We start from the raw sequence: 144,179 nt of genomic DNA, 5'->3' as shown, positions 1-144,179 counted from the left end.
GGGTCGTAGGTGGATACACCTGATATACTGGCAAATGATTCGGCTAAGGCATTTGCAATTTCTGCCGGAGAGGACAACTCCTTTCCTTTCCAGTTTAATATTGAGGATGGGGACTGGACATATTTGCCATCAATTGTTCGTATTTTCTTCCAGATGAGTCTGATATCTGTGTCCTTGTTTATACTAGAGGAAAAGCTAATCCATGCTTCTCTTTTTGCTTTCCTTCTTATTTGGCGGAACTTAGCTTTCATTCTTTTAAAACTAATTAGGTTACTGGTTGTGGGGAATTTGCGGAACAAATTCCAAGCCCTATTTTTTTCCTGTTTAGCGTATGTACAATCCGGATTCCACCAGTAATTATTGTGTTTGCGTTTCCCAGGCAAGGACTTTGGTATTGTAGAGTTGGCAGCTTGTAATATTTGATTAGTTATATGTTGTGTGACATAATCTATGGGTTGAAGTTGAATTATTTCATCATCTAACTGAACATTTGAAGCATATTCATTCCAGTGTGCCCTACGAAATTTCCATTTGGAGCGACCCGGCAAAGGGGAGTTTACCCGTGTTTGCAGCTTGCAGAGAATTGGTAGATGATCACTATTTAGTGGATTTTCAAGAACTGACCACTCCGTATTAGTACATATGGAGGGAGAGCAGATTGAAAGGTCTATTGCACTCATGGATCCTGTTGAAAAATGTATATAGGTAGGCTCTCCGGTATTCAAAAGGGTAAGTTGGCACACATCGAGAAGATTTTCTATTTGTTTACCTCTTTTGTCGATTGTTGGAGATCCCCACAGCGAGTGATGAGCATTGAAGTCTCCGAGTAAATAGAAAGGAGGTGGTAGCTGGTCTATTAGATTTTCTAGATTTTCTGAGGAGATTGAGGAATTTGGGGGAATATATATAGATGCTATTGTAATAGTCATGCCAATTTCTGCGCGCATTGCCACTACCTCAAAAGGAGTCTGAAGAGCAACAGGTTTAGATGGAATATTATTTCTAACAAGAACTGCCACGCCTCCACGAGCTGGCGAGTCGATACTCCTATCTCTTCTGAACATGGTATAATTTTTAATGGTAGGACACACTTGTGGATTTAAATAGGTTTCTTGTAGGGATATACATGCTGGTTCATAGCGGTTTACGAGATCATGCAAGTCATCTTTTGCATTACGAAAGCCCCTACAATTCCACTGAAGAATTCTTTCCATTATGCGTTCTTGTTAGTTGTTTTTGCTTCTGACAGTTTTTTGGTTGTAGCTTGTTTATACCTCTCTATTTTTACTTTGTCTTTCTTAGGAAAGAAAGGACGTGTTGTGTCTATCTCATCAGTTGCGTGGAGTTCTAAAATTCCATCATCTGAATTTTTCTCCTGATCAATATCCATTTCCGTTGAAATCCGTGGATGCACCATTGGGGTTTCTGTAGCTTTTGGTTTCATTGTTGACGCATCGGCTGGAATGGAGATTGGAGTATTGCTGGCTTGTTCAGTTGTTTGTTGTGAAGGACATTGTTTGGGAGAAGTGAGTATGGATCGTGCCCAATTCGCGATAGATGTATTAGGAGGAACTGTAACGTCCGTTTGGATACTTACTGATTGCACCTGTTTGGCAGCTGTGGCATACGTTCGCTTTGGCTCCATTTTGATTATTTCTCTTCTCGCCTCTGAATAAGTGACTTTGTTTTCCACTTTATATTTCTGTATTTTTTTCCCTTGCTTCCATAGTTCGCATATTTTAGAGAAAGCTGGGTGATTCCCTTTACAATTTGGGCAATTAGGAGTGGTAGCATTGCAATCGGATTGATTGTGGTCTTTCGATCCGCAATTAGGACATATTGCCTCACCTCTACATGCAGTCTGAGAGTGTCCATATTTTTGGCACTTATAGCACCTGATTGGGTTTGGGATGTAGGGTCGGACACGGCAATGGAGATAGCCTGCTTTGACAGATGTTGGTAAGATGGGAGAGCTAAAAGTGAGGATTATGCTCCTTGTTGGAATGAGAGTACCATCTTTACGAGTCATGATTCTCCTGGCTTGGATGACTCTTTGTTCTCGTAGCTCTTTGACTATTTCCTCCTCTGATACGGTTAATAAGTCCCATTCTGCAATTACTCCCTTGGAGGAATTTAAGGTGGCATGGGGAGTGACTTTTATTGGATGTCCGCCGAAAGTTGTCAGATTTAATAGCTTTGCAGAATGCTGGGATTTCATGGTCTCTACCAGAAGATCCCCAGACTGGAGTCGCCTTACTGATTTTGGTGAACCTGCGACAGCCTCTAAGCATTTTTGCACAAGGAATGGGGACAATTTACTCAAAGGCTGGTCTGATGTAGAGTGCAGTATGAGAAATGCTGGTATCTCCTCTTGAGGATTTGTTTTCAACCTCTTGGGTTGGGAGAAGTCATCATCGGTGTGTTTAGTCACTAGTTTTGAGCTCGGAGGCTCTAAAGGTGGAAACGAATTGTTATCCATCTTTGCTCCTTTCAGCCCCGGGAGAGTGGATTTCTTCTCCCAGGTTACCGGCCCCGCCACGGGGAGGCAGGAGCAGTGCCGCTAGAGTGACCAAGCGGTATAAGAGTTAGTATATTAGTTTAAATGAAAAAAAGAAAGGTGATTTGCCTTTCTGAAACTTACTTACAGATCGTAAGTCTAAGTTTACTAGTATTTAATGAAAACGTAAGAAAACTTTTTTAACTGAACAAAAACTGCAGCTTCAAGAAAAACGCTCTAGAAATCACTGAGAATCGCTTGATCACTATAACGCTTGGCACCCGGGGCCACCGCACTTGCATGCGTGTGAAAGAGTGCTGCATTTAACTCTTCCTGTAAAAAGGGCTTATTATACGATTCAAGCCCTTTTGAAGAGAAGTTCGGTGGGTTTTTCTCAACTTTCTTTTTCAGGGCCAAAAACTCTGCGGGTAAAGATGTTATTGCAGAGATTTTTGCAAATGTTTCTCCTAGATTATTTGCAACTGCAGTTCGATTGATGTGCAGTGATCCATGTTAGCTCCTTTTAGCCCTTGGTAGAGAACCTTTTCTCCAAAGTTACCTGCCCCGCCACTGGGAGGCAGGAGCAGTGCCGCTAGGTTGACCAAGCGGTGGAAGTTAGTTTGTTAGTTTTAAGGAAAAGAAAAGAAAGGAGGTTTTCCTTTCTGTAACTTACTTACAAATCGTAAGAATAAGTTAACGGTAAATTACCTTAAACGTAAGAAAAACTTTCGAACATTAACAAGAACTGTCACACTGAGAAGTCCCTCTGTAAATCGCTCAAAGAATCGCTCGATCACAATGACGCTTGGCACCCGGGGCATATTATTATTATTATCATCAGTTTTTTCAACAAACACCCCTGTACAGAAATTTTCTAGGAGGGTGGCGCATACATACATCCAAATACACTTATTAGAGTGTAACATAGGATTAAATATCAGCAAATACATATGATATATAAACTTAATTACTTACATACAGAATTCATGCATTCACAGAACAATTACAAAACAATATATGTACATAGAAAAATTACAAAATTACAAAACAATGTACATACATAGAAAACTGACATCGTCATTTACACTATGAATTGGTCCTCATTTTTATTCTCTGAACAAAAGGAATACCCTCAGTCCTATAAGAATCTTTTGGAATATAATATATCGTTCATTTAAGATTTTTATGAGTTCGAGGGCACTTGAAGTCTTTCTTCAATTACGTTCTTCATCATATCTGTAGTTTGGTATACAGATCCGCTGCAATGAGCTTCCTGTAATTTTTCTCGTGGCAGTACCTGTCCGGATCTATTTTGAGGTCTCTAAACAGCTCCAGAGTATTGGCAGGAAACATCCGCTTTAATCCGTCCGTGTGGTGGAGAGCGCTTCGGAGACTATGAGGGTTGTGGAGGCGGGCTCCAGGACGGGGCCTAACTACAAGATTTTCAATTTGAGGGGCATCTAAACTCCCAGTGAGAAGTTGTGCTAGAGTGCAGATGTTACATATTGTGATCATCTGAATCCACGGAGCTGTGTTCAAGTTTGCGTACAGTATGGATTTCGAAATTGTGAAGGGCTTCCCGGCGATCCTATTTAACCACCGCAGCAACCAGTATTCCAGGCTGAGAAATTTCCTGATATAAGTATTTGGAGCAGAGGACCAAATTGTCGAAGCATATAAGGATACAGGAACGATACATCTTTGGATATATTGGGTCACTAGCTGCTGGTTTCGAATCCCAGTTATTTCCTGTCTTACAGCCCATATGGCAGCGAGAGTTTTTGTTCTCGTGTTCTGAAAGTGCCTTAGGAAGGTAAGACCCTCGTCCCACGTCACTCCTAGGTCGGTGTATGAGTTGACTTTCTTAATCTGTGCTCCATTAATAGATAATTTGATTTCATTTTTTATCTTCTTATTAGTTATTGTTAGTTGTGCTGACTTGTCTGAGTTTAGCCACAAACCGATTTTGCGTAGGTATGTCTCCAGTTCATTCAGCTTAACGTTGGCATGGAAATTGTCGTGAATATGATGATGTGCTTCACTGTTAGTGTGGTCAGACACTGTGGGCATTTTGGAGGATCGTCTTTCATTAGGAGGTAAGAGTGTGTTAAATGTTTGTGGCCGATGCGAAGCCGGGCGAGGATAACCTCTTCGTGTACGTTTGACCGAAATCTTGATTTCCAGAATTTCTGCTGCTGTTTGATTTCTTATAATTTATTATTTGTTTGAGATTTCCAGGTCTTTCAGCTTTTCAAACAGGTAGTATGTATTAAATTAATGTGCTCAAAGAAGTTTAACTTGCCGTCAAGGATCAATCCCAAGAATCTGATATTGTTGGCAATCGGAATGGTGGAAATTGATATCCGAAGTTCAGGGTCTATATGCAATTTATGTTGATTGCAAAAGTGGATCGCAACTGTTTTCTTATGGGAAAGCCGATATCCATTGAGCTCAGCCTACTTTTGTACTTTATTGAGGGACATCTGCAATTGCCGCTCAATCGAACCATGTTCTGAGAATGGCAAGAAACAGAGAGATCGCCACAGTATTTGGAAGTTCCTTAGTAATGTAAACAATTCTAAGGGCAAATAGTGTTGGGCTCAATACCAACCCCTGGCTGTGGTACTCCCTCTTTCTGTGAGAATGTAGAAGAAAATGAGTTTTGGTATCGAACCTGGAAAGAGCGGCTCTTGAGGAAGTTCCTAATAAATATAGGCAGGTTTCCTCGTAGACCAAGATTATGAAGGTCTCTGAGAATGCCTTACCGCCGGATAGTATCAAAAGCCTTCTCTATATCTATGGAGACCATAACAAGGTGTTCGTTTTTAACAAAGGCATTGCGAATTTCATATTCCGCCTTGATCATCAGATCTAGGGAGGACCTATTTTTGCGAAAGCCATGTTGACAATTATGTACTCAGCAGATGTTGTGTTTCAATGCTCCAAATGAGTCGACTGTGGATCATTTTTTCAAGAACTTTACCAAGGCAACTTGACAGAGAGATTGGCCTGTAACTATTAGGACTGGAGGGATCTTTTCCAGGTTTCAAAAAGGCCAAAACTGTAGCATGGTGCCAAGAGTTTGGATAAATATTTTCCAGAAAGATCCGGTTAAAAAAGACTAGCAGCAATTGTAAGTTTTTGTCATCGAGATGCTGCAGCATGACATAATATATGCATCTGGCCCAGCGACACTGTTTCGTGTTGTTCTGATGGCCTGTAAAAGTTCACAATATTGAAGAGGCTGATTATATGATAACGAGGTTCGAAAGTTGATGTGTCTCCGAATTTTCTGGAAATTCGGAGTGTAGTTTGATGCAGCTGAGACTTGAGAAAAGGTTTTGCCCGAGGCATTCGCTACATCTAGAGGAGCAGAGAGTCCTTGCCCATTGCAGGAAAGAATTGGGGAAGGGATGATTAGAAACTTCTCAGAAAGCTGCGTAATTTTCTTCCATATTAATCTGGAGTCGATATTTCTATTGAGAGTAGATATGAACCGAGTCCAAGAATCCTTCTTGGCTTGCCAAGAAATTTAATTTAATTATAAATTTAATTAGCTTCTTGTACCTAATTAAATTAGCTGTGGTTGGAGATCGAAGGAATAAATTGAATGCTTTATTTTTTCCTTCTTTGCTTTTGTGCACTCTTCGTTCCATCAGTAGTTGAAGTGCCGTCGGGTTGGGGGGGGGGGGATTTGATAATGGAATGGAGTATTTAGCTGCAACTAATAGACGGAATGTGATATAATCAGTTACTTTATATATAGGTTGTTGTATTACGTAAGGAGGAAGACCTTTCAGTGATCCATCAATGGTCATGTGAGATTGAATAGCTTTAAGTTAAGATAGGAATATTTTTCTTCACAAGATGTTTAATAGTTATTTTGTTAAAAAAAAAAGAAAAAAAAGCACACACAGAATATGCGAACAGAGGAATAAAAGAAATCCCACGTTATTTGTCTTCGGTAAAAGATTTGGTCTGTAAATTATTACAATTACAGTGAGTTATCTTTTTCAGTAGTCTACAGCTTAATTCCAAATACTTTTGATTTATTTCTTCCTGTTCGTTATATTTAAATCTACCTTTCGCAAAGAGCGCGCATTTCTTTTCTTTTCTTTTTTTTTACCGAGTGCTATATTTCACTTTTCAGAACATTTAGCTCAGTATCGTTATTAGTCACCACATTCGTTGACAAATTAACTACTTTAGTTTTATTCCTTCCTTCGTCGTGGCTTTAATAACTAAAAATAATTACGTCATCGAAATAAACCGAATTCAAAAACCACGAACCATTTATGAAATTAGAGATCAGATGGTTACAGTGGAGAAAGTAATCTATTATATCGCTGCAAATGAAAATGAGCCCCAATAAAGTGTCGGAATCGTGCTTTTCTTTGTTTTTTATTTTTCAATTAATTCCTGTGGAAAAACACAAAAAAACAACACCCAATATGTGGAATCTGTAATTAGGTAGCCTATATAATGAAATGTCCCGTTACACACGAGCTATTTTTGAAGCCTGTTAATGAGTTTAATACTTTGTAGTCATTTGGGATTTTTACATCGTTAACAGTGAATACCGTGTGACAGGATCCACTTTTTTCTCAGACGTTTTTTTCTTCTTAAGAGATAAATAAGTTACATTAAAAACATTCGTTCCTTATTGTATGTCACACTCACCATTCGAATAGATTAAAATTTTCCTGATGAATTAAACAGGCAGTTCATCGTAATTATTTCATTTCGGACACGGTGTCGCTGTGAAAAACTCTACTTTTTTCTCTTCTTTGTTTTTTTCTGGCGTATGGTAATATTTTAATTGATTGTATCGGAACTGCGCTAGGAGAATGAGCGAGTATTTTACATTTGCAAATGACTATCCTTAGTTTCTTACTCTTGAAATTTGACGAACGTTCGCATAACAATATGTAATAATGTTGTTGTAAGATTTTATTCGTACAATGGCTACTTAGGCCATATTGCACCTTTCAGTACAGTTAATACTACTCTATGAACTAATATGAATGATTATAATCATTGCGCATATGCACCGCTTTTTCATAACTACCACAAGGAATAACATTTAAATTAAATACATTTTCATGTATACAAAAGACAGATTAATGGCAGATAGATTATTGGAAGTTTTGCTTATAATAAGTAAAATATAAATAAATGAAGCAGTTTCCAGTAGCATGGCAAACGAGTAGAACCAAAAGTAAAAATAAACCCATACGTAATAAAATAAAAGGTGGGGGGAATGAAGATTTTACTCAACGTCTCAGTAAAATTTTATTTAATCCCTTTAACACTAATTCTATGACTTTCTGGTCGAATGAGAGGTTTTGGCAGAGAAAAGAGAAACTTCTTTAAAAATAAACGTTGTTGTTGTTGGTATTGGGCTTAACGACACAAAGGCTACTGAGGCCAAATTGTGTCTGTTCATTGTTTATTTACAAGAACATATAGTTATAGATGTTAAGTCATATGCTCCTGTACAAGCCAATATGTTTTAGGTACAATAAAAGTTTTTCAATATTCGCTTCATTTCCCAATAAATCAGGTGATATATTCAGCATGGAGAGTGAATGAAAAGTGTTTGACCGGATGGTTGAATGAAAGGGACAATCAACCAGAAAATGACGGACCATAAGTTGCGTTAGGTGGGTTTTCTAACAATAATAGGAAGTTTGGTTTGGTTTGGTTTGGTTTTATTGGCGCATTAGCATCTAAGGCTATAATGCGCCAAGACCAGGTAATATATAAAAATTTAACATCTCAGTGACCTAATTAATTAGGCCACCGTGTCCAGATCTAATTACAATGATAAATCAATAAACGAAATAATAATAACATGAATTTTAAATACGATTAAAAACGTTTATTGCTTTCAAAAAGCTAAAAATAGCAGACACATTGTCATTGTCAGATAAAATCTGACTGAGTGTATACGGCTCAGTCAGATGGCTAAAAGCGGTAAAACGGATATTGCTAAAATCTGGACAGTCAACTAAAATGTGTCTAATTGATAAAATTGTGCCACAGGACTCACACATAGGAGGGTCATCAGCCCTCAGCAAAAACGAATGAGTCAAATGACTATGTCCTATGCGGGTCCGGGCGAGAACAACTTCCTCTTTACGATTCCTGCGCAGACTAGACTGCCACGGTTCAATTAAAGGCTTTATAAGATATAATTTATTCGCAGTCTGTCTATTCCACGAATCCTGCCATTGGGAGTGTATCTTTTCGTGTATTATTCGCCTGCAGTCTGTATAAGGGACTGACAGGCAGCGATTATTATTGGGAACTGCTGATTTGGCTGCATTGTCAGCCAAATCATTTCCCTTAATCCCAATGTGGCTGGGAATCCAGCAGAAGCGGATATCATATTCACGTTCTCGGAGGAAGTGAATCTTCTGCTGAATGCTAGACAGAACTGGATGAGAATTATATCTCACAGATATTAAAGCCTGTAACACGCTGAGAGCGTCGGTATACAAAATGAACCGTTGGTATTCGCATTTACTAATGTGATCCAAGGCTAACTCTATAGCGAGCAGCTCTGCAGTAAATATGCTGCATTCAGAGGGAATCTGCTCTGATGTAATGCTGTCTGTAAAGACAGCAGCAGATCCCACATATGATTCCGACTTCGAGCCGTCTGTGTAAACTGGCGCAAAGTCAGAATATTCAGCTCGGTGTGCTGAATAAAGCTGCAGGTAGACAGACGATGGAGTGTCCGACTTTCCCCAATTTCTAAGTGACAAGTCACATGCCGGGAAATGAGCATGCCAGGGTGGAAGGGGTTGCTTCGGTGTTTGGGCAACCTTGTCTACCTTGATATTAAATTCTTTGAGCAGCTCTTGGACACGAATACCAAAAGGTCGGTTGGCAGTCTTACGTGTGTTATACAAATTTTCCCATCGTGGCTCAAAAACGGATAGCCACGTAGGGTGGTCTGGCAGGGATTTCAGTTTTAGAGCGTAGTTTAGAGACAACTGCTTACGACGAAGCGATAACGGCGGTTCGTTTGCTTCGACGTATAAGCTCTGGACTGGAGATGTTCGATATGCTCCAATAGCGGTACGGAGTGCCAGATGATGGACAGGATCCAGCCAACGAAGTACACTGTCTCTGGCCGAATTGTATACCAGGGACCCGTAATCTAGTCTGGATCGCACAAGTGCACTGTAAAGCCGAAGGAGGGTACATCGGTCTGCTCCCCAAGATGTAGAGGAGAGAGAGCGGAGGATATTTAGCCCTCTTGTGCACTTGGTGCGGAGTTGACGAATGTGATCAAGAAAGGTCAACTTTTTATCAAATACGAGTCCCAGAAATTTTGTATCCGCCGCAACTGGAATAGCATTTTGTCCGAGCCTTAATTCAGGTTCAGGATGAAGATTACGCTTACGACAAAAGTGTACGCAAACGGTCTTCTCCGGCGAGAACCTGAAACCATTTTCAAGTGCCCAGGAGTTGAGGCGATCAATGGCTTTCTGCAGTTGTCTTTCAATAACCCTCATGTTGCATGACTGACAAAATATGCTAAAGTCATCAACATAGAGGGCACCGTTTACGGTTGGAGGAAGTTGTTCTGTGATGGAATTTACTTTGATGGCGAAAAGCGTGACACTTAAAACTGATCCCTGTGGTACTCCCTCCTCTTGGCTAAAGGAACGAGAGAGTGAGGATCCCACACGAACTTGGAAAGATCGATCGGCTAAAAAGTTTTCAATAAAAATGGGGAGTCGTCCCCTAAGACCAAGGCTATGCAGATCTTTTATGATGCCAAATCTCCAAGTTGTGTCATACGCTTTCTCCATGTCAAAGAACACCGACACCAAGTGTTCGCGTTTTAGGAAAGCATCCCGGATGGATGTTTCCAATCTAATAAGATGGTCCAAAGTGGACCGGTTCCTTCGGAAGCCGCACTGGATGTTGGAGAGAAGGTCATTTGTTTCTAAGTACCATATTAAACGAGAATTAACCATTCTCTCCAGGATTTTGCACAGACAGCTAGTCAGAGCTATAGGACGATAATTGGTGGTGACTTTTGGATCCTTTCCTGGCTTAGGAAAAGCAAGGACGATTGCCTTCCGCCAGGAGTCCGGAAACTGCCCTTCAATAAAGATTCTGTTATAAAGAAGGAGCAGATAATCCATAGATTTTGGTGAAAGCCGTTTAATCATTTCATAATGGATGCCATCTGGTCCAACAGCACTTGCATTAGAAAGAGTGAGGGCTCTCTTCAGTTCCTGCATAGTGAATGCCCCGTTGTAGGGATAGAGGCCCTTGGACTTGAAATTAAGTGCCTGCTTTTCGATTTTATGTTTCAGGACCAGGAACTCTGGGGAATACGAAGATGTTGCGGAGATGTTAGAGAATGTTTCCCCAAGGGCATTGGCTATTGCAGTTGGATCTGCAATAGCGCATCCATTATAATCTAGGATTGAAGAAGGGTGGGATGTATATTTTCCCTTCATTTTCCGGATTTTATCCCAGACTACCTTAGAATTGGTAGCCTGGTTAATAGATGATGTAAAACGGATCCATGATTCCTTTTGACTCTGACGGCGAATGTAGCGTGCTTTGGCTCGTGCACGCTTGAAGGCTATTAGATTACAAGTGGTAGGATATCGACGGAATATCCCCCACGCTTTGTTTTGAGCCTTTTTTGCTGCTGTGCATTGTGAATTCCACCAAGGTTTGGGAAATGGTGGAAACCGGGCAGATGTTTTTGGAACAGCATTCGCAGCTGCTTGGACAATGATTTCTGTGATGTACGTTACTGCGTCATTGATAGGCTCCTGACTGACTGTACTGAGTTCAAAATTTGCCTGATGTTGGAAGGCATTCCAGTCAGCCTGATCAAACTTCCACCGTGGTAACCTAAAAGGAAGACATGGTCTCCCACTGTGTAACAAGGTTATCACAGGGAAGTGATCACTTCCGTATGGATTCTCCTCCACTTCCCAAGTGAGTGATGGGAGTAGAGAAGGGGAGCAGATAGAGAGATCAACGGCAGAAAAAGTACGGGTAGGCATATGGAAGAAGGTGTTTGTTCCAGTATTTAGAAGGGAAAGGGCATTGTCATTGAGCATACGCTCTATGACCCGTCCCCTTCCATTGATGTTAGCACTACCCCACAGGGTGTTATGTCCATTAAAATCACCAAGAAGTAAGAAAGGGGGTGGCAACTGCGTTAGAAGATCATCAAGGTCTTCCTGGGAGATGTCAGTCCCAGGTGGCAAATAAATAGAGCAGACCGTTAATAAAAATCCCACTGTAAGGCGAATTGCAACAGCCTCTATGCTGGTTGTAATTAGCAAAGGCTGAACTGGGGTCTGATTACTCACAAGGATAGCCACTCCTCCATGAGCAGGACCATCCGCAATTCTATCCTTACGAAAGATTGTGATGTTATGCATGGTGGGATCATCATTTGCCTTTAGATATGTCTCCTGCAAGCAAAAGCAAACTGGCTCATGCTTTTGCAGGAGGGCCTTGATGTCATCTGTATTTCGCTGGAATCCACGACAATTCCATTGTAGGAATTTAGCCATTATTTTGGCTTGGTGGGTCCATCAGGCGGCTTCCGAGGTGCTGAGGGCTTACTTTTATCAGTCTTGGCTTTATCTTTTTTGGGGAAGAATGGACGCTGTCCGGTGTCCATTTCTTCCTCCACGAAGAGTTACAAGACTGAATCGTCCGGTACCTCCTTGTCCTCTACATCCATTGATTCTGTTAATTTTGGTTGCTCTTTTTTACCACTTGGTTTTGTTAGTGGTGGAGCACTAGGAGGTACGGATATTGGAGTAGCAGCTGATTGTGTTTTTGTGGTGGGCTTTTGTGAACTCAATAAATAGCGTGCAATCGGCGTGAATGACTCTCTTGGTGGTATAGTCATATCTGTTTGTGTACCGATAGTGCACTTCGCAGAAACCTTCTGAGCATATGAAGGCTTTCCGCTATTTATTGGTTGTATGCGTTTTCTGGCCTCTGGGTAGGAGATGTTTAGCTCCGTTTTTAACTTTTGTATCTCCTTTTCGTCCTTCCACCGCTGGCATGCTCGAGAGTATGCAGGGTGCTCTCCTTGGCAGTTAATACAGTTAGGCTTAGGAGCTATACATTCCTTGCTCTCGTGATCTTTAGCACCACATCGAGCACAGGCAGGGTTACCACGACAAGCTGTTTGTGAGTGGCCGTACTTTTTACATTTAAAACACCTCAGTGGGTTTGGAACGTAAATCCTCACTGGGCAGTTTAAGTACCCTGCCTTGATGGAACTTGGAGGCCTTGGGGTGTTGAATGTTAGGATGAGAACTCGGGTAGGGACAAGATTCCCATCCTTACGCATGGATATTCGCTTGACAGCTGTTACTCCTTGTTCTTTTAATTCAGAGCAGATCTCTTCTTCAGAAACTTGAAGAAGATCCCACTCTGATATCACACCTCTTGAAGAGTTCAAAGTTTTGTGAGGGGTTGTGATGATGGGTATTCCCCCTATAGATGTGGCTTTCAAAAACCTTTCAGCTTGATTTACATTTGATGCTTCTATTAGAATATCTCCAGAACGCAGCCGTTTTACGGATTTGGGTGAACCTGCCATCCCTTCTAATCCTTTCTGGATGAAGAAGGGTGACATTTTCCCAAGTGACTGCTCTCCGGTGGAATGGAGAATGAGGAAAAGAGGTGTCACAGACGTTGTTTTCTCCTCAGTTCTGGCTCTTTTAGCTGAATTACTTTCACTCTCATCTAACGATCGATTAGGTAGGGGCCTTGTTGGGGCTCCAGAAGAAGGATTTAAATTACTCATGAGAGTAAAGAAAAAATGTCTGATGCCTAAGTACCTCACCCACCACGGAGCCCTACGAGGGGGCGCCCACCCGTGAACTAGCAGGTACTGCGTACACGAATGGGACGCCGAGTTCGCTTAGAACATCATACCCACGTTACCAATAAGTCTTTATCCCGTCCCAGGACCAAAGGGAGGGAGACTTATTGGAACGCAGTTGACCCTAGCAGTATAGAACCACCCGCCGATTGATCCCAGTCGAGCCGGTCCGGGACCGCCCGTCTTGTCGAAGCAGGGGCCAAAGTGGTGTATTAAGGCTGGGCCCCTCAACCACCAGGATCCCCCTTTCCGCTTCCACGGGTCGCGGCGCACGGCTGCACACGCCGGATTCCAAAGATGTAACCCTGGAACCAAGGTATGGGCGTTAGATCCCAGTGATGCTAATCTGGAAACCCAGCAGCATCACTGGGAGGTCCCCTCACCACGTACAGGTGCCCACGTTGAGGGGATAATAGGAAGAGATGAGTATGATGAGTGTGTCCAATTCTGAGTCTTGCCAGTACTACTTCCTCTCGTCTGTCTCGTCTTAAGCCAGAGAGCCACAGGTTTGGTTCTTTTTTTATCTGGTAAAATTAATTGTTGGTGTTAATTTTCCAGATCTGTGACCAGTTGTCGTAACATTTGTGCGAACAACAGGCTTATAATCAGCGTAAGGGACCTGAGGATGTTGTGAGACAGCTGGTTGAGGATGTTTAGCGGCAAAGTCAGTACTTTCATTTCCCGGAATGCCAGAATGACCAGGGATCCAGCAAAAGCTGATTGGCTGATTGGACACGCTGCAGGAGAATAGCTGGGAATGAATCTATTTCAATGTAGGATGAGAAGAGGAGAAATCCTTTCTTATCGCACAGATAGCACTGAGGGAATCAGTGTAAAATTATTGCAGGTGAGATGGAAAGTTCAATAATCTTACTAAGTGCTAACTTTATGACATAAAGTTCGGCAGTGAAGACACTGATTACCATACTGACAGTTTTCGATCCGTCGGTATATATTTTACAGGCATGGGAATTAAGAGTAGCATGAGTTGAGTGCAACTGTCTGATGTTGCAAGGAGGTATCGCATGCTTCCCCCACTGGAGAAAAATGTGTATCATGGGAGGCAAAAACATACGTCCAAGGTGGAACAGGTGCAGTTATGTTCTGAAAAATATCAGCTAAATCGATATCCCAACTCTGAATAAGATCTTTGACCCTGAGTGAGACAGGTCAATTTTCATGTGGGCTTATTCTCATAGAAAGAATCCCACATGAAAAAATACTCCCAACTGGAGTATTTACCACTGGTGTGATAAAAATACTCCCAACTGGGTCGCGGCGCCTCCGTAGCCAGGTGGGTAGGAGCAGAAGTGCGTGCACACGCTTCTTGATTAGACCGGGGTTCGAGCCCGTGACCACCAAATACGGAGGATGCGGAAAGATCAGGGAATGACCACCGCATATCCCCGGAGCAATATGGCCTCAGTTGCTAATGCTCCTAAAAACCAAATAACAAGAACAACAACTGGGTCGCAATGGAAGACTCTGGATCTTAGAAGCGTAGAAAAGCAATAATGTTTTCCTATGAAGATGTAATGGAGGATCGTGTGCTTCAATATAAAGACTTTGCATTGGAGAAGTGGTGATGGTGACGGTGGTTGTTGTTGTTGGTTTAGTTTTATTGGCGCATCAGCAACTAAGACTATAATGCGCCAAAACCTTGTCATAAAAATGGTAAAAATCTTTCAGTGACCTAACGAATTAGGTCACTAAGTCAGGGTATAAAAGCCACGTATAAACTGTAAAAGACGAATATCAGTAAACAAGGTAAAAATAATACATCTTAAAATAATAAGATTTTTTAAATATGATTAAAAAGGTTTACTGATTTCAGGAAACTAAAAATACCAGACACATGGTCATTGTCGGATAAAATCTGACTGAGTGTATAAGGCTCAGTCAGATGGTTAAAAGCGATAAAACGAGCATTACTAAAACTGGAACAGTCACATAAAATATGTTTAACGGATAAAATGGTGTCGCATTGCTCGCACATAGGAGGATCATCCGCCCTCAGCAGAAACGAATGTGTCAGATGACTGTGTCCTATGCGGAGTCGGGCAAGAACAACTTCCTCTCTCCGATTCCTGCGCAGACTGGACTGCCATGTTTGTATTAGAGGCTTTATTTGGTATAATTTATTTGTTCTCTCTCTATGCCATAGTTCTTGCCATTGGGAATATATCTTTTGGTGTATTATTTGCCTGTAGTCTGTATAGGGGACTGACAGGCAACGATTGTTAGTGAGAGCTGCTGATTTGGCTGCAGTGTCAGCCAAATCATTTCCCTTTATCCCAATGTGGCTAGGAATCCAGCAGAAGCGGATATCAAATTTGTATTTATGAAGAGAATATATCTTCTGCTGAACCCGAGAGAGAACTGGATGACAGTTGTGTCTCAAAGATAATAAAGCCTGTAATACACTCAAAGAATCAGAATATATTATTGACCTTTGGCATTGAGAAGTTCGAATGTGATCCAAGGCTAACTCTATAGCATGCAGCTCTGCAGTATATATGTGGATTCAGGAAGAATCTGCTGATTTGATTTGATTTGATTTGATTTGGTTTTTTATGGCGCATTGGCAGCTAAGGCCATAATGCGCCAAGTCAAATTTTAAAACGCTACTAAACATTTTGGTAGCCAAAGCTACCACGTCAAGTAATAAATCATTGTCAAAAGATGTATAGTAAAAGTATAAAAAGTGTAAACCTTAGATTCTTTTATAAAAATTAATAGACTGTAAAAAGTTAAAAACGTCAGACATATTGTCTCTGTCACCTATAATGTGACTGAGTGTAAATGGCTCAGTCACATTAGTAAAAACGGTAAAATACAAACGTCGCGCTTCTATAAAATCAGGACATTCTATTAAAATATGACTAACGGTTAAAATAACATTACATATCTCGCACATAGGTGGGTCATCCGCCCTCAGCAAGTAGGAATGGGTTAGATGACTATGACCTATGCGGAGCCGAGCAAGAACAACTTCCTCTCTTCGGACCCTGCGTAGACTGGACTGCCATTGCGCAATTACAGGCTTAATGCGATGTAATTTATTTGTGGCCTGTCCGTGCCAAGAATCTTGCCATTGGGAGAGTAATTTAGAACGTATTATTTGCCTGTAGTCTGTATAGGGGACTGACAGGCAATGATTATCCAGGGAAATGGCTGATTTAGCAGCGGCATCCGCCGATTCATTTCCCCGGATCCCAATGTGGCTTGGGATCCAGCAAAAGCGAATATCATATTCCAATTCTATGAGAGAAAAAAGAATCTGCCGGATCCTGGACAGGATCGGATGAGGATTAAAACTCACCGATACCAGAGCCTGTAACGCGCTTGATGAATCGCAATAAATCATATACCTCTGGTAGTCGCAATTTTTAATGTGATCTAGGGCTGTTTGTATTGCATGCAACTCTGCAGTATAAATGCTAGTTTCTTGTGGGATCTTATAGGATATTGTTTTGTGAGGGAACACAACAGCAGATCCCACATGACATTCTAACTTTGAGCCATCTGTATAGATTGGCAGAAAGTCAGAATACTGCTGTCGATGTACTGCAAAGAGTTGCTGGTAGACAGATGGCGGTGTAGTAGCCTTCTCCCAGATCTTAAGGGAGAAGTCGCAAGTTGGAAAATGAGCATGCCAGGGTGGAAAGAATTGCCTTGGTGACTGGGCAACATTGTCTACCGTCAAGTTCAGCTCATTCAGCAGCCCTTGAATGCGAATACCAAAAGGTTTGTTGGCAGTCCGACGGGTGTTGTAGAGATTTTCCCAACGCGGCTCAAAAACGGATGGCCACGTGGGATGATCGGGCAGAGATTTTAATTTGAATGCATACTGTAAGGACAACTGCTTTCGTCGAAGAGACAGAGATGGTTCATTTGCTTCGACGTAAAGGCTTTGGACAGGAGATGTGCGAAATGCTCCAGTGGCTGTCCGGATGGCTTGATGGTGGATTGGATCTAACCACCGAAGTGCACTATCTCTAGCAGAACCATAAACCTGAGACCCATAGTCGAGTTTGGAACGGACAAGTGCTCGGTAAAGGCGAAGAAGGGTAGAACGATCTGCGCCCCATGAGGTTGATGAAAGGGCACGAAGGATGTTAAGCTCTTTGACACATCTTGTCCTCAGCTGACGAATGTGTTGTAAAAATGTCAGCTTTTTGTCGAAAATAAGTCCAAGGAATTTGAATTCTGCTACAACTGGGATGTTATTTTGCCCAAGCCTTAATTCTGGGTCAGGATGAAGGTTACGTTTGCGACAGTAGTGTACACAAACGGTCTTCTGTGATGAAAATCTGAACCCATTAGCCAAAGACCAAGCTGTGAGACGATCAATGGTTTTCTGCAGTTGCCTTTCAATGACCCTCATATTGCATGAATTGCAAAATATGGCAAAGTCGTCTACATAGAGGGCATTGTTTACAGTGGGTGGAAGTTGTTCTGTGATAGAGTTTATTTTGATTGCGAAAAGCGTAACACTTAGAACGGATCCTTGTGGGACTCCCTCTTCCTGAGAGAAAACTCGAGAGAGGGTGGATCCTAAACGGACTTGAAACTGGCGATTCGAAAGAAAGTTTTTAATAAAAACAGGAAGGTTACCTCTAAGACCAAAGTTATAGAGGTCTTTTAAAATTCCAAATCGCCAGGCTGTGTCGTACGCTTTTTCAATATCAAAGAAAACTGCTACCAAATGCTCGGATTTAATAAAAGCGTCACGAATGGACGTTTCCAATCGGATTAAATGATCCAGAGTGGATCGATTTCTTCGGAAGCCGCACTGTGTCCTGGAAAGCAGACCATTTGTTTCTAAATACCATACAAGGCGTGCATTAACCATTCTTTCCAGGACTTTGCACAAACAGCTTGTCAGAGCAATAGGACGATAATTACTTGGATTTCTAGGATCCTTTCCTGGTTTTGGGAAGGCAAGGACGATTGCTTTCCGCCAGGAGTCCGGAAATTGTTTATTAAGAAAAATTCTGTTAACCAGAATTAAAAGGTGATCCTTACATTGTGGTGTGAGGTGTTTTACCATTTCGTAGTGGATGTCATCGGGCCCCACAGCACTTGCGTGCGTGAGAAAGAGTGCAGCATTTAACTCCTCCTGTGAAAAGGGCTTGTTATACGATTCAAGCCCTTTTGAATAGAAGTTCAGGGGGTTTTTCTCATTTTTCTCTTTCAGGGCCAAAAACTCTGCGGGAAAAGATGTTATTGCAGATATTTTTGCAAATGTTTCCCCTAGAGTATTTGCTACTGCAGTTCGATCTGCAATTGGACATCCGTTATGCTCGAGGATCACAGAAGGGCATGGTGGATATTTTCCCTTCATTTTCCGGATCTTATCCCAGACTACTTTTGAGCCTGCAGCCTGAGTTATGGAAGATGTAAAACGAATCCAAGATTTCCTTTGGCTCTGACGTCGTACATAACGTGCTTTTGCACGTGCACGTTTGAAGGATATTAAATTATCAGTGGTGGGATATCGGCGGAATATCCCCCACACTTTGTTTTGCGCTTTTTTTGCTGCCGTGCATTCTGAATTCCACCAAGGTTTGGGGAATAGTGGGAACCGGCTGGATGATTTTGGGATTGCAATTGCAGCTGCTTGGACAATCGTTTCTGTGACATACATGACTGCTTCATTGATTGGCTCCTGACTGACTGTAGTGATGTCAAAGTTTGCCAGATATTGAAAGGCATTCCAGTCAGCCTGATCGATTTTCCACCGCGGTAAACTAAATGGCAGACAGGGTCTACCATTAGTTAGGGTTGTTATCACGGGGAAGTGATCGCTTCCATATGGATTTTCTTCTACCTCCCAAGTAAGTGAAGGAAGGAGAGAAGGGGAGCAGATAGAAAGATCAATGGCAGAGAATGTGCGGGTAGGCATGTGGAAGAAGGTGTTTGTTCCCACATTTAGGAGGGAGAGATCATTGTCAGTGAGCATATGCTCTATGACTCGTCCCCTTCCATTGATGTCAGCACTACCCCACAGAGTGTTATGTCCATTGAAATCCCCAAGAATTAAACAAGGGGAGGGCAATTGCATGATAAGATCATCAAGGTCTTTCTGGGGGATGTCAATCCCAGGTGGCAAATAAACAGAGCAGACAGTTAATAAGAACCCCACTGTAAGGCGAATTGCTACAGCTTCAATGCTAGTTGTAAGCTGCAAAGCCTGAAATGGGATCTGGTTGCCGACGAGGATTGCGACTCCTCCGTGGGCAGACCCATCCACAATTCTATCCTTACGAATGATGGTAATGTTATACATGGTGGGGTCATCATTTGCCTTTAAATAAGTCTCCTGTACGCAAAAGCAAACTGGTTTGTGCTTTTGCAGGAGTGCCTTGATGTCGTCAGTATTTTGCCGGAATCCACGACAATTCCACTGTAGGAATTTAGCCATTATTTGGACTTGGTGGGTCCATCAGGCGGCTTCCGAAGTGCTGAGGGCTTAATTTTGTCAGTCTTGGATTTATCTTTCCTGGGGAAGTATGGACGCTGTCCTGTGTCCATTTCTTCCTCAGCAAAGAGTTCCAAAACTGACTCATCATGTACCTCCTTCTGCTCGACATCCATGTTGTCCTGGGTACTAGGTGTTACTTCCCCTTTCTTATTCATTTCTTTTGCTTTTGTTACTTGTGGAGCATTAGGAGGTATCGATATAGGAGTGGCAGCTGATTGGTCCTTTTGTGCAGGTTTTTGGGAGCTTAAAAGATAACGTGCAATGGGAGTAAATGATTCTTTTGGAGGGACAGACATGTCCGTCTGAGTCCCAATCGAACATCTCCCTGCTACCTTCTGGGCGTAGGTAGGTTGTTTGATGTTAAGAGGTTTCACTGCTTTTCTTGCCTCCTGGTACGATATGTTTAGCTCTGCCTTCAGCCGTTGAATTTCTTTTTCTTCTTTCCACCTCTGGCATGCCCTTGAATAGGCCGGATGTTCTCCCTCACAGTTAATGCAGGTGGGTTTAGTGGCTGAACATGCTGTTGTTTCGTGGTCCTTTGCACCGCACCGGGCGCATGCAAGGACTCCACGGCAGGCCATTTGAGAATGTCCATACTTCTGACATTTAAAACACCGTAAAGGGTTCGGAATGTATGAACGTACTGGACAGTTGATGTATCCAGCTTTAATCTAATCAGAGGTTTGGGAGAGTTAAAAGTCAGGATAACACTCCTGGTTTTAACAATTTTCCCATCTCTTCGCGCAGTGATTCTCTTGACGGCAGTAACTCCCTGTGGTTGTAATTCGGAGCAGATTTCCTCCTCGGTGACGTCGAGAAGGTCCCACTCCGAAATGACACCTCTCGATGAATTTAGTGTTCTGTGTGGTGTCACTGTTATGGGTATACCCCCGATTGATGTTACTCGGAGTAGATGTTCAGACTGCCCGTCATTTTTTGTTTCAATCAAGAGGTCCCCAGAACGGAGCCTCTTAACTGACTTGGGTGTACCTGCTAACCCATCCAACCCTTTTTGTATAAAAAAGGGCGACATTTTACCAATCGGTGTTTCATTGGTGGAATGCATTATTAAGAACCTTGGGACAGGCCCTGATGGTAGTTCGGTTCGCTGCCTCTTTGTAGCAATAATGCTATCTGCTTCTCCGTCGTTATTTTCAGATAGGGACCGGGTTGGGGCCCCTGAAGGAATACGTTTATCAGGATTCATGAAGTTATTTAAATTGTTCAGTGCCCGGGCTCCCCACCCACCACGGAGCCCAAAGGGACGCCCACTACCCGGCATGCAATAAATGCGCTCGGGAGTGGAACGCCAGGGCTACCCAGACACTATACCCGCACCGCCGCCAGCCTGAATCCTGTCCCTCGGACCATGAGGGTAGGGGCGTGGCATTGACACGGTTGACCCTCGCAGGCGAGCCTACTAGCCGATTGATCCTAGCCGGGCCTTCCAGGACCACCCGTCTTGTCGAAGCAGAGGCCAAAGTGGTGTATTGAAGCTGGGCCCCTCAACCACCAGGATCCCCCTTTCCGAATTTCCACGGGTCGCAGCGCACGGCAAACACGCCGGATTCCATTGATGTAAGCCCGGAACCTAGGCTGTGGGCGTTGGATCCCAGTGATGCTAGTCTGGAAGTCCAGCAGCGTCACTGGGAGGTCCCCTCACCACGTACAGGTGCCCACGTCGAGGGGAAGAATCTGCTGAGATATTATAGTGTCCCGAAAGACAGCAGCAGATCCTACGCACGATTCAGACTTCGAGCCATCTGTGTAGACGGGCAGGAAGTCGGAATACTCAGCTCGGTGTGCGGAAAAGAGCTGATGGTAGACAGATGACGAGGTTTCAGATTTTACCCATTTCTTAAGGGAGAAGTCGAACGATGGAGTATGAGCATGCCAGGGTGGAAGAGTCTCTTTTGGTGTTTGTGCAACCTTGTCTACCATGATGTTAAACTCTCTTAGTAGCTCTTGGACACGAATACCAAAAGGTCGGTTGGCAGTCTGACGGGTATTGTACAAGTTTTCCCAACGTGGCTCAAAGACAGATGTCCACGTAGGATGGCCTGGCAGGGATTTCAGCTTTAAAGCATAGCTTAAAGACAACTGCTTACGTCGAAGGGATAACGGTGGTTCGTTTGCTTCGACGTATAAGCTCTGGACAGGAGATGTTCGAAATGCTCCAGTAGCGATACGGATAGCCTGATGGTGGACAGGATCCAACCATCGAAGGACACTGTCTCTAGCTGAGGAGTATACCTGGGCCCCGTAGTCCAATTTCGATCGTACAAGTGCACGATAAATACGTAGTAGGGTGCACTTATCTGCTCCCCAACGCGTAGAGGAGAGATGTTGTTGTTGTTGTTGTTTGAGAGCTATTGGCGCAAGAGCAGCTTAGGCTATAATGCGCCTAATCTAGGTTAGAGTTTCATATTTCGACATTTTTTTTTATTATGTTGTTCAGATGGGAAGCCAAGATTTTATTTTATAATTACGTAACTTTTTGGTAAATGTTATACTATTTATTTTTATATGTATTGGTAGTATCCGATTAACTTAAGGAAAAAGAAAACGTCGGTAATATTTGGCCGGTTATCTAAAATTGTTTTGAGCGTTAGGTTGTTTTGTGCATTCGTGGTTATTTGAAAGGCTTTTATACGTTCTGAAGTAAATCTTGGACAGTTCACCATGAAGTGATGTACAGTGAGTGGAACTTGACAGTTTTGGCACTGAGGAGGGTCTTCACCTCTGAGTAGGTAAGAATGGGTCATATGGGTATGCCCAATTCGCAATCGAGCAAGGATCACTTCTTCGTGTCTGTTGGATCGGCAACTGGTAGTCCATGGTCGGAGTGTTTGTTTAATTACACGAAGTTTGTTGTTACTTTGATCTTTCCAATGTTGTTGCCATTGTTTTAAACTGCTTTGGTGGATTAACGACTTGTAATCGGTATATGGTATTGAGCGGAATGCATAGTAAGAGGTAGCAGCTTCTCTTGCCGCTTTATCTGCTTTTTCATTCCCAGTTATTCCTGTGTGGCCTGGAATCCAACAGAAACTGATCTTGTGATTATTTTGCAATAGCTTAGATACTGTATATTGTACCTGTTGTAAAACTGGGTGTGCTTTAGTATTGGCATTCTGTAAAGCAATGACAGAGCTAAGCGAGTCCGTGAAAATTATGCTGTCTGCTATCTGTTCATGTTTAATTTTGTTTACGGCCATCAAAATGGCTTGTAATTCTGCTGTAAAGATGCTGCATTCTTTTGGAAGTTGTTGGATGAGAGTACAGTCTTCAGAGTGAATCGCAGCTCCTACACAAGTTTCTGTTTTTGAGCCATCTGTGTATATGAAAGTTGAATGTTCATATTTTTCTTTGTATGCTGCATGTAGTTGCTGGTAGTTTGTTCTCGGGAGATTTGTTTTCCCCCAAGATTGGAAATGCAGGTCACACACAGGTTGAATTATGATCCATGGTGGAATAATGTGTGTAGTCGTGGTAGCTATGCTATCATAATTAAGCTCTCGGCATAACAGTAAATCTTTTAGTCGGATGTTGGAAGGGCGGTTTATTCGTGGATGGGCTTGGTATACATTTTCCAAGTACGATGAAAACAGAACCTCTCTATTTGGATGGTCGGTGATGGATTTTATCTTTGCAGCATAGTGTAATAATAAGTTCTGTCGTCTAAGTTGTAGTGAAGGTTCATGGGCTTCTGCATATAGGCTTTGTACAGGTGAAGTGCGAAAAGCTCCAAGTGCTATACGGAGTGCACTGTGGTGTATGGGATCTAACCATCTCAGTGCACTTGGTCTTGCAGAGTCGTAAACTGGTGCTCCATAGTCCAGTTTGGAACGCACTATTGCTCGATAAAGTTTAAGTAGTGTATGTCGATCTGCACCCCAAGTTGTTGCGGAGAGAACTTTGAGTAGATTTAACTTCTTGATGCAAGAATGTCTTAGTTGCTTAATATGTTCAAGGAATGTCAGTTTTTTATCTAAGAGAAGTCCTAAGAATCTTATGTTTGGTACAACTGGGATCATATATCCATCTAGCTTAAGTTCAGGATCTGGGTGTAGGTTTCGTTTCCTACAGAAGTGTATACATGCAGTTTTCTGTGTGGAAAACCGGAAGCCATTTGTTTGTGCCCATTGACTTATTTTATTTATTGCTCCCTGTAACTGCCGTTCTATAGTTCGCATACTTTGAGAATGATAGGACATACTGAAATCATCAACGTATAAAGCGGTATCAATAGGTTTTGGTATATGCTCAGTTATGGAGTTTATTTTGATAGCAAAGAGGGTTGTGCTAAGCACAGACCCCTGAGGTACACCCTCTTCTTGGGTGAAAACTTTTGAAAGAGTATTCTGCAATCTAACTTGAAATGACCTGTGGAGTAAGAAATTTTGAATATATTTAGGAAGATGTCCACGTAATCCAAGGTGGTATAGGTTTTGAATAATTCCATAACGCCACGCAGTATCGTAAGCTTTTTCTATGTCGAAACATATCATTACGTGGTGCTCTTTTCGGATAAAGGCATTCCGCACACTGTTTTCTAATTTGATCAGTAAATCTAGTGTTGAACGATTTTTTCTGAAACCATGCTGTGCTGGATTGAGGAGGTTATTTCTGTTCAAAAACCATGTTAGACGAGCATTGATAATTTTCTCCATAACTTTTCCCAGGCAACTGGTTAGAGCAATTGGACGGTAGTTGCGTGGGTCAGAGAGGTCTTTCCCCGATTTTGGGAAAGCAAGTATTATTGCATGACGCCAACTGTCTGGAAATTGGTTTTCTAAGAAGATTCTGTTATATAGTTCTAGTAATGCCATTTGGGATTGATCATCGAGTTGTTTTAACATCATATAGTGGATTTGGTCTGGACCTACAGCACTTTGCTTTGTCTGGGATAGAGCGTGTTTCAATTCGTAGAATGTTAAGGGTAGGTTGTACTCTTCATTATTTCTTGTGGAAAAATTCAGTTTATGTCTTTCCATTCTTGCCTTGTATATTTGAAAACTGGGAGTATATGAAGTGGTCGCTGATATTCTGGCGAAGGTTTCGCCCAGTGCATTGGCTATTTCTGATGGCTCTGCAGTGACTTGTCCATTCCAGTTTAGGATCGGAGTTGGGGTAATCGGGTATCTGCCACTCATTTTGTTAATTTTGTTCCAGACAGTTTTAGATGGTGTGGAACTTGTTAATGTAGATGCAAATTTTATCCAGGATTCTTTCCTACTGGCCCGCCTAATATATCTGGCTCTTGCCCGTGCCTTCTTGAACAATATGAGGTTCTCTAAAGTTGGATATCTGCGAAAAGTATTCCAGGTTTTGTTTCGCTCTTTCTTAGTCTGCGCACATTCTGCATTCCACCATGATTTTGGATGTGTTGGAAAGTGAGACGATGTTTTTGGGATAGAGTGTTCAGCAGCTTGAATTATTTTATTTGTTATATATTGTACTGCTGCATCTAACGGTTTTTGCTTGATGGTATCAACATTTAGTTTTGCTAATGTTTTATAAGTTTCCCAATCTGCTTCATTTATTTTCCATCTGGGAGTTTTGCGTGACTTGCATGTGGTTCCTAGTGCCATGGTGATGATTATTGGATAGTGATCACTGCTGAGAGGATCACTGTGCACTGACCAATCAAGTCTTGGATGGTTGGTTATTGGACGTTTAATGGCGCATCAGCAACTAAGGCTATCATGCGCCAAGTCTAGGGTAATAAAATATAAAATATAAAATAGCATATCTAGTTAATATATTATACACAAAAATATGGCATAGACCATTTACAATATGCTAAACATGAGGGCAGTCTAAATAAAACTATGTAGATTAATCAGTTCTAAAAACCTGAATACATCTGACACATTGTCATCGTCGGATAAAATCTGCCTGAGTGTATAAGGCTCAGACAGATGGTTAAAACATGAACGGCGTTCATTATTAAAATATGTACATTCGACTAAAATATGACGGATACTTAAAATTGCTTTACAATGTCTACACACAGGACAATCATCAGCCCTCAGCAAATACGAATGCGTCAGGTGAGAATGTCCTATGCGTAGCCGAGCAAGAATTACTTCCTCCCGTCGGACCCTGCGCTGACTAGAATGCCAAAGCATTATTTCAGGCTTAATTTCATTCAGTTTGTTGGTAGGGCATGCATTCCAAGCTTCTTGCCAACGCGCGCATAATTTTTTGTAGATAGATTGCTTGCAGTCTGTATAGGGGACTGACAAACTGATGCGACTTTGTGGCGTTGCTGATTTTGCTGCTGCATCAGCTAAGTCATTGCCTCTGATACCAACATGGCTAGGGATCCAGCAAAAGCGAATATCAAAATTTAACTCTAAGAGGGAGTGTAATATTTGCTGCACCCGACATAACACTGGGTGAGTGCTTCTCACAGTGGATAAGGCCTGTAATACGCTTAGAGAGTCCATATATAGCATGCACTTTTGGTAGTGGTGGGTTTTTATATGATCCAAGGCCAGTTCTACTGCGTGTAGCTCTGCAGTGTATATGCTACATTCACTTGGAATATGATTACAGATTGTTTTGCTTGGGAAGACACAAGCAGATCCCACAAACTCTTCAGATTTCGAGCCATCTGTATATACCGGCAAGAATTCAGAGTGTTCGGCAAGGTGTGCTGCAAAGAGTTGCCGATATATACATGGCGATGTGTTAGCTTTCAGCCAACTCCTAAGACTGAAGTCACAAGACGGAGATCGTATATTCCAAGGGGGAAGATCTTGCTTGACTGACGTTGATATATTATCCAACGTGAAGCCAATATCATGAACCAGCTCTTGAATCCTGATACCAAAAGGCCGACTGGCAGTTTTACGCGTATTATATAGATTTTCCCACCGTGGCATATAAATCGATGTCCACGTAGGATGGTCAGGCAGGGATTTTATTTTTATAGCATATTGTAACGACAATTGCTGACGTCGAAGCATCAATGGCGGTTCATTGGCTTCAACGTATAGACTTTGGACAGGCGAAGTACGGAAAGCCCCTGTGGCAATCCGAATGGCTTTATGGTGGATTGGGTCAAGCCATCGGAGTACAGAAATTCTAGCAGAAGAGTAAGCTTGGGAGCCGTAGTCAAGTTTAGAGCGAACAAGTGCTCGGTATAGACGCAATAATGTGCTTCTATCTGCTCCCCAAAATTTGGAGGAGATAGCACTGAGCATGTTCAAACCCCTCATGCATTTTGCTCTAAGCTGACGGATATGGTGTAGGAATGTCAGTTTTTTATCAAAGATAAGTCCCAAAAATTTTGTTTCTGCTACCACAGGAATTGGATTTTGTCCCAGTCTAAGTTCCGGGTCAGGATGTAGATTCCGTTTGCGGCAGAAGTGTATGCAAACGGTCTTTTGCGCAGAAAACGTAAACCCATTGGTTAAAGCCCAGGAGCTAAGGTAATTGAGTGCTTGTTGCAATTGTCGTTCAATAACTCTCATGCTACAGGAGTGACAGAAAATACTAAAATCATCAACGTACAAGGCACTATTTACTGAAGGAGGAAGCTGTTTTGTAATGGAGTTAACTTTGACTGCAAACAGCGTAACACTGAGGACAGAGCCTTGGGGAACTCCTTCCTCTTGACAAAAGAGGCGAGACACACTGGATTTAACACGAACCTGGAAGAGTCGTTTAGATAAAAAATTTCTGATAAAAATAGGGAGGTGGCCTCTCAGACCAAAAGAATAGAGGTCTTTTAAAACACCGTACCTCCAGGTTGTGTCATAAGCTTTTTCCATGTCAAAGAAGACTGATACCAAGTGCTCACGCTTTAAAAACGCATCGCGAATCGCTGTTTCCAGTCGGATTAAATGGTCCAAAGTGGAATGATTCCTTCGGAAGCCGCACTGAATTTTGTTCAAAAGGTCATTTGCCTCAAGGTAATATATAAGGCGGGCATTCACCATTTTTTCCAAAATCTTACATAAGCAACTGGTCAGAGCAATTGGACGATAGTTGCTAGGAATTTTGGGATCTTTTCCTGGCTTTGGAAAAGCGAGGACAGTTGCCCTACGCCAAGAAACGGGAAATTGATCCTCCAAATAAATTCGGTTGTAGAGATGTAGCAACAGCTCTAGAGAGTGAGATGATAGATGTTTTATCATCTCATACTGAATTTCATCTGGCCCTGCGGCACTCACTTTCGAGGTAGCAAGTGCAATGGTTAATTCCACTTCACTAAAAGGCAGGTTATAAGTTTCGGCTTTGCTTGAAGCGAATTGAAGTTTTTGTTTCTCCGCTTTCTTCTTTAACACTAGAAACTCAGCAGAGTATGAAGTTTCAGCAGATATAGTGGAGAATACTTCTCCTAGAGCGTTGGCAATAGCAGTTGGGTCTGCTAATGTACAACCATTATGTTGTAACATAGATGAAGGAGCTGATTTGTATTTACCCTTCATCTTCCGAATTTTATCCCAGACAACTTTGGTACTGGTCATCTGGTTAATTGAAGATGTAAACTTGACCCAGCATTCCTTTTGGCTCTGTCGGCGTATAAATCGTGCTTTAGCACGGGCACGTTTAAAAGCTATAAGATTTGCGGTGGTGGGGTAACGTCGGAATTTTCCCCATGACCGATTTTGTAACTTTCTTGCTTCTTTACAATCTTGGTTCCACCATGGCTTAGGAAAGCGTGGAAATCGGGAGGATGTTTTTGGGATTGCAGTTGCCGCTGCGTGGATAATACACTCTGTGATATACTTCACTGCTTCATCAATTGATTCCTGCTGAATTTGTACAGGATCAAATTCAGTGAGTAGTGAAAATTTACTCCAGTCTGCTTCATCATACTTCCAGCGTGGAATTCTAAATGGATGACAAGGTTGTCCATTCACAATGGTAGATATTACGGGGAAATGGTCGCTTCCATAAGGATTCTGTTCCACTTCCCAGGAAAGCAAAGGTAGCAGAGAAGGCGAACAGATGGAAAGATCGATGGCAGAGAAAGTACGGGTAGGCATATGGAAATAGGTGTTTATTCCCATATTTAGTAACGACAGGCCGTTATTGTCGAGAAAACGTTCAACAATACGACCTCGTTCATTAGTTTCTGCACTACCCCACAGGGTACTATGTCCATTAAAGTCTCCAAGAAGGCAAAAAGGAGAGGGCAATTGCGTAATAAGATCGTCGAGATCTACCTGGGAAATGTGTGTACCAGGAGGCAAATATATAGAACATATTGTAAGTAAAGACCCTATTGCTAAACGAATGGCTACTGCTTCTAAATTAGTGTTCAATTGAACTTGTGAGAAAGGGGTATGGTTGCCCACAAGGATTGCGACTCCTCCATGGGCCGGGCCATCCCCGTTTCTGTCTTTACGAACAACAGAAAGATTTCGAAAGATGGGGTCATCATTTGCCTTTAGGTACGTTTCCTGCAAGCAAAAGCAAATAGGTTCATATTTGCGCATTAGCATTTTGACATCCTCCATATTTCGTCGCAATCCACGACAATTCCATTGCAGTAATTTAGCCATTATTACTTGGAATTAGTGGATCCGTTGACTGGCTTCCGAAGTGATGCGGGTTTTGATTGGCCCGCTTTGGGTTTTATTCTGCCTTTGGGAAATTGAGGGCGCCCAATATCCATTTCTTCCTCTGGATGAAGATCCAGAATAGATTCTTCTGCACTTTCAGCTTCTTCATTTACCTCCATTTCCTCCTGTACCTCACTAATAACAGGCGGGGTTTTTGTTGGAGGTGATTTTCCTTTAGGTGCTACTTCCTTCGGTGGTATTGAAATGGGAGTAGCGACTGCTTTATCTTGCTGTGCTTGTGTCAACAAGTATCTAGCTTGGGGTGCAAAAGAATCACGTGGCGATATTGAAATATCAGTTTGCGTCGAAATTGAAACCTTCCTCAAAACTGCTTGTGCATAAGATTTTCCACTGTTTACTGGTGTTACCTGTTTCTTCGCTTCCACATATGGGATGTTCTGTTCCGTCTTGATTTTTTGAATTTGTTTTTCGTCTTTCCATCTTTGGCATGCTCTTGAATATGCAGGGGGTTCACCGCCACAGTTCAAGCATGCTGGTTTCGAGGCAGAACATTCCTTTGTGTCATGTTCTTTTGCTCCACAGCGGGCACAAGCAGGTGATCCACGACATGACATCTGAGAGTGGCCATATTTTTGGCATTTGAAACATCGCAACGGGTTTGGAATATACAGCCTTACAGGACAGTTCAAATAACCAGCCTTGATGGAAGTAGGCGGTTTAGGTGTGTTAAATGTAAGGATAAGAACCCTAGTTGGAACTAGTTTTCCCTCCTTACGCATAAATATCCTCTTAACAGCTGTAACTCCTTGATCTCTCAGTTCGGTGCATATCTCCTCTTCAGATGTTTCAAGGAGATCCCACTCGGCAATTACGCCACGCGATGTATTCAATGTCCTGTGTGGTGATATCTTAATTGGAATTCCCCCAAGAGATGTTGCTTGGAGGAGCGATTCTGAATGTCGCACTGAGGAAGTTTCAACTAAAAGGTCACCCGATCTAAGTCGTTTTACCGACTTCGGGGACCCTGCCAGCCCTTCAAGACCCTTCTGAATGAAGAAGGGCGACATTTTACCTATATCCTTTTCACCGGTAGAATGTATGATAAGGAATCGAGGTACAGGAGGTGGTGCAGCTTCTGTTCGGTGTTTCTTTTTTGATGTTATATTATCATCATCAATTTCAGGTAGGGACCTCGTAGAGGCCCCAGAGGGGTTTGAAAGATTTAAATTACTCATAAGAGTAAAAAGAAAATGTCTGATGCCTAAGTACCTCACCCACCACCGAGCCCAACGAGGGGACGCCCACTCGTGAACTAGCAGGTACTGCGTACACGAATGGGACGCCGAGTTCGCTTAGAACACCATACCCACGTTACCAATAAGTCTTTATCCCGTCCCAGGACCAAAGGGAGGGAGACTTATTGGAACGCAGTTGACCCTAGCAGTATAAAACCACCCGCCGATTGATCCCAGTCGAGCCGGTCCGGGACCGCCCGTCTTGTCGAAGCAGGGGCCAAAGTGGTGTATTAAGGCTGGGCCCCTCAACCACCAGGATCCCCCTTTCCGCTTCCACGGGTCGCGGCGCACGGCTGCACACGCCGGATTCCAAAGATGTAACCCTGGAACCAAGGTATGGGCGTTAGATCCCAGTGATGCTAATCTGGAAAACCAGCAGCATCACTGGGAGGTCCCCTCACCACGTACAGGTGCCCACGTCGAGGGGCAAGTCTTGGAAATAGTATTGGAGAACATATAGACAGGTCTATAGCTGTAGTATTTCCTGATGGAAGATGTGTATAAGTATGTGTGCCGTCGTTCAACAAAGTTAAATCATTCTCGTCTATCCATTTTTCAATTTGTTTTCCTCTCCGATCTGTGGTTGTGTTACCCCACACAGGGCTATGCCCATTGAGGTCGCCTAGTATACAGAAGGGGGTTGGCAACTGCCTTACAATGTCTTCTAAGTCCTGTTGTAATAAATTTTGGTTTGGTGGAACATAAATTGTTATTACTGTTATGAGGGATCTAGCGGCTATGCGTACTGCAATCGCTTCAAGGGTTGTGTTTAGCGGGACAATCTGGGAAGGAATGCGAGAATTTATTAGTATTGCCACACCACCATGGGTTGTGCCACCTGTTACTCTGTCCTTTCGGTATGCTGTATAGTTCTTTATTAAGGTAGAGTCTTGAGGTCTGAGGTAGGTTTCTTGTAAGCAAAGACATAATGGTGCATACTGTGTAATCAGGTCATATATATCACCTATGTTAGTGCGGAGTCCTCTACAATTCCACTGGATTATGGTTTTCATTATTTGATTTTGGAGAGGTTTTCGGTCTGTTTCCTAGATGCTGTTTTAAGTCTTTCACACGTTGGTTTTTCCTTTTTCGGGAAATATGGTTTTCCGGTGTCCATATCGTCTTCCGCGAAAATCTCTAATACTGGTTCATCTGCTTGGTTGGTTGCTTCTGTCTCCATTTGTTCGGTTGCTTTCTGACTTATGACATTATGTTTTCCTTGAGGTGCTTTCGATTCTGAGTGTTTCTTATCGGGAGGCACGGAAAGTGGTGTGTTGGTGAGTTTCTCTTGATGTTTTGGCTGGGAAATTGTGAGTAGTGCTCGTGCCCAATCTGAGATAGATTTCTTTGGAGAAATTGTAAAATCTGTTTGGGTTTCTATTGTACGACAATTCGTTATGACCTGCGCGTAGGAAGGTCTGTTTAAGATAGTCGGGTGTATAGTTCTCTTAGCTTCTTGGTATGTGACAGAATGTTCCACTTTATACCGCTGAATCTGCTTTTCTCTTTTCCAATATTCACAATTCTTGGAATAGGCAGAATGGTCTCCCTTGCAGTTTGGACATTTCGGTTTCTCGGATGAACAGTTCTGATTGCTGTGATCCTGGGACCCGCAGTTGGAACAGATAGCTACACCACGGCATGCCATTTGTGAATGACCATACTTTTGGCATTTAAAGCAGCGGAGAGGATTTGGAATGTATGGTCTGATGTTACAATTTAGATATCCGGCCTTCACAGTTGTAGGTGGTTTAGGAGTGTTGAACGTTAGTATGATAGTTCTGGTTGGGATAAGTGTCCCATCTCTTGTAATTTTAATCCTTCTCACAGCTATAACGCCTTGATTTTCAAGTTCATTTTTAATTTCTTCTTCGGAGACGCTGATAAGGTCCCACTCAGAAATTACTCCTTTCGATGTATTTAGCGTATTATGGGGAGAGACCTTTACTGGGATCCCACCAAATGTTTTCATTTGAAGCAGTCTTTCTGCGTGTTTGGCATTTGCTGTCTCGACTAGAATGTCGCCTGATTTTAGTCGCTTAACATTTTTTGGTGTTCCAGCCACACTTTCTAAACATTTCTGAATGACGAATGGCGACAATTTTCCTAATGGCTGTTCTGTCGTAGAATTAAAGACAATAAAGGTAGGTGCATTAAGTGATGCTATTTCCTTTTTTTGTCTTTTGGTTGCAGTAGTCACATTGTCCTCATTTTTCCGACTCAAAGGAGTCAGATCTTTGGGATTCGTGGTAATGTTTGAGTCATTCATGTTTGCTCCTTTTGGCCCTGGGAGTGAGAGCTTTTCCTCCCAGGTTTCCGGCCCCGCCACGGGGAGGCAGGAGCGGTGCCACCTAGTGACCAAGCGGAAGTAGATTAGTGGTTAGTAGGACTAGAATATATATAAGAGAAAGGTGACTTTCCTTTCTTAGGAACCTTTACACTGATACTTTTCAGTAACTATATATATTTACAGAAGAGAATTAACTTTAAACTCTTGATATATCTAACACTCTTTCACTTTATGAATCGCTTTAGAATTGCACAGAAATCGCCTGATCACTAGAAACGCTTGGCACTCGGGGCCGTAGAGGAGAGAGAGCGAAGAATATTTAGTCCCTTCGTGCACTTTGTACGAAGTTGACGGATATGTTCAAGAAAGGTCAACTTTTTGTCAAACACAAGTCCCAAGAATTTTGTGCTTGACACTACTGGAATAGCATTTTGTCCGAGCATTAATTCAGGTTCAGGATGAAGATTACGCTTACGACAAAAATGTACGCAAACGGTCTTCTCCGGCGAGAACCTGAAGCCATTAGCAAGTGCCCAGGAAGTGAGTCGATCAACGGCTTTCTGCAGTTGTCTTTCAATAACCCTCATGTTGCATGACTGACAAAAAATGCTCTAGTCATCAACATAGAGGGCACTGTTTACAGTTGGAGGAAGTTGTTCTGTGATGGAATTTATTTTGATGGCGAAAAGCGTGACACTTAATACTGATCCTTGTGGTACTCCCTCCTCTTGGCTAAAGGAACGAGAGAGTGAGGATCCCACACGAACTTGGAAAGATCGATTGGCTAAAAAGTTTTGAATAAACACAGGAAGATGCCCTCTAAGGCCTAGGCTGTGCAAATCTTTTAATATGCCAAATCTCCAAGCTGTGTCATACGCTTTCTCCATGTCAAAGAACACCGACACCAAGTGTTCGCGTTTTAGGAAAGCATCCCGGATGGATGTTTCCAGTCTAATAAGATGGTCCAAAGTGGACCGGTTCCTTCGGAAGCCGCACTGGATGTTGGAGAGAAGGTCATTTGATTCTAAATACCAGATTAAACGAGAATTAACCATTCTCTCCAGGATTTTGCACAAACAGCTAGTCAGAGCAATGGGACGATAATTTCTAGTGACTTGTGGATCCTTTCCTGGTTTAGCAAAAGCAAGAACGGTTGCCTTGCGCCAGGAATCCGGAAACTGCCCTTCGATAAAGATTCTGTTATACAGAGTGAGCAGATAATCCATAGATTTTGGTGAAAGATGTTTAATCATTTCATAATGGATGCCATCTGGTCCAACAGCACTTGCTTTGGAAAGAGTGAGGGCTCTTTTCAGTTCGTGTATAGTGAATTCCCCGTTATAGGGAGTCGCTCTTACACTTAAAATTAAGTGCCTGTTTTTCTATTTTATGTTTCAGGACCAGGAACTCTGGGGAATACGAAGATGTTGCACAGATGTTAGAGAATGTTTCCCCAAGAGAGTTGGCTATTGCAGTTGGATCTGCAATAGCCCATCCATTATAATCTAGGATTGAGGTAGGGTGGGATGTATGTTTTGCCTTAATTTTCCGGATTTTATCCCAGACTACCTTAGAGTTGGTAGACTGGGTAATAGATGATGTAAAGCGGATCCACGATTCCCTTTGACTCTGACGGCAGATGTATCGTGCTTTGGCTCGCGCACGTTTAAACGCTATAAGGTTGTTCGTGGTAGGATATCGGCGGAATATCCCCCACGCTTTGTTTTGAGCCTTTTTTGCTGCTGTGCATTGGGAATTCCGATGGTAACGGTGGTATAGAGGTTTTGTGTCACAAGGGCAACTGAGGCCAAAATGTGCCTATTCAGATATTTGGAACGTTACCGGAGTTTGCCTTATTTGTTATTAGATATATTCATAAAGTCTAATTTGTTTGACATAAGCGAAAAGAGCATCCAGATTGGCATTGTCTCCCAATAGGTGGGTTAGTGATAAAGGTTCTTGTATTTGAGTCAGAGAGAGGAAAGTAGTATTTCTGATATGGGAATAATATGAACAGTCTAACAGAATATGTCGAACTGTAAGTTGTGATGAACAATGCATGCATATAGGAGGGTCATTGCCCATGAGCAGGAACAAGTGGATGAGGTGTGTGCCCCATGCACAATCTTGCCAGTATTACTTCTTAATGCCTGTTTTTCCTCAAGCTCGAGCTTCATATTTGTGGTTCATGTTTAATTTCAAATAATTTATTGTTTGTATGTGTCTTCCAAATATTTAACCATTGGTCCCTACAGATACGTCGGATATGTTTTAGGAAATCTATATAGGGTAGTTGGTAAGATAGAGGTGCGCTGCTCTTTAGGTGCTTGGCTGCCTGATCTGCTGTTTCGTTACCTGTGATTCCAGCATGCCCTGGAATCCAACAGAAACTTACGGTATGATTCAGATTCCTCAAATGATTTAGACGAGACTGGATTTCTTTTACTACGGGATGTGGGGTTGCGAAATTGTTACTTATTGCGGAAAGTGCACTCACGGAGTCTGTATATATTAAACTATTAGTGTTGAGACAGATACTGATATTTTATATAGCTAGATGGATTGCATAAAGTTCTGCAGTATGACTGCTACATTCAGACGGGGTAGATACAGATATTGTAAATGTGAGAAAGGCTGCTGCAGCATCTGATTTTGAGCCATCAGTATATATTAAGCAGCTACGCGCATTGCTAGCGGCATGTCCTTCGTGCAGTTGCTTGATGTAACAGCTTCCCATGGACTTTTTTCCCCATTGTTGGAAATAGGTGTCACAGTAAGGTGAGTTTGAGGACCAAGACAGATCAGATATTTTGGTTTCTTTCAGCGTGTTTTCAAAATGAACATTCCAGCAATGCATCAAATCTTGTAGTCTTATACCAGTTGGTATATTTTCAGTGGGTTTATTGTTATAGAATGTTATCCTATCGGGATTGAAAAGTAGCGGTTGATTCGGATGATCTGAAAGGCTTTTAATCCTGGCTGCATAGGTGAGGAGTAAAGTTTTCCTTCTGAGGTGGAGTGGTGGTTTGTTTGCCTCTATATAGAGACTTTGGACCAGGGATGTTCGAAAAGCTCCAAGTGCAGTGCGAAGAGCACTGTGCTGTATCGTATTCAGTCTTGTAAGTACAGTTTTCCTAGCTGAGTCGTATACTATTGAACCATAATCTAGACGGGACCTGATAAGCGAACGATACAAATGCAGGAGAGTGCATCTATCTGCACCACATGCCATGGCAGAGATGGCTCTGAGTATATTGAGTTTTTTCAAGCAGAGAGTTCTCAGATAAGTTATGTGCATGGCAAAATTAAATTTAGTATCTAATATTAAACCTAAAAAACGGATATTGCTGGCAAGAGGGATTGGTTGATTTTTTAATTTAAGTTCAGGCTCTGGATGTAATCTGCGCTTTTTACAGAAATGAACTGCAATTGCCTTTTGCTTTGACAGGCGGTAACCATTTTGTACAGTCCATGTCTCTAAATTATTTAAGGAAAGCTGTAACTCTCTATGCTGTTAATGGTTGGTGAATGGTACAGCAAGATCGTCAGCATACATATTCTACGGTTTTGGGAACATTCTGGGTCATGGTGTTTAGCAAAGAGGGTAGGACTAAGTATGGACCCTTGAGGCACACCTTCTTCTTGAATAAAATATTGTGAAAGTACATTCTGGTGACGAACTTGAAAGGTTTTGCACTTGAGATCCATTTTTCGATCTGTTTTCCTCTCCGGTCTACGGCTGTGTTTCCCCACATAGGACTGTGTCCATTGAGGTCTCGTTGTTGTTGTTATGTTGTTATTTGAAAGCTATTGGCGCAAGAGCAGCTTAGGCTATAATGCGCCTAGCCTAGGTAGGAGAGTTTTGTATATCAGCATTTTTTCACTTTACTTGTGGTTTATGGCAGAACCAAGACTTTGCTATATATATTGTGTAGTTTCTCTATAAAAGGTGTACTATTAATTTTATATGTTTTGAAAGTATCCAGTTAACTTGAGGAAGGAGAAAACTTCGGTTATATTTGGCCGGTCATCTAAAATTGTTTTAAGCATGAGATTGTTTTGTTTATTCATTATTGATTGAAAGGCTCTTTGACGTTCTCTATGAAATTTTGGGCAGTTCACCATGAAGTGATGTATAGTCAGCGGAACTTGACAGTTTTGGCATTGAGGGGGATCTTCACCTCTGAGTAGGTAACAGTGTGTCATATGTGTATGCCCGATTCGCAATCGAGCGAGGATCACTTCTTCCTGTCTATTCGATCGGAAGCTAGTAGACCATGGTCGAAGTGTTTCTTTTATTAGGCGAAGTTTGTTGTTAGTCTGATCTAGCCAGTGTTTTTGCCATTGTTTTATACTGCTTTGGTGGATCAAGGATTTGTAATCTGTATATGGCATTGTATGAAAGGCATAATCAGATGTGGAAGCTTCTTTTGCTGCTTTGTCTGCTCTTTCGTTTCCAGTTATTCCTGTGTGGCCTGGGATCCAGCAGAATCTGATATTGTGATTTCTTTGTAATACCTTTGATACTGAAAATTGGATATGTTGTAGGATTGAATGTCCTTTGGTATTTGCGTTCTGCAAGGCAGTAACAGAGCTAAGCGAGTCCGTTAAAATAATGCTGTTTGCTATCTGTTTATGTTTGATGTGGTTTATAGCCATTGAAATGGCTTGTAATTCAGCAGTAAAAATACTGCATTCTTTTGGGAGTTGTTGGATGAAGGTACGATCCTCAAAATGAATTGCAGCTCCTACACAAGTCTCTGATTTAGACCCATCTGTATATATGAAAGTGTGATTTGGATATTGTTCTTTGTATGCTGCATATAACTGCTGGTAGTTTTTTCTGGATAGAATGTTTTTCCCCCAGGTTTGAAAATACATATCATATATGGGTTGAACTATGCACCATGGTGGAATGGTCTGTGCAATTGCAGTAGCTACGTTGTCATAATCAAGCTCTCGGCTTAGCAGTAAATCTTTCAGACGGATGTTGGCAGGTCGATTCATCCGTGGATGGGCTTGGTATATGTTTTCCCAGTTATATGAAAACAGAAAGACTCTATTTGGATGATCACTGATAGATTTTATCTTGACGGCATAGTGCAATAACAAGTTCTGTCGTCTAAGCTGTAATGAAGGTTCATGGGCTTCTGCATAAAGGCTTTGTATAGGTGAAGTTCGAAAAGTGCCGAGTGCTATACGGAGTGCACTGTGGTGTATGGGGTCTAACCATCTCAAAGCACTTGGTTTACCGAGTCGTAAACAGCTGCTCCATAATCTAGTTTGGCACGAACTATAGATCGATAAAGTTTGAGAAGTGTATATCGATCTGCTCCCCAAGTTGTTGCGGAAAGAACTTTGAGAATGTTTAATTTCTTTAAGCAAGAAAGCCTGAGTTGTTTAATGTGATCAAGGAATGTTAGTTTCTTATCCAAAAGAAGTCCTAAGAATCTTATGCTTGGTATTACTGGGATAATATGTCCGTCAAGTTTCAATTCGGGATCAGGGTGTAGGTTTCGTTTTCTACAGAAGTGTATACACGCAGTTTTTTGTGTGGAAATCCGGAAGCCATTTGTTTGAGCCCATTTGCTTATTTTGTTTATTGTTCCTTGTAGCTGACGTTCTATACTTCGCATATTCTGAGAGTGATAGGAAATGCTGAAATCGTCAACGTATAAAGCAGCGTCAACGATTCTTGGAATGTGCTCGGTTATTGTATTTATTTTAATAGCGAACAGGGTAGTGCTAAGCACAGACCCCTGAGGCACTCCTTCTTCTTGGATGAAAACCTTTGAAAGGATTGTCTGCAGCCTAACTTGGAATGTCCTGTGTTGCAAGAAATTTTGGATATATTTAGGAAGATGTCCACGTAAACCAAGGAGGTGTAGGTTTTGTAGGATTCCATAACGCCATGCCGTATCGTAAGCTTTTTCTATATCAAAGCAGATCATGACGTGATGTTCCTTGCGGATGAAGGCATTCCGTATACTGTTTTCTAGTTTTATAAGTAGGTCTAGTGTTGAGCGATTTTTCCTGAAACCATGCTGTGCCGGGTCGAGAAGATTATTACTGTTCAGATACCACATTAAACGAGCGTTGATGATTTTTTCCATAACTTTGCCTAGGCAACTTGTTAAAGCAATTGGACGGTAGTTGCGTGGATTGGAAAGATCCTTTCCCGGTTTTGGGAAGGCCAGAATTATTGCATGATGCCAACTATGTGGAAACTGGTTTTCTAGAAAGATTTTGTTGAACAGTTCAAGTAATGCCATTTGGGATTGGTGGTCAAGTTCCTTTATCATCATGTAGTGAATTTGGTCTGGTCCTACAGCGCTTTGCTTTGTCTGCGACAGAGCTGTTTTTAATTCATGGAAAGTTAACGGAAGGTTGTACTGTTCGTCATTTCTTGTGGAAAAATTCAGTTTGTATTTTTCTATTCTTGCCTTGTATGTTTGAAAATTAGGAGTATATGATGTGGTTGCTGATGTTTTGGCAAAGGTTTCACCCAGTGCATTGGCTATTTCTGAAGGCTGTGCAGTGATTTGTCCATTCCAGTTTAGGATTGGGGGTGGATTAATCTGGTATCTGCCATTCATTTTTCTGATTTTATTCCAGACAGTTTGAGATGGTGTGGGACTTGTTAAAGTGGATGCAAATTTTATCCAGGATGCTTTGCTACTGGCTCTTCTAACATACCTGGCTCGCGCTCGTGCCTTTTTGAATAATACTAGGTTCTCTGTAGTGGGACATCTTCGGAAATTATTCCAGGTTTTAATTCTCTCTCTTTTAGCGTGTGAACATTCTTCATTCCACCATGGTTTTGGATGTCTTGGAAGGTGTGGTGATGTTTTTGGAATAGTCTGCTCAGCAGCTTGGATTAGTTTATTTGTTACATATTGTACTGCTGCATCTAAAGGCTTTTGCTTGATAATATCTGCATCTAATTTTACAATGGATTTATACTGTTCCCAACCTGCTTCATTTACTTTCCATTTGGGATTTCTACATGACTGACATGTGGTTCCTGATATCATGGAAATGATTATTGGATAGTGATCGCTGCTGAGAGGATCTCTGTGTACAGACCAATCAAGTATTGGAAATAATGTTGGAGAGCCTAATGATAGGTCAATAGCTGTGCTGTTTCCCGATGGAAGATGCGTGTATGTATGTGTGCCATCATTCAACAGGGTTAAGTCATTCTGTTCTATCCATTTTTCGATCTGTTTTCCTCTCCGGTCTATGGCTGTGTTTCCCCACATAGGACTGTGTCCATTGAGGTCTCCCAGTATACAGTAGGGTGGAGGTAACTGAGTTAATATATCTTCCAAGTCTTGTTGTTGTAATTCTTGGTTTGGGGGAACGTAAATTGTTATAATGGTTATGAGAGATTTAATGGCTATGCGTACTGCAACCGCCTCAAGGGTTGTGTTTAGTGGAAGAACTTGGGAAGGAATGTGTGATTTTACCAAAATTGCCACACCACCATGTGTCGTGCCACCTGTTACTCTGTCTTTACGGTATGTGATATAGTTCTTTACTGTGGGAGAGTCTTGAGGTCTGAGATACGTTTCTTGCAGGCAAAGACACAGCGGGGTATGCTGTGCAATCAGATCATATATATCATGTATATTAGTGCGGAAACCTCTGCAGTTCCATTGGATTATAATCCCCATTATTTGGTTTTCGAGAAAGTGTCAGACTGTTTCTTAGCTGTTGCTTTAAGCTTTTCAAGTTTATGTTTTTCCTTTGGAAAATATGGTTTGCCGGTATCCATCTCTTCTTCCGCAAAAATCTCTAGTACTGATTCCTCTGCTTGATTGGTCAATTCTGTATCCATTTGTTCTGTTGGCTTCTGGCTTATGACATTACGTTTTTCTGTGGCTTTTGTTTCTGTGTGTTTTGCATTCGGAGGTACAGATAGTGGTGTGTTTGTGACTTTCTCTTTTTGTTTTGGCTGGGATGTGAGAAGTAGACCTCGTGCCCAGTCTGAAATAGACTTCTTTGGGGGAATCGTGAAATCTGTTTGCGTCTCTATTGTACGCCATTTCTTTATGACCTGTGCATAGGAAGGTCTGTTTAAAATAGTCGGGAGTACAGTTCTCTTAGCTTCTTGGTATGTTACGGAGTGTTCTACTTTATATCGTTGAATCTGCTTTTCTCTTTTCCAGAATTCGCAGTTCTTAGAATAGGCGGAATGATCCCCCTTACAATTTGGACACTTTGGTTGCTCGGCTGGACAGTTCTGATTGGTATGATCTTGAGATCCACAGTTGGAACAGATAGGAACTCCACGGCATGCCATTTGTGAATGACCATACTTTTGGCATTTAAAGCAGCGGAGAGGATTCGGAATGTATGGTCTGATGTTACAATTTAGATATCCGGCCTTTACCGATGTAGGTGGTTTGGGAGTGTTAAAGGTCAGTATCAAATTTCTAGTTGGAGTAAGTATACCATCTCTAGTAACATTAATCCTTCTCACCGCAATGACGCCTTGATCTTCTAGCTCATTTTTAATTTCTTCTTCTGAGACACTAATAAGGTCCCATTCAGAAATTACTCCTTTTGATGTGTTTAGGCTGTTATGGGGAGAGACTGCTACTGGGATCCCTCCAAAAGTTCTCATCTGAAGCAGTCTTTCTGCATGTTTGGCACTGGCTGTCTCGACTAAAATGTCGCCTGATTTCAGTCTCTTGACATTTTTTGGTGTTCCAGCTACACTTTCTAGGCATTTTTGTATTACAAATGGCGACAGTTTTCCCAATGGCTGTTCTGATGTTGAGTGGAGGACTAGAAAGGTAGGTGCATGAAGCGATGTTATCTCCTTTTTTTGTCTTTTGGTAACATTTGTCTCATTATCCTCATTTTTCCGACTCAAAGGAGTCGGATCTTTGGGATCTGTGGTTGTGGTATTTGGATCATTCATGTTTGCTCCTTTTAGCCCTGGGAGTGAGAGCTTTTCCTCCCAGGTTTCCGGCCCCGCCACGGGGAGGCAGGAGCGGTGCCACCTAGTGACCAAGCGGAAGTTGATTAGTAGTTAGTAAACTAGAAAATAAATAAAAGAAAGGTGTCTTTCCTCTCTTAGGATTCTTTGTGCTGGTACTTTTCAGCAACTATATATATATATGTACAATAGAGAATTTTCTTTAAACTCTATAAACGTGTATCACTATCACTTTAGAAATCGCTTTATAATCGCAGAGATATCGCCTGATCACTAGAAACGCTTGGCACTCGGGGCCTGTTTCATCAGAAGGCGACTTCTTCCTCGGGTTGAGCTCACTAGATCTCCTTGTCGGAACTCGTGGTCTTCTCCACAGCTATTTTCACTGTTTACCCTGTCTTGCACTCCTCTCTCACTCCCCTTTTTGAGTCCCAAGGATCCGTTTCTATATCCAAAGTTCTCCCAAAATGTTTATCTTAACACTTAGTTTTCATTGGGTCTTAGAAAGAGATCCAAGTCTTCAGACACTCGGTCGGCATGTGATGGAATTTTTAGTGAACGGAGTAACCACTTATCCCCCATCACATCATTGTGCATCATAAATGAAAATCTATAGCATACATCTGCGCAGACATTACATAGGCCGAGAGGTAGTTCATTCAGGTGAGAATCACGGTTTCTTATCCCCTCTCTTAGCTCTGCATTCACATTCCGACCTGAGTGGAACCTTCCGATGTTTACAGAATTTAACTCTTTGAACCCGTAAGTGCCGAATCGAAATAGCTGTTAGTGGCTTACAACTGTAGGCTTTTAAGACATATCTCTATTGCACAGTCATGGTGAATAATTTCGCCATCTTCTTTACAAAACACACAACCTTTTCTAAATGATATTTAATTCGTTTTTACTCCTTAGGTGAAACTCTAGGTTATTAATGAAGGGCAATTTTGAAAGGTATCCAGGGGGCAAGGATATGGTAATTTCAGTCATTACTTAACAGTAATTAAGGGGAAAGGGGGAGGCGAAATTAACGCTATAACACCCTCTTCCTCTTCCCCTTCAGAATTGAGATTCAGGGGTTTAAAAATTCCAGCTTCTCAATTCTGAACATGGACTACGAACAATTTTTGATGCTTGAATTTTTTTTTTTTTGAAAATGGTTTCCTTCTTTACACTTTACAATTTATTTACACTACTATTAACAGCAATATAGTATTAAAACAGTACTAACATTTGGCTATGAATACTAAATAATAACACGACTTAATAGCTATTACATATGATACAACCAAAATGGTAACATTTATTATTCTTCTAGTATTATCAGCCCAGCATCTTCACACATTATCAAGCGAAGGATAAACAAGATATAAAGTCAATCATATTTCGCTTTTCTTCTTATTTCCTCTATGTCCTTGCATGTGTCCATATTACACATACTACATAGTTTGTCCAAGCAAAAACATTAACACCGTTTTGTTGATCCACTTATCTGGACTGTTTATAGTATCTTTCTCTGTTCTCTTATGAGTTATTTGGATTCATACTCTAGTTCCTTCTTTGGCACACACACACACATATCGTCTTCCGATTTTTTTCCCGAGGCACAATTCATTATTCATGTAATATAAAAGAAAACAGGTATTAGTTGATAGATACAAGTTGATCTGTAACCAAGTTACAAAGGAGGTTAGGCAGGCGAAGGCAGATTACGAGAAATCTTTGGCAAGGGATGCAAAGAAAAACAGCAAAGAGTTCTTTACTTATGTAAACTCTAGAAGGAAGGGGATGAATCAGATTGGTCCACTTGATATCGATGGGTCAACTGTTGATGATCCTGCTCAGGTAGCTAACAAACTAAATGAATATTTTGCATCGACATTCACACATGAGGAGTTATTCAGCGAGGGGAATGCCAGAGGTGTATTCAACTCTGGCAGTAAGCTAGAGAATCTTGTAATAACTGAGAGTAAAGTGGAGGAGAAATTGTTGAAGATAAACACAAGAAAGGCACATGTGTGGATGGGATCTATCCAGTTATATTAAAGGAGGCAGCAAAAGAAGCAAACCCTTAGCCATAATTATGAGAGTTTCCTTGAACTCAGGGGAGATACCCATAGACTGTGCGTGTGTGTGTGGTATGGTTGTTTATTGGCGCATTAGCTGCTATGGCTATAGTGCGCCTATTCGTAGTTATATCAGAAAATAATTAAGAACGTAGCAATTCAAATTCATTCCAGTTCTGAAAGCTATTCATAAAAGATTATACACTCTAATTTGTTTCAGAAAGCAAAAAAGTTCCTTAATATTTGCCTCCTCTCCTATGATATGATGTAGTGTCAATGGTTCTTGAAGATTAGCCAGATTTTGAAGTGTTGAAGTACGATGAGGGTTGATAGTGTGGACAGTCAATCAAAATATGTTTGACTGTTAGATGTTCAGAGCAGTGTGAACACTGAGGAGGATCACTGCCGGTGAGTAAATGGAGGTGGGTCAGATGGGTATGCCCTATTCTTATCCGTGCGAGTACCACTTCTTCTCGCCGAACTGGTTGAGTGCATGAATGCCATAATTTTGGGTCCTGTTTCAATTGAAAAAGTTTATATGTTTCTTTATACCATAGCTCTGTCCACTGTGCATGGTAAGCTGTTTGAATTATGATATTATAATCAGATGCTGGAATGTAGACAGAGGTTAAGTCTATGGTTGATGGATTTTTAGCAGATATATCAGCTAGTTCATTTCCTTTTATGCCTGAATGTGCCGGAATCCAGCAAAACTTCACTAGCTGTTGACTGTGATCAATTTGCAATAGAGAACCATCCGTATATACCGGCAAGAAGTCAGCACAGCTTTGAAGATGGCTAGCATGGAGTTGTTGCACATTCAGTGTCGGTAGGCGATTCTTTACCCATTGTAGAAAATAAATATCACAGGTCAGTTGAGGAAAGGGGGTCCACGGTGGATGAGAGTAATTCTTTATCTGTTGCCTATTGTGAAGAGGAACATTCCAGTTCTGTGATATTTCAAGGAGCCGTAGGGCAGCTGGTCGGATTTTACTTGTTTATTTCTATAGAGATTAACTAGTGGTTGATTAAAAAGGCATGGCTGAATAGAGTGCAAAGAGCAAGTCTGTATTTTGGCTGCATATTTAAGTAACAGCATTTTTCTGCGGAGATGCAGAGGGGGGCTCATGAGCTTCAATGTATAAACTATGAGTTGGAGAAGTCCTATACGCACCAATTGCAATCCGCAGTGCACTATGTTAAATAGGATCCAGCCAGCGTAGTACACTCCTTCGGGCAGAATCATAAACTGGAGCACCATAATCTAAACGGGATCTGATCAATGCTCTATATAAGAGCAGCAAAGTTGTACGGTCTGCTCCCCAAGAATGGGCAGATAAAGCACTTAGCATGTTGATCTTTTTGAGACAGGTAGTACGTAATAATTTAAAATGCTCAAAGAAGTTCAGCTTATTGTCCAGGATTAGTCCCAAGAATCTGATATTGCTGGCAATCGGAATGGTGGTATTTGATATCCGAAGTTCAGGATCCGTATGCAGTTTGCATTGATTGCAAAAGTGGATCGCAACTGTTTTCTGTTGGGAAAGACGATATCCATTGAGCTCAGCCCACTTTTGTACTTTATTGAGAGACATCTGCAATTGCGGTTGGTTTGGTTTGGTTTGTTAGGTTTTATTGGCGCATTAGCAACTACGGCTATAATACGCCAAAACTAGATGATATTTAAAGATTTTAATTTTACTGACCTAATTATTAAGGTCACCAAGTCAAGGTATAAAATAACAACGGAATAAAATGTAAAAATGATAAATCAATAAAGAAATTACATCAACAAATAAATTTTATTTGTTGTTGTTGTTGTTTGAGAGCTATTGGCGCAAGAGCAGCTTAGGCTATAATGCGCCTAATCTAGTTTAGAGTTTCATATTTCGACATTTTTTATTATGTTGTTCAGATGGGAAGCCAAGATTTTATTTTATAATTACGTAACTTTTTTGGTAAATGTTACACTATTTATTTTTATATGTTTTGGTAGTATCCGATTAAGTTAAGGAAAAAGAAAACGTCGGTAATATTTGGCCGGTTATCTAAAATTGTTTTGAGCGTTAGGTTGTTTTGTGCGTTCGTGGTTATTTGAAAGGCTTTTATACGTTCTGAAGTAAATCTTGGACAGTTCACCATGAAGTGATGTACAGTGAGTGGAACTTGACAGTTTTGGCACTGAGGAGGGTCTTCACCTCTGAGTAGGTAAGAATGGGTCATATGGGTATGCCCAATTCGCAATCGAGCAAGGATCACTTCTTCGTGTCTGTTGGATCGGCAACTGGTAGTCCATGGTCGGAGTGTTTGTTTAATTACACGAAGTTTGTTGTTACTTTGATCTTTCCAATGTTGTTGCCATTGTTTTAAACTGCTTTGGTGGATTAACGACTTGTAATCGGTATATGGTATTGAGCGGAATGCATAGTAAGAGGTAGCAGCTTCTCTTGCCGCTTTATCTGCTTTTTCATTCCCAGTTATTCCTGTGTGGCCTGGAATCCAACAGAAACTGATCTTGTGATTATTTTGCAATAGCTTAGATACTGTATATTGTACCTGTTGTAAAACTGGGTGTGCTTTAGTATTGGCATTCTGTAAAGCAATGACAGAGCTAAGCGAGTCCGTGAAAATTATGCTGTCTGCTATCTGTTCATGTTTAATTTTGTTTACGGCCATCAAAATGGCTTGTAATTCTGCTGTAAAGATGCTGCATTCTTTTGGAAGTTGTTGGATGAGAGTACAGTCTTCAGAGTGAATCGCAGCTCCTACACAAGTTTCTGTTTTTGAGCCATCTGTGTATATGAAAGTTGAATGTTCATATTTTTCTTTGTATGCTGCATGTAGTTGCTGGTAGTTTGTTCTCGGGAGATTTGTTTTCCCCCAAGATTGGAAATGCAGGTCACACACAGGTTGAATTATGATCCATGGTGGAATAATGTGTGTAGTCGTGGTAGCTATGCTATCATAATTAAGCTCTCGGCATAACAGTAAATCTTTTAGTCGGATGTTGGAAGGGCGGTTTATTCGTGGATGGGTTTGGTATACATTTTCCAAGTACGATGAAAACAGAACCTCTCTATTTGGATGGTCGGTGATGGATTTTATCTTTGCAGCATAGTGTAATAATAAGTTCTGTCGTCTAAGTTGTAGTGAAGGTTCATGGGCTTCTGCATATAGGCTTTGTACAGGCGAAGTGCGAAAAGCTCCAAGTGCTATACGGAGTGCACTGTGGTGTATGGGATCTAACCATCTCAGTGCACTTGGTCTTGCAGAGTCGTAAACTGGTGCTCCATAGTCCAGCTTGGAACGCACTATTGCTCGATAAAGTTTAAGTAGTGTATGTCGATCTGCACCCCAAGTTGTTGCGGAGAGAACTTTGAGTAGATTTAACTTCTTGATGCAAGAATGTCTTAGTTGCTTAATATGTTCAAGGAATGTCAGTTTTTTATCTAAGAGAAGTCCTAAGAATCTTATGTTTGGTACAACTGGGATCATATATCCATCTAGCTTAAGTTCAGGATCTGGGTGTAGGTTTCGTTTCCTACAGAAGTGTATACATGCAGTTTTCTGTGTGGAAAACCGGAAGCCATTTGTTTGTGCCCATTGACTTATTTTATTTATTGCTCCCTGTAACTGCCGTTCTATAGTTCGCATACTCTGAGAATGATAGGACATACTGAAATCATCAACGTATAAAGCGGTATCAATAGGTTTTGGTATATGCTCAGTTATGGAGTTTATTTTGATAGCAAAGAGGGTTGTGCTAAGCACAGACCCCTGAGGTACACCCTCTTCTTGGGTGAAAACTTTTGAAAGAGTATTCTGCAATCTAACTTGAAATGACCTGTGGAGTAAGAAATTTTGAATATATTTAGGAAGATGTCCACGTAATCCAAGGTGGTATAGGTTTTGAATAATTCCATAACGCCACGCAGTATCGTAAGCTTTTTCTATGTCGAAACATATCATTACGTGGTGCTCTTTTCGGATAAAGGCATTCCGCACACTGTTTTCTAATTTGATCAGTAAATCTAGTGTTGAACGATTTTTTCTGAAACCATGCTGTGCTGGATTGAGGAGGTTATTTCTGTTCAAAAACCATGTTAGACGAGCATTGATAATTTTCTCCATAACTTTTCCCAGGCAAGTGGTTAGAGCAATTGGACGGTAGTTGCGTGGGTCAGAGAGGTCTTTCCCCGATTTTGGGAAAGCAAGAATTATTGCATGACGCCAACTGTCTGGAAATTGGTTTTCTAGGAAGATTCTGTTATATAGTTCTAGTAATGCCATTTGGGATTGATCATCGAGTTGTTTTAACATCATATAGTGGATTTGGTCTGGACCTACAGCACTTTGCTTTGTCTGGGATAGAGCGTGTTTCAATTCGTAGAATGTTAAGGGTAGGTTGTACTCTTCATTATTTCTTGTGGAAAAATTCAGTTTATGTCTTTCCATTCTTGCTTTGTATATTTGAAAACTGGGAGTATATGAAGTGGTCGCTGATATTCTGGCGAAGGTTTCGCCCAGTGCATTGGCTATTTCTGATGGCTCTGCAGTGACTTGTCCATTCCAGTTTAGGATCGGAGTTGGGGTAATCGGGTATCTGCCACTCATTTTGTTAATTTTATTCCAGACAGTTTTAGATGGTGTGGAACTTGTTAATGTAGATGCAAATTTTATCCAGGATTTTTTCCTACTGGCCCGCCTAATATATCTGGCTCTTGCCCGTGCCTTCTTGAACAATATGAGGTTCTCTAAAGTTGGATATCTGCGAAAAGTATTCCAGGTTTTGTTTCGCTCTTTCTTAGTCTGCGCACATTCTGCATTCCACCATGATTTTGGATGTGTTGGAAAGTGAGACGATGTTTTTGGGATAGAGTGTTCAGCAGCTTGAATTATTTTATTTGTTATATATTGTACTGCTGCATCTAACGGTTTTTGCTTGATGGTATCAACATTTAGTTTTGCTAATGTTTTATAAGTTTCCCAATCTGCTTCATTTATTTTCCATCTGGGAGTTTTGCGTGACTTGCATGTGGTTCCTAGTGCCATGGTGATGATTATTGGATAGTGATCACTGCTGAGAGGATCACTGTGCACTGACCAATCAAGTCTTGGAAATAGTATTGGAGAACATATAGACAGGTCTATAGCTGTAGTATTTCCTGATGGAAGATGTGTATAAGTATGTGTGCCGTCGTTCAACAAAGTTAAATCATTCTCGTCTATCCATTTTTCAATTTGTTTTCCTCTCCGATCTGTGGTTGTGTTACCCCACACAGGGCTATGCCCATTGAGGTCGCCTAGTATACAGAAGGGGGTTGGCAACTGCCTTACAATGTCTTCTAAGTCCTGTTGTAATAAATTTTGGTTTGGTGGAACATAAATTGTTATTACTGTTATGAGGGATCTAGCGGCTATGCGTACTGCAATCGCTTCAAGGGTTGTGTTTAGCGGGACAATGTGGGAAGGAATGCGAGAATTTATTAGTATTGCCACACCACCATGGGTTGTGCCACCTGTTACTCTGTCCTTTCGGTATGCTGTATAGTTCTTTATTAAGGTAGAGTCTTGAGGTCTGAGGTAGGTTTCTTGTAAGCAAAGACATAATGGTGCGTACTGTGTAATCAGGTCATATATATCACCTATGTTAGTGCGGAGTCCTCTACAATTTCACTGGATTATGGTTTTCATTATTTGATTTTGGAGAGGTTTTCGGTCTGTTTCCTAGATGCTGTTTTAAGTCTTTCACACGTTGGTTTTTCCTTTTTCGGGAAATATGGTTTTCCGGTGTCCATATCGTCTTCCGCGAAAATCTCTAATACTGGTTCATCTGCTTGGTTGGTTGCTTCTGTCTCCATTTGTTCGGTTGCCTTCTGACTTATGACATTATGTTTTCCTTGAGGTGCTTTCGATTCTGAGTGTTTCTTATCGGGAGGCACGGAAAGTGGTGTGTTGGTGAGTTTCTCTTGATGTTTTGGCTGGGAAATTGTGAGTAGTGCTCGTGCCCAGTCTGAGATAGATTTCTTTGGAGGAATTGTAAAATCTGTTTGGGTTTCTATTGTACGACAATTCGTTATGACCTGCGCGTAGGAAGGTCTGTTTAAGATAGTCGGGTGTATAGTTCTCTTAGCTTCTTGGTATGTGACAGAATGTTCCACTTTATACCGCTGAATCTGCTTTTCTCTTTTCCAATATTCACAATTCTTGGAATAGGCAGAATGGTCTCCCTTGCAGTTTGGACATTTCGGTTTCTCGGATGAACAGTTCTGATTGCTGTGATCCTGGGACCCGCAGTTGGAACAGATAGCTACACCACGGCATGCCATTTGTGAATGACCATACTTTTGGCATTTAAAGCTGTTGTTGTTGTTGTTGAAGTGGGGTTTATTGGCGCAAGGGCTGCTATGGCCAAAATGCGCCTATAACTTTAGATTGTTGGTCTATATGTGAAAGGAATTGTTCTAGAAATGACTGTATACGTTTATCATTTTTAAGTATTTAAACAGTTCTGATAGATTGGCGTCATCTCCAAGTATATTATCTAGTTGCAAGGGTTTTTGTGAGTTGATTAAAGATCTGAAACATTCAATTCTAGCTGAACCATAGTGTGCACATTCAATAATGATATGTTTCACTGTAAGAATAGAACTACAGTGCGAGCAGAGAGGAGGCTCTTCTCCTAGCAGTAAAAAAAGGTGCGTTAGGTGCGTATGACCAATTCGTGCTCTTGCAAGGACGACCTCTTCGTGCCTGGTTAATCGGGAACTAGATCTCCATAGCTGTGGGTTTTGTTTTATTTCAAGAAGTTTGTTTGATATCTGATTATGCCACTTTTCAGACCACATCTCTGTACATATCCTCCGTATGATTGGCTTGTAATCAGAAAAAGGAATTGGGATGGGATCAGAGCAAGCAGGGTGTTTTGCTGCTTCGTCTGCACGCTCGTTTCCTGGAATTCCGACGTGGCTGGGTATCCAGCAGAGAGTGACAGTCAGCTTATTTTTATTGAGGTGATATAACTGTGATCTGATTTGTGTGAGAAGTGGATGGGAAATTTGTCGATTTTCCTGTAGGGCATTCATTGCACTTAAAGAGTCTGTGTATATTATGACCTGGATATTTAAAAGATCATTAAGGAGATTTAGAGCCATTTTGATTGCATATAATTCGGCAGTAAATACACTGCATTCACACGGTAATTGTACAGAAACAGTGGATGTAGGACTGATTGCTGCAGCTCCCACGGATATATCAGTCTTGGATCCGTCTGTGTATATATGAAGACTGTGAGCATTGGTCAATGCATGGTCCGCATGTAACTGTCTAAGATTGTGATTTGATAGGGAGTGTTTTCCCCACTGTAGAAAATAGTTGTCGCAAAGAGGTATATACATTGTCCATGGTGCTTGTAATACATCTGCAGCTTGAGAGATGTTTCCTAGACAGATGTTCCAATTTTTGGTTAGCTCTTGTAGCCGGATACCAGCAGGTTTGTTTTCATTGGGTTTATTTTTATACAAATTTTCCCACTGAGGTTCAAACAGATATGTCCAGATGGGGTGAGAAGGGAGACTACGTAGTTTGGCTGCATAGTTAAGGAGCAATACTTTTCTCCTAAGATGTGGTGGTTCATTGGCGTCTATATACAAACTTTGCACTGGGGAGGTCTTAAAGGCTCCTAAAGCAATTCTCAGAGCACTATGCTGGACTGGATTGAGCCGGGCTAGTACTGTCTTACGCGCAGAGTCATAGACTGGGGCTCCATAATCTAGTCGAGATCTTATTAAAGTACGATATAAGTGTAAGAGTGTGAAGCGATCGGCTCCCCATGTCATAGAAGAGATAACTTTGAGAATATTCATCTTTCTCATGCACTGAGTTCTCATTTGCATTATATGTGCCTGAAAGGTAAGTTTAGTGTCCAGTACTAAACCCAAGAACCGGATATTGTTGCTAAGTGGTATTAGTTGAGCTCCTAACCTTAGCTCAGGATCTGGATGAAGCTGTCGCTTTTTACAAAAGTGAATAGCAGTGGTTTTTGTTCTGGATAGGCGATAGCCATTGTGGGATGCCCATGACTCTATTTTGTTTATTGAGAGTTGCAGTTGGCGTTCAATGGAGCACATATTTAGTGAATGACAGGATATAGTAAGGTCGTCTGCGTAAAGATAAGTGTCGACATTACGCGGAATATTATCTGTTGCATTGTTCAGCATAACTGCAAAGAGTGTTGCACTAAGAACTGATCCTTGTGGGACCCCTTCTTCCTGAACAACCTTTTGGGATAGTGTATTGCAATAACGCACCTGAAATGTTCTATTTTGGAGAAAGCTCTGTATGATTAGTGGTAGCTGGCCCCGAAGTCCTGTGGCATAGAGATGTTGAAGTATGCCATAACGCCAGGTTGTATCAAAGGCTTTTTCAATGTCCAGGCAGACCATGACGAGATGTTCTCTACGGATGAAAGCATTCCGTATGTTGGATTCTGCCTTGATCATAAGATCTAGAGTTGATCGATTTTTCCTAAAGCCATATTGATTTTTGTCCATTACCGAATAAGATTCTAGAAACCAGACTAATCGAGCATGAATCATTTTTTCCATTATCTTACCAAGGCAACTGCTGAGACATATTGGTCGATAGTTTTGTGGTTCTGACTGATCCTTTCCAGGTTTAGGAAAGGCTAGGACGATTGAGTGGCGCCAAGAAAGAGGGAAGTAACCTTCTGAGAATAGCCGGTTGAAATATGCCAGTAGTGAATTCACAGCTTGATTGTTTAGATGTTTAAGCATCATGTAGTATATTCCATCAGGCCCTGGTGCAGTATTCGCTGATCGGTTTAGGGAGCTCTCTAGTTCCAGTAATGTAAAAGGTCTGTTATATGAGAGAGATGCCGTTGTATGAAAGTTCAGTTTATTCTTTTCTGCGTTGGCTTTATGCTGTTTGAAGGCAGGCTCGTATGCTGCCGTGGCTGATATTTGAGAAAAGCATTCAGCCAGGACATTTGCAATGTCCACTGAAGAAGAAAACTCTTTACCCTTCCAACTTAGAATAGGCGTTTTTTCTGGGAGGTATTTTCCATTTAGTTTCTTTATTTTATTCCATATTTTTCTACTTTCAGTATTTTTAGTGATGGTAGAAGCAAACCGGATCCAAGAGTCTTTTTTTGCTTTTTTCTGCACGTAACGTGCCTTGGCTTTGAGTTTCTTAAAATTAATTAGGTTCTCGGTTGTTGGATGCTTGCGAAAGAGATTCCATGCCTTATTCCGTTCTTTTTTAGCATCTCGACAATCACGATTCCACCAAATATTGGCATGTCTATGTGGACCGATTGTGACTTTGGGTATGGCACTGGTTGCAGCTGTTATTATCTGTGTAGTAATATGATCGGTAACATCATCAATAGGCTGGTTTTTAATAACTTGATCATCAAAGGAAATTGCATTGGTGAACTTGTTCCAATCTGCTTTGGAGAATTTCCATTTTATGGGACTGATTATATGTGAGGTTCTATTTGTTTGCAATTTGCAAATAATCGGGTAATGGTCGCTGCTCAGTGGGTTATTTGAGACTGACCACTGAATGATTGGGAACAATTTTGGGGAACATATTGATAAGTCTATGGCAGTAGATACTCCGGTTGGAAAGTGAATATAGGTGTCAGCACCAGTATTTAATAATGTGAGATTCTGGTTATTAATAATTGTTTCAATGAGTTTTCCTCTTTTGTTTATCTGGGGTGATCCCCACATAGGGTGGTGCCCATTGAAATCTCCTAGCAGAATAAAAGGCGATGGAAACTGCCTTATAAGTTCCTCCAGCTCTTTCACAGTGAATTCTTTGTTTGGGGAAAGGTACAGTGAGACTACTGTTAACATAACATTCAGATCAATTCGTACTGCTACAGCCTCTAATGTGGTCTGCAGCGGGATCTGTTTTGTAGGAACCTTGTTGTCGACAATTATGGCTACACCTCCTCTTGTTGAATTATTGTTTCTGTCCTGTTGATATATACTATAGTTTTTGATCACTGGAGTCACTTGTGGGGTTAGATTGGTTTCTTGCAGGCATAGGATAACTGGACTGTGTTGTTTGATTAGTTCATAAATATCAAAAATATTGCTTCGTAGACCTCTACAGTTCCATTGTATAATGCTGTGCATTATTTAGTTTTAGAAATTGTGTATGGTTCTGTCTGTTTTTTGTGTCCTACCTGTTTGCCTCGATCTAGTTTGATCTTTTCTTTTTTTGGAAAAGTGGGGCGTCCAATTTCCATATCATCTTCTGCATGTAGGTCTAGTATTGGTTCATTCTGTAGGGTACCAGAATCTATATCCATATTTGTTGAGCATGTTTGGTTTGAACTGTTTGGGGGTGATGCTTTAGATTTTGCAGTTTCTGGTAGGGTATCAGAAGCGGTTGGTGGAACTGTTAGCGGGGTATTGCTAGCAGAAGTTGCTTTAGATTGTTCTGTAGGTGACTGCTGTGGGGATGATAGCACTGATCGAGCCCAATCAGCAATTGAAATGGATGGTGGTACTGTTACTGCCGTTTGTGTTGCTGTTGACTGATAGTTTTTGGTTGCTGCAGCATATGTAATTTTTGGCATATCAAGCATAACTTGCTTCCTAGCTTCCTGATAGGTGACCTTTTGTTCGACTTTGTACTTCTGAATCTTTTTGCCTACTCTCCAGAGTTCGCAATTTTTTGAATACGCTGGATGTTGGCCTTTGCAGTTAGGGCATTGTGGCTTTTCTGCAGTGCAGTCAGTTTGTGCATGATCTTTGGAGCCGCAGTTCGGGCAAGTAGTGTCCCCTCGACATACTGTTTGCGAATGTCCAAATTTCTGACATTTAAAACATCTGATTGGGTTGGGAATGTACGGACGTACTCGGCAGTTTAGGTATCCGGCTTTCACACATGATGGTAAGGTAGGTGTATCGAACGTTAAAATAATGTTTCTAGTTGGAACAAGTTCACCGTCCTTTTTAATCATTATTCGTTTAGCCTGGACGACTTTTTGCTCTTTTAGTTCTTCGATTATCTCATTTTCAGCGACATTCATCAAGTCCCACTCAGCTATTACTCCTTTGGAACTATTTAGTGTAGCATGAGGGGTGACCTGTATAGGTATTCCTCCAAAATTTGATAATTTTAGTAGAGCCTGAGAATGCTGATATTTCGCTGTTTCAATTAGTAGATCCCCGGATCGGAGTCTTTTCACCATTTTCGGTGAACCAGCTACGCTTTCTAAACATTTCTGAATTAGAAATGGTGAAAGGGCACTCATAGGCTTGGATGAGAGAGAATGGAATATAAGGAATGTTGGGAATTCCTGCTGATTCTCATTTCTACGTTGTCTTTTGGTTTGTGATACGTCATGTTCGGTTTCAATCAGGTCATGAGTTGAGCGTTTAGGCTCAAGTGCGGGATAATTGTCGAAATCCATGATTGCTCCTTTTTGCCCCGGAGGATAACTTTTCCCCCAGGTTACCGGCCCCGCCACGTGGAGGCAGGAGCGGTGCCACCAGTGACCAAGCGATCAGAGGTTAGTGGTTAGTCTGTTATATAAATTAGTTCAATATACAAGAAGAAAGGTACCTTTCCTTTCTTTTTTGAAGAGCTTGCTTCTTTATTCAGAAGAGCAGAAATGAAATAATTTTGTAAATAAAGACTTAAATTCTCAGTAATCTGCTGATTCTGGAGAAGTCGCTTTGAAGTTCACTTTTTAAATTCGCTTTGATCACTCGCTTGGCACTCGGGGCCGGCATTTAAAGCAGCGGAGAGGATTTGGAATGTATGGTCTGATGTTACAATTTAGATATCCGGCCTTCACAGTTGTAGGTGGTTTAGGAGTGTTGAACGTTAGTATGATAGTTCTGATTGGGATAAGTGTCCCATCTCTTGTAATTTTAATCCTTCTCACAGCTATAACGCCTTGATTTTCAAGTTCATTTTTAATTTCTTCTTCGGAGACGCTGATAAGGTCCCACTCAGAAATTACTCCTTTCGATGTATTTAGCGTATTATGGGGAGAGACCTTTACTGGGATCCCACCAAATGTTTTCATTTGAAGCAGTCTTTCTGCGTGTTTGGCATTTGCTGTCTCGACTAGAATGTCGCCTGATTTTAGTCGCTTAACATTTTTTGGTGTTCCAGCCACACTTTCTAAACATTTCTGGATGACGAATGGCGACAATTTTCCTAATGGCTGTTCTGTCGTAGAATTAAAGACAATAAAGGTAGGTGCATTAAGTGATGCTATTTCCTTTTTTTGCCTTTTGGTTGCAGTAGTCACATTGTCCTCATTTTTCCGACTCAAAGGAGTCAGATCTTTGGGATTCGTGGTAATGTTTGAGTCATTCATGTTTGCTCCTTTTGGCCCTGGGAGTGAGAGCTTTTCCTCCCAGGTTTCCGGCCCCGCCACGGGGAGGCAGGAGCGGTGCCACCTAGTGACCAAGCGGAAGTAGATTAGTGGTTAGTAGGACTAGAATATATATAAAAGAAAGGTGACTTTCCTTTCTTAGGAACCTTTGCACTGATACTTTTCAGTAACTATATATATTTACAGAAGAGAATTAACTTTAAACTCTTGATATATCTAACACTCTTTCACTTTATGAATCGCTTTAGAATTGCACAGAAATCGCCTGATCACTAGAAACGCTTGGCACTCGGGGCCAATAAATTTTAAATACAAGTAAAAACCTTTATTGATTTAAAATAGCTAAAAACAGCAGACACATTGTCATTGTCAGATAAAATCTGACTGAGTGTATAAGGCTCAGTCAGATGGTTAAAAGCGGTAAAACGGATATTGCTAAAATCTGGACAGTCAATTAAAATGTGTCTAATTGATAAAATTGTGCCACAAGACTCACACATAGGAGGGTCATCAGCACTCAGCAAAAAAGAATGTGTCAAATGACTATGTCCTATGCGGGTCCGGGCAAGAACAACATCCTCCTTACGAATCCTGCGCAGACTAGACTGCCACGGTTCAATTACAGGCTTTATTTGATATAATTTATTCGCAGTCTGTCTATTCCACAAATCCTGCCATTGGGAATGTATTTTCTCGTGTATTATTTGCCTGTAGTCTGTATAGGGGACTGACAGGCAGCGATTATTATTGAGAATTGCTGATTTGGCTGCGGTGTCAGCCAAATCGTTTCCCATAATCCCAATGTGGCTGGGGATCCAGCAGAAGAGGATATCATATTCACGTTCATGGAGAAAGTGAATCTTCTGCTGAATGCTAGACAGAACTGGATGAGAATTATATCTCACAGTTATTAAAGACTGTAACACGCTCGCTGAGTCAGAATATAAAATGAACCGTTGGTATTGGCATTTACTGATGTGATCCAAAGCTAACTCAATAGCGTGCAGCTCTGCAGTAAATATGCTGCATTCAGAGGGAATCTGCTCCGATGTAGTGCTGTCTTTACAGACAGCAGCAGATCCCACATATGATTCCGACTTCGAACCGTCTGTGTAAACTGGCGCGAAGTCAGAATGTTCAGCTCGGTGCGCTGAATAAAGCTGCAGGTAGACTCAATAAATAGCGTGCAATCGGCGTGAATGACTCTCTTGGTGGTATAGTCATATCTCTTTGTGTACCGATAGTGCACTTCACAGAAACCTTCTGAGCATATGAAGGCTTTCCGCTATTTATTGGTTGTATGCATTTTCTAGCCTCTGGGTAGGAGATGTTAAGCTCCGTTTTTAACTTTTGTATCTCCTTTTCGTCCTTCCACCGCTGGCATGCTCGAGAGTATGCAGGGTGCTCTCCTTGGCAGTTAATACAGTTAGGCTTAGGAGCTATACATTCCTTGCTCTCGTGATCTTTAGCACCACATCGAGCACAGGCAGGGTTACCACGACAAGCTGTTTGTGAGTGGCCATACTTTTGACATTTAAAACACCTCAGTGGGTTTGGAACGTAAATCCTCACTGGGCAGTTTAAGTACCCTGCCTTGATGGAACTTGGAGGCCTTGGGGTGTTGAATGTTAGGATGAGAACTCGGGTAGGGACAAGATTCCCATCCTTACGCATGGATATTCGCTTGACAGCTGTTACTCCTTGTTCTTTTAATTCAGAGCAGATCTCTTCTTCAGAAACGTGAAGAAGATCCCACTGTGATATCACACCTCTTGAAGAGTTCAAAGTTTTGTGAGGGGTTGTGATGATGGATATTCCCCCTATAGATGTGGCTTTCAAAAATTTTTCAGCTTGATTTATATTTGATGCTTCTATTAGAATATCTCCAGAACGCAGCTGTTTTACGGATTTGGGTGAACCTGCCATCCCTTCTAATCCTTTCTGGATAAAGAAAGGTGACATTTTCCCAAGTGACTGCTCTCTGGTGGAATGGAGAATGAGGAAAAGAGGTGTCACAGATGTTGTTTTCTCCTCAGTTCTGGCTCTTTTAGCTGAATTGGTTTCGCTCTCATCTGACGATCGATTAGGTACGGGCCTTGTTGGGGCCCCAGAAGGATTTAAATTACTCATGAGAGTAAAGGAAAAATGTCTGATGCCTAAGTACCTCACCCACCACGGAGCCCTACGAGGGGGCACCCACTCGTGAACTAGCAGGTACTGCGTACACGAATGGGACGCCGAGTTCGCTTAGAACACCATACCCACGTTACCAATAAGTCTTTATCCCGTCCCAGGACCAAAGGGAGGGAGACTTATTGGAACGCAGTTGACCCTAGCAGTATAAAACCACCCGCCGATTGATCCCAGTCGAGCCGGTCCAGGACCGCCCGTCTTGTCGAAGCAGGGGCCAAAGTGGTGTATTAAGGCTGGGCCCCTCAACCACCAGGATCCCCCTTTCCGCTTCCACGGGTCGCGGCGCACGGCTGCACACGCCGAATTCCACAGATGTAACCCTGGAACCAAGGTATGGGCGTTAGAACCCAGTGATGCTAATCTGGAAACCCAGCAGCATCACTGGGAGGTCCCCTCACCACGTACAGGTGCCCACGTTGAGGGGGGTTTCTATAAGTAAGTCTCCTTATTGCAGTCTCTTCTCCGTCTTGGGAGATCCTGCTATACCCTGCAGATGTTTCTGTATAACAAAGGGAGACAATTTACTCATAGGCTGGTTACTGAGAGAGTGAAAGATTAAGAAAGATGGGCAGGGTTGCTCCATCCGATCAGTCTTCAATCTCTTAGGGTTGTCGTTATTTATGTCAATATGGTCTGTATTTGCCATTTTTGCTCCTTTTCGCCCTTGGCAAGAGGACTTTTCTGCCAAGGTTTCCAGCTCTGCCTCGGGGAAGCAGGAGCAGTGCCGCAAGGAGGCCAAGCGGTTAGAAAGGTTAGTTGTTAGTAAAGAATATAATATATATAACAAAAAGAAAGGTGAATTTCCTTTCGCTGTCCTTACTTGATACTTTACAAGTGTAGAACTTATTTATGACAAATAAACTGCTGATAGAAAACGATATAACTTAAAAAGAACTTTTATCTCTCATAAAGATCACTGTTTGATTCGCACTGTATACGCTTGACCTCAAATTCGCTTGGCACCCGGGGCCAGCAGCATGATTGCAACAATACAAATTACAATAATTCTCCTCTGGCAGAAACTGTGCCAGAGGAGAAAATGAAACTGTGCACACAGCTACTACACAAGTGCCATTTGTGAAATAAAGGCATTGCAATTAACTTTGAACTTTTCCCCAGTTGACTATAAAGTCATGTTCTCACACATTCACTTTACAGTGAGACAGGTTTCATTACTTTGTTACTGCACTTTGTATGAAAAATGAGACAAAAGAATCACACAAATCAATCTCAAATTTTTAACGAAACTAGAGAAAACACCAACTGAAATTTGAGTTATGTGAAGTTTATGGAGAAGATACTTTAATAGGAAGAGAGAATGTGGAAGATGATGAATGACCAGGCTGTCCAGTATCTGTGAAAAATTATGAAAATATGAATTGCATAAAGACATTGATTAGAAGTGATCAACATTTAAGCAAATGGTTGCATCAGAACTCAATATGGACAAAGAAACAGTTATACGAATTTTAACTGAAAATTTATGCATGTGAAAAGTGTGTGCTGAAATGGGGCCAAAAATGTTTAGAATGAAGATTAAAGAATGAGAAGAGGCAAAGTCCGTGAAGATGTTTTGAAAAAAATTGAAGAGGACTTTTAATTGCAATAATTATAGTACTCTCTGAGTACTATAATTATTGCAATGAAAGTTAGCTATTCCAATACAACCCAAAAACTAAATGAGTCAATGCAATGGAAGACAGAACAATCCCACAGACCAAAAAAAAGATGTCAAAATCAGAAATGACATTCAATTGTCAATCAAACATAACATAGAACTACACTGAAGTTCTAACAAGGCTGCATGAAAAAAATTCAAAGGGAGACTTGAATTGTGGAAGGATGACTGGATTCTCCAACACAATGCACTTTCTGTTCACCAGTTCCTGGCCAATAAAACAAATTTTTGTATGTGAATGTGCACCCTACTCACCGGACCTAGCCCCTCATTCCTTTTTTCCTCTTCCTTAAACTAAAAAGTGTGCTTAAGGGAAAGCATTTTTAGTCCATTGAAGACTGGAAAAAAATGAACAAAATGCCAAAAGAGCTTACAAAAGACGACTTCCAGAAATTTCTGCTTCAAAGAAATGTATGGAACAGTGTGTTGAAGCCCAAGACAATTATTTTGAAGGAGTTAATTTGTATGGTACAAAAATTTCATTATACTTTTTTATTGCAACACTCCTGTTATTTAATAGTCATGCCTTGTATAAAAAACTCATAGTTTTTTAATTTATTACCATCCCAAAAATATTATGACTTTCCTTCAGCTGTTAACCAATTCCTGCAATTCTTCCTTCGATTCTGCCACAAGTTTCATATCGTGCAAATTAACGCTCAATAACCTTTTCTCCCATCTACACTTTACACAACTATTCATCACCGATATTTCTTTCATCAATTGGCTCTTTAACCATTTCTTCTACATACATATTAAATAAAGTCAGAGAGAGACAACATCCCTTGTCTAACCCCTCTTCCTACCTCTACACTTGCAATAGTGTCTTGTCCTAGCCTAATTATTACTTTATAATCTACTAATCATTCATCTATCCTTCAAATCGGATCCTATGATATGAAGTTTTCTGAGCATTAGCATTAGTAGAGGCATTTGATGCAAGAAAGCAAGCTTATGCAGCATCAGCCAAAAAAAAAAAAAAAAAAAAAAAAAGTAACATAAATAAATAAAAATAACCACTTCCACTTCACCCCTCTGTTCGTTCGAAATACCTGTCCAGCTGAGCCTTAAACTTATTTAGGCTATCAACTTCCACGACAAGGGATGGAAGTCTGTTCCACCCACCAACCACCCGCTGGCTAAAGGCAAATTTCCGCACATCTATCCTACATCTGTCTTTCCTCAATTTGAATTTATGCCCTCTCAGGTGATTTTTCTGAGCTAGAGGAAGAATCCCATCAGCATTGAGCATGCTCAAACCATTCAAGGCTTTGTACACCTCTATCAGATCACCCCGCTGGTGCCTAGTTTCCAGACACTGTAATTTGCAAAACTTAAGCCTTTCTTCGTAAGAGAACCCCTTTGTCCCATTCACCAATCTAGTTGCCCTTCTCTGTACTCGTTCCAGCAGCTCTACATCCTTCCTGAAATGAGGCCTCCAGGCCTGTATACAGTACTCTAGGTGTGGCCTGACCATTGCCTTATACAAGGGAATAATCACCTCCTTATCCCTGCTAGAAAAATTCCTATATATCATTGACAATACACCATGAGCTACTCTTGCAGCTCGTCTGCACTGCTCAGAGAACTTCATATCTGCCTGCACCACCACCCCCAGGTCCCTTTCATTCTCTACCACTGAAGCAAGTATAGACAGGCTGCAAGAGTAGCTCATGGTGTCTTGTCAATGATATACAGGAATATTTCTAACGGGGATAAGGAGGTGATTATCCCCTTGTATATGGCAATGGTCAGGCCACACCTTGAGTACTGTATACAGGTCTGGAGGCCTCATTTTAAGGATGTAGAGCTGTTGGAACGAGTACGGAGAAGGGCAACAAGATTAGTGAATGAAACAAAGGGTTGCTCTTATGAAGAAAAGCTTAAGTTTTGCAAATTAGTGTCTGGAGACTAGGCACCTGCGAGGTGATCTGATTGAGGTGTATAGAGCCTTGAATGGTTTGAGTATGCTCAATGCAGATGGGATTCTTTGTCTTGCTCAGAATAATCACCTGAGAGTACATAAATTCAAATTCAGGAAAGACAGTTGTAGGATAGATGTGCGGAAGTTTGCCTTTAGCCAGTGGGTGGTTGATTGCTGGAACAAACTTCCATCTGTCACTGTAGAAGTTGATAGCTTAAACAGATTCAGGGCAGAACTAGACTAGACAGACACTGTCCTCCCACGTTTTCGCTCCATTTTTCTTATCATTTATCTATTTAATATTTGTAGCACTATCTTTGCCACATGTGGTACACTTAGTTCTACGATGTTTGTATTTCACTGCATAGGTTTTCTTTTCTACTTGTATTATTATGGTTTAAAAATCTTCTGGCTATTCCACTTGTTTATATTCACACATTAGCCTTCATAATTCTGTTAATTGCTTTCAGCCTACCTCCCCTAGTAACCTTATAAACCTCACCGGAACTCCATCAATACTTACTGCCTTAATTCCCTTCATTTCCTTTAACACTCTGATCACATCTTGCTCCATTATGACTAGTCTGAAGCTGTCTTGATCCATTATTTCTACAACATCAAAATCATCCTATTTCTGCTACTGGTTTTCTTAGCATATTACCATTCTTCTGCTCTATAACATCCTGCCATTATTTTTCTCCGTCCTCCTATTTCTTACTCTCTTATATATTAAATCTTATTTTCTTAATGTTTAGCCATCCCACCATTCCTCTCTTACTTAATCTGTCATTCGTCTAAGCCTATTATTAAGCTCTCTATACATCTTCCTGCAATCTTCAGTATTTGGTATTTTTTCATTTCCTTCTTCCCTCCAATTCTCTTATTGTATCCTCTGTCACTCATGATTTTCTAGGTCTTAGTCCTGCCTATATTCTACTTCCTCTACAGTGATTTTGTTTATGTTATCGCTTAAACTTAGCCATTAAAATTTGATTATTCATCTCACCATCCCTTTCCAATAATAATTCTACCTCCTTAATATCCTTCCTTGTTGTTCTTATTTTCTCCTCATTCCATCAAATATCTTTCTTTGCCCTTCCAATCCTTTTCAACTTTAATTACACATCCATTATGAAAATATTATTTTCATAATATGTCTTATCCTGAGCAGGCATGTCTAGTATGTTTAGAAATAAAAACACTAAGCTGTGCTTATATTTTCATTCATAGGTAACAAAACAAATGGAACTTTCAGCCACAACAACACACATATAGGCCTTTAACAAAAAAAATTAATTAATGGTGTGAACAGCAATAAAGCTTAAAAGACGGTACTCACTTTGATTGAACTGCTTATTTACATGTAGTTGGGATGGAAATGAAGTTTAGGTTGAAGTTTAGGTTGAAGTTTAAAATAAATTAAAATAAGGTGAAATAAGTTAATTGAATGAATACGGAATTGTTAAAATTTGCTCAAGGAAGTAGAAGTGCACTACTTTGTCCATGGTTGTCATTTGAAAAATTGAAATTTAAAATAATATGAAATAAGCAAGGCCAATGGTCACATGAGCAACTTTCACATTAAACGTCATTGGTTGGCAGTGATAACAAAGAAGGAAACTGTGTATATAAAGGATTTCTATGTTCCCATAATGCATTTTGCAACATGTGGGAATCTTATGTGCATAAGATTCCAGACTGGGAAGAGGTTGGTAGGTAGTTTCGTATTTAGGACATTAAGTTTAGTATTATGGTGATACCATTCTATGACAAGTGCTTCGTGTTGAAAGATTTTGTAACTAGATCTTAATATAATAAATGTAATGGCCGAATCGACTATGGGTTTGTGGTTGTGAGAATGTACATGTTGTGTAAGTTCGGTGCTGGTTTGATTAGTTCTGAAGCTGTTGTAATGGTAATAAACATGTGTATTGGAAGTTTTGGTGGAACCGTATTTTGTGGTAGTGCTCCCAATGATGCTATTCACACCATTAAGTCGATTATACAACGGTACATTAAGAAGTTCTATAAATCATCTAAGTGTCAAAAATAATTACATATTGTTTGCTAGACCATTTTTGAACTTTCAGATCTCTCACACTTGTCAGCAGGAGTAGCTGAGTTACACAGCATTCAGTTCGTTGCATGTACCAAACCATCACATTCTCTAGCACGGCTAATGACTCAAGATGCATATGCCCAGTGTTGACATGATTTTCGTTGTCTATATCATTTTCAGGAGTCCAGTTTATTTTACAATCACAGTTCCGATTTCATTATAAACAGGAAACCCTGTACCAGCAATATCATTTTCCTGCCATACCCTTGCATCACAATCTTCAAAGCCTGGGATTGACTGAAACAAGTTGATCATCCCATTCAGTATGTGTCCCTGATCTACTTCAATTTGTTTCTGCTCATTTGCTATGGTTTCTTCTGCAATAGGCCACAGTTTTTCCCAAGCATTTTTTTTAATTCCTCACAGCGAGTGATTCCCATGCATTAGCTAACATGTAGCACCGGTCCTTGAGACTAAGCATTTTCAAAAATGCTACGATGCTTTCTTCATTACTTTCTGCTAAAAGTATATGATGCAAGACTTGTTTTTGTAGATTCTCTTCAACTTTTCGATGACTCACTGGTCCATCAGTTGGAGTGCAGCAATGTTTAGTGGAAGAAACATGACTGCGAATCCGTTATCTATTTTGTTTAATGTTTCCACTGAAGGATGTGATGCCGCATTATCTAGGATAATGCAAGACCTTGCTCATTTTGCCTTCTTGTTCACGATACTTTTTGACATTCAGAATAAAATCATTTCTAAACCAATTGGTAAACACTTCTGAGTTCATCCATGCATTTGTTTTATGCTTTATAACTCACAGGGAGGCAGAAGACATTTTTAAAACAATGGTTTCTTTGATTTTCTTAACAACATCAATAGCAAAACATGAGGCCCATTGACATTAGTGCAAACCATAGCTGTAATTTGCTCTTAACTAACTTTATGACAAGGAGATTTTCAAGTGATTTTTAAGGCAGTGACTTCCAGTTTATTCCAGTCTCATCAGCATTGTATACGTCATCTGTGGAATATCCTTCACTTCCCATAAGAACAATACACTTTTTTTAAAAGATTCTGCTGCAGCAAAATCACACAAGATAACATATTCCCTTCAATGTGAAGTTCTCTAATGCTGTGCCATGATTTAAAGATTTTTAGCCAACCTCAATTGGCTTTAAAATTGCCTAATTTTTTGTTAAAATCCAGTGCTTTTCACACAACAAATGTCCAGATTTGGGTTCTCCTAAACTTCATTTCTGTGTGAACCACAAATAAATGGCATCTTCGAGGGATGGGCCATTAACTGTTCTCATAATTTTTCCATTTTTCTTTGTGCTATCATCATCTGAATCAAGTTTCGGTACAAACTCTAAATTTTTTTTTTACTTGTCATTTTTAATATCTGTTATGGTTGACTTTCCAACCTTTTAAATTTTGCTAATGAAGACTAGCTTTCTCCATTTGAAAGTCTGTTTAAAATCTCAGTCTTTGATTCAAATGTTAAAAATTTCTGTTTCCTTTAAAAGACAAAGATGAATATTCCATAACAACAGTACAGTAAAATAAAGCTCTGTAAATAAATGTTCAGAATCTTTTTACTCTGTATCTCACTTGCACGTATTGTGTTGGTTGCAGTTTCTGTGTGTCGTGTTCTTTGTTATTGATTTATGATTATCTTTTTTTCACTGTTTTAGATTTTACAACGGAAAAAAAAAGTCAGTGAACAGAAATATCAGATTACAAAGTGAGTTGAATAACAAAGTGTTATATTTAGTTAGTACTGTACGCATATTAATTAAGCTACGTATGTAACCATAAATTTATTTTTATTTTGCTAACTTGTGGATAATATTCTTCCAATTTTCACATATCATTTTTGTTAATTGATAAGGTAATAAAGTGTAATTTTGTGTTTTATTACCTTCATTTTTATAGCTTGTGTATAAAATTCCTCTGATTTACACTTATTAGAATTGCCATTTAATAGATTTAATTCCCAAACACGATCATAAATTTAATTCCCAAACACGATCACAGTAACTGACACTAGCATAAAAAAATAATAAAATAAAATAATAATCCTGGCTTGTTTGAATTAATGAAAGTCGAATTTGCGATGCTCTACTGTATATTTATGCTAGTGCCGTTCATGATTCTGCCTTTATTCTTACAGGGAGGCAGAAGACATTTTTAAAACAATGGGACTTCTTTGATTTTCTAACATTAATGACAAAACATGAGGCAATACTTACCCATCAACCTATCATTAATATAATCCACCTCTTCCACACTTTCAGACACCTCCTTACTCAAAACCGCTTCTACTCCATTCTTACTCTAATTACATTTTTTTTTTTTTTTTTTTTTTTATGTGAACCCCAAACACGAGAGGTATTAGAACCTATAGTACTTAGTACCGTGCTTGGGTTGGAGGTTGAGAAGACGAAAGAAGATATTTGTTGACATTGGACTTGAACTTCTGTAGATTGTAATTTTCAGGAAATACGTATGAAGGAAGGTTGTTCCAGAAAACGGCAGTTGAAGGAATAAATGATGAAGATGAAAAGTTGGTTCTGTGGGTTTGAAGTTGGACAGTAAATGGATGTTGGCTGGTGGCGGCACGTGTTCGGATTGTTTTGAAAGAGAGAGCGGGAATTATACAAGCCAATTCAGAAGAACAGTGCCCATGGAAGTATCTGTAGAAGAGGCATGCAGCAGAAACAGTGCGTCTATGAGAAACCGAGTGCAGAGACTCTGTTAGAGATGAATCATTAATTAACCTAACTGCCCTCTTCTGAATGGAATCAAGAAGCCTGAGAGAGGTTTTGGGGGCACCACCCCAGATGTGAGAGCAACATTCCATGGCAGGGCGGATTTGCGATTTATACAGAGCGAGCAGCTGTTTGGAAGAAAAGTAACGCCGAGACCGAAAGAGAAAACCAAGTTTTTTAGATGCAGAGGAAGCAATATTTGTAATGTGCTTGTGCCAAGAGAGATTAGAAGTAAGGGTAATTCCTAAAAGAGATATATCATTTTGCTTAGAAATCGGAGTGTCACTAAACATAAGTATAGGAGCAGATGAATCCTTTTTGCGAGATATAAGACAAGACTGAGTTTTAGAAGGGTTGAAATCAACTAAGTTGTCTTTGCCCCACTGGAGAATTATCTGAAGATCGGCATTTAAGGAATTGGTAGCAGATTTTTGAGAAGTTGAAGCTGATTGAGCAGGACAAGGTTTCTCAAAATGGAAAGTTGAATGCAATGTGCTATCATCGGCAAAACTATGGATAGAATTTCCAGTCAATGGAAGAAGGTCATTGATATACAAGAGGAAAAGAGTGGGGGAAAGAACTGAACCTTGGGGGACACCGGCATTAGTGGAGAAGTTAGAAGACAGAGAGCCACCTACCATCACCCTCAATGAGCGTTCAGAGAGAAAACTGGATAACCAATTACTAAAAATAGTTGGCAAACCATAAGATGGAAGCTTGTTTAGAAGACCTTTATGCCAAACACGATAAAAGCCTTTGAGATGTCAAGAGCAACTACCTGTGTTTCACCGAACCTTTCCACTGAATTAGTCCATAAATGGGTAACATAAGCCAGAATATCACAACTGGATCGACACTGACGGAAACCATACTGGCGATCGTTGACCAGACGGAAGGTTTCTAGGTAGTTTAAGAGTTGGCGGTTAATTGATTTCTCCATTACTTTAGAAAGAGTAGAAGTAATTGCAATGGGACGATAATTGGATGGGAGGGATTTGTCACCCTTTTTAGGAACTGGCTGGATATGAGCAAATTTCCAAGCAGAAGAAAAAACACCTTTGGAATAAGAAAGTGAGAAAAGGCGGCAAAGAATAGGAGTAAGTTCGGGAGCACAGGTTTTGAGAACAAGTGGAGAAATACCATCAGGACCTGGAGCTTTCTTAGCATCAAGATTCATCAAAATCCTTCTGATATCCTTTTGACGGAAGACCACAGGCGGCATTGAATGGAGCGTGTTGGGAATGGTGGGAGGTGTTTTACCAAGATCATTAATACATGAGCTGGAAGAAAAATGGGATGCTAGCAGGTCAGCTTTATCCTTGGCTGAAGTGACAACAGAACCATCTGGTTTGGACAGAGGTGGGAGAAGAGATGGGCAGAAGTTGCGGCCAATAGCTTTGGCAAGAGACCAGAATGCTCGGCTACCATTAGGGCAAAAAGCAAGTTTTCTACTCTTAGCCTGTTCAAACTCTAGTTTGGACTGATTAATAACTGCTTTACAATTGTTGCGAGCTTTGGTGTAGGCAGAAAATGAAACAAGAATTAGAAACAAGCCAATTACGATATGCAACATTCTTCTCTTGGACAGCCTTAGCACATTTATTGGAAAACCAAGGTTTACATAAAGAACGAGATTTTAAAGTGGAGTGTGGGATAAAGGATTCCATTCCTGCAAGAATAATTTCACTGACACGATCTGAGCAAATGTTGACATCAGAAGTTTTGAAACAGTAATCGGACCAAGGAAAAGATGAATAGAAGTCTCGCAGGTCATCCCATTTTGCATTCTTGTAATGCCAAACAACACGAGGTTGGGAATAACCACGAGCTAAGGTTCCATTGGAGAAGAGACAATCACCAAGTTGTGATCTGAAGTGTCTAAAGGACCTCTCACTTCGACCGTGTACTTAGAAGGGTTGTTTGTGAGAAAAAGATCAAGCGTGTTGGCTGTATGATTAGGATTGTCCGGTATTCTTGCAGGTAAATGAACAATCTGTGCTAGGTCATTAGTAATTGCAAAAGCCTCAGCATCTCGACCTGCTGGGTCGGTGTGACTAGAAAATGGACGCCAGCTGGAGTTGTGAACATTAAAATCACCAAGGAAAATTACCTCACTGTTAGGAAAGTTGGACTGGAGAAAGTCAAGTTGCAAAGAGAGGAAGTCAAAGAGCTCCAAGTGATTAGTTGAGTTGGGAGAACGGTAGAGACAACAGATGAATTTAACACAATGAGGTAGAGAGATTTTAAGCCAGAGAAGATCAAAGAGAGGAGATTCCAAATTGCCAAGTCTCTGACAGGGAATATCAGAATGGACATATGCACAAGTACCACCTTTGAGGTGAAAGGAATCATACAGCGAATAATTTGGGCATCTGAGATGAGCAGTAGTTGAATCAACCGATAACTGAGATTCTGTCAGAAAAAGTACATGGGGTTTGGTAGACTGCAAGTGGAAATGGACATCGTTGAGATTAGAATTGAGACCACGTATATTTGTGAAATGAATTAGGAAGTCCTTGGGAGGATTAGATCTTTTCGCAGATAAGCTTGCTCTATTAGTTTGACAATTCATGGTGTATTCAATAGTAAGAAAAAGTGGGTGGGACATGCTGTATGAAGTAATGAAATTTTTGGATATGGAGTACATGTGGTATATTCTTACCCAGATCCTTGACATAATGTGGCCTCGACAATGCTCCCCGCATACACACTACTCGGACTCCCTCCAGTCACTATCTGGCAGAGTAGAGGTAGCAAGATTATACACTAGCTGATCCGGAAGCCTCCTAGAGAGTTACCAATAGGTTCGGTCCGGTGTACTAACTAGCGGCCGGCCTGCGAACACCGTTTTAGAGCTGTACCCTCGAAATGTAAGGAATATTGGATCTCGCCACGACATTCATCATAACCTCAAAAGTCATCAATCATACTGCATGATGGAAGAGATAGGCAAGGGTTGACCGGAACTTAGCTCTAGAGACTAAACATGGGTTCCACCACTTCAAGCCTCCAATAAGCAAAGTTGTGGTATTTCACCGGTTAATGAGAGTCATCTACCACCTAGTACTGCCTGGTAACATAGAGGGGCGGCATTCCTCCATGTGGTGTGGGCGCCACACCTGACCCCTGCTTACGTTGGTTCACACCTGGGTGGTCACCCGCCATGTACTTGTGCATGGAGGTTATACCCAGGATTACTAACAGTCCCACCATTGTGAAGGTGCAAGCAGAGGATTTAGCTGTCACAGACCGTCCGGACTTCGCCGAAATTGGGTCCACTTACTTGAGTGTCACCCGAATATCAGTTCCATCAGCGTTTTAGACTCCCAGGTAGCAAGTACAGCTTGTCTGGCATATCTGAGAGAATGTCTGTGACAACTTCAAGGACCTCCAGAATACCTCTAAAATCTCTTTTCTCTTTCCATCTTGTCTCACACAACCCCAAAATATCTATTTTATCTCATTCCACTGTGCATTCCAAGTTTAGTTTACCCATCCTGTTCATTGTTCTAACACTCCAGCTACCTACTTTTCTTCTCCTCTTCCTGCCATTTATCCTACACTTTAGGCCTCCGTAGCTGAGTGGGCAGGAGCGGGAGTGCAGTAACAAGCTCTATGAGTAGACCGGGGTTCAAGCCCCTGACTGCTGAATACGGTCGATCTGCCAACCCGCACTGGACCAGCGTGGCAGATTATGGTCCATTTCCCTCAGCATGAATTGTTGAGGAGGCTTCCATCCTGCAGTGGGTTGATAATGGCTGCACTTTACTTTTTTTTTTTTCCGCCTAAAACTTGGAAGTTCGCAGGCTGACAACCTGAGAGACCACCCCTCCATGAACTCTCCGTGCTGGGTCTGTTACCTTGGTTCAATGCAGGACAAGTGCCCTGACAGAGAGGCACACTTAAAAAAAAAAAAAAAAAAGGGTCACCAACCGAGAAAGAGAAGAATGATGATATCCAGCTGGACTCCAGGTGTTGTTGTTCAGTTTAGCGACACATAGGCTGCTGGGGCCATATTGTGTCTTTCTAATGGTGAATATGAAATAATAACTATATTTTATGATATATTCCTATCCGATTTAGGAAAGTAAATAGTTCCTTTTAATTAGGATCATCTCCCAGAATCTGCATTAAATTTATTGATGACTGCATATTAGAAATTGACTTAAAGGTGTCTAAGCGGATGGTTTGAAAGTGGGGACAGTCCACTAGCAAATGGCGAATGGTCAGTTGAACTTGGCATGATGTGCATTGGGCAGCACTGTCATTAGTTAATAGATACAGGTAAGTGAGGTGAGTATGCCCAATCCTTAGCCTTCCTAAAATTGTTTCTTCTCATCTATTTTTCCGGAAACTGGAGAGCCACTGCTTTGGTTCTGGTTTTATTTGGTATAGTTTGTTTCCTGGATAACCTCTCCAGATCAGTGACCAGCTATTGTAACATGCTTTACAGATGACATGTTTGAAATCGGAATACAGAACTTGAAAATTCTGTAAAATAGAGGTATCTGGTTGTTTGGCTGCAAGATCTGCTCTTTCATTTCCTGCTATACCAGAATGCCCTGGTATCCAGCAGAATGTCACAGTTTGGTTTGACTCATTACACACAAGTAATTTAGAATGGATTTATTTAATAATAGGGTGAGAGGAGGTGGTATTACTATTTATGGCAGAGACAGCATTGAGTAAGTCAGTATATTAAGGCAGATGAAATTAAAAGTTGAGTATGATCTAGAGCCAAGTTAATAGCATAAAGTGAGAGTCAAGTTTAAAAATTCAAATTTTTGATGTTCTTCATTAGCTTTAATGCATTGAAAGGATGTCACATAAGAGGATGAGGCAGAAATGTTATAAAAAGACTCTGATGGCGCATTTGCAATATCAGTAGGAGAAGATAATTCCTGCCCATTCCACTGTATTATTGGTGATTGCAGCGGTAGAAATTTCCCATTGGATGCTTGTATTTTTTTCCAAATAATTCGAGTGTCAGTATTTTTGTTAATGGATGAGGCGAAGTTAATCCAGGATTCATGTTTTGCTTTTTTTCTAATTTGTTTCACTTTACTCTGAGTTTTTTGTAAACAATTTGGTTGGCGGTAGTTATGAATTTACGAAAGTGGTTGCAAGCTTGGTTTTTATCATGCTTTGCTTTGGAGCATTCTTCATTCCACCACTGATTTTGGTGTACAATCTTGTGCTGGTTAGATTTTGGAATGGAAATTTTTGCTGCAGATAATACATGGCTGGTAATGTGGTCAGTTACGGCATCAAGACTCTGTTGCTGTAGATATTGCCTTTCAAGTATGACACAACTGTTGCTGTACATATTGCTTTTCAAGTATGACACAACTGGAATAGGTTTTCCAGTCTGCTTTTTGGAAGTTCCAAGTACGGCCTTTAGGGTATAACACGACCTGTGTTTGAATTGAACTGATGATAGGGAAATGGTCACCGTACAATGGATCATTTAGCACTAACCATTCCATGATTCGAAAAAGAGATGCTGAACAGATGGATAAGTCTATGGCGGATGTAGCACCAGCAGGTAGTTGAACATGAGTTGGAGAGCCAGAATTTAAAAGTCAGGTTATGGTTATCCAGGAATGTTTCGATTAATTTGCCTCTACTATCCATGGTGGAGGATCCCCACAATGGATGGTGACCATTGAAATCACCAAGTAAACAGACGGGAGGTGGAAGTTGTGTAATAAGACTGTCCAGTTCAGTCTGGGAGCAAGGATAATTCGGTGATATATAAATGGATGCAAGTGATAACGATATTCACATTGCTATCCAGACTGCTACAACTTCTAAGGAGATTTGTAGTTGGAGATGTCTTGAGGGAATTGTAGATTTCACAAGTATAGCTACCCCACCACGAGCAGGAGAGTTAGAAACCCTGTCTCACCTAAACATAGTATAATTTTTGAATTTGACAGAAGTGTGTGGTGATAAAAATGTTTCCAGTAAGCACAGACCTAATGCATTTGTTTTAGTTAGTAAATCACTGAGGTTGTCTATATTACTGCGTAATCCTCTACAGTTCCATTGCAGGAATTTATTCATTAGTTGGATTTCTTTGAGGAAGATTGATCTGACTGTTTTTTCTGAGAAGGTTTCTGTCTGCTTGGTTTTTGTTTTTCATTTCTGGGAAAGACTGGGCATCTTGTATCCATGATATACTGGGCATCCTCTATCCATGATATACTGGGTGTCCTCTATCCATGATATCACTAGCATGTAACTCTAGTACTGTGTCGTGATTGAACATCAGTTTCCATGTTGCTATTTCGTGGCTTCACCTTTTTCTGATTTTCAACGGTAGTTGATTTTGTTGTTTGGGCAAGGTTCAGATAGCATCAGTTGGGATGCTGATCAGCGTATTGCTGGTTTCGTTGACTGTAGATTTCTTATTGCATGATAACACAGTTTTGGCCTAGGTGGCAAAGGAAATGCTCGGTTCTATGGACACATCTGTTTGAGTTGCAGCTGAGCAGCTGGTTCTGGTGACAGATGCGTATGATCGGCTAGGCATGGTTAGTAGCACTTGCTTTCTTGCTTCAGGGTAAGTGACTTTATGCTCCACTTTTCTGGATTTTTTTGCCTGTTTTCCAAATGGCACATGTTTTAGAAAATGCAGGGTGGTTTTCCTGACAGTTTGGACAAATAGGAGTGGAAGCTGTACAGTCTTCTTGAGAATGCTCCTTGGAACCACAAAGAGGACACACAGCATCGCCTCAGCATGCTGTTTGAGAATGACTGTACTCCTGACATTTAAAGCAGCGAATGGGGTTTGGGATGTAAGGGCGAATCTTGCAATTTAGGTAACCTGCTTTAACAAAAGATGGAAGAGTCGGGGTACTGAATGTTAAAATTATGGACCTGGTTGGTAGCAGGTTGCCATCTTTTTTGGTCATGATTTTCCGTGCACGAGTCACTTTTTGTTCACTAAGCTCTTGTATTATTTCTTGTTCAGAGACAGTTAGTAAGTCCCATTCGCTGATGACGCCTTTAGAGGTGTTCAGAGTGTTATGTGGCATAACTGACACTGGAATGCTGTTAAATGTTGTCAATTTTAACAATTTTTCTGAATGGCTTGGCTTGGAAGCTGCAATTAGAAGGTCTCCAGATTGGAGATGCTTCACCATTTCAGGAGATCCAACAACCGATTCTAAGCATTTCTGTATTAAAAATGGCGATAATTTGCCGACAGGTTGTGTGGATAATGAGTGCATTATTAGAAATGCTGGCATATTTGCACTCTGTTTTTCAGTCCGCTGTCTCTTTGGACGATTCAAGTCATGCTCTGAATCAGAGTTGACAGGTGTGGAGCCTGTGGGCTCTAGTAGTGGATATGCATCACAATCCATCGCTGCTCCTTTTAGCCGTGGAAGAGGAAATTCCTTCTCCCAGGTTACCGACCCCGCCACATGGAGGCAGGAGCAGTGCCAACCAGTGACCAAGCGATCAGCAGAAGAGGAGAGCAGTACGTTGCTAGCAGTGAAGCACTGACGTTGCTCAGCGAGGAAAGCAGTAACAATGCGAGCGGTCAGCAGTATCGTTGCAAGCGGTGGAGGGATTATTTAGGCACTAGTACTCTCCCTAGGTAAATCACTAGAAAATCGCACTAGAAAGATCGCTTGGCACTCGATGCCCTCCAGGTGTGCCAATCAGATCTGAACCCCTGGAGTTAGAGGGGCTCACAGATCGAATTTATACATTAAAAACAGAGCCTTGACCCATATAAAAAACAACAAGAAAGCATATCTCCACCCTCAGTAATTCTGAATTTACCTAAAAACAAAGAAAGCTATAGGTGACTTTGAAGGTATCACAATTCTATTCTCATACTATCACTATACTACAACTCTTATCTCTATAAAATTCTCACACGTCTAGTCTACTAGTTTATTTGTATGTCAGTTTAATATGTATCGAGTTTAAGTAATTATTCAAAATATTTTTATTTCTTGTCATTTTCTTTGTTATTGAATTTTAAAATAATAAAGTAAATATCCAGGTCATTCTGTGTCTCTTACTAATGATTAACAAAATTACCTTACAATATTTTACAAATTATCCAGATCTGTTAATAAATTTTTTTAGGTTTTTAGAAATTGACTCTTGATTTTTTAAGGAGTCCTTATGTGCTGTAATGTAATAACTAGATCGTATGTATAGCTTAGCTTAATTTTCAGCACTCACCTCATAGTAATCCGCTTAGCTGGTGGAGGGATTTACCACATACATAGTGGTTATAGGATTCTAATACTTTACAGGGATTATGGGTTTAAAATTAAGTTATGGGCTATAAAAAAAAATTTTTAAGAAAGGAAAGTGCACCTTCCATGGTTGCCTAATTAAATTAAATTAAATGAAGAGAAAAAAAAAATATATATATATATATATATATTTCTTTCCTTTTTTTTCTCTTCATTTAATTTAATTTAATTAGGCAACCATGGAAGGTGCACTTTCCTTTCTTAAAAATTTTTTTATAGCCCATAAACTTAATTTTAAACCCATAATCCCTGTAAAGTATTAGAATCCTATAACCACTATGTATGTGGTAAATCCCTCCACCAGCTAAGCAGATTACTATGAGGTGAGTGCTGAAAATTAAGCTAAGCTATACATATGATCTGGTTTTTAGAAATTTAAAACTTTAATCCTTGCTAGATGTTAATACTACAAAAATTCAAAGGCATATTAGAAGTTCAGATGAATATTTTACAATGATACTTACTGTAATTGTCAGTCACAATGCAGAAGCAAGCAAACGGATAGGAAATAATTAGCAATGCATCTGTATCATACATTTTGATTTGTTCCTGCTGTAAACACTAAAGAAATAAAGTTGCTTTGTTAAACTCCCATAGGACTAAGTACTTAACTAACTCAAACATCAATAACTAATAATTTAAATGATAACAGCAATTAAAGACTACTAGAAATAGCCTGAACTTTTTTTTGTTATTAGCTTTGTTTTAACTCCTATAAACATAATATATAACTACATGGACAATAAATATGAAATGCTCCTAAATACTAGTGAGACTATATTTAATATTATCAACTCAATACACTCAAATGCCAAAAGTGAATTTACTCTTTCTTTTTTTTTTCTTTTTTATTGTCATTAAAAAATAAAAAGCTCAATGAATTAACAAAACTTCAAGCTAATTTTGGATTCTGAATTTATTCTACTGTATTCTCTTCATTCATTTAACCAGCTTTCAGACACTTTACTAACTTCATCTTTACTACTCACAAAAAAATGTGATTTCTGATCCTGTTTCCTCTACCTTTTTAAACCAAAAAATTATAATTATTATTTGCAATATTAAGGATTATTATTTGCATTGTATCTTTCTACTTTTGGCTTTAGCTTAAAGGTACAAAATCTTTCTGCATAATTCTGTATATTTTATAAAATACTCTAAAAAGTATTGTTAGAAAACTGAATGTTTTAACATTTGCAGGCAATCAAAAGCAGTCTATTCATGTTTTTAATTGTAATTTCGGCACCAATGAATTTTTTTACTTATTTCCTTATATGGATGTATTATGATTTATTTTACATAATCATCTTAAAACCCTTCTTTCTTATACTGGATTTTAAAATAGTGTCAAAAAGCTAATCACTAAGAGTCACCCCCACCTCTCTCTCTCTCTCTCTCACACAAAGAAAGATTTAGAATTTTACATATCAGATCCATAGCTAATTTATAAGGTAAAATCTGCATTTCATTTTTCAAATTCATGGTAAAATTATAAATCTAATTATAGGAAAATTATATTTTCAATCACTTGAACATGCCTCACTTAATTCTCAACCTGCAGACTAGGATAAGGGTCTTTTTAGAAAGAGGTGAAATATAAGTTATTATTATTATTATTAGCTATATGGTGCAAGGAAGCCTGAGGCTTATGCTGCACCAGCCAAAAAAAAAAAAATTCCCAAGTTACCCTGAGAGAGAGAGAGAGAATCGCCAAGAAAGAGAAGAATGATGATATCCAGCTCAGGACCCTGGGTGTGCCAAGCCCATACTCACCAGATGTGAGCCCAAGTTAAAAGGATATCACACTCCATAAAGCTATGAATAACCACTCACTTGAAACTAATTTACTGCTAACCTGCACATTTGAGTCCATTATAAAATGGCTGGACGTAGCTTATTGAATAGTGTACAGAATGAGAATTTTGCAAAAACAGTTGAAGCCTGAATAATGCCAAAAATGTGAGGACTGTTTTAAGACTGTGTTATAACGTGTATTTGTCAATTCTGTATCTTAGTGCTATATATGTCAATTTGTCAACATAACTATCAGCTGAGCTTCATCCATTTGACAAGGTGGATACAGTACTTTTATTTTAACTCATTTAATCTTGCTCTTCTAACTCAGACTGTTGAAAATAATATATATAATAAAATAATATAATATATTATTTTTTAATATATTATATTATATATAATATATAATTAAAATAATAATATAATAAAATAATATTAGTGCACAGAAATCAGAGGCTTTTGCCACACTGGCCAAAATATATAAAAAGCAGATAAGAAACATAGCCAAATTATGAACTTCCCTCTTCACATAAGTAACAATGAAGTTGGGCTTTGAATTTCTTCAAAGTGTCAACCTCGACTATATGTAGAGGCAATTTGTTCCAGTAATCAACAACTCATCGACTAAAAGAAAGCTTTCTAAACCTCTTCCTTGGTAATTTGAATTTATGGCCCCTAGTTCTAGAATTCTTTATAACTGGAAAACATTTACCTTCAGTATTCACTAATATAAAGTAGTCATTGGAAATCAGTAATATATAAACATAAAGACAGTCTTTTTATTTTAACTATATTAATGAAAGTGCAAGTCAAATCTTTTTTTTTTCCATTCATTGTCAGGAATGGTCCAAAACAATGATAAAGTAGACCATGATATGATGTTCTACGATAGTAATTACTATGTATAATACAGAAACTGCATGCCATACTGTATGTAAACTATAAAAGTTTTATTGCAGAATAGTATTATCAAATTGTAGGTAGAATCAAATAAAAATATATAAGAAACACGAAAAAAAAAAACAAAAAACAACAGGCATGACTTCTTATGTGTTAACATATGCTTGAAACCTTACTTGTCTAGTTTTGGTACAAAGGTTCCCAGAAGTTTAACTTCAAGAATCAGAAATACACTAATATTAAATATTACATCATCTAGACTTTTAAAAAAGCCAAACAAAAGACTAGAGCACATGATATGGAGATAACACCCATATAATAGCACTACATGTACCTTACATTATTCTGGCAATAATGAAGTCTATCAAAATAATTTAATGTGAAATGAATAAAATTTCATAATAAATATTATCATAAATTGATTGATGTGGTTATACCATTTACAAAATTTATTATAATAAACATTACTATAAAATACTCGTGCTGGATTTGGTTATACCACTAACAAAGTATAGCAATCATAAAATACAAAATTAAATCATTTCACGTGGAGTTGTTTCCCTCATTCCATATTCTTTTGTTAAGCATCCACAATGTTATTTCCACAACATATTAATTTTCCAAATATTCTGATGATGCAAAATAGCTTACTTATTTTAAGAAAAATTGTGGGGGGGGGAGAGTGTGTGGAACATTATTAATCCAGAATACATTTTCAAAAAGTTTTAATAAGTCACATCTCTCCCTTTTTAAAAATAGATTACATAATATAACCCCAAGTCCTTGATTGAAGGTGTTGCCGTTGTCCATGAAGAGAAATTTTCAACTGACCATTTCTACAACCAACATACTGAGACAAATTCCTTTCCCAGATATTCACATTACTAAAACAATATATTGGTTTACATACCAGGTTAGTATTATCCATTTAATAAGGAACTTCTGCTGGTTCAATACAGGTGTAACAAATTAGCTTCTCTTAGGTCATCCCTTCAAAATTTATGGATCTCTAGTTCCCAAGTTGTTTATAGACAATTTATATTTCTTCCTGGAAAGAAAAGTAGGAAGGGAGAGGGAGAGGGACTCATTCTTTTTTGGATAATATTAATAATATAAATTGCTGGGTGCTGCTTCAATTACTTTATCATATTATATGTATTTGTATTAATCCAGATTTTAACTCTCTTCTTGTCACGTCACAAAACCTTAACATGGAAAGGCTTAGTTCCTGGCATCAAAGGAGGCAGAAGGATTTTATAAAGCCATTTCTCTAAATACCTATATATTTTACAGACCTTTTTGAAAAACTGGTCAAACCAAAATTCATATTTTATTTAAAATGCTGAATAACAAGAATTTTTACATATAACATATGCAATAAAAAAAAAAACCTTGCTATTTGCATGTTATTTAAAATGCAAAATAGCAAGTTTTTTTATGTTGTTTTTTTTTACATATGCTATTCCAATTACATGGAGTAATTAACAATTTAAATCTAAAAGGAACAATTAATATTACTTATTTGACAACATTCAGACTAAACGAATGGGTGGTCCATAGTAAGGTGCTGAATCACACCGAAAATCTGGAGGAGAAAGAGTTTGTAAAAGCCAGCAAGAATTACTTGTATCAGAGTTCTGTTTAACATCGCCCAGCAAATTGAAATAATGACAGTCTCTTTCTTTCATGTCATATGGGGGGGCAAGAATATCTACAAACGCTGCAGGGCCACCAATGGCTTTAACCTCATGAAGATTACCTTCGGATGGTCCGAGGGCACAAGGTTCCGATTCTTCGTTTATTTCAATGTCTGCATCACGTTTTGCACGAAACACGAGATCTTTTTCCCATCCTCTGATTTTGCGAGAAATTTCGCGTGGAATCTTGCTTTCATTTCCAATATTCGAAAGTTGAGTGTAGCTGGTCAGTCGCACAGTACCATAAATTACTTTTAAAAGCCCATGCATTCCAGGATGATCGTGCAGTGGAATTCTTGCACCACCTTTCAATACGAATATACCCAAAGTAAATACCTGATTTTCAAAGACTTCGATGTAAGTCACTGGTGCACGGCCACTTGAACTGCTAAAGTCCTTTGAATTTTTCAGAAATTCGCGACTTAGATTTACATCTGATGACCTCAATTGTCCAACACACCGTTTCAACTTAGAAAAAAGGTCGCTAAACGCTTCATCACTAACATTTCTTGAAAACGTATGTTGAGCTTGTCGCGCAATATTTTCGATCAGAGTAGCCATTCTAGATTAGCAGCGACATCTGATGTCTAAATAAGAATCTCCCATATTAAATAAAAGCATTATTGCCCAACAGTTTAACTATGCAGTACAGTACCATATTTCTCACACCCATATTTTAAATAATAACTACATAAATTTGACATATTCTTGTATTGTTTAATACAACATCCAAATCGGTTATTATGCTCCAAAAAAATTATGAGGACCATAAAAATATTCCCTACAATTTTTTTTTTTTTTATGGCTCAAAAACAACTTCGGTTACAATGCGCCGCGGCACAATTAAAGTTTTAAAAGGTCGAGATTTTGATAACCTTTAAAGAGGTTACCTCCTCGAGATGATATACACTGAGTGGACAGAAATTATGGGATACTTATCTAGTCACGGGTAAGCCAACCTTGTCCCCGGATAACGGCAGTCACACGCGAAGCATTGATTGATTTTGATTTTACTTGTGCAAAAACGACTGTGGTTATACTGCGCCAGGAAAAAAGAAAAAATACGAAAAACGATAGATTCTCATAACTAACCAAAAAAGGTTATCTCGTCAAATTATATATATATATATATATACACTTAGTGATCCCTGAATTATGACCACCGTTATGAAAATGAATGCGACCGGTTGACCACGTGAGGTGCGACAGTGCGGAGTTAGTCGACCTACGTAGCATAGATAAAGTGTCACTGGTTCAGTAGATATTAAAATTCCGAGCATGATAGGTAAAAGGAAGGATTTATCGGACTTTGATAAAGGACAGATTGTGTATTCTCGATGTCCCAAACGGCTGAACTGGTAGGGTGTTCGAGAGCCGCCGTAGTTCAAGTGTACAAGGACTGGCGTCAAGATGGTCAAACAATGACCCGACGGCAAAACTGCAAAGGTCAGCGAAAAGTTGATGTTAGAGGTGAGCGCCGGGTTCGATAACTCGTACAGGCGAACAGGCGCAGCACTGTTGAAGAGTTGACTAGCCAATACAACATGAGTGAACCCGGAACAATATCTGGCATGACCATGTGTCGCACGCTCGCACGTATGGGCTATACCAGCAGACGACCCTACGGCATTGTTGTTGTTGTTGTTTGTTAGATTTATTGGTGCATCAGCAACTTAGGCTATAATGCACTAATTACTGTCTGATATTTCCTTCGTTTTTCTTACAGGAGATAGCAGTTCAGATAAGGTGATATTTATGAATAAATTTTAGAAAAAGAAAAATGTCATCTATGTTCTCTCGATCTCCTAGGACACACTGCAGTGTTAAATGATTGTAATCATGGAAATTAGAGGAAAAAGCTGTTTTCCGTTCTTTTTGATATTGCGGGCATTCGATGATGATATGCTTTACTGTTAGTGGGCATAAACAATTACTGCATTGTGGAGGGTCACTGTTTGTTAGTAGATAGCTATGAGTGAGGAAAGTATGACCAATGCGTAATCTGGCTAAAATAGTTTCTTCCTTTCTGTTTCGTCTCATGCTGGATTGCCACTGTTTAGGTTCTCTCTTGATTTCAAAAAGTTTATTATTTTTCTGATCTTTCCACATGCGTGTCCATACTTCTTTATATATCTGTTTGATAAAGGACTTATGATCACTATAAGGAGTCCTGAAATTAGATGGCATCACATTTGTAGCAATTTTAGCAGCTAAATCTGCCTGCTCGTTTCCTTGGATTCCAACGTGTCCAGGGATCCAGCAAAATATTACGAGCTGTCCACGTCCATGAAGTGCTGATAACTGAACTAAAATTTTCTGTATCAGAGGATGACTAGGGAAGGATTTACCCTGTAGAGCATTAACAGCACTCAACGAGTCTGTATATATGATGGATTTAGCGTGTGAGGCTTCTTTTATATTCTCTAGGGCTAGTAGAATACCATATAGCTCTGAGGTATAAATACTGCATTCTGGTGGAAGCTGTCTGGAGATGATGCAGTTTGGTAGTACTACAGCTGTACCAACTTTATTACCATTTTTGGATCCATCTGTGTATAGCTGAATGAAGCTGCTAAACTCGGTGGAGTGAGCCATATGTATTTGTCTAATGTTGATATCGGGAATGTTATTCTTTCCCCATTGCTGAAAAAGTCTATCAATATGTACTGGAGCTATGGAAAGCCATGGCTGGGTTTCAGTGCTAGTATCCTGGAGCGTGTTAGAGAACTTCAGGCCCCAGCTTGTTATCAAAGCTTGAAGCCGAATGCCAGATGGTTTGTTGTAACGCCATTTAGTTTGATAGATTTCTCTCCATTTTGGCATGAAGAGGCATTGCCACATGGGATGATGTGGGAGACTGCTGATTTTAGCTGCATAATTTAGTAGTAGAGTTTCTCGCCTAAGGTGTAACGGTGGTTCATAGGCTTCGGTATAGAGGCTTAAGATTGGTGATGTGCGAAAAGCCCCCAGTGCAACTCTTAATGCACTGTGATGTACAGGATCGAGCCATTTCAATACACTTGGCCTGGCTGAATCATATGCAGGAGACCCATAGTCTAACCGGGATCTGATCAGTGAGCGATATAGATGTAACAACACGTAACGATCTGCACCCCATGACATAGAAGAAATTACTCTGAGAATATTTAGTTTTCTAAGACAACTTGTACGAATATGTTTTATATGTTCCAGAAAGTTTAATTTTTTATCAAATATTACACCAAGAAATCTAATACTAGGTTGGAAAGTAATACAATGAGAATCCAAATGAAGGTCTGGATCCGGATGTAAAGAACGTTTGCGACAGAAGTGCACAGCAGTCGTTTTTGGTTTTGAAAGCCGATATCTTTTGGTTTGGTTTGGTTTGGTTTTTAATGGCGCATTGGCAGCTATGGCCATAATGCGCCAAATCAAAAAATAAAACTAATACAAAAATATTGGTCAGCCTTAGAACAGGCTACCGTGTCAAAAAGGTAAAAATGATACAGTGGTTAAAGGTTAAATAAAAGGTATAAAATATAAACTTAAATCTTTGTGTATAAATTGATCGATTGTAAAAAATTAAAAACGTCAGACATGTTGTCTCTGTCACCTAAAATCTGACCGAGTGTAAAGGGTTCAGCCAGATTACTAAAACTGCTTGAAAAAGATTGTCTAAAAACAGGACATTCAATAAAAACGTGAGAGATAGTTAAAATGACGTTACACGTCTCACACATAGGTGGGCCATCCGCCCTCAGCAAAAAGGAGTGTGTTAGATGGCTATGACCTATGCGGAGCCGAGCAAGAACAACTTCCTCTTTTCGGACCCTGCGTACACTGGACTGCCATTGCATGATTACAGGCTTAATACGCTGTAGTTTATTCGCGGTCTGTTCGTGCCAAGAGTCTTGCCATTGGGAGTATAATTTACATCGTATTATTTGCCTGTAGTCTGTATAGGGGACTGACAGGCAATGACTATCCAGGGAAATGGCTGATTTGGCAGCAGTATCAGCTAATTCATTTCCCCGGATCCCAATGTGGCTTGGGATCCAGCAGAAGCGAATGTCAAATTCTGATTCAAAGGCAGAACTTAGCATCTGCCGGATCCGTGACAGGACCGGATGAGAGTTGTACCTCATCGACACTAGAGCCTGTAATACGCTCAATGAATCACAGTAAACCATGTACCTTTGGTAATCGCTATTTATAATGAACTCAAGGGCTATTTCAATTGCATGCAACTCTGCAGTATAAATGCTAGCTTCTCGTGGGATCTTGAATGATAATGTCTTCTGAGGAAATACAACAGCAGATCCCACATAAGATTCTGACTTTGAGCCATCTGTATAGACTGGCAGAAAGTCAGAGTACTGCTCTCTATGCGATGCGAAGAGTTGCTGATAGACGGCCGCCGGTGTATTAGCCTTCTCCATGATTTTGAGGGAGAAGTCGCACATTGGCAAATGTGCATACCAGGGTGGAAGGAGTTGCCTTGGTGACTGGGCAACATTGTTTACCGTCACGTTTAGTTCATTTAATAGCCCTTGCATCCGAATACCAAAAGGTCTGTTGGCAGTCCGACGGGTGTTATAGAGATTTTCCCAACGTGGCTCAAAAACTGATGTCCATGTGGGATGATCAGGCAGGGCTTTCAATTTAAAGGTGTAATGTAAAGACAACTGCTTACGTCGAAAAGATAGGGATGGTTCATTTGCTTCGACGTAAAGGCTTTGGACTGGAGATGTGCGAAATGCTCCTGTGGCTATCCGAATGGCCTGATGGTGAACTGGATTTAACCACCGAAGTGCACTATCTCTAGCAGATCCATATACCTGGGACCCATAATCGAGTTTAGAACGGACAAGGGCTCGGTAAAGACGAAGAAGAGTAGAGCGATCTGCGCCCCATGATGTTGACGAAAGCCGATATCCGTTGTTCTTAGCCCAAGAGACTATTTTGTTAATGGTGCCTTGTAGTTGTCTTTCAATAAGTCTCATATTTTTAGAATGACATGACATGGCAAGATCGTCAGCGTACAAGTATGTGTCAACTGTGTTAGGTATGCACTTGGTAATAGAATCAATCCTAATGGCAAAGAGTGTGGCGCTCAACACTGATCCTTGGGGAACTCCCTCTTCTTGTACATATGTTCGAGATAATGAAGAGTGGAATCGGACTTGAAAGAATCTATTGCCTAGAAAGTTCTTAATAAATTTTGGGAGATGACCCCGAAGTCCACATTTATGCAAGTCCTGAAGAATTCCGTATCGCCAAGTTGTATCAAAGGCTTTTTCAATATCAACACATACCATGACTAGATGTTCATTTCTCAGGAACGCGTTCCGGATATTTGTTTCGGCCTTGATAATGAGATCAAGCGTACATCTTTTTCTCCGGAAACCATACTGACTTGGGCTTAGAATGTTTTGAGTCTCAAAAAACCATGTCAGTCTGGCGTTAATTATTTTTTCCAATGTTTTTCCCAGACAACTGGTTAGAGAAATAGGACGGTAATTTTTGGGATCTGTGTGGTCTTTCCCTGGTTTCGGGAAGGCTAGCACATAAGAATGGCACCAGCTAGCGGGGTAATACTCTTCTAAGTAAATTCTGTTATAAAGTTGTAAGAGTACAGTTAATGATTCCTCATTTAAATGACAGATCATGGTGTAATAAATCCCGTCGGGACCTGGAGCACTGTTTTTCACTCGTGCAAGTGCATTACGCAATTCATTCATGGTCAGAGGCAGATTATAAGAATGAAGGATGGCAGTATTAAAATTTAGTTTGTATTTTTCTGTCTGGGATTTTAGCGATTGAAATGCAGGTTCATATGTGTCAACAGCTGAAAGCGTTTCAAACGTAGTACCTAAGGCATTGGCAATTTCTGTAGGTTCAGAGATTTCTTTCCCTTTCACAAGTAGAATAGGAGAAGTTGTCTGCGAGTATTTACCATTAATTCTTTTGATTTTTTTCCATATTGTAGAAGTATCCGTGGATCTGTTTATGGTGGAGGCATAATGCACCCATGCTTCTTTTTTACTCTCCCGTCTTATATGACGAGCTTTAGCTCTGACTCTCTTAAACTGTAGGAGGTTAGCTGTGGTTGGATGTTTTCGGAAAATATTCCAATATTTGTTCCTTTCTTTTTTAGCGCTGTTGCATGCTTCGTTCCACCACATTTTTGGATGAAGCCGGATTTTGGATGATGATTTTGGTATAGCAGTCTCGGATGCTTTCATTATTGTATCTGTAATGTAGCTTACTGCAGAGTCAATTGTGTGGGTTGCTATGAAGATAGCATCTAAGTGAGCTATTTCTTGGTATTTAATCCAGTTCGCCTTAGTAAATTTCCAGGTTGTCCTAATGTTACTCTGAGGAGTAGAACTTATACAGAAAGTACAGATGATAGGAAAGTGATCGCTACCGCGAGGGTTATTAGTAACGGTCCAGTCTATGAGAGGAAATATCACTGGAGAGCATATAGAAAGATCAATAGCAGAGGTTGAGCCAGATGGTAAATGCACATATGTGTGAGCACCAGTGTTTAAAATTGTCAGGTTATGTTTGTCTAAAATTTTTTCAATTATCTGTCCTCTGGAGTCAAGATGTTGAGAACCCCATAGCGGGTGATGGCCATTCCAGTCACCCATAATACAAAAGGGAGCAGGTATTTGCATTACTAAATTATCTAAATCAGCAAAGGTGTATGTATGATTTGGTGATAGATACAATGAAACTAATGTTATTGTGATTCCGAAGGTGACACGGACAGCAATTGCCTCTAAAGAAGTTTGCAGGGATATAGGTCTAGAGGGTACCGAGGAATTCACTATGAGTGCTACTCCTCCATGAGCTAAAATAGATGAGTTTCTATCTTTTCTATACATATTGTAATGCTTAATTTTCATAGATATTGCATTTGTGAGATTTGTCTCTTGAATGCATAGTGCAACAGGCTTGTATTCAGATAGGAGATCGTAAAAGTCGTCAAGGTTAGCACGGAGCCCACGACAATTCCATTGTATAACTGTATCCATTGTTTGGTTTTAGCTAGTGTCTGCTGACTTGCGTGAGGTAGTTTGCTTACGCCTGTCTATTTTTCCTTTATCCTTCTTTGAGAAGACTGGTCTGCTTGTGTCAATGTCACCTTCTGGATGAATTTCAAGAAATGTGTCATCTTCATCTGCTTTTTCATCAGTGCCCATGGTATCAGATCTGAATGTGTGTGCATCAGTTCTTTCAGCGCTCTTAGTTTGTACTTTTGGTTGCTGATTGATATTCTTATCTGGAGGTATTGTTACCGGCGTATTTACTTCTTGGGTTGCATATTTTGAGGGAGATGGTTCTTTTAATGAAGTAAGTAATGATTTTGCCCAACCAGATATAGAGATATTCGGAGGGACAGAGCAGTCAGTTTGTTTGTTTGTTTGTTTGTTTGGTTTTATTGGCGCATTAGCTGCTAAGGCTATAATGCGCCAAGACCATGTCATTAATAAAAATTTAAACTTTCAGTGACCTAACTAGTTAGGTCACCATGTCAAAATAAATAATAACAAATGTGTAAAAGATAAATCAATGGAAAAGAACAATAAAATGTAAATTTTATATGGCAGTAAAAATGTTTATTGATTTTAAAAAGCTAAAAACAGCAGACACATGGTCATTGTCAGATAAAATCTGACTGAGTGTATAAGGCTCAGCCAGATGACTAAAAACGGTAAAGTATAAATCACGTTCGTGTCTAAAACGTGGACATACGGTTAAAATGTGATTAATAGATAAAATGGTGTCGCATTGCTCGCACATAGGACAGTCATCTGCCCTCAGCAGAAAAGAATGTGTAAGATGACTGTGTCCGATGCGGAGACGGGCTAGAACAACTTCCTCCTTACGGTTCCTGCGCAGACAAGACTGCCACGGTTCAATTACAGGCTTTATACAATATAATTTATTCGCAGTCTGCCTATTCCACGAGTCCTGCCATTGGGAATGTATGTTTTGATGTATTATTTGCCTGTAGTCTGTATAAGGGACTAACAGGCATCGGTTATTATTGGGAATTGCTGATTTGGCTGCGGCGTCAGCCAAATCATTTCCCCTAATCCCAATGTGGCTCGGAATCCAGCAGAAGCGGATGTCATATTCACGATCATGGAGAACGTGAATCTTCTGCTGAATGCTAGACAGAACTGGATGGGGATTATACCTCACAGATATTACAGCCTGTAACATGCTAAGAGAGTCGGAATATAAAATGAACCGTTGGTATTGGCATTTACTAATATGATCCAAGGCTAACTCTACAGCGTGCAGCTCTGCAGTAAATATGCTGCATTCAGAGGGAATCTGCTCTGAGATAGTGCTGTCTGTGAAGACAGCAGCAGATCCCACATATGATTCTGACTTCGAACCGTCTGTGTAGACTGGCGCGAAGTCGGAATATTCAGTTCGGTGTGCTGAATGGAGCTGCAGGTAGACGCATGATGGAGTGTCCGATTTTCCCCAGTTTCTAAACGACAAGTCGCATGCCGGGACACGAGCATGCCAGGGTGGAAAGGGTTGCTTGGATGTTTGGGCAACCTTGTCTACCTTGATATTGAGTTCGTTGAGTAGCTCTTGGACACGAATACCAAAAGGACGATTGGCAGTCTTACGGGTATTGTACAAGTTTTCCCATCGTGGCTCAAAAACGAAGGGCCACGTAGGATGGTCTGGCAGGGATTTCAGTTTTAAAGCGTACTTTAAAGACAACTGCTTACGTCGAAACGATAACGGTGGTTCGTTTGCTTCGACGTATAGACTCAGGACAGGAGATGTTCGAAAAGCTCCAGTAGCGATACGGATAGCCTGATGGTGGACAGGGTCCAGCCATCGGAGGACACTATCTCTAGCTGAAGAATATACTTGGGACCCATAATCTAATTTGGATCGCACAAGTGCACGGTAAAGCCGTAAAAGGGTGCATCGGTCTGCACCCCAGGATAAGGAGGACAGCGAGCGGAGTATATTAAGGGCTTTTGTGCACTTTGTGCGGAGTTGGCGAATGTGATCCAAAAAGGTCAATTTTTTATCGAATATGAGTCCCAAGAATTTTGTGTTCGCTGCTACTGGAATAGCATTTTGTCCGAGCCTTAATTCAGGTTCAGGATGAAGATTACGCTTGCGACAAAAGTGTACGCAAACGGTCTTCTGCGGCGAGAACCTGAAGCCATTAGCAAGTGCCCAGGAATTCAGATTATCAATGGCTTTCTGCAGTTGTCTTTCAATAACCCTCATGTTGCACGACTGGCAAAAAATGCTAAAGTCATCAACATAGAGGGCACTGTTTACAGTTGGAGGAAGTTGTTCTGTGATGGAATTTATTTTTATGGCAAAAAGCGTGACACTTAATACTGATCCTTGTGGTACTCCCTCGTCTTGGCTAAAGGAGCGAGAGAGTGAGGATCCCACACGAACTTGGAACGATCGATTGGCTAAAAAGTTTTGAATAAAAATGGGGAGTTGCCCCCTAAGACCAAGGCGATGCAGATCTTTTAAGATGCCAAATCTCCAAGTTGTGTCATACGCTTTCTCCATGTCAAAGAACACCGACACCAAGTGTTCGCGTTTTAGGAAAGCATCCCGGATGGATGCTTCCATTCTAATAAGATGGTCCAAAGTGGACCGGTTCCTTCGGAAGCCGCACTGGATACTAGAGAGAAGGTCATTTGATTCTAAATACCATATTAAACGAGAATTGACCATTCTCTCCAGGATTTTGCACAGACAGCTAGTCAGAGCAATAGGACGATAGTTGGTGGTGACCTTTGGATCCTTTCCTGGCTTAGGGAAGGCAAGAACGATTGCCTTTCGCCAGGAATCCGGAAACTGCCCTTCAGTAAAGATTCTGTTATATAGAAGGAGCAGACAATCCATAGATTTTGGTGAAAGATATTTAATCATTTCATAATGGATGCCATCTGGTCCAACAGCACTTGCTTTGGAAAGAGTGAGGGCTCTTTTCAGTTCCTCTATAGTGAACGCCCCGTTGTAGGGATAGAGGCCTTTGGTCTTAAAATTAAGTGCTTGTTTTTCCAATTTATGTTTCAGGACCAGGAACTCTGGGGAGTACGAGGATGTTGCGGAGATGTTAGAGAATGTTTCCCCAAGAGCATTGGCTATTGCAGTTGGATCTGCAATAGCGCATCCATTATAATCTAGGATTGAAGAAGGGTGGGATGTATATTTCCCCTTCATTTTCCGGATTTTATCCCAGACTACCTTAGAGTTGGTAGACTGGTTAATAGATGATGTAAAACGGATCCACGATTCCTTTTGACTCTGACGGCGGATATATCGTGCTTTGGCTCGTGCACGTTTAAAGATGACAAGGTTGGTCGTGGTGGGATACCGCCGGAATATCCCCCACGCTTTGTTTTGAGCCTTTTTTGCCGCTGTGCATTGTGAATTCCACCAAGGTTTAGGAAATGGTGGAAACCGGGCAGATGTTTTTGGAACAGCATTCGCAGCTGCTTGGACAATATTTTCTGTGATGTACTTGACTGCATCATTGATCGGCTCTTGACTGACTGTGCTAAGATCAAAATTTGCCTGATGTTGGAAGGCAGTCCAGTCAGCCTGATCAATCTTCCACCGTGGTAACCTGAAGGGAAGGCATGGTCTCCCACTGTGTAACAAGGTTATCACAGGGAAGTGATCGCTTCCGTACGGATTCTCCTCCACTTCCCAAGTGAGTGAAGGGAGTAGAGAAGGGGAGCAGATAGAGAGATCAATGGCAGAAAAAGTACGGGTAGGCATGTGGAAGAAGGTGTTTGTTCCAGTATTTAGAAGGGAAAGGTCATTGTCATTGAGCATTCGCTCTATGACTCGTCCCCTTCCGTTGATGTTAGCACTACCCCACAGGGTGTTATGTCCATTCATATCCCCGAGAAGTAAGAAAGGGGGAGGCAACTGCGTTAGAAGATCATCAAGGTCTGCCTGGGAGATGTCAGTCCCAGGTGGCAAATAGATAGAGCACACAGTTAATAAAAATCCCACTGAAAGGCGAATTGCGACAGCCTCTATGCTGGTTGTAATTAGCAAGGGCTGCACTGGGGTCTGGTTACCCACAAGGATAGCCACTCCCCCATGTACAGAGCCATCCGCAATTCTATCCTTTCGAAAAACTGTGATGTTGTGCATGGTGGGATCATCATTTGCCTTTAGATATGTTTCCTGCAAGCAAAAGCAAACTGGCTCGTGCTTTTGCAGGAGGGCCTTGATGTCATCAATATTTCGCCGGAATCCACGACAATTCCATTGTAGGAATTTAGCCATTATTTTGGCTTGGTGGGTCCATCAGGCGGCTTCCGAGGTGCTGAGGGCTTACTTTTATCAGTCTTGGATTTATCTTTTTTGGGGAAGAAAGGACGCTGTCCCGTGTCCATTTCCTCCTCCGCAAAGAGTTCCAAGACTGAATCATCGGGTACCTCCTTCTGCTCTACATCCATCTTTTCTTGGGAACTAGGGGGGACTTCCCCTTTCTTATTCTTTTCTTTCGTATCTACTTTTGGAATTTGTGGAGCATTAGGAGGTACCGATATAGGAGTGGCAGCTGACTGGTCCTTTTGTGCAGGTTTTTGTGAACTTAATAAATACCGTGCGATGGGAGTGAAAGACTCCTTTGGAGGAATGGTCATGTCCGTCTGAGTTCCGACGGAACATCTCCCTGCTACCTTCTGGGCGTAGGTAGGTCTGTTGATATTCAGGGGTTTGACCGATTTCCTTGCCTCCTGGTATGATATATTTAGCTCTGCCTTCAGCCGTTGAATTTCTTTTTCTTCTTTCCACCTCTGGCATGCTCGTGAATAGGCCGGGTGTTCGCCTTCACAGTTAATACAGGTGGGTTTTGCGGCTGAACATGCTGTTGTTTCGTGGTCCTTTGCACCGCATCGAGCGCATGCAAGGACTCCACGGCAGGCCATTTGAGAATGTCCATACTTCTGGCATTTAAAGCACCGCAAAGGATTCGGAACGTATGGACGCACTGAACAGTTGATGTATCCAGCTTTTATTTCGTCAGGAGGCTTAGGAGAGTTGAAAGTCAGGATAACGCTCCTGGTTTTAACTATTTTTCCATCCCTTCGCGCAGTAATTCTCTTGACGGCAATAACTCCCTGGGGTTTTAATTCGGAGCAGATTTCCTCCTCGGTTACGTCAAGAAGGTCCCACTCCGAAATGACACCTCTCGATGAATTGAGTGTTCTGTGTGGTGTCACTGTTACAGGGATTCCTCCGATTGATGTTACTCGGAGTAGATGTTCGGATTGCCTGTCATTTTTCGTTTCAATTAAGAGGTCTCCAGAACGGAGCCTCTTAACTGATTTGGGAGAACCTACTAACCCATCTAACCCTTTTTGAATAAAAAAGGGCGACATTTTACCAATCGGTTTTTCACTGGTGGAATGAATAATTAGGAATCTTGGGACAGGCCCTGATGATGATGTTTCAGTTCGCTGCCTCTTTGTTGCAATAATATCTGCCTCTCCGTCTATATTTTCAGATAGGGACCGGGTTGGGGCCCCTGAAGAAGTAAGTTTCTCAGGATTCATGAAGGTTATTTAGTTGTTCAGTGCCCGGGCTCCCCACCCACCACGGAGCCCAAAGGGACGCCCACTACCCGGCATGCAATAAATGCGCTCGGGAGTGGGACGCCAGGGCTACCCAGACACTATACCCGCACCGCCGCCAGCCTGAATCCTGTCCCTCGGACCATGAGGGTAGGGGCGTGGCATTGACACGGTTGACCCTCGCAGGCGAACCTACTAGCCGATTGATCCTAGCCGGGCCTTCCAGGACCACCCGTCTTGTCGAAGCAGGGGCCAAAGTGGTGTATTGAAGCTGGGCCCCTCAACCACCAGGATCCCCCTTTCCGAATTTCCACGGGTCGCAGCGCACGGCAAACACGCCGGATTCCATTGATGTAAGCCCGGAACCTAGGCTGTGGGCGTTGGATCCCAGTGATGCTAGTCTGGAAGTCCAGCAGCGTCACTGGGAGGTCCCCTCACCACGTACAGGTGCCCACGTCGAGGGGGAGCAGTCAGTCTGAGTTGATATTGTGCATAGCTGTTTAGTAACTGAGGCGTATGTAGATGATTTAGTAGGGATTGCAAAGTGTTTCTTTGCCTCTTGATATGACACTTTGTTCTCTATTTTATACTTCTGAATGTTCTTCTCTCTTTTCCATTGGATACAGTCCTTAGAGAAGGCAGAATGATTTCCATGGCAGTTAGGACAGTTTTGGGTTTCACTATTGCAGTCTGTATGTGTGTGTTCTTTTGAACCACAAGAAGCACAAGTGACTATACCTCTGCACACAGTTTGCGAATGACCAAATTTCTGGCACTTAAAGCACCGGACTGGGTTGGGAATGTACGGTCGAACATGGCATCTGAGATATCCAGCTTTTATAGTTGTGGGGAGATTTGGTGACTTAAATGTCAATATGACTGTTCGTGTAGGGACAGGCTCTCCATCTTTTTTGATGACAATTCTTTTTGCCTGGACTACATTTTGATTGCTTAATTCAGAGACAAGTTCATCCTCTGATACATTTAGAAGATCCCATTCAGATATTACCCCTTTAGAGGAGTTCAAGGTAGCATGTGGGGTAACCTTTGTGGGAATTCCACCAAAGGCAGATATTTTCAAGAGTCTTTCAGCATGTCTGTGTTCACTCATCTCCACTAATAGGTCTCCAGATCTTAGTCGCCGAACCATTTTTGGAGGCCCAGCCACATTTTCGAGACATTTCTGAATCAAAAATGGGGAGAGTTTACTCAATGGTTGGTCTGTGGAGGAATGTAATATTAAGAAGAGAGGAGCAGAAAAATCTGTCTCTTCTTTTTTTTGTCTCTTAGCATGGGATTTATTCAAATTATCATGGTCGTCATGTCTATTTGGATCTGGATCAAGAGATCCATAGTAGGACTGTTTTGTGTTGTCCATAGTTGCTCCTTTTAGTCCCGGGAGAGTGGATTTCTCCTCCCAGGCTTCCAGCCCCGCCACGTGGAGGCAGGAGCGGTGCCACCAGTGACCAAGCGATAAGGTTGTTAGTGTTAGTGCGTTAGTAGATTAGTTTTATATACAAGAAGAAAGGTGGCTTTCCTTTCTGTTGAGTAAGCTGACTTCTTACTTTAGAAGAGCAAAATTATATAACTTTGGAAATTAGAAACTAACGTTCAACTACAATCAATCGCTCTTTTAAGAAAATCGCTTTCAAATCACTATAGAATCGCTTTAGTCACTCGCTTGGCACTCGGGGCCGACCCTACGGCATTGTCTCCTAACCAAGGTTCATTGGAGTAAAAGACTCGCCTGGTGCAAAAAGCATGCAAGTTGGTTGTTGTTGTTGTTGTTGTTGTTGTTATGGGAGTTTGATGGTGCATAAGCTGCTGTGGCTATAATGTGCCTATTCATTTATAATACTAGGACATGAGAAACTTTTGTAAAATCAGAAACGATTAAAAAGTCCAGTTTGCTTGTGATAGTTGAAAAATTCGGAAATATTTGCCTTATCACCAATGAGATTCCCTAAAGTTATTGGTTTATCAAGATTTACCAGTGATCGCAAGGTTGAAGTTCTGTCTTGTCTATAGTAGGGGCAGTCAATGAGAATGTGTTTACCAGTCAGGTTTATATAACAATGTGCACACTGTGGTGGATCGTCTCCTGTAAGTAAATAAAGGTGGGTTAGATGAGTATGACCTATTCTTGCCCTTGAAGGGACTACCTCTTCTCGTCTTGATGTACGGACACTGGAACTTCAAATTTTCGGACCGGGTTTAAACTGCAAGAGTTTATTATTAGTTTGAGAGTGCCAGGTTGTTGTCCATTCTGATAGGCATGCAGCATGAATGACTTGTGTTTAGTCTGATGCTGGAACAGGGATATTCGTTAAATCTAAGGTAGTTGGATTTTTTGTAGTTTTGTCGGCAAGTTCATTGCCCAAAATACAAGAATGTGCTGGAATCCAACAGAAGGTGACTGATAGGTGGCGTTTTTCAATCTGTAGTAACAAGTTTCTAATTTCATCAAGAACAGGATGGACTTTATCTGTTGTTGTTGTTGTTGTTGTTGTTAGGTTTGTTGGTGCATCAGCAACTGTGGCTATAATGCACTGAATTCTAACTAGTATATCTTTGTTGCTGAGGCTGGTTCTGATAAAAATTTAAACAAGGTGATATTTATCAATCAATTTTAGGAAAATAAAAAGGTCATCCATATTTTGACGATCTTCTAGAACATTACGTAGTGTTAATTGATTGCAATTTTTGAAAAGTAAGGAGAAAGCAGTTTTTCGTTCTCTTATATATAGTGGGCATTCAATAACGATATGCTTTACAGTGAGCGGACATGAACAGTTACTGCATTGTGGGGCATCTTCCTTTCTCAATAAATAACTGTGAGTGAGGTATGTGTGACCAATGCGCAGTCGCGCTAGTACAGTTTCTTCTTTTCTATTTTGCCTTAGACTGGATCGCCACTGTTTGGGTTCTTTCTTTATTTCAAAAAGTTTATTATTTATTTCTTTTTCCCATATATGTTTCCACTGTTCTTTAGAGGTCTGGTGTATAATGGATTTGAAGTCAACATAAGGTGTCCTGAAATTGGAAGAAATAGGATTGGAAGCATTTTTGGCAGCTAAATCTGCCTGTTCATTTCCTGGGATTCCAGAGTGTCCAGGAATCCAACAAAAAATTATGCGGTGACCACGTGCATGAATTGCCATTAACTGAGTCCAGATTTGTTGTACCAGAGGATGACTGTTGGGGCGTTTACATTGCATACAATTCACGGCACTTAATGAATCGGTATATATTATGGATTGAGTATATGAGGCTTCTTTTATTTTCTCCAGGGCTAGTAAAATACCATACAACTCAGCAGTATAATTACTACATTCTGAGGGGAGCTGTTTGGCAATGATAGCATCTGGCAGGACTACAGCTGTACCAACTTTACTAGCAGTCTTGGATCCATCTGTATATAGCTGCACGTAACTGCTATACTGAATTGAGTGGGCCAGATGTAATTGTCTGATGTTAATATCTGGAAGATTATTCTTTCCCCATTTCTGATAGTATTTTTCAATATCTATCGTTGGTATTTGCCATGGCTGGATTTGTATGCTAGTATCCAGCATTATGTTATTCATGTTGAGTCCCCAGCTAGTGTTTAGAGCTTGAAGCCTAATGCCAGATGGTTTGTTGAGACGTGATTTAGTACGATAGAGGTTTTCCCATTTTGGTCTGAAGAGATATTGCCATATAGGGTGATGTGGAAAGCTGCTGATTTTTGCGGCATAATTTAGAAGAAGAATTTGTCGCCGAAGGTCTAGCGGTGGTTCATTGGCTTCCGTATATAGACTTAAAATGGGAGATGTACGAAAGGCACCCAGTGCTATTCGAAGTGCACTATGATGAATGGGATCGAGCCATTTCAGTACACTTGGCCTGGCTGAGGCGTATGCAGGAGATGCATAGTCTAAGCGGGATCTAATTAATGAGCGGTATAAATGTAGTAACATGTACCGATCTGCACCCCATGACATAGAGGAGATTACTCTAAGAATATTTAGTTTCTTAAGACAGCTGGTACGAATATATTTTATATGTTCAAGGAAGTTTAATTTTTTATCAAGTATTATACCAAGAAAACGAGTGCTTGGTTGAAATGTAATACAATGGGAGTCTAACTGAAGGTTTGGATCAGGATGCAATGTACGTTTACGACAGAAGTGTACTGCAGTTGTTTTCGGTTTAGAAATTCTGTAGCCATTGTTTTTGGCCCAAGAGACTATTCTATTAATGGTGACTTGTAGTTTTCTCTCAATAAGTCGCATATTTTGAGAATGACATGAGATGGCAAGGTCATCAGCATACAGGTATGCATCAATGGTGTTAGGTATACTATTAGTTATAGAATCGATCCTGATAGCAAAAAGTGTTGCACTCAGCACTGAGCCCTGGGGAACTCCCTCTTCTTGAACATACGTGCTAGAAAGTGACGAGTGGTAGAGGACTTGGAAGGATCTGTTAGATAGGAAGTTCTGAATGAATTTCGGGAGATGACCCCGAAGACCAGATTTATGTAAGTCCCGAAGAATCCCATAACGCCAAGTTGTATCAAATGCTTTCTCGATGTCAATGCATATCATAACAAAGTGCTCATTTCTTAGAAAGGCGTTCCGAATATTTGCTTCTGCTTTGATAATGAGATCGAGCGTCGATCTACTTCTCCGAAAACCATACTGGCTTGGACTCAGAATGTTTTGAGTCTCCAAATACCACGTTAGTCGGGTGTTAAGTATTGGACTTTATCTGAAGAATCACATAACGCTATGATTGAGTTGAGGGAATCAGTATAAATAACAGCTTTTAAAGAACAGTCAGAACAGAGATTTTCTAAAGCTAATTTAATTGTATATAGTTCGGCTGAGAAGATACTGAATTCAGATGGAAGAGATGCTGAAATTTTGGTATTCGGAAACACTGCGGCTGCTCCAACTTTTGAATTAGATTTAGAGCCATCTGTGTATATTGAATAAAAATCAATACATTTTTGATTCTGAATAGCATGAAGTTGTCTGACATTTGAAGCTTGCAACATATTCTTACGCCATTGACAGAGGTAAGTGCCGCAGCTAGGCATAGGAGGTGGAACACATGATGGCTGAGTACAAGTTGCTACATGTTGTACGGAATGGATGGAAGCATTCCAAACCTGCATCAATTCAAGAAGGTGCAGATCATCTGGTTTTACTATGCTAGGTTTATTTCTGTAGAGGATTTCAAATAATGGATTGAAAAGGTATGACTGAATGGGATGCAAGGCACAGCTTTGTATCTTGGCAATGTACTTTAGTAATAGTGATTTCCTACGTAAAGGTAGTGGGGGTTCATGAACATCAATGTAAAGGCTATGTACTGGCCTCCGTAGCCGAGTGGTCAGGAGCGGGAGTGCAGTAGCACACGCTCTTTGAGTAGACCAGGGTTCAAGCCCATGACTGCTGAATACGGTCGATCTGCCAACTCGCACTGGACCAGTGTGGCAGATTATGGTCCATGTCCCTTACCATGTTGAGGAGGCTTCCATCCTGCAGTGGGTTGATAATGGCTGCACTTTACCTTTTTACCTGGCGATGTTCTGAATGCACCAAGTGCAATCCTCAATGCACTGTGTTGAACTGGATCAAGCCAGCGTAATGCATTGTTTCTGGTAGAATCATAGGCAGGAGCACCATAATCAAGGCAGGATCTGATTAATGCCCTATATAACCGAAGCAGAGAGGTATGATCTAGGAAATGTAACTTATTGTCAAGGGTTAATCCTAGAAATCGGATATTACTGGTGACCGGAACGGAGACGTTAGAAATTTGAAGTTCAGGATCTGGATGAAGTTTGCGGGGTCTACAAAAATGGACAGCGACTGTTTTCTGCTGCGAGAGTTGATAGCCGTTGAGGCTGGTTGGTATGTTGGTTGGGTTTTATTGGCGCATTAGCAGCTAAGGCTTGTCATAAAAAAAGTAAAACTTTCAGTGACCTAATGAATTTGGTCACTAAGTTAGGGTATAAAAACAAGTATAAACTGTAAAAGACAAATATCAGTAAACAAGTAACAATAATAAGGTAGATTTTTTAAATGTGAGTAAAAAGGTTTACTGATTTTAGAAAGCTAAAAATAGCAGACACATTGTCATTGTCGGATAAAATCTGACTGAGTGTATACGGCTCAGTCAAATGGTGAAAAGCGGTAAAACGAGCATTTCTAAAACTGGTACAGTCACATAAAATATGTTGAACAGATAAAATGGTGTCGCATTGCTCTCACATAGGAGGGTCATCAGCCCTCAGCAAAAAGGAGTGTGTCACATGACAGTGTCCTATGCGGAGACAAGCAAGAACAACTTCCTCTTTGCGATCCCTGCGTAAGCTGGACCGCCAAGGATGGATCACAGGCTTAATTCGACATAATTTGTTTGTAGTAACCAGGCGATGTCACGAATCTTGCCACTGAGATTGTAGGAACTAACAGGTCAAGATTATCCGTCAGGGGTGCCGATTTGGCTGCAATGTCAGTCAAATCATTTCCTCTAATCTCGATGTGACTGGGGATCCAGCAGAAGCGGATATCGAATCCACTTACATAGAGGCTGTATATTATCTGCGGAATTCGGAAAATTGTTGGATGATTAGTGCGTGACACCGCTGATAAAGCCTGTAGTGCACTCATTGAATCGGCATATATAATACACCGTTGGTAATGGTGTTTTCTTATGTGATCTAGAGCTAATTCTATAGCATGCAGCTCTGCAGTGTAAATGCTGCAGTCAAGGGATATCTGTTCTGATATGGTATTATTTGGAAAAACAGCAGCAGATCCCACATACGATTCTGACTTCGAGCCGTCTGTATAAACTGGCAAGAAGTCAGAATGTTCTGCACGGTGTTGTGAATAGAGCTGAAGGTAGACAGAAGCTGGAGTATGTTGTTGTTGTTGTTATTGGGTTTAAAGACACAAGGGCAACTGAGGCCAAATTGTGTCTATTCATCGTTTAATCGCATGACCCTATCTTTATATTTGTTGAATTACATACTTTTGTATAGGCCAATACATTTTAAGTATATTGAAAGTTCTTCAATATTTGCATCGTTTCCTAGGATATGCGATAAATCATGTGATACGTTAAGCCTGGAAACTGATTGAAAAATGTTTGACCAGATGGTTGAATGCAAGGGACAATCAAGCAGAAAATGGCGGACCGTAAGCCGACTGTTACAGGATGAGCACTGAGGTGGGCTTTTTCCCAATAGCAAGTAGAGATGGGTATGTCCAATTCTTAGCCTTGCCAACACCACTTCCTCACGTCTGTTTGGTCTGAAGCAAGAGGGCCACAGCTTTGGTTCTTATTTTATTTGGTAAAGTTTGCTGTTAGTGTTCCTTTTCCGTATCTGTGACGAGTTGTCGTAACATGCTTTACGAATAACAGGCTTGTAATCAGTGTATGGAACCTGATGACGTTGTGAGAGAGCGGGTTGAGGATGTTTAGCGGCAAAGTCTGCACTTTCATTTCCCGGAATGCCAGAATGGCCAGGAATGCCAGAAATCCAGCAAAAGCTGATTGACTGATTGGACGCGCTAAAGGAAAATAGTTCGGAATGAATTTCTTTCAATGTAGGATGAGAAGAGGAGAAATTCTTCCTTATGGCATAGATAGCACTGAGAGAATCCGTGTAAATTATTGCGGGTGAGATTCAAAGTTCAATAATCTTACTAAGTGCTAACTTGATGGCATAAAGTTCAGTAGTGAAGATACTGCATGATAAAGGTAGTGTGGCTGAAATTGTACATAAAGGAAAAACAGCTGCAGCACCTACCATACTGTCAGTTTTCGATCCGTCGGTATATATTTTACAGGCATGGGAGTTAAGAGTAGCATGAGCTGAGTGCAACTGTCTCATGTTATTGGGAGGTATGACATTCCTCCCCCAGTGGAGAAAATGTATATCATGGGAGGCACAAACATACGTCCAAGGTGGAACAGGAGCAGTTGTGTTCTGAAAAATATCAACTAAATCAATATTCCAACTCTGAATAAGATCTTTGATCCTGAGTGAGGCAGGTCGATTTTCATGTGGCTTATTCTCATAAAAGGAATCCCACCGAGTGTGATAAAGATACTCCCAACTGGGGTGCGATGGAAGACTCTGGATCTTAGAAGCATAGAAAAGCAATAATGTGTTTCTACGAAGATGTAATGGAGGCTCTTGGGCTTCAATATAAAGACTTTGCATGAAAGAAGTCCTGAATGCGCCCACAGCAGTCCTCAGGGCACTGTGCTGGATGACATTCAGCCGATCTAATGTGCTTTTCCTAGCTGAGTCATGTACGGGAGAACCATAATCTAAGCGTTAACGGATCAGAGATTTATTGTTGTTGTTGTTGTACTTGGGTTTTTTGGCACAAGGGCCTCTTGGGCCATATTGTGCCTATTCATGATTTGTTTGTCACTATGATCACAGTCTATTATACAGATTTATGTGCTTCAAATAATTAAACAGTTCCTCGAAATTTGCTTCATTGCCAAGAATATGAAATAAGGTTAAGGGTTCCTGTAAGTTAGGGAGCTAAAGCTTGATTTTCTGACTGTTGAAAGTTGAGGACATTCTATGAGGATGTGTTTTATTGTTAGCTGCAACTGATAAAAGAAACTCTGAGGAGGATTCTCTCCCATAACCTGATTTCATGATTTGTTTGTCACTATGATCACAGTCTATTATACAGATTTATGTGCTTCAAATAATTAAACAGTTCCTCGAAATTTGCTTCATTGCCAAGAATATGAAATAAGGTTAAGGGTTCCTGTAAGTTAGGGAGCTAAAGCTTGATTTTCTGACTGTTGAAAGTTGAGGACATTCTATGAGGATGTGTTTTATTGTTAGCTGCAACTGATAAAAGAAACTCTGAGGAGGATTCTCTCCCATAACCAAAAACAGGTGAGTTGGATGCGAATGGCCGATGCGGAGCCTTGCTAGAATCACTTCTTGTCGCCTGCTTCTCCTGGAACTAGATGTCCACAGTTGTGGCTCTTTTTTTATCTGCAGAAGTTTATTATTGGTTTGAGTTTTCCAAAGGAGAGACCATTGTTTCCTGCATGTTGTTTTAATGACACATTTGTGATCGGTGTAGGGAACTTTTAGTTGTCTGGAAGAACCAGAGTCGGCATGTTTTGCAGCAGCATCCGCATGTTCATTGCCTGAGATGCCAACATGACCAGGGATCCAGCAGAAGGTAACCTTCTGATTGACTGTTTGATAGTGAAATAACTTAGATCGGATCTCTTTAAGAAAGGGGTGAGAGGGTGAAAAAGTAGATTGAATGGCAGTGATTGCGCTTAAGGAGTCTGTATATATGAAGGATTCCTTGATGCGGTACTTGTTTATATTATCTAGAGCCAGTTTTATTGGGAATAATTCTGCAGTATAGATACTGCATTCAGTTGAAAGAGACACAGCTACTGAGAAGGTGGAAGAAACTGCTGCAGCACCTACAGCTGTATCTGTTTTGGAGCCATCAGTATAGATATGTACTTTTCCTGAGTTTTCCAAGGAATGCGATTTATGGAGCTGTTGAAAATTTGTATTAGCCAAGGATGTCTTCCCCCATCTTAAAAAGAAATTGTCACAGAGAGGTACGAATTCAGTCCACGGAGGTTCAGGAGTACCAAGGTCTTGGAAGACATTCTGAAAATTAATGTTCCAACTGATCATGAGCTCTTGCAGTCGAAGCCCTGCGGGGCGATTCTCATTAGGTTTATTTTGAATAGCATGGTGTATTTAGGGTCGAACAAGTGCTGCCAGCTAGGATGTGATGGAATACTCTTAATCTTTAGTGCATAGTTACATAATAAGGATTTTCTCCTTAGGTGCAGTGGAGGTTCATTTGCCTCAATATACAGGCTGTGGATCGGAGATGTTCTGAAGGCTCCCACAGCTATCCTAAGGGCACTATGCTGTATGGTGTTCAGACGTAATAGGGAACTGTTCCTAGTGGAGTCATAGACAGGTGATCCCTAATCTAAGCGTGATCTTATTAAAGCTCTATAGAGATGAAGAAGAGAGCTTCTGTCAGCACCCCAGGACATAGCGGAAACGGCTCTTAGGATGTTCAGTTTTTTAAGACACGTGGTTCGAAGGTAAGATATATGGGAAGCAAAATTAAGTTTATTATCTAAATGTAGCCCCAACAGACGAAAATTGTTAGTGACAGGTATCAGGCTGTTTTTTAAAAATATTTCTGGATCCAGGTGGAGTTTTCGTTTTTTACAAAAGTGAATTGCAGTGGATTTTTTTTCTGCTAATGAATAACCATTCCGCAGTGTCCATGATTCTATTTTAGCTATGGAAATTTGAAGTTGTCTTTCAATGGTGTTCATAGTTTGGGATTGACAGGAGATAATGAGGTCATCGGCAAACATGTACGATTCTACTGTATTTGGTACTTCCCGTGTCATATTTGTAATTCTTACTGCAAATAATGTTGGACTTAGAATGGAACCCTGCGGTACACCTTCCTCTTGTTCAAATGATTTGGATAAATTGTTCATATACCTTACCTGAAATGTTCTGTTGCATAGAAAGTTTTGAATAAACTGAGGTAACTGACCTCTCAAGTCGAAAGAATGAAGATCTTTTAGTACACCATATCGCCAGGTGGTATCGAAGGCTTTCTCAATATCGAGATTAATCATGACTAGATGTTCTCTCCTTATGAAGGTATTTCGGATGTTTGCCTCAGCTTTTATCATCACATCTAGCGTGGACCGGTTCTTTCGAAATCCATACTGGCTGCTGTTTAGTAAGTTGTTTGTTTCCAGGAACCAGGTTAACCGCCTGTGAACCATTTTTTCCAGGACTTTCCCTAGACAACTAGTCATTGAAATTGGCCTGTAGTTATGCGGAAAGGTATGATCCTTTCCTGGCTTCGGTAAAGCTAGAACAATTGAGTGACGCCCGAAGAGTGGGTAGGTATTTTCTAAGAAAATACGGTTGTAATATTTTAACAATGTTCTTTTTGCTCTGTTGTCAAGTTGTTTTAACATTATATAATAGACCCCATCTGGCCCAGCAGCACTACTGGGTGTTTTATTGAGTGCCCCTAGAAATTCTGTTAATGTGAATGGCTGGTTGTATGGAGGTGAAACTGCCGTAGAGAAATTAATCTTATGCTTTTCTGCAGATTCTTTAATTCGTTGAAAGATTGGGTTAAAGGTGTATATTGCTGATATGCTGCCAAATTATTCAGCTAAGGCTTTGGTTTGGTTTGGTTTGGTTTGGTTTTTTTAATGGCGCATTGGCAGCTAAGGCCATAATGCGCCAAGACAAATTTAAAATGTTATTAAACATTTTGGTAGCAAAAGCTACCACGTCAAACAAAGAATTATTACGTTAACAAGGTATAAAAGTAAAACCATAAAACTTACATCTTTGTATAAACATTAATAGATTGTAAGAAGTTAAAAACGTCAGACATATTGTCTCTGTCACCTATAATCTGACTGAGTGTAAATGGCTCAGTCAAATTATTAAAATCAGTAAAACACAAGCGTCGTGCTTCAGTAATAACAGGACATTCTACAAAAAGATGACTGACGGTTAAAATAACATTACAATTCTCGCACATAGGTGGGTCATCCGCCCTCAGCAAATAGGAATGTGTTAGATGACTATGACCTATGCGGAGCCGAGCAAGAACAAATTCCTCTCTTCGGACCCTGCGTAGACTGGACTGCCATTGCAAAATTACAGGCTTAATGCGATGTAATTTATTTGTGGCCTGTCCATGCCAAGAATCTTGCCATTGGGAAAGTAGTTTAGAACGTATTATTTGCCTGTAGTCTGTATAGGGGACTGACAGGCAATGATTATCCAGGGAAATGGCTGATTTAGCAGCGGCATCAGCCGATTCATTTCCCCGGATCCCAATGTGGCTTGGGATCCAGCAAAAACGAATATCGAATTCTAATTTCTTGAGGGAAAAAAGAATCTGCCGGATCCCGGACAGGATCGGATGAGGATTAAAACTCACCGATGCCAGAGCCTGTAACACGCTCGACGAATCACAATAAATCATATACCTCTGGTAGTCGCGATTTTTAATGTGATCTAGGGCTGTTTGAATTGCATGCAACTCTGCAGTATAAATGCTAGTTTCTTGTGGGATCTTATAGGATAATGTTTTGTGAGGGAATACAACAGCAGATCCCACATGACATTCTAACTTTGAGCCATCTGTGTAGACTGGCAGAAAGTCAGAATACTGCTGTCTATGTGATGCAAAGAGTTGCTGGTAGACTGATGGCGGTGTAGTAGCCTTCTCCCAGATCTTAAGGGAGAAGTCGCAAGTTGGAAGATAAGCATGCCAGGGTGGAAACAATTGCCGTGGTGACTGGGCAACGTTGTTTACCGTCAAGTTTAACTCATTCAGCAGCCCTTGAATGCGAATACCAAAGGGTTTGTTGGCAGTCCGACGGGTGTTGTAGAGGTTTTCCCAGCGCGGCTCAAAAACGGATCGCCACGTGGGATGATCGGGCAGGGATTTTAATTTGAATGCATACTGTAAGGACAACTGCTTACGTCGAAGAGACAGAGATGGTTCATTTGCTTCAACGTAAAGGCTTTGGACAGGAGATGTGCGAAATGCTCCAGTGGCTGTCCGGATGGCTTGATGGTGGATTGGATCTAACCACCGAAGTGCACTATCTCTAGCAGAACCATAAACCTGAGACCCATAGTCAAGTTTGGTGCGGACAAGTGCTCGGTACAGGCGAAGAAGAGTAGAACGATCTGCGCCCCATGAAGTTGACGAAAGGGCACGAAGGATGTTAAGCCCTTTGATACACCTTGTCCTCAGCTGACGAATGTGTTGTAAAAATGTCAGCTTTTTGTCGAAAATAAGTCCAAGGAATTTGAATTCTGCTAAAACTGGGATGTTATTTTGCCCAAGCCTTAATTCTGGGTCAGGATGAAGATTACGTTTGCGACAGAAGTGTACACAAACCGTCTTCTGTGATGAAAATCTGAACCCATTAGCCAAAGACCAAGCTGTAAGATGGTCAATGGTTTTCTGCAGTTGCCTTTCAATGACCCTCATATTGCATGAGTGACAAAATATAGCAAAGTCATCTACATAGAGGGCATTGTTTACAGTGGGTGGAAGTTGTTCTGTGATAGAGTTTATTTTGATTGCGAAAAGCGTGACACTTAGAACGGATCCTTGTGGGACTCCCTCTTCCTGAGAGAAAACTCGAGAGAGGGTGGATCCTAAACGGACTTGAAATTGGCGATTCGAAAGAAAGTTTTTAATGAAAAGAGGAAGGTTACCTCTAAGACCAAAGTTATAAAGGTCTTTCAAAATCCCAAATCGCCAGGCTGTGTCGTACGCTTTTTCAATATCAAAGAAAACTGCTACCAAATGCTCGGATTTAATAAAAGCATCACGAATGGACGTTTCCAATCGGATTAAATGATCCAGAGTGGATCTATTTCTTCGGAAGCCGCACTGTGTCCTGGAAAGCAGACCGTTTGTTTCTAAATACCATACCAGTCGTGCATTAACCATTCTTTCCAGGACTTTGCACAAACAGCTTGTCAGAGCAATAGGCCGATAGTTACTTGGATTGCAAGGATCTTTTCCTGGTTTTGGGAAAGGAAGGACGATAGCCCTTTGCCAGGAATCCGGAAATTGTTTGTAAATAAAAATTCTGTTAAACAGAAATAAAAGGTGATCCTTAGATTGTGGTGAGAGGTGTTTTAGCATTTCATAGTGGATGTCATCGGGCCCTACAGCACTTGCGTGTGTGAGAAAGAGTGCAGCATTTAATTCCTCCCGTGAAAAGGGCTTGTTATATGATTCAAGCCCTTTTGAATAGAAGTTCAGGGGGTTTTTCTCATTTTTCTCTTTCAGGGCCAAAAACTCTGCGGGAAAAGATGTTATTGCAGATATTTTTGCAAATGTTTCCCCTAGAGTATTTGCTACTGCAGTTCGATCTGCAATTGGACATCCGTTATGCTCGAGGATCACAGAAGGGCATGGTGGATATTTTCCCTTCATTTTCCGGATCTTATCCCAGACTACTTTTGAGCTAGCAGCCTGAGTTATGGAAGATGTAAAACGAATCCAAGATTTCCTTTGGCTCTGACGTCGTACATAACGCGCTTTCGCACGTGCACGTTTGAATGATATTAAATTTTCAGTGGTGGGATATCGGCGGAATATCCCCCACGCTTTGTTTTGTGCTTTTTTTGCTGCTGTGCATTCGGAATTCCACCAAGGTTTGGGAAATAGTGGGAACCGGCTGGATGATTTTGGGATTGCAATTGCAGCTGCTTGGACAATTCTTTCTGTGACGTACATGACTGCATCATTGATTGGCTCCTGACTGACTGTAGTGATGTCAAAGTTTGCCAGATATTGAAAGGCATTCCAGTTAGCCTGATCGATCTTCCACCGCGGTAAACTAATTGGCAGACAGGGTCTACCATTAGTTAGGGTTGTTATCACGGGGAAGTGATCGCTTCCATATGGATTTTCTTCTACCTCCCAAGTAAGTGAAGGAAGGAGAGAAGGGGAGCAGATAGAAAGATCAATGGCAGAGAATGTACGGGTAGGCATGTGGAAGAAGGTGTTTGTTCCCACATTTAGGAGGGAGAGATCATTGTCAGTGAGCATATGCTCTATGACTCGTCCCCTTCCATTGATGTCAGCACTACCCCACAGAGTGTTATGTCCATTGAAATCCCCAAGAATTAAACAAGGGGAAGGCAATTGCATGATAAGATCATCAAGGTCTTTCTGGGGGATGTCAATCCCAGGTGGCAAATAAACAGAGCAGACAGTTAATAAGAACCCCACTGTAAGGCGAATTGCTACAGCTTCAATGCTAGTTGTAAGCTGTAAAGCCTGAAATGGGATCTGGTTGCCGACGAGGATTGCGACTCCTCCGTGGGCAGAACCATCCACAATTCTATCCTTACGAATGATGGTAATGTTATGCATGGTGGGGTCTTCATTTGCCTTTAAATAAGTCTCCTGTATGCAAAAGCAAACTGGTTTGTGCTTTTGCAGGAGTGCCTTGATGTCGTCAGTATTTTGCCGGAATCCACGACAATTCCACTGTAGGAATTTACCCATTATTTGGGCTTGGTGGGTCCGTCAGGCGGCTTCCGAGGTGCTGAGGGCTTAATTTTGTCAGTCTTGGATTTATCTTTCTTGGGGAAGTATGGACGCTGTCCTGTGTCCATTTCTTCCTCAGCGAAGAGTTCCAAAACTGACTCATCATGTACCTCCTTCTGCTCGACATCCATGTTTTCCTGGGTACTAGGTGTTACTTCCCCTTTCTTATTCTTTTCTTTTGCTTTTGTTACTTGTGGAGCATTAGGAGGTATCGATATAGGAGTGGCAGCTGATTGGTCCCTTTGTGCAGGTTTTTGGGAGCTTAAAAGATAACGTGCAATGGGAGTAAATGATTCTTTAGGAGGGACAGACATGTCCGTCTGAGTCCCAATCGAACATCTCCCTGCTACCTTCTGGGCGTAGGTAGGTTTTTTGATGTTAAGAGGTTTCACTGCTTTTCTTGCCTCCTGGTACGATATGTTTAGCTCTGCCTTCAGCCGTTGAATTTCTTTTTCTTCTTTCCACCTCTGGCTGTTGTTGTTGTTGTTATTGTTATTTTTGGCGCAAGGGCTGCTTAGACCATATTGCGCCTATCAGTGATATGAAAGTTATCAATGGTGACTGTTATGGAAACAGTCAGAGACGATCATATAGTTTTATTCGTTTAAGAAAACAGAATAACTCCAAGGGATTAGCATCGTTGCCTATGATGTGAGAGAGTTTTAGAGGTTCTTTTAGATTTGGAAGGAAGCTGAATGAACATTGCCGAGCATGTTTGTACAGAGTGCATTCAACAAGAATGTGCTTCATTGTTAGCTGACAGTTGCATTGAGAACACTGTGGAGGATCATTTCCTGTAAGGAGAAATAGGTGAGTAAACTGGCTGTGGCCGATTCGTGCTCTGGTTAAGATGACTTCTTCCTTTCTGTTAGTACGAAAACTAGAGGTCCATAACTGTGGTTCTGATTTTATTTCCAATAGCTTATTACCCGTTTGAGCTTGCCATAGAAGTGTCCATTGTTCCTTACATGTCCTTCGTATCATAGGTTTGTAATCAACATATGGAACACAAAAGCCTGAAGATAATGGGTTAGATGGATGTTTTGCAGCATGGTCTGCGCATTCGTTTCCTGGGATCCCAGTGTGACCTGGGATCCAGCAGAAGATGACTACTTGTTGGCGTTCCTGAATAAGAATCATCTTACTTCTTATGGTTTGTATTAAAGGATTGGTTGGTGAGGAGATGTTTTGTAGGGCTACTAGTGTACTCTGCGAGTCGGTATATATTATACTTTTTTTAATGGAGCAATGAATAATATTTTCTAGGGCAAGTTTAATGGCGAATAACTCAGCTGTATAACTGCTGCATTCAGTAGGCAGAGATACAGAGATGGTGTTAAAAGGGAAAACTGCTGCAGCACCTACTCCACTATCAGACTTTGATCCATCTGTGTATATTTTCATGAAATGCGGATAATTTTGTGTGTGAGAAGTATGAAGTTGTCGCACGTTAATATTTGCAAGGGAATCTTTTCCCCAGTTCAGGAAGTAATTGTCACAGGATGGATTAACCCAGGACCATGGGGGAACTGAAGTGTTTGGATCTTGGAGGACTTTTTCAAGGTGCACATTCCAGCTTTCAGATAGAGCCTGCAATCTGATGCCAGTAGGTTGGACTGCTCTGGGTTTATTTCTGTAGAACATTTTAAACTGTGGATCACTAAGTATTGGCCAAATTGGATGGGTAGGCATGCTTTGAATTTTAGCGGCATAATTCAAAAGTAACATCTTCCTTCTGAGGCAGAGTGGAATTTCATGGGCTTCGGCGTAGAGACTTTGTACTGGCGATGTTCTATAAGCACCTGTAGCAATCCTAAGGGCAGAATGTTGAACAGGAGCAAGCCGTACTAGCACACTCTCCCTAGCAGAGTCATACACCGGGGCTCCATAATCAAGACGAGATCTAATTAGAGTTCTATACAGGTGAAGTAAGGTGTAACGGTCAGCACCCCATGTTGTAGAAGAAAGAACTCTGAGAATGTTCATTTTTTTCTGGCAGGTTGTCCGGAGATATTTGATATGTTCTAAAAAATTAAGTTTCCTATCAAAAATTAGACCGAGGAGGCGAATGCTACTCATAACTGAGATAGGATGATTTGTTAGGTGTAGCTCTGGGTCAGGATGCATCCCTCGTTTGTTACAAAAGTGAATGGCACTCGATTTTTGATGAGATAGTCTGTAACCATTCTGTGTCATCCATAGTTCAATATTGTTTAGTGAGATTTGTAGTTGCCTTTCAATGAAGTTCATATTCGGCGAACTGCAGGAAACAGTCAGATCATCAGCATAGAGATATGAGTTCACAGTCTTGGGAATACATTTGGTAATATGATTTATTCTCAATGCAAATAAAGTAGCACTGAGAACTGAGCCCTGTGGTACTCCTTGCTCTTGTATATAGATTTGTGAGAAGACTTCTCTATAGCGAACTTGAAAAGATCTATACTGAAGGAAGTTTTGTATGTAGCATGGTAAGTGACCTCTCAGGTCAAGGGAATGAAGATCTTTTAAGATACCAAAACGCCAGGTGGTGTCAAAGGCCTTCTCTATGTCAAGGCAGACCATGACAAGATGTTCATTTCGTATAAATGCATTCCTGATATTTGTTTCAGCTTTAACCATAAGATCTAGGGATGAGCGATTTTTTCTGAAACCAAACTGGTTATCAGAGATTAGATGTTTTGAATCCAGATACCATGTTAATCGGCGGTGTATAATTTTTTCTAATGTTTTACTCAAACAACTGGTAAGAGAGATGGGTCTATAATTGTGAGGGATAGAATGATCTTTGCCTGGTTTGGGAATTGCCACTACATAGGAGTGATGCCAGCGAGTGGGGTATGAATGTTCAATGAATATACGGTTGTAAAAGGTCAGCAGCAATGACAGTGATTTATTGTCTAAGTGTTGAAGCATTATGTAATATAGTCCGTCTGGACCAGCAGCACTGTTCTTTGAGGAATATATAGCTTTTTGAAGTTCAATCATAGTAAGTGTCTGATTGTATGGTAGAGAAGCAGCGGTTTTGAAGTTAAGTTTTGATTTTTCGGCTGAGGCTTTGATCTTCTGAAATGACGGATCATACGAGTTCGAGGCAGACAACTGGGAGAATATTGTCCCTAGAGTATTCGCAATTTCTGCAGGACTAGAGAGCTCCTGTCCATTCCAGTTGAATATTGGCGAGGATAATGGAGGAAATTTGCCATTTAGCTGTCTTATTTTTTTCCATATTGTTCTTACATCAGTATTTTTATTTACTGAAGTCGCAAATCGGATCCAAGAGTTTTTTTTAGCTTCCTTTCTGATGTGTCGGGCTTTGGCTCTTAGTTTCTTATAATTTATAAGGTTGTTGGTAGTAGGGTATTTGCGAAATATATTCCACGCTCGGTTTTTTTCTTTTTTGGCATTCTTACATTCATCGTTCCACCAATAATTTATGGGTCTGTAGGTGACTGATTGTGATTGTGGGATGGCAATGGATGCAGCTGCTAGAATTTCTTTGGTGATATGATCAGTGGCTGTGTCAATTGGGAAGGATTCAATGATCTGTTTATCAAATGAAACATGAGAGGTATACTTGGCCCAATCTGCCTTGGTAAATTTCCATTTTATTTGGTTTTTTGCAGTTGAAGAGCGTGATGTTTGGATCTTACAGATTAATGGGTAGTGGTCACTGTTTAGTGGATCATCTAGAGCTGTCCACTCAATATTAGGAAAGAGGATCGGAGAGCATATTGATAGATCTATTGCAGACACTGTTCCTGTTGGGAGATGGATGTAAGTGGGTGAACCAGTATTTAGGATGGTTAAGTTTTGTCTGTCAATGAGCATTTCAATGAGTTGCCCTCGTCCATCTGCATTGGGAGAACCCCACAATGGATGGTGTCCATTGAAGTCGCCCAATAAACAGAAAGGGGTTGGCAACTGCATTATAAGATTTTCAAGTTCGTGAATAGTACACGGATGATTGGGTGGTAGATAGATCGAAACAAGAGTCAGAGTGATGCCAATTGCTATTCGGGTAGCAACGGCTTCTATAGAGGTTTGTAAAGAAATGCGTCTGCATGGGACTCGCGAATCTATGAGTATGGCTACTCCACCACGAGCATTATTTGCAATAGGTCTATCTTGTCTGAAAAGAGTATAGTTTTTTATCAAAGGAGATACCTGAGGAGTCAGATATGTCTCCTGTAGGCAGATGCCCACTGGTTTATGCTGCTTAATTATGTCGTATATGTCATCAATGTTGCTCCTAAAGCCTCTACAATTCCATTGGACAACGTTGTTCATTATTTCAATTTAGATGAAGGAACTGAATCTGACTGCTTTTTGGAAGTCTGTTTGGCACGGTCAATTTTAATCCTTTCTCTTTTTGAGAAAACCGGTCTTTGGTCTATTTCATCCTCTGGATGGATCTCCAGAATGGTTTCGGTATCATCTTGATTGGAAATTTCATTAGTATCCATAAGGGAGGAGTCAAATGTCTGTTTTCGATTAGAATCTGCGTTATCTGCTTGGACGGATCTTACGGGATCTGCACCGGCAGAAGGTGGTATCGTGACTGGTGTATTGTTAGCTCTAGTAGAAATCTGTTGCTTTGAAGGTTGAGGTGCAGAACTGAGTAGGGAACGAGCCCATTCTGAAATAGAGGTATTTGGAGGTATTGATGTATCAGTCTGCACTGATACTGAATGAAACTTTTTAGCGGCTTCAGCATACGTGCGTCTAGGTGTGATTAGTTGTATTTGCTTTCTGGCTTCTGGGAATGAAACTTTCTTTTCTATTTTATATTTCTGAATTTTTTTCTCATATTTCCATTGTTCACAGTTTTTAGAAAAGGCTGGATGGTTACCTTTACAATTGGCGCAGAGTGGAGCCTGGGCTTTACAGTCAGCCTGGGAATGATCTTTTGAACCACAGTTAGGACATACGGGGTCTCCTCGACAGACTGTTTGTGAGTGTCCGAATTTCTGACACTTGTAACATCTTATTGGGTTCGGGATATATGGGCGAATGCGACAATGCAAATACCCTGCTTTTACGGATGAAGGTAAATTAGGTGAGCTGAATGTCAAAATTATGCTACGAGTTGGAAGGAGTTCTCCATCTTTTTTCATCATAATTCGTTTTGCCTGTGTGACTTTCTGGTCCTGCAGTTCCTGAACAATTTCTTCTTCTGATACATTCATCAGGTCCCATTCAGAAATAACACCTTTGGATGAATTAAGAGTGGCATGTGGGGACACTTTAACTGAAACTCCACCAAATGAGGTGAGTCTGAGTAGAGACTCAGAGTGTTTTGAGTTGGTGGTCTCAACAAGCAGGTCGCCAGATTTCAGTCGTCGTACCATTTTAGGGGAGCCAGCTACGCTCTCAAGACATTTTTGAATGAGGAATGGTGATAAACTACCCAACGATTGGTTAGTTAGCGAATGCAGAATCAGAAAACTTGGGTTTTCCATTCGGGGAGCATCCGTCCTCAGTCTCTTTGGATTGGATAAGTCATTATCGGGTATGTGCAAATCTAGTGTATTTGGATTTGCAGTCCTAATCGGTGGAAAATTGTCACAGTCCATGTTTTGCTCCTTTTGGCCCTGGGGGTTGGTTTTACCACCCAGATTTCCGGCCCCGCCACGGGGAGGCAGGAGCAGTGCCACAAGGTGACCAAGCGGCTAAGTTAGTTAGTTAGTACTATTAGAAATAAAAAACAGAAAGGTAACTTTCCTTTCTGGGCCTTTGCCTACTTCTTCTAGTGCAAAAGAGCTACACTAATTAATAAATAAAGAAAACGGTTGTTGAAACAAAATATAATCTATCACTTGAAGGCTCTTTAGAGATAACGCTTTGAGATACGCAAAGAAATCGCTTGGTCACGGAACGCTTGGCACCCGGGGCCCCCACCTCTGGCATGCCCTTGAATAGGCCGGATGTTCTCCCTCACAGTTAATGCAGGTGGGTTTAGTGGCTGAACATGCTGTTGTTTCGTGGTCCTTTGCACCGCACCGGGCACATGCAAGGACTCCACGGCAGGCCATTTGAGAATGTCCATACTTCTGACATTTAAAACACCGTAAAGGGTTCGGAATGTATGGACGTACTGGACAGTTGATGTATCCAGCTTTAATCTCATCAGGAGGTTTGGGAGAGTTAAAAGTCAGGATAACACTCCTGGTTTTAACAGTTTTCCCATCCCTTCGCGCAGTGATTCTCTTGACGGCAGTAACTCCCTGTGGTTGTAATTCGGAGCAGATTTCCTCCTCGGTGACGTCGAGAAGGTCCCACTCCGAAATGACACCTCTCGATGAATTTAGTGTTCTGTGTGGCGTCACTGTTATGGGTATACCTCCGATTGATGTTACTCGGAGTAGATGTTCAGACTGCCCGTCATTTTTTGTTTCAATCAAGAGGTCCCCAGAACGGAGCCTCTTAACTGACTTGGGTGTACCTGCTAACCCATCCAACCCTTTTTGTATAAAAAAGGGCGACATTTTACCAATCGGTGTTTCATTGGTGGAATGCATTATTAAGAACCTTGGGACAGGCCCTGATGGTAGTTCGGTTCGCTGCCTCTTTGTAGCAATAATGCTATCTGCCTCTCCGTCGTTATTTTCAGATAGGGACCGGGTTGGGGCCCCTGAAGGAATACGTTTATCAGGATTCATGAAGATTTTTAAATTGTTCAGTGCCCGGGCTCCCCACCCACCACGGAGCCCAAAGGGACGCCCACTACCCGGCATGCAATAAATGCGCTCGGGAGTGGGACGCCAGGGCTACCCAGACACTATACCCGCACCGCCGCCAGCCTGAATCCTGTCCCTCGGACCATGAGGGTAGGGGCGTGGCATTGACACGGTTGACCCTCGCAGGCGAGCCTACTAGCCGATTGATCCTAGCCGGGCCTTCCAGGACCACCCGTCTTGTCGAAGCAGGGGCCAAAGTGGTGTATTGAAGCTGGGCCCCTCAACCACCAGGATCCCCCTTTCCGAATTTCCACGGGTCGCAGCGCACGGCAAACACGCCGGATTCCATTGATGTAAGCCCGGAACCTAGGCTGTGGGCGTTGGATCCCAGTGATGCTAGTCTGGAAGTCCAGCAGCGTCACTGGGAGGTCCCCTCACCACGTACAGGTGCCCACGTCGAGGGGTCAGCTAAGGCATTTGCTATTTCTCCCGGTGATGACAACTCTTTCCCTTCCCAAAATTAGTATTGTAGTTGGGGACTGAACATATTTGCCATTGAGCGTTTGAATTTTCCTCCAAATGATTCTACTATCTGTGTCCTTATTTATACTTGAGGAAAAGCTAATCCAGGCTTCTTTCTTTGCATTTCTTCTTATTTTACGGAACTTGGCTTTCAGTCTTTTGAAGTTAATTAGGTTACTAGTTGTGGGGAATTTACGAAATAAATTCCAAGATCTGTTTTTTCCTGTTTCGCATGCGTACAATCTTGGTTCCACCAATACTTACTGTGTTTCCGTTTCCCCGGTAAAGAGTTTGGTATTGCAATGGTGGCAGCTAGTAATATTTGAGTAGTAATGTGTTCCGTCACATTTTCTATGATCTGAGATTGTATTATTTTATCATCTAACTGAACATGAGAGGCATATTCACTCCAGTGTGCCCTGCGGAATTTCCAAATGGAGCGACGTGGTGAAGGGGAATTTGCTCGTGTTTGGAGTTTGCAGAGAATTAGCAGGTGGTCACTGTTCAGTGGATTTTCAAGAACGGACCACTCCATAATAGTATATATGGAGGGAGAACAGATCGAGAGATCTGTTGAACTCATGGATCCAGTCGAAAAATGAGTGTAGGTTGGCTCGCCAGTATTTAAAATGATCAGTTGGTATGCATCAAGAAAGGATTCTATTAGTTTACCTCTCTTGTCAATTGTTGGAGATCCCCACAGCGAACGATGTGCATTGATGTCTCCGAGCAAGCAGAACGGAGATGGTAGCTGGTCTATTAGATTTTCTAGGTCGTCTGAAGTGAATAAGAAATTAGGGGGATATATATTGACGCTATTGTAAGAGTGATGCCAATTACAATACGCACTGCCACTGCTTCAAAAGGGGTCTGAAGAGCAATATGTTTTGATGGAACGTTGTTTCTAACAAGAATTGCCACTCCTCCATGGGCTGGCGACTCTATTCTCCTATCTCGTCTGAAGATGGTGTAATTTTTAATGGTGGGACACACTCGTGCATTTAAGTAGGTTTCCTGTAGGGATATGCCTGCTAGATCATACCGGTCGATGAGATCATATAAATCGTCTTTTGTATTGCGAAAGCCTCTACAATTCCATTGGAGGAATCTTTCCATTAAGTGGTTTTGTTGTTTATTTTTGTTTCTGACTGCTTTTTAGTTGAAACTTGCTTGCATCGATCCAATTTCGCTTTCTCTTTCTTTGGAAAGTAGGGACGTGTGACGTCCATCTCATCAGTCGCATGAAGTTCTAATATATCATCATCTAATTCACTGCGTTGGTCAACATCCATGCCCGTTGAAACTGGTGGGTTCAGTACTTTAGTTTCTGCCACTTTTGGTTTTGCAGTTTGAGGCACGTCGATTGGAATGGTAATTGGGGTGTTACTGGCTTGTTCAGCTTTTTGTTGTGAAGGACACTGTTTGGAAGCAGAGAGCAAGCAACGTGCCCAATCAGTGATGGATATATTTGGAGGAACTGTAACATCTGTTTGAATACCAACTGACTGAAATTGTTTAGCAGCAGTGGCATATGTACGCTTTGGTTCTGTTTTGAGTATTTCTCTTCTTGCCTCTGAGTATGTGACTTTATTCTCGACTTTATATTTTTGGATTTTTTTCCCTTGTTTCCATAATTCGCATATTTTGGAAAAAGCAGGGTGATTACCTTCACAATTTGGGCATTGAGAAGTAGCAGTGCATTTAGATTGATTATGATCCTTGGATCCACAATTTGGGCATTGAGAAGTAGCAGTGCATTTAGATTGATTATGATCCTTGGATCCACAATTTGGACATACTGCCTCACCTCTACATGCAGTTTGGGAGTGTCCGTATTTTTGGCACTTATAGCACCTGATTGGATTCGGGATATAAGGACGCACACGGCAATGAAGATAGCCAACTTTAGCACTAGCATTAGCATTAGCAGAGGCATATGATGCAAGAAAGCAAGCTTATTCAGCTTCAGCCAAAAAAAAAAAAAAAAAAAAAAAGCACAACCACTACTCCCATTTCATCCCTCCGTTCGTTCGAAATACCTGTCCAGCTGAGCCTTAAATTTGTTTAGGCTATCAACTTCAACAACAAGTGATGGAAGTCTATTCCACAAACCAACTGCCCGCTGGCTAAAGGCAAATTTCCGCACATCTATCCGACATCCGTCCTTCCTCAATTTGAATTTATGCCCTCTCAGGTGATTATTCTGAGCAAGAGGAAGAATCCCATCGGCATTGAGCATGCTCAAGCCATTCAAAGCCCTATAGACCTCTATCAGATCACCTCGCCGATGCCTGGTCTCCAGACTCTGTAATTTGCAAAACTTAAGCCTTACTTCGTAAGAGCAACCCTCTGTTCCATTCACTAATCTTGTTGCCCTTCTCTGTACTCGTTCCAGCAGCTCTACATCCTTCTTGAAATGAGGCCTCCAGACCTGTATACAGTACTCAAGGTGTGGCCTGACCAATGCCTTATACAAGGGAATAATCACATCCCTATCCCTGCTAGAAAAATTCCTGTATATCATTGACAAGACACCATGAGCTACTCTTGCAGCTCGTCTGCACTGCTCAGAGAACTTCATATCTGCCTGCACAATTACCCCCAGGTCCTTTTCATTCTCTACCACTGTCAGCGTAGTACCACAGAGTTAATACGTTGATCTGGGGTTACTGTTTCCCATATGTCGTACTTTACATTTGTCAATGTTAAACTTCATTTGACACCTCTCAGCCCATCTGCTCAACCTTTCCAGATCCTGTTGCAGCAGCATAGCATCAGTAGTGTCCTTAACAACCCTGCCAACCTTTGTATCGTCTGCAAACTTGGACATTAAGCTTGATATACCATCATCTTTAACAGATGTTGGTAGGATAGGAGAGCTAAAAGTGAGGATTATACTCCTTGTGGGAACAAGGATACCATCCTTCCGAGTCAGGATTCTCCTTGTTGGATTACTTTTTGTTCTCAAAGTTCTTGGACTATTTCCTCTTCTTATACATTCAACAAGTCCCACTCCGTGTAGTGTCTCTACAAGAATATCCCCGGACTGAAGTCGCCTTACCGTTTTCGGTGAACCTGCAGCAGACTCAATACATTTTTGTATAAGGAATGGCGATAACTTACTCAGAGGCTGCTCTGAGAGAGAGTGTAGAATGAGGAATGATGGTATCTCCTCTTGAGGGGTTGTTCTCAGCCTCTTGGGTTGAGAGAAGTCATTATCATTGTCATTTATATTGTCTCGTGTTGAGCTCAATGGCTCTAAAGGTGGATACATATTTTTATCCATCTTTGCTCCTTTCAGCCCTGGGAGAGTGGATTTCTTCTCCCAGGTTACCGGCCCCACCACGGGGAGGCAGGAGCAGTGCCGCTAGAGTGACCAAGCGGTATAAAAGGTAGTACGTTAATTTAAGGAAAAAAGAAGAAATGTGTTTTTCCTTTCTTAAACTTGCTTACGATTTGTAAGACTAAGTTGCCTATAATATAAAAGTAACAAAACTTTTATAACTGAAACAAAACTATATCTTTGATAAAACGCTCTCAGGAAAATCACTCAGGAAATTGCTTGATCACTATAACGCTTGGCACGCGGGGTCCAGAGATTTGTAGAGGTGAAGTAAGGTTTGGTTTGGTTTGGTTTAGTTTATTTGGATTTTTTGGCGCACTAGCAACTACGGCTATGGTGCGCCAAGACTAGGTAATATTTAAAAATTTTTTTTTTTTTTTTTTAAATTCTCGGTGACCTAATTAGTAAGGCCACCATGTCCATATATATAATAACAATGATATAAAAAATAAATCAATAAAAACGTAACAATAACATAAATTAAATACAATTAAAAACTTTTATTAATTTAAAATAGCTAAAAACAGCCGACACGTTGTCATTGTCAGATAAAATCTGACTGAGTGTATACGGCTCAGTCAGATGATTAAAAACGGTAAGACGGATATTGCTAAAATCTGGACAGTCAATTAAAAGGTGTCTAATCGTTAAAACTGTGCCACAGGACACACACATAGGAGGGTCACCAGCCCTCAGCAAAAACGAGTGAGTTAAATGACTGTGTCCTATGCGGGTCCGGGCAAGAACAACTTCCTCCTTACGATTCCTGCGCAGACTAGACTGCCACGGTTCAATTACAGGCTTTATACGATATAATTTATTTCCAGTCTGTTTATTCCACGATTCCTGCCATTGGGAATGAACCTTTTGATGTACTATTTGCCTGTAGTCTGTATAGGGGACTAACAGGCAACGGTTATTATTGGGAATTGCTGATTTGGCTGCGGCGTCAGCCAAATCATTTCCCCTAATCCCAATGTGGCTGGGAATCCAGCAGAAGCGGATGTCATATTCGCGTTCATGGAGAACGTGAATCTTCTGCTGAATACTAGACAGAACTGGATGAGGATTATATCTCACAGATATTAAAGCCTGTAACACGCTGAGAGAATCAGAATATAAAATGAACCGTTGGTATTGGCATTTACTAATGTGATCCAAGGCTAACTCAATTGCGTGCAGCTCTGCAGTAAATATGCTGCATTCAGAGGGAATCTGCTCCGATGTAGTGCTGTCTGTAAAGACAGCAGCAGATCCCACATATGATTCCGACTTCGAACCGTCTGTGTAAACTGGCGCGAAGTCAGAATGTTCAGCTCGGTGTGCAGAATGAAGCTGCAGGTAGACAGACGATGGAGTGTCCGACTTTCCCCAATTCCTAAGGGACAAGTCACATGCCGGGAAATGAGCATGCCAGGGTGGAAGGGGTTGCTTCGGTGTTTGGGCAACCTTGTCTACCTTGATATTAAGTTCTTTGAGTAGCTCTTGGAGACGAATACCAAAAGGTCGGTTGGCAGTCTTACGGGTGTTGTACAAATTTTCCCATCGTGGCTCAAAAACGGATAGCCACGTAGGATGGTCTGGCAGGGATTTCAATTTTAAAGCGTAGTTTAGAGACAACTGCTTACGTCGAAGCGATAACGGCGGTTCGTTTGCTTCGACATATAAGCTCTGGACTGGAGATGTTCGATATGCTCCAATAGCGGTACGGAGAGCCAGATGATGGACAGGATCCAGCCAACGAAGTACACTGTCTCTGGCCGAATTGTAAACCAGGGACCCATAATCTAGTCTGGATCGCACAAGTGCACGGTAAATGCGAAGAAGGGTACATCGGTCTGCTCCCCAAGATGTAGAGGAGAGCAAGCGGAGAATATTCATCCCTCTTGTGCACTTTGTGCGGAGTTGACGGATATGATCCAGAAAGGTCAACTTTTTGTCAAATATGAGTCCCAAGAATTTTGTGTCCGGTGCTACTGGAATAGCATTTTGTCCGAGCCTTAATTCAGGTTCAGGATGAAGATTACGCTTGCGACAAAAATGTACGCAAACGGTCTTCTCCGGCGAGAACCTGAAGCCATTAACACGTGCCCAGGAATTGAGACGATCAATGGCTTTCTGCAGTTGTCTTTCAATTACCCTCATGTTGCATGACTGACAAAATATGCTAAAGTCATCAACATAGAGGGCACTGTTTACAGTTGGAGGAAGTTGTTCTATGATGGAATTTATTTTGATGGCGAAAAGCGTGACACTTAATACTGATCCCTGTGGTACTCCCTCCTCTTGGCTGAAGGAACGAGAGAGTGAGGATCCCACACGAACTTGGAAAGATCGATTGGCTAAAAATTGTTTAATAAAAATGGGGAGTTGCCCCCTAAGACCAAGGCTATGCAGATCTTTTAAAATGCCAAATCTCCAAGTTGTGTCATACGCTTTCTCCATATCAAAGAACACCGACACCAAGTGTTCGCGTTTTAGGAAAGCATCCCGGATGGATGTTTCCAATCTAATAAGATGGTCCAAAGTGGACCGGTTCCTTCGGAAGCCGCACTGGATGTTGGAGAGAAGGTCATTTGATTCTAAGTACCATATTAAACGAGAATTAACCATTCTCTCCAGGATTTTGCACAGACAGCTAGTCAGAGCAATAGGACGATAATTGGTGGTGACTTTTGGATCCTTTCCTGGCTTAGGAAAAGCAAGGACAATTGCCTTCCGCCAGGAGTCCGGAAACTGCCCTTCAATAAAGATTCTGTTATATAGAAGGAGCAGATAATCCATAGATTATCTGTGGTACTGCGTACACGAATGGGACGCCGAGTTCGCTTAGAACACCATACCCACGTTACCAATAAGTCTTTATCCCGTCCCAGGACCATAGGGAGGGAGACTTATTGGAACGCAGTTGACCCTAGCAGTATAAAACCACCCGCCGATTGATCCCAGTCGAGCCGGTCCGGGACCACCCGTCTCGTCGAAGCAGGGGCCAAAGTGGTGTATTAAGGCTGGGCCCCTCAACCACCAGGATCCCCCTTTCCGCTTCCACGGGTCGCGGCGCACGGCTGCACACGCCGGATTCCAATGTTGTAACCCTGGAACCAAGGTATGGGCGTTGGATCCCAGTGATGCTAATCTGGCAAACCAGCAGCATCACTGGGAGGTCCCCTCACCACGTACAGGTGCCCACGTTGAGGGGCGTACGTAAGCAGCAGCAGCATCTGTTTCCGTAAGGATAATGGAGTTCATGTGCATCAATATATAGACTATGCACTGGAGATGTTTGGAATGCACCTAGAGCTATTCTAAGTGCATTATGTTGAATGGTATTTAGGGACTGCAATGCTGACTTTCTAGCTGAGTCATATACAGGTGCACCATAGTCTAATCTGGGTCGGATTATGGTTTTATATAAGTGGAGAAGGGAGTATCGGTCAGCTCCCCAGGATATTGCAGAAAGAACTCTAAGGATATTCATTTTTTTCAAACAAATAGTTCGTACATGCTGTATGTGTTTCAGGAAGTTTAATTTCTTGTCCAATATTAAACCTAGGAATTTAATATTGTCACTGACTGGAATAGCATGATTTCCAAGGCGCAATTCAGGATCAGGGTGCAGTTTTCGTTTCTTGCAGAAGTGTATAGCAAAAGTTTTCTGAGGAGATAGTCGGTAGCCATTTTGTAACATCCATGATTGCGTTTTGACAGTTGGAGTTTCCTTTCAATGGAGAACATATTTTGCGAGTTTGGTTTGGTTTGGTTTGGGGTTTATTGGCGCATCAGCAACTGAGGCTATAATGCGCCAAATACCGGTCATATATAAAAGGTGAAAATATTCAGTGACCTAAGTAGTTAGGCCACCATGTCAAGATATAAAAGGTATGTGTGTGGTATGGGTGTTTAATGGCGCACAAGCTGCTGTGGCTATATTGCGCCTAATCATAAGAATGTTCAAAAAATTCAAATAAATAAATATTTAATGTGAAGATAGTTCAATCTCATTTCATGTCAGAAATTAATCATAGTCGTTCATACATTCCTATTTGTTTCAAATAACAGAAAAGTTCATTAATATTTGCATTTTCACCAATAATATCATTTAATGTTATCCGCTCTGGGAGATTTGCCAGAGAATGAAATGTTGAAGTTCGATGTTGTTGATAATGTGGACAATCTATCAAAATATGTTTCACGGTTAGATGTTCAGAGCACTGTGAACACTGAGGGGGATCATCGCCTGTGAGTAGATGGAGGTGTGTTAGATGGGTATGCCCTATTCTAATCCGTGCGAGTACCACTTCTTCTCGCCGTAATGTCTGAATGCATGAGTGCCAAAATTTTGGGTTCTGTTTGAACTGGAAAAGTTTGTTACTTGTTTGTTTATGCCATAGCTCTGTCCATTGTGCATGGTATGCTGTATTAATTATAATATTATAATCATAAACTGGAATAAAGACAGAGGTTAAGTCTAATGTTGACGGATTTTTAGCAGAAATATCAGCCAGCTCGTTCCCTTTGATGCCTGAATGTGCTGGAATCCAGCAAAAGGTCACTCGTTGCTGACGATCTTTAATTTTTAACAGCAAATTCTTGATTTGATTTAATACAGGGTGATCCTTATGAGAGAGATTCTGCATTGCTCTAATTGAGCTGAGAGAGTCGGTGTAAACTAAATATTTTGCAGAGGGATGAAGAGTCAAATTATCAAGAGCTAATTGTATTGCATATAATTCCGCTGAAAAGCTGCTGTACTCAGGTGGAAGAGAGGCTGATATGATAGCAGAGGGAAACACTGCTGCTGCTCCAACAGTTGAATGAGATTTGGAACCGTCAGTATATATCGGTAAAAAGTCAAAATAGTTTTGAATATGGCTAGCATGTAGTTGTTGCACATTCAGAGTCGGTAAGCAATTCTTTCCCCATTGGAGAAAATAATTATCGTAGGCTGGTTGAGGAAATGGAATCCATGGTGGGTGAGAATAATTCTTTCTGTGCTGCCTACTCTGGAGAGGAACATTCCAATTTTGTGCTATTTCAAGGAGCCGTAGGCCTGCTGGTCGTATTTTATTTGGTTTATTTCTATAGAGATGAAATGGTGGATTAAAGAGATATGGTTGGATGGGGTGCAGAGAACTGTTTTGTATTTTGGCTGCATATTTAAGTAGTAACATTTTTCTGCGGAGGTACAGAGGGGGCTCATGGGCTTCAATATATAGACTATAGGTTGGTGAAGTCCTATAAGCACCAAGGGCAATCCTCAGTGCATTGTGTTGTACAGGATCGAGCCAGCGTAATACACTCTTTCGGGCAGAATCATAAACTGGGGCACCGTAATCCAACCGAGATCTAATCAGTGCTCTGTATAAGAGCAGCAAAGTTGTACGATCTGCTCCCCAAGACTGGGCAGAAAGAGCTCTTAGCATGTTCAGCTTTTTCAGACATGTAGTACGTATTACTTTAATGTGCTCAAAGAAATTTAACTTGCTGTCTAATATTAATCCCAAGAATCTAATATTGTTGGCAATCGGGATGGTGGAATGTGATATCCGAAGTTCAGGGTCTATATGTAATTTACGTTGATTACAAAAGTGGATAGCAACTGTTTTCTGATGGGAAAGCCGATATCCATTGAAATCAGCCCATTTTTGAATTTTATTGAGGGACATTTGCAATTGCCGTTCAATAGATCTCATGCACTGGGAATGGCAAGAAATGGATAGATCGTCAGCATAAAGATAGGCTTCTACAGTATTTGGAAGTTCTTTGGAAATGGAATCAATTCTAAGGGCAAATAGAGTTGCACTCAAAACCGACCCCTGTGGTACTCCTTCTTCCTGCAAGAATGTAGAAGAAAGGGAGTTTTCGTATCGAACCTGGAAAGAACGGCTCTGGAGGAAATTCCTAATAAATATAGGCAGGTTGCCTCGTAGACCAAGATTATATAGGTCACTGAGAATGCCATACCGCCAGGTAGTATCGAATGCCTTTTCTATATCAATGGAGACCATGACAAGGTGTTCGTTTTTCACAAAGGCATTGCGAATTTCAGATTCCGCCTTGATCATCAGATCTAGAGAGGACCTATTTTTGCGAAAGCCATGTTGACAATTACTCAGTAGTTGTTCAGTTTCAATGATCCAGCTGAGTCGACTGTGGATCATTTTTTCAAGAATTTTACCAAGGCAACTTGACAGAGAGATTGGCCTGTAATTATTAGGATTGGAAGGATCTTTTCCAGGTTTCAAAAAGGGCAAAACTGTAGCATGGTGCCAAGAGGTTGGATAAATATTTTCCAGGAAGATCCGGTTAAAGAAGACTAGCAGCATTTGTAAGTTTTGCTCATCGAGATGTTGCAGCATGACATAATATATGCCATCTGGCCCAGCTGCACTGTTTCGTGTTGTACTGATAGCTTGTAGAAGTTCACAGTATTCAAGAGGCTGATTATATGGAAGTGATAGTGAGGTTCTAAAGTTGATGGGCCTCTGTTCGGTGGAGGTCTTAATTTTTTGGAATTTCGGAGTGTAATTTGAGGCAGCAGAGACTTCGGCAAAGGTTTTACCCAAGGCATTCGCTATATCTAGACGACCAGAGAGTTCTTGCCCATTGTATGAAAGAATTGGGGAAGGGATGATTGGAAACTTCCCAGAAAGTTGTCTAATTTTCTTCCATATTAATCTGGAGTCGGTATTTCTGTTGATAGTACATGCAAACCGAGTCCAAGAATCTTTCTTGGCTTGCCTGTGAATGAACCGCGCTTTTGCCCTTAACTTCTTGTAACTAATTAAATTAACTGTCGTTGGAAATCGACGGAATAAATTGAATGCTTTATTTTTTTCCTTCTTTGCTTTCGTGCACTCTTCGTTCCACCAGTAGTTGAAGTGCCGTCGGGTTTGGGGATAATGGAATTGAGTATTTTGCTGCAACTAAAAGATGGGATGTTATATAATCAGTTACTTCGTCTATAGGTTGTAGCTGAATAGTTTCTTTGTCCAGAATTATTGCTGATTGAAATTTCGCCCATTTGGCTTTAGAAAATTTCCATTTTCTGCAGGGTTGGTCTATTGGTGATTGTGTAGTTAGCAGGTTACAGACAATTGGAAAATGGTCACTTCCCATTGGATCATCCATAACGGACCACTGAATGACTGGAAACAGTATCGGAGAACAAATCGAGAGGTCAATTGCGGAAGTCTGTCCAGTAGGTAACTGTATATGGGTGTGTGTACCAGTATTAAGAATGGTAAGGTTTTGTTTGTCTAGTAGAGTTTCAATCAGTCGGCCCTGTCTATCTAATTTAGAGGATCCCCATAAAGGGTGGTGGCCATTTAAATCCCCTACCAAGCAGATTGGGGAGGGTAGCTGTACTAAAAGTTCTTCGATACCTTTATAAGAGTGGGTATTGTTTGGTGGCAGATAGACCGAGACTAGCGTAAATGCAATCTCAGCAATCAGACGCACAGCAACGGCTTCAATTTGGGTTTGAAGTATGATTTGGCTAGAAGGGATCTTTGAGTTAATCAAAATAGCTACACCACCACGAGCAGAGTCAGATGTATTGCGATCTCTTCGATAAACTGAGTAGTTTTTTATAGAAACAGAAATTTTAGCAGTTAAATAGGTTTCCTGGAGACAGAAACCCACTGGAGAGTAGCGTCTAATTAAGTACTGAATGTCATCAATGTTGCCTCTAAAGCCTCTACAATTCCACTGTAAAATATAAGGCATTATTTGGGTTTAGAAGAAGCTGTTCCTGACGTGGCTGTCTTGTGGCGTTCTGGCTTTGGTTTATTTCTTTTTGGAAAGGTGGGTCGACCTGTGTCCATATCTTCTTCTTCTTCTTCTGCAAATATTTCAAGAATCGGATCTTCCTGTTTAGATGAGTACTCTTGATCCATCGATGTTTCCTGAATACTCTGTTTTGAAGTTGAACTGGGAATATTTGGAGTAGTAGCAATCACTGGTGAATGAGGAGATTTTGCTGGGATCGTAAGAGGCGTATTACTTGCTTGGTCTGAGTGCTTCTGGATATTGGACTGCTGCTGAGAAAGAACAGCTCGAGCCCAGTCAGAGATTGATATGTTGGATGGAACAGTAACATCAGTTTGCGTAGCTATTGTTTGATATTTTTTTGCAATACTGGCATAGCTACGGTTAGATATACTGGGTGCAATTAATTTTCTTGCTTCCTGATAAGTAACTTTGTTTTCGACTTTATATTTTACAATTTTTTTCTCCATTTTCCACTTCTCACATGTTTTAGAGTAAGCAGGATGGTTACCCTTGCAATTAGGACAAGTCATTTCTTTTGCTGAACAGTCATTTTGATTGTGATCAGAAGAGCCACAGTTGGGACAGGCTGGGTTCCCTCTGCATGCCGTCTGAGAATGGCCATACTTCTGGCATTTATAGCATCTCAACGGATTAGGAATGTAAGGACGAATACGACAATTTAGATATCCTGCTTTTACTGATGAGGGTAGATTTGGACTGCTAAAGGTAAGAATGATATTTCTGGTGGGTGTGAGTATATTGTCCCTTTTAGTCATAATTCTTTTGACAGCAATTACATTTTGCTCATTTAGCTCTTCTTTAATTTCTTCTTCTGTCACATTCAAAAGGTCCCAACTAGATATAACACCCTTAGATGTATTTAGGGTTGCATGAGGAGTTACCTTTACTGGAATTTTAGCAAAGTTTGTCATTTTCAAGAGTTTTTCAGAATGCCTGCAGTTGACAGTTTCAATTAGTAAGTCCCCCGATTGCAATCTCTTAACCGTCTTGGGAGACCCTGCAATACTTTCCAAGTGTTTTTGGATTAGAAAGGGGGATAGCTTACTAAGAGGCTGTTCTGATAATGAATGCATTATTAAAAATGCAGGAAACTCGGTCGCAGAGGAAATGGTTTTTAACCTCTTTGCTTGTGAGGAGTCATGTTCCTGTTCTGTGTCTAGCCGACTGCTTGTCGGTTGTAAAGAAGGAAACATATTTTGTTCCATTTTGGCTCCTTTTAGCCCCTGGCAGATGAACTTTTCTGCCAAGGTTACCGGCCCCGCCACGGGGAGGCAGGAGCAGTGCCTGGAGTGACCAAGCGAAATTAGTAGGAGTTAGTCTATTAAATATGAAAAATAAAGAAAGGTTACTTTCCTTCCTTGCTCTCTACCAGTACTTTTGATAAAAGAGCTACAAAATAAAAGTATTTCTCAACGAGAGGAACGTAAAAGAGAACGCAGAATTCACCTATGGAAAAGTCGCAGTGAAATCACAAAGAGAAATCGCTCAGTCAATCGCTTGGCACCCGGGGCCAGCACAGGCAGGGTTACCACGACAAGCCGTTTGTGAGTGTCCGTATTTTTGGCATTTAAAACACCTCAGTGGGTTTGGAATATAGATCCTCACTGGGCAGTTTAAATACCCTGCCTTGATGGAACTTGGAGGCCGTGGGGTGTTAAATGTTAGGATGAGAACTCGGGTAGGGACGAGATTCCCTTCCTTCCGCATTGATATTCTCTTTACAGCTGTCACTCCTTGATCTTTTAGTTCAGAGCAGATCTCCTCTTCAGAGACATGAAGAAGATCCCACTCTGAAATGACACCGCGTGAAGAGTTCAAAGTTTTATGGGGTGTTACATTGATCGGTATTCCCCCTATGGATGTCGCGTTTAACATTCTTTCTGCCTGCTTTGTGTTTGAAGCTTCGATTAAAAGATCACCAGAACGCAGCCGTTTAACGGATTTTGGTGATCCTGCCAACCCTTCTAATCCTTTCTGGATGAAGAAGGGTGACATCTTCCCAATTGACTGCTCTCCGGTGGAATGGAGAATGAGGAAAAGCGGAGTTATAGATGGTGGTTTATCCTCAGTTCTGGCTCTTTTGGCAGAATTGGTGTCATTCTCATCTGATCGGTTAGGTAGGGGCCTTGTTGGGGCCCCAGAAGAAATTGGATTTAAATTACTCATGAGAGTAAAGAAAAATGTCTGATGCCTAAGTACCTCACCCACCACGGAGCCCTACGAGGGGGCGCCCACTCGTGAACTAGCAGGTACTGCGTACACGAATGGGACGCCGAGTTCGCTTAGAACACCATACCCACGTTACCAATAAGTCTTTATCCCGTCCCAGGACCATAGGGAGGGAGACTTATCGGAACGCAGTTGACCCTAGCAGTATAAAACCACCCGCCGATTGATCCCAGTCGAGCCGGTCCGGGACCACCCGTCTCGTCGAAGCAGGGGCCAAAGTGGTGTATTAAGGCTGGGCCCCTCAACCACCAGGATCCCCCTTTCCGCTTCCACGGGTCGCGGCGCACGGCTGCACACGCCGGATTCCAAAGATGTAACCCTGGAACCAAGGTATGGGCGTTAGATCCCAGTGATGCTAATCTGGAAAACCAGCAGCATCACTGGGAGGTCCCCTCACCAAGTACAGGTGCCCACGTCGAGGGGTGAAGTAAGGAGTACCGATCAGCTCCCCACGACATGGATGAGACTGATCGAAGCATGTTCAACTGTTTAAGACAAGTAGTTCGTAGATATGTGATATGTGCTTGGAAGTTAAGCTTACTATCTAATATCAGGCCCAGAAATCTGATGCTGTTTACTACTGGTATCGGACTATTGTTTAGTCGTAATTCAGGATGCTGGTGGACAGGACGTTTCTTACAAAAGTGAGTTGCGGTAGACTTTTTTTCAGCTAGTCGATATCCGTTGCGTGACATCCAGGATTCAATTCTGTTAATGGCAAGTTGGAGTTGACGTTCAATGGTGTTCATGCTTTGCGATTGACAGAAGATGGCAAGGTCATCTTCGTACATATACGCCTCCACAGTTTTTGGGATATCTCTGGTTATGCTTGACTCGAATTGCAAATAACGTTGCGCTGAGTATAGATTCCTGTGGTACTCCTTCTTCCTGAATATGGGGTGCAGACATTTTGCATCTCCACGGCATGCTGTCTGGGAGTGGCCAAATTTATGACATTTGTAGCATCTCAGAGGGTTCGGCATAAAGGGCCGAACACGACAGTTTAAATAGCCTGCTTTGACTGAGGACGATAGATTCGGTGAACTAAAGGTTAAAATTATGCTACGTGTTGGGACTAAAGTGCCGTCTTTTCGTATCATGATTCTCTTGGCCTGAGTTACATTTTGATCCTTTAGTTCCTGAATTATTTCTTCCTCGGAAACGTTCAATAGGTCCCATTCACTGATCACTACCTTGGAAGAATTCAGGGTGTTATGTGGAGTGACTTGAATTGGAATTCCACTTAACGATGTAAGTTTTAACAGGAGGTCAGAGCGTCTTGGGTGAGAGGTCTCTATTAGCAAATCACCAGATTGAAGACTTTTCACCATTTTTGGAGATGCTGCTGCATTTTCAAGGCATCGTTGTATGATGAAAGGGGGAGAGCTTGCTGACAGGTTTTGAAGACAGAGAATGGATGATCAGGAAAGCTGGAGGCTCCTGCTTGTTTGAATCCTTTTTTAGTCTTTTCGACAATGAGAAGTCATGATCAGTTTCGTGGTTGTCATGTTGAGAGCTCTTTGGCTCTAATCGTGGGAAGTCATGGGTAGTGTCCCATGACTTCCCATGAATCGTGGGTAGTGTCCATGTTTACTCCTTTTAGCCCTGGGAGAAGGTCTTTCTTCTCCCAGATTACCGGCCCCGCCACGTGGAGGCAGGAGCAGTGCCACCAGTGACCAAGCGGTTATTGAGGTTAGTAGAGTGAGTTAGTATTTAATATAAATACTAAAAAAAAAAAGGTAGATTCCCTTTCTGGGTTCTTACGCAAGACTTTTTAAGCAAGGAACCACTTTAAGTGAGCAAAACAGAAGAAATTCGCACAACAAAAATAGAACTATATCACTTTCAAAGATCACTTTATGAGTCGCAGAGAAAAATCGCTTGGCACCCGGCGCCTTGGTGGATGATAAACTCAGACTAGTGTTAAAGCAATCTGAGTAATCAGACTCACAGCAACGGCTTCGATTTCGGTTTGCGAGTGATTTGCCCAGCCGGAATCTTCGAGTTAATCAAAATGGTTACACCACCACGAGCAGAATCGGATGTATTCCTATCTCGTCTATAGATCGAGTAGTTTTTGTATGGAAACGGAGATTTGAGAAGTTAAATAGGTTTCTTGCAGGCATAAACCAACTGGAGAGTAGCGGTTAATTAAGTATTGAATGTCGTCAATGTTGCTACGAAAGTCTTGCAATTCCACTGCAAAATATAAGGCATTTCTTGAATTTAGAAGAAGCTGTACCTGAAGTGGCTGTCTTATGGCGTTCATGCTTCGGTTTGTCTCATTTTGGAAAGGAAGGGCTACCGGTGTCCATCTCTTCTTCTGCAAATATTTCTAGAATCGGATCTGCTTTTTTGGATGAGTACTCTGGAACCATCGATGTGGACTGAATAATCTTTTTTGAAGTCCAACTAGGATTATTTGAAGTAGCTGCATTCACTGGCGGAGGTTGAGATTTTGCTGGGACTGTTGTTGTTGTTGTTGTTGTTGTTGGGGTTTAAAGTGCAATGGCTACTTAGGCCATATTGCACTTAAGGAAGTGGTGCATACTGCCTGCGTTTGTTGATTTAGAAGCAGTTAAAAACGGTTATGCAATCGTATTCGTTTTAGGAAGGAGAAGAATTCTGCGAGATTTCAATTTTCGCCTATGATACGGCGAAGTGACAAAGGTTCCTTTAAATTTGACAGAGAACTGAAAGACATTTATCGAGCATTATTATGTAGAGTACAGTCCAGAAGTTGTTGTTGTTGATATGGAGGTTTGATGGCGCATAGGCTACTTTGGCCATAATGCGCCTATTCATTTATTATAAAAAAGAGATGAAAAAGTTTCATAAATTCAGAATTGATTAAAAAGTCCTGTTTGCTTTATGAAGGTGAAAAATTCGGAAATATCTGCATCATCTCCAATGAGATTCTCTAAAGTTATTGGTCTACGAAGATTAACCAGTGATAGCAGGGTTGAAGTTCTGTCTTGTTCATAGTAAGGGCAGTCAATGAGAATGTGTTTAATACTAAGATTTATATTACAAAGTGGACACTGTGGCGGGACATTCCCTGTGAGTAAATATAGGTGGGTCAGATAAGTATGGCCTATTCTTACCCTTGAAAGGACTACCTCTTCTCGTCTTGATGTGCGGACACTGGAGCGCCAAATTTTTGGATCATGTTTAAATTGAAAGAGTTTATTATTAATTTGAGAGTGCCATATTGCTGTCCATTTTGACAGGCTTGCAGCCTGAATGATTAATGCATAATCTGATGGCGGAACAGGAATATCAGTTAAGTCGAAGCTAGTTGGATTTTTTGCGGCTTTATCAGCCAGTTCGTTGCCCAAAATGCCAGAATGAGCTGGAATCCAGCAGAAGGTGACCAGTTGATTGCGTTCTTCAATTTGTAGTAATATGCTTTTTATTTCATCTAGAACAGGGTGTACTTTATCTAAGGGGTTACATAAAGCCAAAATTGAGCTGAGGGAATCAGTATAAATAACAGATTTTAAAGCACAGTCAGAAGAGAGATTCTGTAAAGCTAGTTTGATAGCATATAATTCAGCTGAGAAGATACTGAATTCAGATGGCAAGGATGCTGAAATAACGGTATTTGGAAACACTGCAGCTGCTCCAACGTTTGAATTAGATTTAGAGCCGTCTGTATAAATTGGAGAGAAGTCAAAGTATCTTTGAATGTGAGCTTCGTGAAGTTGTTTGATATTTGATGTTTGTAAAATGTTCTTACCCCATTGAGAGAGGTAGGTGTCACAGGTCGGTATAGGTGGTGGAACCCATGGTGGTTGAGGACAAGTTGTTGTCTGTTGCACAGAAAGTATGGGAACATTCCAAATTTGCATCAGTTCAAGAAGGCGAAGACCAGCTGGCTTTACTACGCTTGGTTTATTTCTGAAAAGGTTTTCTAATGGTGGATTGAACAGGTATGACTGAGTCGGATGCATGGCACAGCTTTGTATCTTGACAGCATAGTTCAATAACAGTGTTTTCCTACGTAAAGTTAGTGGGGGTTCATGGGCATCAATGTAGAGACTATGTGCTGGTGATGTTCTGAAAGCACCGAGTGAAAGTCTCAAGGCACTGTGTTGAATTGGATCAAGCCAACGCAATGCACTCAATCTGGCTGAATCATAGATGGGAGCTCCATAATCAAGACGGGATCTGATTAATGCCCGGTACAGCCGAAGCAGAGATGTACGATCTGCGCCCCATGTTTGGGAGGATAAAGCTCTGAGTATATTTAACTTTTTTAGACAGGAAGTACGTACATTTTTAATGTGGTCTATAAAATTTAACTTATTATCAAATGTTAATCGTAGAAATCTGATGCTATTAGTGACCGGGATGGAGACATTATAAATTTGAAGTTCAGGATCCAGATGAAGTTTGCGCTGTCTACAAAAATGGATGGCAACTGTTTTCTGCTGCGAGAGTCGATATCCGTTGAGGCTGGCCCACTGTTGAATTTTATTAAGTGATATCTGGAGCTGCCGTTCAATAGACCTCATATTTTGGGAATGGCAGGAGATGGAAAGATCATCTGCATAAAGGTAGGTCTCAACTGTATTTGGTTTTGGTTTGGTTTGGTTTAGTTTTATTGGCGCATCAGCAACTAAGGCTATAATGCGCCAAAACCTTGTCATGAAAGTGATAAAAAGCTTTCAGTGACCTAACGAATTAGGTCACTAAGTCAGGGTATAAAAGCCACGTATATATTTTAAAAGACGAATAGCAATAAACAAGGTAAAAATAAAAAGATTTTTTAAATATGGTTAAAAAGGTTTACTGATTTCAGAAAACTAAAAATAGCAGACACGTGGTCATTGTCGGATAAAATCTGACTGAGTGTATAAGGCTCAGTCAGATGGTTAAAAGCGATAAAACGAGCATTACTAAAACTGGGACAGTCATATAAAATATGTTTAACGGATAAAATGGTGTCGCATTGTTCGCACATAGGAGGATCATCCGCCCTCAGCAGAAACGAATGTGTCAGATGACTGTGTCCTATGCGGAGTCGGGCAAGAACAACTTCCTCGCTCCGATTCCTGCGCAGACTGGACTGCCATGTTTGTATTAGAGGCTTTATTTGGTATAATTTATTTGTTCTCTCTCTATGCCATAGTTCTTGCCATTGGGAATATATATTTTCTCGTATTATTTGCCTGTAGTCTGTATAGGGGACTGACAGGCAACGATTGTTAGTGGGAGCTGCTGATTTGGCTGCAGTGTCAGCCAAATCATTTCCCTTTATCCCAATATGGCTAGGGATCCAGCAGAAGCGAATATCAAATTTATATTTATGAAGAGAATATATCTTCTGCTGAACCCGAGAGAGAACTGGATGACAGCTGCGTCTCAAAGATAATAAAGCCTGTAATACACTCAAAGAATCAGAGTATATTATTGACCTTTGGCATTGAGAAATTCGAATGTGATCCAAGGCTAACTCTATAGCATGCAGCTCTGCAGTGTATATGCTGGATTCAGGAAGAATCTGCTGAGATATTATAGTGTCCGGGAACACAACAGCAGATCCAACGAACGATTCAGACTTCGAGCCGTCTGTGTAGACGGGCAGGAAGTCGGAGTTCTCAGCTCGATGTGCAGAAAAGAGCTGCTGGTAGACAGATGATGAGGTCTCAGACTTTACCCATTTCTTAAGGGAAAAGTCGCACGATGGAGTATGAGCATGCCAGGGTGGAAGAGTTTCTTTTGGTGTTTGTGCAACCTTGTCTACCATGATGTTAAACTCTCTGAGTAGCTCTTGGACACGAATGCCAAAAGGTCGGTTGGCAGTCTGACGGGTATTATATAAGTTTTCCCAACGTGGCTCAAAAACGGATGTCCACGTAGGATGGTCTGGCAGGGATTTCAGCTTTAGAGCATAGTTTAAAGACAACTGCTTACGTCGAAGCGATAACGGTGGTTCGTTTGCTTCGACGTATAAACTCTGGACAGGAGATGTGCGATATGCTCCAGTAGCGACACGAAGAGCCTGGTGATGGACAGGATCCAGCCATCGAAGGGCACTGTCTCAGGCTGAAGAATATACCTGGGACCCATAATCAAGTTTGGATCGCACAAGTGCACGGTAAAGCCGAAGAAGCGTGCAACGGTCTGCTCCCCAAGATGTAGAGGAGAGCGAGCGGAGAATATTAAGCCCGCGTGTGCACTTTGTGCGAAGTTGACGGATGTGGTGCAGAAAGGTCAGCTTTTGATCAAATACGAGTCCCAAGAATTTTGTGTCCGCTGCTACTGGAATAGCATTTTGTCCGAGCCTTAATTCAGGTTCAGGATGAAGATTACGCTTGCGACAAAAGTGTACGCAAACGGTCTTCTCCGGCGAGAACCTGAAGCCATTTGCAAGTGCCCAGGAGTTGAGGCGATCAATGGATTTTTGCAGTTGTCTTTCAATAACCCTCATGTTGCATGACTGACAAAATATGCTAAAGTCATCAACATAGAGGGCACTGTTTACGGTAGGAGGAAGTTGTCCTGTGATGGAATTTATTTTGATGGCGAAAAGCGTGACACTTAAAACTGATCCCTGTGGTACTCCCTCCTCTTGACTAAAGGAACGAGAGAGTGAGGATCCCACACGAACTTGGAAAGATCGGTTGGCCAAAAAGTTTTTAATAAAAATGGGGAGTCGTCCCCTGAGACCCAGGCTATGCAGATCTTTTAAGATGCCAAATCTCCAAGTTGTGTCATACGCTTTCTCCATGTCAAAAAACACTGACACCAAGTGTTCGCGTTTTAGGAAAGCATCCCGGATGGATGTTTCCAGTCTAATAAGATGGTCCAGAGTGGACCGGTTCCTTCGGAAGCCGCACTGGATATTGGAGAGAAGGTCATTTGATTCTAAATACCATATTAAACGAGAATTGACCATTCTCTCCAGGACTTTGCACAGACAGCTAGTCAGAGCAATAGGACGATAATTGGTGGTGATTTTTGGATCCTTTCCTGGCTTAGGAAAGGCAAGAACGATTGCCTTGCACCAGGAATCCGGAAACTGCCCTTCAATAAAGATTCTGTTATATAGAAGGAGCAGATAATCCATAGATTTTGATGAAAGATGTTTAATCATTTCATAATGGATGCCATCTGGTCCAACAGCACTTGCTTTGGAAAGAGTGAGAGCTCTTTTCAGTTCCTCTCTAGTGAATTCCCCGTTGTAGGGATAGAGGCCCTTGGACTTGAAGTCAAGTGCCTGTTTTTGGATTTTATGTTTCAGGACCAGGAACTCTGGGGAATAGGAAGATGTTGCGGAGATGTTAGAGAATGTTTCCCCAAGAGCATTGGCTATTGCAGTTGGATCTGCAATAGTGCATCCATTATAATCTAGGATTGAAGAAGGGTGGGATGTATATTTTCCCTTCATTTTCCGGATTTTATCCCAGACTACCTTGGAGTTGGTAGACTGGTTAATAGATGATGTAAAACGGATCCACGATTCCTTTTGACTCTGACGGCGGGTATAGCGTGCTTTAGCTCGTGCGCGTTTAAAGGCCATAAGGTTCGTCGTGGTAGGATATCGGCGGAATATCCCCCACGCTTTGTTTTGGGCCCTTTTTGCTGTTGTGCAATGGGAATTCCACCAAGGTTTGGGAAATGGTGGAAACCGGGCAGATGTTTTTGGAACTGCATTCGCAGCTGCTTGGACGATAGCTTCTGTGATGTACGTTACTGCTTCATTGATAGGCTCTTGGCTGACGGTACTGGGATCAAAATTTGCCTGATTTTGGAAGGCAAACCAGTCAGCCTGATCAATCTTCCACCGTGGTATCCTGAAAGGAAGACATGGTCTCCTACTGGGTAACAAGGTTATCACAGGGAAGTGATCGCTTCCGTATGGATTCTCCTCCACTTCCCAAGTGAGTGAAGGGAGTAGAGAAGGGGAGCAGATAGAGAGATCAATAGCAGAAAAAGTACGGGTAGGCATGTGGAAGAAGGTGTTTTTTCCAGTATTCAGAAGGGAAAGGTCATTGTCATTGAGCATACGCTCTATGACTCGTCCCCTTCCGTTGATGTTAACACTACCCCACAGGGTGTTATGTCCATTAAAATTCCCAAGAAGTAAGAAAGGGGGAGGCAACTGCGTTACAAGATCATCAAGGTCTTCCTGGGAGATGTCAGTCCCAGGTGGCAAATAAATAGAGCAGACCGTTAATAGGAATCCCACTGTAAGGCGAATTGCAACAGCCTCTATGCTGGTTGTAATTAGCAAGGGCTGAACTGCGGTCTGATTATTCACAAGGATAGCCACTCCTCCATGGGCAGGACCATCCGCAATTCTATCCTTACGAAAGATTGTGATGTTATGCATGGTGGGATCATCATTTGCCTTTAAATAAGACTCCTGCAAGCAAAAGCAAACTGGCTCGTGCTTTTGCAGGAGGGCCTTGATGTCATCTGTATTTCGCCGGAATCCACGACAATTCCATTGTAGGAATTTAGCCATTATTTTGGCTTGGTGGGTCCATCAGGCGGCTTCCGAGGTGCTGAGGGCTTACTTTTATCAGTCTTGGCTTTATCTTTTTTGGGGAAGAATGGACGATGTCCCGTGTCCATTTCTTCCTCCGCAAAGAGTTCCAAGACTGATTCATCCTGTACCTCCTTGTTCTCTACATCCATTCTTTCTGTTGTTACTTCAGGCTCTTTACCACTTGGTTTTGGTAGTGGTGGAGCACTAGGAGGTACTGATATAGGAGTGGCAACTGACTGTGTTTTTTGGTGGGCTTTTGAGAACTCAATAAATAGCGTGCAATCGGGGTGGATGACTCTCTTGGTGGTATAGTCATCTCAGTTTGTGTCCCGATAGTGCTCTTAGCAGAAACCTTCTGGGCATATGAAGGTTTCCCGCTATTTACTGGTTGGATACGTTTTCTGGCCTCTGGGTAGGAAATATTCAGCTCTGTTTTCAGTTTTTGGATTTCTTTTTCGTCCTTCCACCGCTGGCATGCTCTTGAGTAGGCGGGGTGCTCACCTTGGCAGTTAACACAGGTGGGTTTTGGAGCTGTACATTCCTTGCTCTCGTGGTCTTTCACACCACATCGAGCACAGGCAGGGTTACCACGACAAGATGTTTGTGAGTGGCCGTATTTTTGGCATCTAAAACACCGCAGTGGGTTTGGGATATAAATCCTCACTGGGCAATTTAGATAACCTGCCTTGATGGAATTTGGAGGCCGAGGGGTGTTAAACGTGAGGATGAGAACTCGGGTAGGGACGAGATTCCCATCCTTCCGTATCGATATTCTCTTTACAGCTGTCACTCCTTGGTCTTTCAATTCAGAGCAGATCTCTTCTTCAGAAACATGAAGAAGGTCCCACTCTGAAATGACGCCTCTAGAAGAGTTCAAAGTTTTGTGGGGGGTTACAATGATAGGTATTCCCCCTATTGATGTGGCGTTCAGGATTTTTTCCGCCTGTTTAATAGATGTAGCTTCGACCAAAAGGTCGCCAGAACGCAGTCTTTTTACCGTTTTAGGTGAACCTGCCAACCCTTCTAATCCTTTCTGGATGAAGAAGGGTGACATCTTTCCAATGGACTGCTCTCCGGTGGAATGGAGAATGAGGAAAAGCGGTGTAACTGATGGTGGTTGTTTATCCTCAGTTCTGGCTCGTTTGGCAGAGGTGTTATCTGCGTCATCATCTCGATTAGGTAGGGGCCTTGTTGGGGCCCCAGAAGAAGGATTTAAATTACTCATATGAGTAAAGAGAAAATGTCTGATGCCTAAGTACCTCACCCACCACGGAGCCCTACGAGGGGACGCCCACTCGTGAACTAGCAGGTACTGCGTACACGAATGGGACGCCGAGTTCGCTTAGAGCACCATACCCACGTGGACATGTGGACATGTGGACATGTGTTTTTGTAATGGGCGGCACCTAGAACGTCAGTTCATCTCCGCCTCGTATCTCTGTGAAGAACAGTACCACTGTAGAAGGGCCAGAAATAAGTAGTGTATGTTTGTGTGTATTATGTGTGTGTTCTGTTGTTGTGTCTGACCGCTTGGCTACCCAGAATCATCAGTCACCTGGACAGATGATTCTGGGTACTCGTCCACACCACGGGAAGGTGGGCCAGTCTCAATGGAGCTCGCACTGTCTCAATTCGAGACTCTGACCCACCTGATGTTGGCAAAAGATGGGCCAGATTCCTCTGGGGGCCCACTCCAGAGGAGAGAAAAAAAAAAAAAAAAAAAAAAAAGGATTTCCCGTGGTGTTAAAAAAAAAAATAAAAATAAATAAATAAATAAATAAAATTAAATAAAATAAATAATAAACAAATAAATAAAAAATAAATGAATAAATAAATAAATAGAAAATAAATGAATAAACTAATAAAAAAAAAAAAAAATTTGGGAATGTTGCTCCCTATTGAGTAGCTTCACCAGACAAAGAAGTAGAATTATTCGTATAACAAATTCTTCTTCTTGTGAAAACATCGGATGCAAACTGCTGAAGAGCAACATAAGAATTCTTGTCTCCCACCAGCAAAGTTTCATGCCCATGAGAGAGTGTAGAAACTGACGAACGAAGAACATCTCTAAAGTCATTATACAGCGGACATTCAAATAAAATGTGGCTCCAATTTTCATTTTCCCCGCATTGACAAGCTTCCGTCCTAGAAAGACCAAAACGACATAGTTTTTCGTTAAGAGATCCATGTCCCGTTAAGAGGAAGGATGTATATAAATCCAAAGAGAACCAGACAGGTTTCTGCTTTACACAAAAGGTCACCTCAGGGAAAAAAGTCCTAGTAACAGATCCGACAGATGACGTATCCCAGCGTGTCTGCCATAGATTTATCATTTCATTCCACAAACGATTACGTTCTTGCTTAATATCTGAATTAATGTTCAGAACCAAACCCATAAATTCAGTTGATAGTTGGTTTTTTAACCTATAACAAAGACCTCTGTAAGCAACGTGAAGGTCCAATGGCAATACACCTGCAAGAACCTGCAGTGCAGAAGTTGAAACAGTACGACAAGCTCTTAACATACATAATAATATTGTGCGTTGCATAGTAGCCAACTTCAATCGAAATTTAACAGTTCTAAGCCTGTGAAACCATACACCTGCCGCATAAGTAGCCATAGGAAGGAATACGGCATTATAATAAATTCTCATGGTACGTCTAGAAAGTCCCCAGTCTGAACGAGAAATTTTTACAATAGCACCAGTGAATCTTCTGATCTTTGTTGTTACATTATTTAAATGAGAGACAAAATTAAGCTTTGAGTCGATTGTAATCCCAAGTAATTTAGTTTCAGAGACAAGTGGAATCCTGTTATTATTAATCTTCACTAAAGGGGGTCGTTGAGGGTTTAAATGTGATCCGAAGATCATCATTTTAGTCTTAGACAAACTTATTGTCAATTTATTATCCACTGTCCATTGAAATAAATTTTGTAAGACATCATTGGCATTACTTTCGATAGCAGATCTAGATGAACCATGAATTAAGATAGTGAGATCGTCGGCATAAGCGATGATTTTAGTGCTACTGAAACAACGGGAAATCCAATCCTGTAATACCATATTCCATATAAGAGGCCCTAAGATAGATCCCTGGGGACATCCTCGTGAGACTTCTCTAGACACCTCCTGAAATTTAGATTTCACTAAAATGTGACGATTACTGAAATAGCTTGCGAACAGATGGTACAGTTGCTGAGAGCATCCAGCTGATCGTAACCGTTCGAGAGCACTCTGCCACCATAGAGAATCAAATGCGCCCTCGAAATCAACAAAGGTAGCTAACGTGTACTTTGATGTTGAATTCTCAATGCTGCGAGCAAATTCAACAAGTGCATCTTCACAAGACTTCCCTACACAGAACCCGTATTGATTAGAGGACACCATATTTTTCGACTGAAGAAGATTAGTAACACGCAGAGTCATTAGGCGCTCTAGCAACTTCCCAAGATTTGGCAAAAGTGCAATAGGCCTATAAGATCTAGGATTTAATGCTGGTTTATCTGGTTTTTTAATCAGTTTTAAAAGCGCAATTTTCCACATATCAGGAAAGAGACCTTCTTGAAGACATTTATTAAAAAGTAAAAGCAGTACTTGTGGACGCAATTTGAAAAATCGCAAAATAAATGTATTTTCAACCAGATCTATCCCTGGACATTTCTTAATATTAATCTTTTTAGCAACAGAGGTTAACTCATCAATGGTAAATTCTTCTGTCTGAATATTGGTGGTATAAAGCGAATTTGCAACTCGAATATTTGAATGTACAACAGAATCAGTAGTTAGATCATCCACCGGGAATAGTCTGTCAAGAATAACATTAACTGTATTTATCCAATCAGTAGTCTCCAGGAAATCTTCTTTCACAGTGCCGTATACGTCTAAAGAGTGAATCTTATTACGAGCTATCTTATAAATAAGACCCCAAGGATTATCATTACCAGCACTGTGAACAAACTCCTTCCATGTTTCCCGTTTACGTGTGGCTATAGCCTTTACATAACGTTGTTTGAGTAAAATGTATTGAGAGTAAAAATAAGCTACTTCATCAGAATGCCAATCCCTACGTCGACGCTGATATTTTCGACGGGCTTGATGTACCTTTTTCCTTAAAGATTGGTTGGATTGGATATTTTACTGGCGCATCAGCTTCTATGGCTATAATGCGCCAAACTTATGATTTATGGCTTATTCAATGATGTCTTTTGTTATGAATTTTATATCAAATTATAGTAGTTAATCCGTTTGAGAAACTGGAAGACTTCGGATATATTAGATTTATCTGACAATATTGTTCTTAATGAAAATGTGTCCATTCCTTTTAAGGATTTAAAGGTAATCTGACGCTGTCGTGTGAAGTTAGGGCAGTCAAGTAGGATATGTTGGATCGTTTGCACTGTTTGACAGTCGGAGCACTGCGGCGGAGATTCGGCTCGGAGTAGATAGGAGTGGGTAACATTGGTGTGTCCTATTCTTAATCTGCTCAGTATAACTTCTTCTTGTCTGTTGGTTCTTCTACTGGTTTTCCATTGTTGTAACAGCGGTTTTATCTGTAATAATTTGTTACCAGCCTGTTCCTGCCATTTTTGTTGCCACTGCTTTTCGCCACTATTTCGAATTGTAGTTTTATAGTCCTGGTATGGTATTTTTATGCTATTGTTGATTGGGCCTTCTGCTTGTTTTGCTGCTTGGTCTGCCTGTTCATTGCCATCTATTCCTACATGTCCGGGAACCCAGCAGAATCTTATGTTCTGCTTTCGCTTTGCTAGTTTTGAAAGCGTGTTATGTATTTTACATACGGTCGGATGGGTATTGGTGGTGCTATCCTTTAAGGCTTGCAGAGCATTGAACGAATCGGTAAATATTATACTGTTGGCGATGTTGGTTAGCCATATATGGTTTATGGCTAGTTGTATAGCCTCCAGTTCTGCCGTATATATGCTGCACTCAGTTGGAAGTAGTTTGGAAATAATGGTGTTGGGGAATTTGGCTGCAATTCCTACTTTGGTTTCTGTTTTGGAGCCATCTGTGTATATCAAGGTAGAATTACAATGTTGGTCTCTGTAGGCTGCGTGTAATTGTTGGAAATTTTGTGTAGGTAGGGAATCTTTGTTCCATTTATCCATATGAAGATCGCATATCGTTTGAATGGTATCCCAAGGTGGATATGGAATTTTAGGAGAAACTGCTATCTGACTGAGATCTAAATTACGTTGCTGGATTAGGTCTCTTAAATATATGCCTGCTGGTTTGTTAGCATTTGGATGTGCTCTATATAAGTTTTCCAAACTTGGTTCGTGTAGGATTGTCCATGTCGGGTGGTCAGGTATTGATTTTATCTTTGCAGCGTAGTATAACAACAAGTTTTGTCTCCGGAGTTGTAGTGGTGGTTCATGAGCCTCTGCATATAGGCTGTGGACTGGTGAGGTGCGATATGCTCCTAAAGCTGTTCGTAAAGCGCTGTGGTGCACTGGATCAAGCCACCTCAGGGCACTTGGTTTGGCTGAGTTATACACTGGGGCTCCATAGTCTAGTCGAGATCTTATGAGGGCTCTGTATAATCGCAACAGAGTAACTCTATCTGCACCCCAGGTCGTTGCGGACAAGACTCTCAAAAGATTTAGTTTCTTGAGGCAGTTTGTTCTTAGTTGTTTTATATGTTCTAAAAAGGTTAGTTTTTTATCAAGAATAAGTCCAAGAAATTTTATGGTTGGCTTGATTGGGATTAACAGTCCATTAAGTTTTAATTCCGGATCTAAATGAAGGTTTCTTTTCCTACAGAAGTGTGCGCCTACAGTTTTTTGTGTTGAGATCGTGAAACCATTTTCCTGAGCCCAGTTGCTGACTTTGTTTATTGCACCTTGTAGCTGGCGTTCTATTGTTCTCATGTTTTGGGATTGGAAAGAAATACTGAAATCATCTACGTAAAGAGCTGTATTTATGGAGGATGGTATATGTTGGGTTATAGAGTTTATTTTTATTGCAAATAAGGTGGCACTGAGGACTGATCCCTGTGGTACTCCTTCTTCTTGTAGGAAGACCTTTGAGTGTGTAGTTTGTATTCGTACTTGGAAGGTTCGATGCTGTAAAAAGTTTTGGATGAAAACAGGGAGATGTCCTCTTAGTTTTAAGTTATATATGTCCCGGAGAATGCCATAGCGCCAGGCTGTATCATATGCCTTTTTGATATCGAAGCATATCATGACTAAATGTTGTTTTTTAATGAAAGCATTTCGTATGTTGTTTTCTATTTTAATCAATAGGTCCAAGGTTGATCTATGTTTCCTGAAGCCACACTGCACTGGGCACAAAAGGTTATGGTTTTCTAGGTACCACATGAGTCTTGAATTTATAATCTTTTCCATTAACTTTCCTAGGCAGCTGGTAAGTGCAATTGGACGGTAGCTGTTTAGATTAGTAGGATCTTTGCCAGGTTTTGGGAAAGCGAGGACAATTGCATGATGCCACTTGCTAGGAAATTCTTGTTCCATATAAATTCTGTTGTATAAAAGAAGTATAGATTGTAAAGATTCTTCGCTGAGTTTCTTTATCATTATATAATTAATGCCATCTGGACCTTCTGCACTTTGTTTTGTTTGTGACAGTACCTTATGGAGTTCTGCTATGGTTAGTGGATGGTTATATTGTTCTAAATATTTTGTGGAGAATTTTAAGTTGTATTTTTCTTGATGATTTTTATATTTCTGGAATTCCGGTGAATAGGATGTGGTGGCAGATATTTTGGCGAATGTTTCACCTAAAGCATTTGCTATTTCTTTTGGATCAGCGATGTCTTGTCCTTGCCAGTTGATAATTGGATGTACTAAATTTTGGTATCTGTTGTTCATTTTTCTTATTTTATCCCAAACTGTTTTAGTATTTGCAGTTCTATTTATAGTTGAGGCGAAACGTATCCAGGAGGCTTTCTTGCATGCCCGTCTGACATATCTTGCTCTTGCTCTCATTTTTTTGAAATGTATTAGATTGTCTGTGGTAGGATTTTTGCGAAAAATATTCCATGCTCTGTTTCTATCTCGTTTTGCTTGGGTACATTCCTCATTCCACCAAGGCTTTGGGAATAGGGGAAGTTTGGTAGACGTTTTTGGTATTGATTGTTCTGCTGCTTGGCTAATTTGATTCGTTGATTCGTTACATATTGTACTGCTTGGTCAATGGTTAGTTGTCGGACTCTCTGTTGTTCTATTACTGCTAAATTTTTGAATTTTTCCCAGTCTGCTTTGTGAAATTTCCATTTGGGTTTTCGTCTGGATTGACATAGGGTGTCTTTTGTTAAAGTGACAATAATGGGGTAGTGGTCACTATGTAATGGTTCATCATGAACTGTCCATTCCAAAATAGGATATAATGCTGGGGAGCATAAAGTAAGGTCTATCGCTGAGCTTGTTCCTGTTGGAAGGTGGAAATACGTGTGTTTTCCACTGTTCAGGAGGATTAGATTTTTGGCATCTATTATTTTTTCTATTTGATGTCCTCTTTTGTTAAAATCAGTATTTCCCCATAAATGGTGATGTCCATTTAGATCCCCCATTATACAGTAGGGAGGGGGTAGTTGATCTATTAGTTCTTCTAAGTCTTCGTAATTTATTTCCTGGTTCGGAGGTAAATATATTGA

General features: G+C 41.1%; 2 protein-coding genes across 2 annotated transcripts; both read right to left on the bottom strand.

The window, feature by feature from the left end:
• Positions 1-79,517: 79,517 nt before the first annotated feature.
• Positions 79,518-80,277, bottom strand: LOC150085785 (2-aminoethanethiol dioxygenase). The gene has a single exon (XM_090373484.1). The coding sequence runs from the start codon at positions 80,275-80,277 to the stop codon at positions 79,552-79,554; it is 726 nt and encodes a 241-aa protein (XP_090229610.1). The 3' UTR covers positions 79,518-79,551.
• An 18,023-nt stretch (positions 80,278-98,300) lies between these two features.
• On the bottom strand, positions 98,301-141,672 carry LOC150085784 (uncharacterized). Its single transcript, XM_090374692.1, has 3 exons — positions 141,118-141,672; positions 132,947-133,001; positions 98,301-98,329 (listed from the first exon to the last, which is right to left on the bottom strand). Exons 1-3 carry the CDS (start codon positions 141,670-141,672, stop codon positions 98,301-98,303), a joined length of 639 nt encoding a protein of 212 aa, XP_090230818.1.
• Positions 141,673-144,179: the final 2,507 nt, after the last annotated feature.

Source organism: Mastigoproctus giganteus, chromosome 5 (genome assembly GCF_048544385.1).
Source record: "Mastigoproctus giganteus isolate SK-2022 chromosome 5, ASM4854438v1, whole genome shotgun sequence".
In the NCBI taxonomy this organism is placed as follows: Eukaryota; Metazoa; Arthropoda; class Arachnida; order Uropygi; family Thelyphonidae; genus Mastigoproctus; species Mastigoproctus giganteus.
Note: the sequence above shows the minus strand (reverse complement) of the source record. Positions and strands in the feature narration are given on the sequence as shown.

Coding starts and splice junctions, on each gene's coding strand:
- LOC150085785 (XM_090373484.1), bottom strand. CDS start 80,277: ATGGCTACTCTGATCGAAAATATTGCGCGACAAGCTCAACATACGTTT.
- LOC150085784 (XM_090374692.1), bottom strand. CDS start 141,672: ATGGATAAATGGAACAAAGATTCCCTACCTACACAAAATTTCCAACAA. Junction 133,002..141,117: donor AACAAAAATGGCAGGAACAG/GCTGGTAACAAA, acceptor CCTATGTGCGAA/CAATGCGACACCATTTTATC. Junction 98,330..132,946: donor ATATGACTGTCCCAGTTTTA/GTAATGCTCGTT, acceptor TGTCTTTTACAG/TTTATACTTGTTTTTATACC.